The following is a 144,179-nucleotide window of genomic DNA, read 5'->3' on the forward strand; positions in this document are numbered from 1 at the left end:
ATTGTCTGGAAATTAAGCCTTTGTGCACCATCTCAGCCTCTCCCAAAAGGGGGGCATCAGTAACCCAAACAATAAGCTAAGAACAACCTCACTCCACCCATTAAACCCTTGGTATTAATGGATTCCCCATTGATCTCACTCAAGTACAGCCATAAAAACCAGAGCTGCATACAGCAGCATCCTAAAATACCCTTTTAAATCTCAGGCACTATGTTCATTAATTACAGCCCAGCGATGGCTCAGGCTATTAGTTCTGGATGGTAACTTCATTTATGCCCACGTTAACACTTGATGTCAGTAGAGTTCTCTCATTACCACTCCATTACTTACCTTCTCAATCCATCATTACAAGGTAGTGCCCAGGGCACAGAAACGTGCAACATTCTCCATGTATTTGTGAAAAGTTGATATATCAAGTGTAGTGCACTTAAAATTCCCAAGCAAAACACCTTTTAAAATCAGTTGGTAAGGCTGTAGGTTCCTATCAGGGTCGAGAGAGGGAGGGGGATGGGGAAGAAATAACCTCTTGAGACTGTTGCAATCTTCTCAAATATAGGAAAAACTTAGGGAAACACTGGAATGCCAATATTCAAATTCCATTTAAACCTAAACTAAAAATATTAGCAACTACAGAAATAGAGTTCAGACCATCCAAACCACCTTAACACTGCACCTGTCCTCTACTGTCTGTCCTCCTGATGCAGCTTGAGCTACACTCACAAAGGTGCTAAAATCTTTTTTTTTAAAAATCTATCCAAAGTGTCAGTACAGAAGTTGCTGATTGCTGATCATTTCAGAAAATGCAACCCCAACTGTGACCACTGAATATTGAAAATATAGCCCTGAATTCCTCTGCAAATACATCTAGTGTCATGTTTCTGAGACATAGACATCTGGATGAGAGAAGTTTTAGTAGACACTTTAAAAATTCTCAGGTCTACCACCTTGCACACAGAATCAAGGCAGTTTAGATTACATGGTTTATAATGTATACCTGTGCTCTTGGCTTCCCCTTAGTGAATGCTAACAATTCCAATCTTTGCTCTCGCCCTGTAGGGTCAGATTTTCACAAGTGCTCAGGGCTGTCCTTCAATAGCTTTAGTCTATCACCTGCCACCAGCACTTTCCTTGAAAATAATCTTGTTAGAAAAGAAGCACCACTTAGATCTCTCCTTTGCAACACTGATCTTTAAGATTTGTTTGGAGAAGAGAAAGCACTTTAAGCTTATAGAAAATCTATTTAAAGGGGGCTTGAATGTATGTCTTTCATTGGAAGCAGGGTTGCAACAACACAATACACCACTGTGCTGTGGATATAAGCATTTTGAACAAACTTAGCTGTGGAGTGAAACTTCTACCATACTGAGATACCATCTTCTAGATGGGATTTTAACTCCTATTTGTGGGGAGCAAACATCACGCAGGGGGAAAAGAGCCTGCCAGCCATCCACTGCCTGATGGCAGGAGTAAAATATCAATATTTTCTTCTGTGTTCTGTAATTCCCCAGCTAACAAGGCTGTGATGACAGAGGTTGGTTTTAATAACTGTGATACTGGACTAATTGATGGCACAGGCTGCTGGTCACCACAATCAGAAATAAATTAAACTGTCTTTGCCATCCTGCATCCACACCTCCAGCAGTGAAACCTCCCGCAGGTGTGAACATAAAGTATCTGTACATCTTGCTGAACATGTTTGTGTTGGGTTATTTCCTCCAGTGCTCCATGCTGCTTGGACTCATTTTATTAAGCTGTTGATTAAATTGGTCTGTGCAGGAACCTAAAGTGTTTTGATGCCTGTAGTACAGGGAAAAGGGAAGGTGGCAGCTTGTTAGCTCCTGTAGGATGTTGGCCACAGCTACTAATACTTTCCCTGCAGAAAGTCAAAAATGCATTTAAACAGCTCTGGTACAAAGCAGAAGGCTTCTGAAGTAGTTTGTGCAATGTGTGACAGCCAGCACTTCCTGCTTCTGTTCAGACCAGAAATACCATCTAATGATGGTGCTTCCCACCCAGTGAAGAGTGACACAAACCCAAAAAAAGAGACTGGCACATGGCTAAGTAACTGTGAGCATTTGGGTTTCCATGTACTGTGCTTTTAGGTACATGTCTGAGCATTCTCTCTACACAAAAGGAGATATAACCCCTAGGGCTCTCTCACAGGGGCTTCCATCTAAAGCGGTGATTCTCAACTGGGTTGTGCTAGATCCTTTAAGGGTGTTGCACAGTGTTAGTACTCTTCAGTGTGCAAATGCCTACACATGATCCACAAGATAAACCCAGAAATTACAAACAGGAATCCATAGGGTCAAAAACATTTTGACCTGGTGTGCTCATTCTGAGTCCTTTGCTCTATTCTTTTTCCATAATCAAAAACTGGGAGAAAGCTAGGTAAAGGCAGTAGGGTTGTGCAAAGCTTCAGTCCCCGATTTGATTTGGGAGAGATTTGGCCCAGTTCGGTGGCCAAATCTCCGAATCCAAATCGAATCAGAGGACCCTTTAATCTCTCCGAATCGAATCAGACTCTCGGAGAGATTCGGAAAGATTCGGTGATTCAGACATAGTCACAGCTTTAATTGTCTTTCCTACATACCTCTAGGTAGCAGGCGGCTCATGAATGCTGAGACGCTAGGGTGGATGGATGATCCCACAGGAGCGTAGGGGGTTCCCCAGCGCACTTGGCAGCAGACCCAGAAGTGGACCAGAAACACTTCTGGTCGACTTCCGGGTCCACTGGGGAGCATGTGGGGGACCCCTCCCCGTGCCCCCCGGCTTGGCGACTGGTGCCTCCTGGGTCTGGGGGGGGCACCCGGGGTCCCCCTGCGGCTGATCACAGAGCCAAGGGGGCACAGGGGGCCCCCAGCGCACTCTCTGGCAGACCCCCCTCCTCCCCCCCCATGCTCCTGTGGGACGTTCCATCTGCCTCAGCATCACAGCATTCACGAGCCGCACCTGGTACATTGAGGTATGTAGAAAAAAACATTTAAAGCTGTGTCTATGGTCGAATTGCTGATTCTCCAAATCAGCATCAAATCTTCAGATTCTCATTCACCCGAATCAAAGCAGGGACAGTGATCCGAATCAACAAATCAAATCACTGTCCCCAATTCAGGCCAAATCTGAATTGAATAGGGCCCATTTCACACACCCCTAAAAGGCACTAGCAAATTGCTTGTAGATCTTAAGACCACCCATTTGGGACTGGCTGGCTAAAATCAGCTCTTTTCACACAGGGTGACTAATAGTGGATCACTGGAAATTGCTAGAAGAAAACATTCGACAATACTTTTCAGATTTAAATGTTGCAGAGCATGACTGGATGAGAAACCCAATTCCTGAAACTTCAAGAATCAGTCTTCAGCAAGAAGACCACCCCAACAATATATGCAATGATCAAACTCTAAAACTGAAATATGACAAGGTATCTTGGGATAATTCTGGGTTCAGGTAACCAAGGAATAGCCCAGCATTTCAAAAAAACTGTAAAGACCTTGCTGCATTTTCCATGTCATACGTATGCAAGTTGGAGTTCTCTGCTTTACCCAACATAAAAAAAAAAACCAAGGAGAGAGAAAGACTTCTTTCAGGGGAAGAGGAAATGAGAGTGTGTCTTTCTTCATTCAGCCAGGAATTCAAGACATTGCAAGAACAGTGAGGCTCAAGAGTCTCATTAATTTGGACTCAGACCAGCAGAGACTCCCTATGCCTGAAGAAGGGTGACTGCACCCAAAAGCTTGCCAAGAACTTTTTTCTAACTTCTCAGTTGGTCTAATAAAAGACATCACATCTACTCAAAGAACCTTGCCTGCCCTAGTATAGATAGGGTTGTGTTCTCTGGTCATTGCTAACTATCAAAGGGAACCTCAATTTAAGTTTCTGCACAGTCAGTCCCCTGAAAACAAGCCTCAGAGGACAAGACTTAGAGAGCTCTGTCCCCCCAGGACTGTGTTAAGCAAGGTTTATTCCCATATAAAAGAGGCCCTGCGCACTGCAGTTACTACTCTGTAATTGTCTATCCTCATGAAACAAAACTAAATATGTGCATATGGTTCTGGCTGAGTTAGGAGCAGGCAGTCTCTGTCTGGTTTGTTCATTGGTCTATTCAGAGGCTGACATTTGTTTTCTGCAAACAAAACATGATCACTTGAATGCTCCCCAGAAACTAACATGACCAAAGCAAATCCACAGAAAACCCTTTGGCAGTACTCATGATCTCACTCTTCAGCCCTGATTGCAGAAACAATAGAACACCACATATGGGATAAGAGAAGTGGAACTACAGACATGGTCCCAGAGGGGAAAGCACCACCATATCAGGGCTGGGGAGAGCACATCATAAACCCCCACTGAAAACAATTTTATTGACCTTCTCCTGAACTGAATCTAATTTTGATTAAAGGAATCTGGACAGGGTCACATAGTCTTTGGAAACATTCAAGTTATGTCCACTGACCAGTTATGAAGACAGTTTCCACCAGATCCCTAAACATGTGCTTTTCCCCTCAGGCACGTGAGATGTACCTATCAAAGACATCTCAAAGTATCTCTAATAGCATCTTTGAAGGCTGTTGATTTAGAAATAATATTCCTGCATTCATGCAAGGGGTGGGACCAGATGACCCCTGGGGTCCCTGGGAACCCTATGATTTTCTATTCAGCTTGGTTGGTCTTTTCCTTAATACAGTTTGTTTCACCCACCATGCCAGAACTCATCATCCTCCAAGCATACCCTATAGGACCAGTTAGCTCTCCACCAGAATATGCATCTTTGGTTGCCTTGGAGATATAGTAATGTCATAGTTACACTCAGTGTTCTAATTACACTTTGACTCTTGGCGGAGTCGGAGGCAGCAGTGGTAGCAATTGCAATGGAGAGAAGCCACAGGGCAGTCCAGGCACAGGCTGTGGGCGGCTGCAGCAAAAAATTCCCAGCAGCAACAAGGGGGAGGGCTGCTTTTCCCCTGCACTAAACAGCAGTTTCTGGCTGCCAGGGGGAATCTTGTCTCTTATGTGGGGGGGATCAGTCCTCCCGAACACCCCTCCCTCCGTGTAATTTGAACCCTGGGTACACTGTATCTGCAGCTGGAACCTCCCTACAATCACTTTGCTGAAACTGAAGACAGAAGGCAAGTATGATTAACCACAGTTTCTTTAAAGAGAAAGTAAGCAGGCATGGACTGTGGAATGACTAACCTAGCTGTCTACTGTAGGACTTGAATGTGCACTCCTGAAGTTTTTGGCTGATGACTTCAGTAGGAGCAAGAACAAGAGGCTAAGGCCAGATAGTGCTGAAACCAGGGAAGGTGTGCAAGTGGTGGGAAGAGGGCAGCAGGAATCTTGGGGAATTCACATGTGAAAAGGTAGTCTCCTGCAGATCTCAAAAATCCACAGGAGAGCAGATTTCCCAAGATGTGGCAGATGAGCTGTGGGAAATATACTCTACTTCTGGAAAGGACCTTAAAGGTGTGTTTAATTTTAAAAGAATGGGCTTACACCCTACTGACTTCACCGGGACTGAAACATACTGAAAAAAGATGCTTCCTTGAATTGGGGCCTGGACCTGGGGCAAGCCCTTGTTTCTTGCTTAGCGAGTGAAGCACTACTGCACAGCTGACTGACCTGTACAGATGAAGATGGCCTTCTCTACTGACTTCCCTGTGAGTGACTAATCTTGCGGCAATACCTTGTACAAGCTGTCCACAGTCTGAAAGCAATTCATGCAAAAATCAATCACATGGTACAATACCTATCATTGAATACATTGTACATCAAATTAGCCTTACAAAAAATGAGATGACAAATACTGCAATGAAAACAGAAATGGCTATGAGAGGCCCTCATCATAAATTCACCATTTGCAATTTAATAAACTTTTAAAAAATAGCCCCTGTCTTCAGTGTTGGCAAACTCTTCAAGAGTCCCTTTTCAGCTTTCAGGGCATCACTAACTTCTTTGCTAGTGGAATCTGGAATGAAGATTAGACTCTACCAGGTAGAACAAAAGTGACTACCTAAAGGCTTATAACTCAACCTATTTAATAGATTTGGTTGGAAGTTCTCAGAAATGTTACTCAGTATCTAGAAGCATATTGCTTGTTTGGAGGTTTCATTGTTATTCCCATGAGTCAATGATCTAAGGCCTGCTTGACGTAGAAAGGAGTGGCAGCCTTTTAACACTATAACACTATTCCAGTACCTCCATAGCACTGTGCATAGGAGTTCTCTTATTGGATAATGGTCACTGATCCAGTCGCAAAGCCCATATTGAATCTTTAGCCATACTCCCATGAAAACCCATAGGCATTTTGCCTGTGTGAGGGCCTGTGTGATAGTTTATCCCAATACTAAAATAGGGCCTGTTACAAGTACAGTACATTATATCCAAGTGTCTTAAAGCGTTTCCCAACTTGTAATTAAATTAGCCTCACAAGCCCACCAACCAATCAGTTGAGGAAGTATCTGCCTTATTTTGCAGGTTTGGAAACTTAAAGCATATATAATAAAAAATGCTTAGGACCCAGCATTGCAACTGTGATAGGCTGACTTTTCTGCAGGGTGGAGCACCCCATGCACTGCACCCTTTGCAAATCTGGCCCAGGGTGCCTTGATCAAGGTTGCACAGGAACTCCATAGCATGGCCATTTAGAATCTAGTTCCTTTTTCTAGTTCTGTTTTGATAAGTCCTGTTGACCTAAATCTATTTAGGAAGTGCATTTTTCTCATTATTTGCCTTACAGTAGGTTTCATTTCTTGTTCTTCTTTGACATATTTTATGTCTCATTTCCTACTCTCCTTTGTATAGTTTGGTAATCCAAGTCCTTTGGCATGGCTAAATAATCTTGATTAAAAGCCAATCAAAGTGAGCCACATCGTCAGCTGATATCAATTGATGTAGTTCCCCTTGGTACGCTGACTTGTGCTAGGATCTAGACCAGTGGTTTTCAAACTGCGGTCCACAGAACTCTGGGGTTCCACAGTAGGTTACCAGGGCTCCACAAAGAGATGGGCAACTAACAGCGGACCATCTGGGTGGCAGTGCAACACCATTGCTGGGCAAAGTCTTCTGGCTCTGTGTCAATCTTTAGGATAGCGCTAAGGGTTCAGTGACAGAAGTGATATAAAAGAATTTCATGACTAGGAAGCTTGAAAAGTGATCTAAACCAGTAGTGTGCAAACTTTCAGCCCTGCAGGCTAGACAAGTGGAGCAGGGCCAGTCCAGGGGCCAGATCCCTGATGGGTGCCTCCTCAATCTGGCTCCACACTAGACCCTGCACCACCTTTGACCAGTCCTGCATGCCTGGATTGCACCCTGTGCTGCTGTGGCCCATCCTTGCAGGCCCCCACAGGCCCCATGCTGTCCCGGCCTCAGCACGTCTGGATTGGTCTCTGTGCTGCTGCAGCCCAGCCTGGCACAACCCACTGGGCCTAGCACTGCCACGGCTCTCCACATCTGATATAACACACAAGGCCACGCTATCTAATCCACAGGCCTCCCAATAGTCTAGAATTTTGGCAGCAGAACAGCAGCAATTAACACTGCCACCGCTCCCCTCTAGCCAAACTTCTAGACCCCTGGGGAGCCTAGGGGGCCAGATGACATGGCTCTGTGGGCCAGATCAGGGGTTAAGCATACCCGACCTAGACCAATATTTTCAAAAGGAATACACATTTAATACAGATCAAAAATACCACCACTGCACTGAAGGCCTTTTGAATGAAAGGAATAAAACCCCAGGAGTTCAGAATTAAATGAACTTCTAAAATGAAAAAAGAGAGTTAATCCTGGATGCCAGTGTTGAAAGCCCCTTAACCAAGCTGAGGAGAGGGCTCAACACAGAATTAAGCTTTGAATAAGTTGTTTTTGGGGAGTTTTTTTTTTTACCCTTTCATAAAAGCCACAACAAAGCTGAGTGTGCTGAGGATACCCACAGTGCATCATTCTTCAATATCCCCCAGTGGAAAAATTTGAGCTTTCTATTATAGAGGATGCAGATTTTTCTCCAAGTGGTCTTGTCCTTTACCTGTTTCTGTCCAGCTCAGCAATTACACACAGGGCACAGTTGTGGGGCACTACTGCCAATACTGGTTATCCCAAGCACACAGAAATAATCAGATTTGTTTTAAAACCATGAGATTTTCAGAATACAAAATCTTGGGGGTGGATTTATTTGCTTTCTGGCTTTTGAGAGCTTATATGTTAAGTTTACCATCATAGAAGAGCAGAGGGTTGTGGGTGGGGAAAGAGGCATGACCTTCCTGCTAGGGGCTGCACCTATGGGGTCTTTATCCCTCCATACGTAGTCCAGGATACGTAGGAGGCAACTGCAGGGTAATTGGTTTATATACTAACATGGATAAACTCTGAATAGTTTTTGGTTTGGATTATGAAATTAACACTTTCTCTCTGCCACATTTGTTTTCCATGCTCAGTGCTCTCTAAATTCTCATGCAGCCTTTCAGGAAAAGCTGTGTCAGTGCAGAGGAACCTTATCAATTTCTCCCTGTGCACCAGTTACATTAAAAGGGGAAGAGCAGAGCAGGCTGATATCATGGTTTAATTCAGACCTGAGCCAGATCCCTTGAGTCAAGCATCTCCAAAGCATCAGTGCTTCTTACACTACATGCAAAAAGCCCAGGCAGCACCCCCATTTTGAGGGGAAAATTGGACCCCCGCCAGTCCCAGCTTAGTAAACTGGGAGAGGGTGGCTGCACTCAGAGAACAAACAAGGACATACGCTGGAAAAGAAGAATATAGGAAGGGAAGGAAGGCTAAGAGTCAGGATGACTCACTTCCACGATGCATCTGTTTAGCCTGCAAAAGCAGAGGTTGTGGATTTACTACCTGTTTCTGAACAGAGAACATGTACTTCAAGGACTCATCACAAAGGGAAACTCAGGAAAGTCAGGACAAATCAACTAAGAGAAGAAATCAGCATGTGTGAGTTAAAGCATGTTAAACCCTGAGGTGGATGGTCTTATACAGGATTAAAGGGACCTTAGATCAATGAGAGCAGGTACATGGGAGCTTACCATGATTTAACGCCTCCTTATTGACTTGATCCATTTGTGTTTTCCTGAATGCCCTTGCACATAGACATTGGCTATATACACAGGTGCAAGGTTACTCTCTCAAGTGCCAAGACAACGGCCCTGTATGGACTTGAGGCCAGTTTCTATTCCACCTATTAAAAGCTACCTTTAAGTCTACTTAATGTTAAGTGTTATTCAAGTTCACCGTGCTTGAGTCCCTGAAAAACAATTAATGGAATGTTACAAAAGCAGACGCATTAATGGGTTTTGAGGACTTGAACAGGGTGGAATAAAATCACACTTATGCACTTAAGTCCACCTAGACACCTAATAGGTGGAATAGAATCTGGACCCAGATGTTTCCACCAGCTTACTTAGCATTACAGGTGTGTAAAATAGTGGCAAATAGATGAGCCAAATCCCTAAACCAAGGTAACTTTGTCTATACAGTTGAAGAATTATCTTATCTTGAAAGAAACATGGTTAAAGTTTACCAGTGTAAGTTCCATTGGTTTAGGTGCCATCTATCCACATCTATCCCATGATAACCATTTTCTAAAGGCAAACAGGAAAACAAGCATTGGGGGGTTTTCCCCCAATGCCTAATGGCAAGTAGCAATAATAGCCATCTACTGTAGGTAACTATAGGGGCATTATTCATCTCTTCCTGATCCCACTGTTATTTATATCAGGGTACAACACCATTGTACAGTATTGGGTTCATCTGTCCAGAGCCAAAGTCTACAACTCATGGCTTAGATGTTAATCCAAGCAGACAGACAGCCCCATGACCCTCTCCCCAGGCTCGTAGTCATCCCAAGAGCAATTAGCAACCTTCAGCAAAACCTCAACAGCTGTTCACAGGAGGTCTCAGTTAAGGGAGCCATAGAAAAGTGACAGTTTTCAAGGGCCTGTTGTGGAGACTAAGGAGGCCCTGTAACTCAGCAGTCCGGTTGTCAGGAGAGAGTTATGGGCTCACTCTGAAAAGTGGCAAGTAGGAAATGGATAGTCTGATGCCACTGGATAAGAAATTAATTTCTATATCAGCATAAAAAACATGCAGCAGCTGTCATTTACAAATGCATTAAAAAACCTTTAATTTCCAAAAGATGCATGGGGGGGGCGGGGGGGGGGGGGGAGTGTGGGTTTGCTTTATTAATGTGCTGGGGGAGGGTTGGCAAGGGAAAAAAGACCAACCCCAGGGAGCTAGGGTCACTGAGGTCAAATAGAAAAAATAGGTCTGGCCAGACTTAACAAGCTGCCATGCAAATCAAGAGGAAACAAAAGGACAGGAGTCATCCCAGTGCAAACACTCACCTGTTCTCTACCAGCTTGCATAGGCCTCATGTGGTCATTGAGCCCTTGCACTGATGAGAGAGTTCAACTTTTTTGCTTGTTTCATTATTGTGAACCAGCCTTATTAGTGATCTCAGTGCACGTACACAGGCTCTGTTTGCTTTCCAGATCACAGCCATGCACTCTGCTAGATGTTTTACAGCCTTGTCCCATTGCACTCCAAGGTCCTTCTGCTGCTCTATGCTCTGAAAAGTGACTTCCTTTGCCATGTTTGCCCTATTCTCCATTCACATTCTTGCACTTATCTAAACTTATCTCCAAAGACATAGCCATGTTTTACCATTATCCTGAGTCTCCATGGGTGTGTCTCTGTACATTTTAGCTAAAACCTGGAATCCTGTGGGCTGACTCTGCCCAATGCTGCCTCTCTCCTAATCTAAAACACAGCCTCTTATTGGGCCAGAAATAAAATCCAATGAAGTCAATGGAAAGTCACCTACCAAAGGCAGTGGGGTTTGGATCAGACCTAAATAAAAACCTAACAGCCACGCCCCCTGAAGTTCCCTACTGTATCAGTTGTTTTGTGGTATTTGCAGGATGTGAGCAAATACCCCCTGGTGACTTGATTACAGCCATGGAGCTCATTTCATATTATCAAACCTGGGTTGTCAGAGAAGAAAGCTTTACAGTTTGTTCTTCCTTCCCCTGTCCCATTCTACTCCTTCTCTGTGATGCACTTGGAGACATGCCCATGCCTTCATGAACTATTATACGCTGCACGTTGCATCCTGCTTTGTTTATGGAGAGTTTGGGTGATTTGTGGGCTTGGTGCTGAATTATATGGAGGGAGACAAACATTTTTTACTGTTCTGGGTGATGAGTGCTTGAGTCCCGTGGACATCTGGAGGAATTATTTTCAGAAAATTAACATGGTTTGTCATTTGCATGATGAACTGCTGGATCTAAAATGAATTATAGGAAGAAACCTGTAGGGGACATTCATTATCCCCAATGGAGTGAAGCCCCTCAACTTGGTTTGTAAGGTTGCTAGTAATATGTATGCTGTTGAATAAAAATTCCAAGTGCTTTGGAACTGAACAAACCAATATAACTGAAGGCATAAGTGATCTGCCACATTAAATTCTGAAGCCTTAATAATTATTTCCTGCCTCTGTTTGCTACATTTTCTGTTAGGCTTGCTCTGACTCTTCCATGAAACAGAATTAACTCTTTTCTTACTTGCACTGCAGAATCTCAAGCGACATGAAATATAAGATTTCTCAGCAACAGATATAATAGTGATGGTGTCATTTTTTTTCTCCTTCCCTACATTCTATGTGCTGTAGGTCTACATGAGGTTTTCACCCTAATGGTAGATATCAGTTTATGTAAAAAGATACTGTAGATAATTAAAGACAGGGCAGGGTTAGGGACGAAAGTTACACAAAAAAATGGTTTAAGTAATCAGAAAGTGGTTTAAACCTGTAACAGAACAGAAGCTCAGTGCACATAAACCAGTTTCAAAATGGCTGAAACTGGTTTAAGATAAACCTGACTGAATGTAGTATTAACTGATTGGGATCAAACTGATTTATTAGGCCTGTGCGAAGCGGCTAGTATTCACTTTAGATTCAGATTTGGCCGATTCTTCGGGGGACAGTAATTCGATTCAGTGATTTGAATTACTGTCCAAATCGATTTGCCTGAATCACACAGGCCCATCCCCTGCCCATTCTCCCAGCCCTGGCAATGGCTGCCCCACATGGCCCAGCCCCTGGCACTTTGGAAAAAAGTTCCAACTAACTGGGTGCTGCCGGGCAGGGGGTGATCCCTGGTGCCCCCCACTGCCCCACACTATGTGGGGGCCCTGCCCCCCCGCTGTTCCAGCCCCCCCCCACCAGCTGCCCCACCCACCCCAGCTCCGGCCCTTTAAGAAAAAAAACTCCCAAAACCCCAAGACTCACTGGTTCCTGCCTGGCAGGGGGGCGATCCCCATTGTTCCCCACTGCCCCATGCTGTGTGGGGGGCTCTGCATGAGCCCCCCCAAAGCCCCGAGGCCATTGCAGGAGCTGTTGAGTCCCGTGGGGTTTTTTGGCTTGTTTTTCTTAAAGGGCCAGAGCTGGGGCAGGTGGGGCAGCCATGGGGAGCTGGGGGAGTGGGGGGGGTCAGGGGACGTGTGACAGAGCCCCCTCAAGCAGTGTAGGATAGTGGGGGGCAGCAGGGATATCTCCCCCAGTGGGAAGCACCCAGTGAGTGGGGGCTTTTTCTTAAAAGGCCGGGAGCTGGGCCGGGCAGGGCAGCCATAGGGAGGCTGGGGGAGCAGGCAGGGGTCAAGGGGTGCTCGGGGGGGGCTGGGGGAGCAAGCAGGGGCTGGGGCCTGGCTGGGGTCCCCCTATAGTCCCCCTATAGTCCCCTCCCCCCCTCCTCCAACCTCTCCTCCCCCACCCTCTACTTACCAGCTCCGAGTCCGGCTCCAGCTCCCTGCTGCAGTGGGTGGGGACTGCCTGAATCGTCAAAGCTCTCCAAATCAATTTAGAGAGCTTTGAATTGCTTCGGACCTTTTTATTGGTCCCCTGATTCGATTCGGATTCAGAGATTCAGCCATCAAACCGGGCCAAATCTCCTCTGAATCGAATCAGCATTCAAAGCTTTGCACAGCTCTGTGATTTATGAAACTTCTGTCCCAGGCCCTTTTTTGGTTCAAGTTAAATCACAGTCCCCCAGCATCCCAGCATACTTTCCAGCCCTGGGCTGTGCTGTGCTGTCTGCTCCAGAGAGCAGAGCTGGCCCCGTCTGCCCCTCTGCTCCCTAGCCGGAGCTGTGAGGGCTGGCTGGCAGATGGTGGGGCAAACCCAGCTGGGGATACAGCCCAATCTTCAGGGGGATGGGACTGCCCCCCACCCAGACAAACCCTGGCTGGGTTCTGGGGCCAGGGAGGGGGGTTAAACAACCCTTCCCCCTGCTCAAACTTACTGCTGACTGCAACTGTAGACTACAAATCCCAGTGGCACCGGGAAACAGGAAGAGGAAGGGATGAACAACTCTGCAGAGTCCTGCTGTTGTAATTCTGGACTGCAAATCCCAGAGACCTTGGGGGCAGCAGGAAGAGGAAGTGCACACACAGCCAGAGAGTCATGCTGTAGCGCTCCCCGGCTTCTGGCCCGAGGCACTATAGGCATGTGGCTGCATTTCCTATATCAAAGGTAAATGTCTGTTCACTTCTGTTTCAATTTAATCTGTGCAGCTTAGACTGACCTGCAAAGACCAAATCAATTCAGCCTCGGGTTTTTTGACTGCCTATACCTAGCCTAAGCTATTAAGCTGTTTGGAAAGTCTGTGGATCAAATTTTCAAAGTTGCTCATCAACAGGTTTATAAATTAAGGACCTTTCAGTTAGCCACAGAGCACCCATCTTCACCAGCCCAGCAGCCTGAGTTCTACACTTGATCTGAGCCTTCAAGAGGCTTTCAAAGCTTCCCCAAAGCAAGGGGTTCACATGCAATGGTCATTCTGTTTGTAAGTTTTTCCCCTTGTTAGCTGGCTTCAAAATTCTTCCTCATAGCTCCAACCCGCACAGACTCCTACTATTTCAGGGAGTGGCTTTTCTTCCATACAGAGAGTGCTGATTGTTAAGAGGGAGGCTGGGTTTGTTGTTGAAGTACTGGATGAGACTCAGGAGATCAGCATAGAATCTGTAGCAGAGCCCAGAATTACTTCTGTGCCCTTGAGAAGTCACTTCCATCTCTCTCTGCCTCAATTCTCACCTCTGAGAAGCAAATATCTTACCACAAACCAACCTTCCTTCCTTCCTTCCTTGATTTATAACCTGCTGTATGTTTCTAAATCCACTGAGAGCTTTTTTGAAAGATCTCCTTCCTTCATTGTCCCATGTCTCAGATCTCTGTAGCATTTCTCAACTGCTCTGAAATGTTGGAACAACAATTCATTAACATTTTTGAGATGTAGATATTATAGCAACGGAGCCCATTACAGAATCATAGAACAGAGGGGTGAACAGGACCTCAGCAGGTTACTTAGTCCAACCCCTTGAGCTGTAAGTGTGGAAAGACAGCAGTCAAGAAGTCAGAAAAGTCTTGCAGCTCAATATGATGCCATGACAATAAATTCTCAGAAAGGGTCGACTAAGGATAAGCAGTCCATACTATGATCCCAGGATTCATAGGGCTCCATAGAGAGTTGGCTACCCATAATATGCTGGTTCTCTTTCATTGCCTGTTGCTAAATCATATTGGAAGATGATACATCAAATACTTATGGGCCAAGTACTCTGCTGCTACAACTCCACTGAAGCCCACTGAATTATGCCAGCAGAAAATATGGTCCATTATTTTTTTCATGGAAGCAATTGCTGCTGTTGTAATGGAGCTGTTTTGCGAAGATAAACTGGAAGGGAAGCAGTCTAGGTGACCCTGCCATGACTAGGGGGTAGAAACATGGCTGTAGTGGGAGTGGTAAGGGGCCACAATGAGGTCTGTGAGGAAGTTTGAGCATCTCTAAGACATATCACTGGTGGCTGCTTTGCTACAATATTTAGCTTACCAGCCCATGAGTACTGTTGATATATGGCAGAAAATGAGCTTCTGAAAGTCCAAGCAAAGGAGCTAATGCTCTGGGGCTGTCAGTCACTTGCTAATACGCTTAGCCAAAGAAACATATTGATCCCAATTGCCTGGAATTGCACTTGAAAAGGGCTAGGTGACATTTCCAAGGAGACACAAGATACTTTCAAGTCAATTAGAGGCGTTGGAGGATTTGTGCCGAGGGGACGTATTCACCTCAGAGGAATGCCAGCAGAGAATATGAATTGAATTAAGCCTTTTTATATGCTAAGAAACAAATCATTTAATGTTCTGTGACATCTAAAAGGACGCCTGGGGTCACCAACAGCACAGTGGCAGCAACCAAATGAGGGTGCTTTCTGTGGCAAAGCTAGGAACTGTGGAGTGGATGAAACCTGACTCAAGAAGTCAAGCTAATGAAATCGATTCCTGTGTTCAACTATCAGCAGTTTACTTGCCGAGGAATAGAAAGAGTTGCATCAGGGACAGCAAGCCAGATGCAGAGCCCACACCATCCTGAATTTCATAGTGCCGTGACTGGCTATAACCCCCTGAAGAAAGGATTCGGTGGCTGCTTTACAGTTTTCTAGAGTGTTGTACATGACAGGCTGACCTGGAGGACGTGAAGTAAGGTCAAAGAACCATTGAAAACAGAACTGGAAGAGGCATCAAACAGTCACCTAGTGCGATCCCCTATCCCATAGCAGAATCAAATACACTTCTGCCACTCCTGACAAGCATTTTCCCAACCTGTTCTTAAAAAGCCTCTCATGATGGAAATATTCACAACCTCTCTGAACAATCTAAGCTATGTTCCTTTTGCCATACTAATCTAGTATCTACCTAAGTCTCTTTGTTCTGAGCTTCGGTCTCTGATTCGATTTGGCGGAGATTCGGCGCGATTTGGTGGCCGAATCTGAATTGAATCAGAGGACCCTTTAATCTCTCTGAATCAAATCGGAACCTTCCAAATCGATTTGGAGAGATTTGGAATGATTTGGTGATTCAGACATAGACATAGCTTTAAATGTTTTTTCTACATACCTCTAGGTAGCAAGCGGCTCATAAATGCTGCCATGGTGGGGCGCATGGAGTGTCCCACAGGATTGCGGGGGGCTCCCCAGCATACTCGGCAGCAGACCCAGAAGTGGACCAGAAGCACTTCCAGTCCACTTCCTGATCCACCAGGGAGCCACCCTTGGGGTCCCCCATGGCTCAGCGAGTGGTGCCTTCTGGGTGTGGGGGGGGCACCTGGGGTCCCTCTGTAGCCAATTGCTGATCCGGGGGGGGGTGGGGGGGAGGCCCCCCTGCACGCTCACTGGTGGACCCGGGAGTGGATAGGAAGTACTTCCAGTCCACTTCTGGGTTCAGCGCCGAGGACATGGGGGGGCCCCCCACGCTCCTGTTGGACGCTCCATCTGCCCCAGCTTCACAGCATTCATGAGCCACACTGATACCTCAAGGTATGTAGAAAAAATATTTACAGCTGTGTCTATGGCCAAATCGCTGATTCTCTGAATCAGCATCAAATCTTCAGATTCAGATTCAGCAGAATCGAATCAGGGACAGTGATCCAAATCAACAAATTGAATCACTGTCCCCAATTCGGGCTGAATCCAAATCTGAATCAAATACGGTCTGCTTCACACACCCCTACTGGATACAGAGCATAGTTTAACAACTTCCTCTCTGCAATAATCTGTTATATATTTTGTGACATGTCTTCTTTCAGCTGTCTCTCATCTCAACTAAGAAAACCCAGTCCTTTCAATCTTTTCTCATAGCTCATCTTTCTAGGCCTCTGGTAATTATTGTTGCTGTCCTCTAGACCCTCTCCAATGGTTCTCTTCTTTTCTGGAAGTGTCATGCCCCAAAATTGAATTTGATGGTTCTGCTAAGGCCTTAACAATGCTGAATAGAGCAAAATAACTACTTCTGCTTATACATCCTAGTATGCTCTTTTCTTTTTCTTGCAACAGTGTTGACCCATGTTCAATACGACCCACCATCATCCCTAGATCCTTTTCCACAAAACTATTGCCCAGCCAGTCATTCCCTATTTTCCATGTCTGCAGCTGATCATCTGTACCCAGGTACAATACTTTGTACTTGTCCTTACTGAATTGCATCCTATTTATTTCAGTCCATTTCTCCAATTTATCAAGATCATTTTGAATTTGAAACCCGTCCTCCAGGTTATTTTTGACCTTTCCTTGTTTTGTACTGCCTGTAAAGTTAGTAAGTGTACTCAGTTTCATTGTCCAAGTCATTAGTGAAAATACTGAACAGAAATGAACCCAGCAGCGAACACAATGGAACCCCAGTTTAACAGCAAAACATATGTATTTTCTTATGGTTTTCCAAACAGTCAGGCCATCACCTTGCAGTAACTTCATCTAAGCCATAGTTCCTTAGTTTACTCAATATAAATGTCATGTGAGGTATGGAATATCTTTACTAAACTCAGTATACACTGCTGCTCACCTATCTACAAGGCCTGTTACCCTCTCATAGATGGGACTTAGGTTGGTCCCACAGATGGGACTGCTCTCAAATTCCAAGAACTTGTCAGACAGTCTGTGTCTTACAACAGTACTCTCCCAGTGCATGTCTGGATAGTTAAAGTCCCTCATTGCCACCAAGTCCTTCATTCTGGATGACTGAGTTATTCAAAAAAGAAAAAAACTCATCTCCCCCACCCCAGATTTTCCTATTTGAGTTGCCAACAATAGACGCCCCTTACCATGATAGTCTCTTTATTCTCTGCCCTTTTAAACTGGGGCTTTCAACCAATCTATCTCCTACTACAGTCTGAATCGCAGAGCACGTATATATATCCTTGATATATAAGGGAATATTTCCTCCCTTTTTTCTCTGCCTGGCTTTTCTGAACAAAACGTGTCCTTCTATATCTTGTGAATTATCCCACAGTGTCTCTGCTATGCCAAATAAGCCATAATTTTGATTAAATATTAAGACTTCCAGTGTGTTTATTTCCCTAACTGCTTACATTAGTATACAGGCATGCACAACACAGTTTTCAAGGCCACCCATAGCTTTCATGGATTAGACTGATATTTTGAGTGTTCAGAATTTAGGAATATCAAACCCATAGTAACGAAAATCTCTGGCTCATACAGCTTTTTGTACAAAGAGAATGGAACAGGTGGAAAAGAGAACTCACACTAGAAATAGATGTCCCCAAGTGAAGCAGATCAGCTGTGCTGCCATATGTCATGGCACAGCTTCATTGGGTAAAATGCACATCGGCCCTTGTCCCACCCTTGATGGTGAGAGGCAAGGGGCTATGTGATCTCTGGAGCCCCATTTTCCCCACTTACCCAAATCTACAACCAGAGATCCCAGGAGTAATTCTGGGTGAGCAGAGAAAGTAGGGCTCTATCAAGCCCTCAGATCGCTGCCCAAGCTGGCTGGAGAGTGTGAACATTTCAGGTTGTCTGTACTTTCTTGCCACAGAGCTAATAGACATCCATCACAATAACATGGCAGAATCAACTCCTACCTTTTTTGCACCACTGATTTTCCTCCAATGTGGTGCAACAAAGGGTAGAGATATCTACATGCTCCTTTCTGCCACCACAAAAAAATTATAGTGGTACAAATGAGATGTCAGCCAATGTCTGTTTCCACCCTTTGTAACAATACTACTGGTAGGTGTGAGGGATATAGTGCTTAGAAGCATGCACTGCTAAGCTAAGTGACTTTCTAATAAGTGGGATATTTCTTCCTTCTATTTTTATCTTGTGCATTACATTCTGTAGCACGGTAATTCTGCTTGACCTGTCCCATAGGAATAAAGTGTGCTGTTGGTAACACTCCCAGTGGCAGCTGTTTAGGAGCTGCTGGTGTGGGATGATCTCATGAATTTGCTCAGTCCAAACACTTCACTGTATAGAAAAAGTGAGACGAAAGTGAACATGAAAAGCTTAAGTTGACTGGCAACATTGTTATGCCATTCTCAAGGTCCTGGTTTCCCAAAGCTCTACAGGACCCATGGCCATTGGCACAGTCTGGGCCAAGGAGTAAGAAAACCAAGAAGGGATGCAGGGATTTGCCACCTGGTTCACACTTGCACCAGCAGTTCACATTGGGTCCTGCAAGGGTTACCCAAACCCCATACCATAAATCACTCAGAGACAAGGGGTCACAAGAGAGTGGCCCAAACTGTAGGTTGGTTCTCAATCTGTAAAGTCAGAATGCCAACTCTTCCTTTCCTCCAACCTCTTGTATGCCCCATGCATTTAGACAGTAAGCTCTGCAGGTCAGAAGCTCTCTTGATATGTGTTTGCACAGCACTGAGACCATAGGGATATTATTACGGCTGGGTTTCCTACATTCTACTGTCACATAGTAACAACATGGACAAATTCAGATGCTTCCTGCCTAACTTGGGCCATTGCTTACCTCCATGCAATACTGCCATCATTTCGACCTGGTAGCATTTGATACTTACTTTGCTCCAGGGTAAATGATAACATAAGGTGTTAACAGGAAACTAGGGGCCTAGGATCCAAGAACATTGTCCAAAGCCTGCATTTCCATTAGAAGCATCAGTCCCAAGTGAGCAAACACTTGTTGACTTGTAGGGTTATAAGGAGACACACTGGTGGGAAAGTGATAGGGATGTTTGAAGTGCAGAGGTGATGTGTCAGCTAGCTCTAATGCCCTGAAAAGAGCAATGGAAGAGAAGGCTCGCTAATGCAGAGATATCACTTGGCACAGGAAGATTAGAAGTGCAGATGAATTGATTGATGAGCAGCCAATCGCTGCAAGTTAAGCACTGATTAATAACGGTCCAGATCACTAGTGTCATTAATGTGGTTTGGTCCTTTACTGTACAGTGGCTAATGCCCAGGTGGCCCATAATGGAGGCCTCTGTACAGTTACCACCTAGATGCTTGCTAAATGCACATGTATCCTCAGAAATGCAGATTAAGATAGGGCCACCCCTTTTCCCCAGGTAGTTCAGTCTTGTTACATAGGAGACAAATCATGCCAGTTCACCAGGACTTCTGCAACTACCTCTTTAAGGCTTAACAGAATATGCCTAATCCTCCTGGCAAGAAACCCATCTGCAGCAGGGCAAGTTTTATTGAGTGTGTAAATCACAGGATTTTCTACCTATCATTACATGGCGCCAGCTTTCTTGCTATAACCCCCCTCCTCCCCCCGCTTGCCCATCGTGAAGTCCTCCTCCTTCCTCATCTCTCTCCCCAAGCTCTTCCTTTATTTGTTGCTACTTCCATGCTAATGTCCTGTAGAGAAGGAGGGAGAAAGCTGCCTCCTGTCTCTAAGGAAATCAGATGGGAGTTGTTCTTTTCAACTCAGATGAAGGAAAGAACTCGTGTGTACATGCCTGCGGGCTTTGAACAGAATGAATACATTTCCTAAAAGATCCCAGAATCAGATGGAAACAGAGGGGCTGGTTTCTCTTACGTACTTACCAGGAAAACCATCTCTCTGAGTTTTTTTACATTAATTTCCTAGCAGAGACCTTGGCATAACTGGCTATAAGAGGATAATGAAAAACAAATTAAAACAGCACTGCTGACAAACCAGCAATGATCTGAGCTCTAATCCTTCAGCCATTGTGTTCAGGCCTAGCCTGAGAGGTTGGATGCTTAGCCAAAGTTTATTCAGAAAGATCTGGGCATGCATTTTCAAAAGCACACAGGTAATATACGGGTCTAAGTTGCATTGGAAGTCAGTGGGACTCGGATGTTTCTCATTTTGAAAATGAGACTTAAGCTCCTAAATTACTTATGTCCTTTTGAAAATGCAACTCATGAGTTGCAAGAAAAGGCTGGAAATATTACAGAAAAAGAAAGCCCAGCTCACTTTTGGCACATCCAGTTCTGATCTTTTGCATGTCAGGAATTTGAAAAGTGCAAAGAAATATGCATACATTTTAAAATGCCAGCTTGGGTTTTGTTATTTCAGAAGTGTTTCTTTTCTCCTTGTATTGATGGTTCAGATTAGGTCTCATTTCCTCTGCACTGGGCACCTGCATGTAAGAAAGACAATGGACTACTGATTTGGGGCACCTAACTTGTAGCATAAACCATAAAAATTGCCACACTGGGTTTTACCAAATACCATCTAACCCATGTCCTGTCTTTGACAGTAGCAAACAGTGGATGCTTTAGGGCAGTGGGGGCCAACCATCTTGGCAGCCTGGCAGGGATGCCACAAATTAAGCCCCATGCCCTCCTTCAGGATCATTCTGATCCTTTTCTGCCTTATATGTTGCTCTGGTTTTTGCTCTCTGCCCTGTGCTCCCAGCCCAATCTGCTGTTCTGCTTTCTGCTCCCTGTCTGATCTGCCACTACGTTGCCTGGCCCTTCCACCATTGGCCATGTGCCATACACAGAGGCTGTCCGTGCCATTTGTGACACCTATACCGCAGTTTGGCCACATCTGCTTTAGAAAAAGCGTATAAGAAACAGGGTGTGGTGTGATTAATCCTCTGTCATACCTGCCAACCTGTCCTGGCTAAGTTTCAGCCCAAGCTGCTGTGTTCCAAGTCACTTTCCTGTGTGGCAATAGCTAATTCAGAGCTGGTTATGTACAGCTAGTGGGGGCTCTCCCCCCCCCCCCCTTGCATTATTACTTTGTGCTTATCAATGTTACATTTCATCTTCTATTTTATTGCTGTTCACTCAGTTTTGGGGGATCTCTCTGCAATTCTTCCCCATCAGCTTTGGATTTGGCTGCCCAAAATAATCTCATGGCACCTGAGAACCTTGTCTTCACTACTTCACTTCTTGTTTACTTTTCCAGCTCATTTATGAATCTGTTGAGCAACAGGGGTCTCAGCACAGGTCCCTTAGGGACCCTTCTGTTTATCTTATAGCACAGGCCATTTAGGCCTAACTTTTGTTTCCTATGTTTTAACCAGCTTTCAACCCATGAAAGGATATTTCCTCAAATCCCAAAACAGCTTTGTTTATTTAAAAGCCTTTGGTGAGGGACCTCTCAAAAACTTTTTTGAAATTCCAAGCATACTGTGCCAACTGGACGCCCCTTCCACATTCTCTGATACACTTGGAGAACTCCAAATATGATTTCCATTTCCAAGAACTATATTGACTCTTCCCCAGCATATCAAATTTTTCATGTGATAACTAATTCTATTTTTTTAACTTAGTTTCTATTAATTTGCCAGGAACAGGAGTTAGACTTACTAGTCTCTACTTCCTTGAATCATCTTGGGAGCCCTTTTCAAAGACTACTAGTGTTATGTTGGCAACCCTCCAGTCCTCTGGCATGTAGTCTGATTTGAACAATAGGATGCAAACTTTTCCAAATAGTTCTGCAATTTCATATGTGAGTTCCTTCAGCACTCTTGGGTGAATACCATCTGGTCCTGGTGACTTGCTATTGTTCCATTTATCAATTTGATCAAAACCTCTTCAACTGTCACCTCAGTGTGAGTCAACTCTTTAAATTTATCCACTAAGGAGTCTTGTTCTGGAAGACAGGTGCTCACTTTTGTCAGTCAGAATCCTTTAAGGTGCCACAAAAGCTGACCTATGGGAGTTCACCAGACATGTAAATATTAAGCCCAATTTCTATTTTGTTTTCTACTTTGTGAGGAAATGGTTAAAGCCCTTTACTGGGGTCGGACTTAAAGGATGAAACTCTGGCCTGAAGTCGGTGACAAGACCACTGATTTCACTGGGGGCCAGGAGTTCTTTCTTAGTCTCTTTTCTGGCTAAAACACTGAATAAGTGACTTCACTTCTCTGTACCTGTTTCCCCACCTATAAATAGGGCAATAGCTGCATTTTAAGTGCAGCCCCTCGATGGCACCCTGAAATGTCAAAATCCTAGGGAAGAAGTTCAAGAACTTCAAGAAATTCCCTCCACCCCGGTTTCTGATAACTAGCAGAATGACTTAAAGCAGGGGTGATCAAAGTCTGGCCCCTAGGTCTGATTGGGCCTGTGGCAGACTCTATTTCCCAGCAGCCCCTGTGGTGACAGCTCCTTCTGGCTGCTACTGCCAGCCCCAGCCCCGCTGCCTGGGCACCTTGGCCCATTTGCCCCACACCCACCACCACAGGTGGGACCTGCACGGACATGGTGCACAGCTGGGCAGCTGGGATAGGGCTGCTGCAAGACAGGTGGGTGGGGCCAGTGAGACCCCAAGATCTTGGGTAGGGTGGCCATCATTGGTACTTGCATGACCCCATCATTTAGTACCTAAGCACTTCATATTTATCCCTAATGCATGATGAATGTAGTGGAGGGCATGGCCCTCTACCTGCAACCTCTTGACTGTATATTGCCAACATTTTATAGAAGCAAAACATTGGATGTTGTGATTCCCTTGCTTTACCTGTGGCCAATTAAGGTGTTAGATCTGTGTTGTGTCAGAGTTGCTGGCTGTCTAATGTTGATTTAGATGATGGCTTGTATGGGATGGTTTGGATAGGGATGATCCTGTCTCAGGCAAGGGGTTGGACTAGATGGCCTTTCGATGCCTCTTCCAGCCCTGCTTCCCTATGACTATGAGTTGCTATGAGGAAGCACTATCTTTCCCATTTCAAATACAAGATACATCCAAAGATACAGCCCAAGGGTATGCAGGAAATCTGTCTGGCCAGGTTTTCCAAGGCTAAGGCTTGCGACCATTGGATCATTTCTGTTCGTGTGCTTAGTTCCAGGGGCAGGGTAAATGTTGCAAGTACATGGACTGGCTGTTTGGCAGCCAGACCACTGGGGCCAAAAAAACAACAGCAACTAAATTTTATTTTCTTTTAGAAAGAAGATGAGAGAACAGCAAGAGGCTCCTGATACCAGGGGAAGTGAAGGGCAGGGAAGGAATTTACTTTGCTGTGAAGAAATTCTTGCATTTCCCTTATTAGGGAGAAGGCTCAGCTCTGGCAAAAAGGCAGGAGGATGAGGAGGATACTAGGAATCTGGGACCCTTTCTCTATAGATATTCAAGCATTAGCTGTTGCTATTAAAATCATCCATTAAGTTTCAGTCACTCTCAAATTTTCTGGCCTCCTATGCTGAACATCATACTGGATGGGTAACGGTCCATTCTGGTATTAAGATCTAGGAAGGAAAAGATGGATGAATAAAAACAAAAACTCCATGCACTTGAAAAATTGTCTCAACTCCAGGCCTTCAGGAATGTAAGGAGGAATGTAAGGAGCCCCTGTCAAGGGTATGTGATGGGTTGATGACTGGAATAATTTCAACTATGTACAAAGGATTTTCCCCAACTTCAGGCACCAGCCTCTGTTCAGCTACACCAGACAATACATAAAAAAGTTGAAGTTTGCACTGATGCATTTTAAACTGATTTCCAGCAGGAGCAATTTCCATGAGTGCCAAGAATAGCGGTGCCTGTCTGCATAGCAGCGGGGATTTATGCAGGGATGCTCATGCCAGGGAGTGGATGGAAGGGACCTCAAACTATCTGCTCCAAACCCAAGTATGACAGGAACACACCCACAGATCTTTCTGCAGGAAGTCTGCACTGATGCTGCTACCCTAATCCAATCTTTGTAAAGCAGATTTGAAACCCAAATTAGCTGGAAGGAAAATCACTGCTCTTTTGAGAATGGCTCATTCTCTCACCCCAGTTTCACATTAGTGTAACAGCAGTATAGAAGCAAGAAGAGAATCAGACCCATAGTATGTTAAGCTTGCCACAGAGGACCCAATGTAGTCCAGGATTATATAAATCTTGAGAAGCACGCATTTAATAGATTTACATTTTCTTTCCGGATTCTGAGTCTTTAATATGGACTTGCACCATGTTAAATCTTTTCTCCACAACCAGAAGGGCTAGAAGCTTACCTTTTACTAAAATGGAAGCTGAGATTCATTCCCAATCACCTGGATCCAGGAGCTGGGACTTTATGCAAACAAATAATCACCAGGCTCACAATCAGAGAACAAAAATCAACAACACATTAAATCAAGATTCTGCCTAGGAGTATGAGGGAAAACGAAGCATCTTGGATTGTTCCTGAGCAACAGAGTTTGCAATTCTATTGTGTTGGAAATAGCAATGAAATGGGGATGTCTCGGTTATTCTGTGCACTGCACCTGGGGGAATAGAAGGACTTTGCCTATTTGCACAGACAGCAGGCAGGTAGAGAGTAGATTTACTTTTGTCCTCCCCCCCACCCCCCACCACCCCTTTACCCACCATGTAATAGAAAAATGTAACAAAAGGAGACTACATTCAACCCTGATTGAATACTGTGTAAGATATGTGTGACATACGGGCTGGACACAAGAAGAAATAAAAGCATTCACCAAATAAGTTTTGGTGGTTTACATGGAACTGAATCCATTTGACAGCAGACACATTTCTATATTTTAAAAAGCTCAAAATCACTGTTAGGGCCCAAAAACCAAGAACCAAAATAGGCTTTTGAGACTGAACCATGTAATGTGGAACATGCTTATTCCCATACAGTTCTCAATATGCCATATATATTCAAAGAGCAGGGAAAGGGTTAAAAAGCAATTCCTGCAGCAAAAGCTGAGATGCTGCCAAACTCATGAACACTAGGGAATGGAAAGCACAAGCCCATGGCTTTTAGAGCTGTCTAGCATTATTTACCACACAAAATAAAGACATCACTTAACACAAGGGTTTGTCAAGAAACACAAAAAGGGTCCAAAGCCTGCAGTGAAGCAAACCAACAACTCACTTCCTCCAGGGAGTATAATTTGGAAGATGTTAAGCAGCTTTTACTCTGTCCAATCTCATCCCATCAGTATCTACTTCTCTACCAACAGATGCTGCTGTGGCCCTGTTCTCAACCAGGACCCAGTTCATCCTTGCATGAACTCCACTGACCTCAATAGAGTTAAACCAAGCATGGAACTGGCCCATTTGTACCATGTTCCAGATCACTTCTTTGCAAGTTGGGGGCAAGTTACAGTGACAATAGGGAAAAAATGCTATATCCAGGTGTTGATTGATGGAGGAGGTGGAGAGAAGCTGCTGGTTTAAGATTTTTGATAGTGTTGTGTTCTAGTCAGGCTTAAGAATAGCAGAGCATGATTTGTACAGCAGCAAATGAATGTGAGAGAAAACATCACCTAGGTTCTTTTACCCTGGTTGGGAAAGCCAAGTACTGGTACTGATACAGCAAATTCCTCTAAACATGTTACTGTAAAATTTGCACTTTGCAACCATCTGGTCACCTGAACCCCAGCCAGTTTTTACTCTGGTGACACAGCAGATTTATTTCAATACTGCTCTACCCCATGTTAGTAATCTAGGTTAGTAGTTTCCAACCTTCTTGCACACCAACAGACCAAAGTCAACCCTATTTCTCCTGGGGCCATCATGTGTCCTAATCATCACATCATCAAACCTAAAAAGGCCCATGGGGCCCAGTGTGATCTGCAGACCAGCTGTGGACAACTTATCATGGCCTCATGGGTAGTGTTCCACGTTTTCAGTTTTTATTAAAAAATAAATACATCTGGGAATTTTTCAGGGTTTATTTTCCAAACATAAAAACCGGGTTGAAATTGGGATAAAAGGAAGAAAAGAAAAACATAGGTTTAAATTGGGGAAAATAATAATATGTTCTCATGGTGATAAGGGAGGGAGGGACTAAGGCTGGGATTAGGGAAGGGGCAGGGGGGAGGGCACAGTGCAGCCCATCAGCCGCTCCTGGGGCTGCAGTAGGGAGTGAAGTGGAGGGAACTGTCAGTGGGTGTGGGGCGGGGGAGGGGGGGGAGCGGCTCTTGCTGCTACATGTACCCTGGGAGGGCTGCGGGCTGGGGGGCTATGCTGGGCTATTCCTGGGGGAATAGCCCATGATCTGTGCACAGGACAAAAGCAGGCTGCCACTGCAGGCTGGGGCTGGTGGTAGCACCGAGCTGTTCCTGGTGCTCAGGGCGGGCAGCAACCTGGTCTCGTCTGGCACACAGATCCAGGGGCATGTACCCCCCCCCCAGGAAGAGCCTGGCACAGCCTCCCAGGCTGCAGCCCTCCTGGGGTACATGTAGCAGCAACAGCCATGCCCCCCAACCCTGCGCCCTGCACCCACTGACTTACAGTTCCCTCCACAGCTGGTGTCGGCCGTTTCTGGGGCCACTGCAGCAGGGGCTGGGATGAGCGGGAACAAGCAGAGCCCTGGGGGGCACGGCGTGTGGCACAGCTTGTCCCCACTCAACCCAGCCCCTGCTGCAGTGGACCCAGGGGTGGCCAATGCCGGTGCCTGCAGGTGCTGGGCAGTGCTGCACCCTGAACTCCCCAAGGCTCTGCTTGTCCCCACTCGCCCCAACCCCTGCCGCAACAGCCCCAAAAGCAGCTGATACCACCTGCCTGCACCATGGCACAGTGCAGCCCAGAGTTTGGGGGGGAGTGGCACGCAGCCAGATGTGGAGGGGGGACCTGATCCTGACCCTGGTACCAGCATCAGCACCTCTTCCCTGCCCAGGGTCAGAGACAGAAGCCCTGCGCCCCCAGGCAGTGGCTCCAGCCTTGCAGACTCGTGCGGAGCAGCTGGGTACAGTGCCCACTGCAGGGAGCAGGGCCGTGCTCTCCTGCCTGCCCCCCGGTGGGGCTCCCAGCGCTGGGTGCAGGGCCACAGCCAGAGCCACCGGGGTGCAGCTAGGACCCATCCGCCCTGGGAGCAATTCCTGCAGCCCCTCTGCCCCACCCGTGTTCAGAGCCGGGAGCCCCGCACCGCCAGGCAGCAGCTCCAGCCACCCTCCTCTGGCCCATGTACAGCCGCTGCCAACTCCCCACCCCGCATCCGGCCAGAAACCTTTGCCTCAGGTAACTGGCACCTTTAGTTTACTGGCACTCCCCAGCCATTCCCTGTGCCAGTTAACAGGGATTTTACTGTACCCAGTAAAATTGAGTGAACTGAAAAACGTGTGTAAATCAGTAAAAATAGGTGTAAATCAGTAAAAACCGAATAACTTCAATTAAAAAATCAGTGAATTTATCAGTGCAAATCAGTAAAAACTGAAAAGGTGGAACATTACTCATGGGCCACAAGGGGTCACAGTTCAGGAACAGCCAGTCTAGGAAATGGGCAGTATCTTCTCACCATTGTGTTTCAAATGTTGCTTCAGGAAAATGAGACCAAAATTAAGCGTTTTATAGATTTATACTGGAATTCTATTCTCTTCACTTGCTCTGATATTAAATACCCTTGTCAGGCTGTACAGAGCAGCTGTAGTATCCCTGAGTCAGTTAAATAAGGACCAAAAATAAAGAACTCTCTGAATCTACTTGTAATTATGGAAGGAAGGAGATTCAAGTTGGCAAATGAGTATCCATGGTATTAGTGCAATTTTGCCAGAACACCAGAGTTAATGTCCCCTGCTCTTGGAAAATAAAACCCCAAGGGACCATTAATGAACTCAGTGCACTAGAAAAGGTGGGGAAAAAATAGAAGAAAAACGGGGATGAAATTCAAAACATTCAAAATGTTTCCTTGTTATTGAAGTTAGAATATTTTGCCCAGTTCAAGCCACAATCTTGGTTTTGTGTCTCCTCATGAGTGGGCTAATTGGACATTTGAAATTTTTATCATAAAAATCTTTTCAGGTTTCTGTTCCAACATCAGCACCTCAAAAATTGTACTTCCAGAAGCACAGCACTCCTTGGCACTATGCTGGCTCAGTAGTGACTCAAAGGGAACAGCGTTACCTACTAGAATGCCCACATGATTGGCTTGCCAATTCCTAATATTTCAAGTGATAGAAGAAAAAGAAAAAAAAAAAAGGAAGGAAAAGCAAGTAACGATGATTCAATTTCAGCAAATAATTGGGCTGCAGATTAATCATAGCAAAATACAGAGCTATGCCCAAGTAAGCACTGATTAACAAACAAATCCCCCTATATTAAGATTTTACAGGGTTTTGACTTCCACCCGTTCGGGTAATAACCAGTTCCTGTTTTCACAGCTAATTACAGCGATTAAGTTTTACTACTTTAAATAGGGCAAAAAGGTTGCAGAGCTGTTATATGACACTACAGGGGAAGTTAAGCAGTGATAGCAAGGTGCCAGCCCAGTCTCCATAGCAGATGCAGTATATTCCCTCAGTGTCTTTCTGTTATGACCATCCAGCATCTACTATAGATCAACTGGCCTACAGTGGCAGTGACCCATTACGTCTTACAGACAGCAATGTCCCTTATCCTACCCCTATTTTGTGTCTGTAGATCATAAGACTGTTGAGGTAAAGATTGTCTCTTATCTGTGTTTGTACAGCACCTTGTCCCATGGGAAAGCAGTCTGGGCCTATGGGCAATACCATAAATTAATATTTACTACCAGCACTAATAACAGTGGAACTGATTTCAAAGGAACTGTCCCATATAAAAAACACTTGAGAGGTATTAATTCCTGTCCAGGTAAGACCAGTCATTATCAGCTATGTTCCTCAACTATAAAATGGGAATATGCATTGTCTATCCAGACTAAAAGATCTTCTTTCTACATGTCTGTTCATCTTCTGCTATAATCCTGGTTGGAGTCTCTAGAACAGTGGTCACTAACAAGAGGATCTCGATGTAACAAGTAGATCTCAGAGCCTCTTGCAGTAGACCTTGGAGCCTCTTGGAGTTGATCCAAGGCTGGGGTGGGGGGCTGAGTGCCTGCATGCATGCATGCATGTGCCCCAGCCCAGCAGATCAGTCTGTGGGGGAGGGAAGGGGCGGGGGCTAGATCGAGTCCCCTGCGGTAAAGGACAGTGCCGCAGAGGCAGGAGCAGGGGTAAGTTAAGTGAGCTCCTGGCCAGTGGGACTTACCTGCTGGGGAGGTGCACCCCCAAATAATTTTTTCTCCCTTTGCCTCGATCTGCCCCCCCTTCCCTCCCCACAGACTTACCTGCTGGACAGGTGTGGGGGATGGCAGTGGCAATGCACAGTGGATCTTGGGTTGCTTTTAAATGCTCTAGGGACTATATCATTATTAATTTTTTTAAATTGACCCTTTTAAATTAAAACTACTAGGGAGACACAGTACACACTAAGCTTACTATAAACCACTATATTATTAGTAAAGAATAATCAAGCAGAACTTGTTTGTCGCTGAAATTTTAGACTACGGCAAATCACTGAACTGCTGAAACTCAGTGGTTAAGGATCTGGACCCCGAATCTGCTGAACTGTTAACCCAGATTTTGCCAGCTGTAGCCTCATCTGCAGATACAGGGAAAATGTCTTCTTAATTTCAGTTTATTCAACCAGTTCAATGGCTAGTCCCTTTAGAGTTGACAGAGATGGAGAGTTTATTTTCCTTGTCAAATCCATGAATACAAATGAGGTGCAAGGAGATGAGCTCTACTAATTCTAAAGTCTTAAAGGTTATGATCACCACCAGAAGTTATTTAAGCTCACTAACTATAGATGCTTTTCCTTTGTTTCAAAACATATTTAGTTTTAATTACAAAATATATTCAGATAGGAAAAATTGCTTATGTATCCTGCTTATATAATGAATAGGACTTGGGGATTACAGAGGGCCACAAAGTGAGGAAGTCAACAATGCAATGCTGTTGCACTCAAGGCAAATCTTGTTGTGCGATGTATTAACATGAGCATTGTGAGTAAGACCAAAGGAGTGGGAAATTAATTATTGCACTGGACTTAGAACTCATGAAGCCTCAGTATTGTGTCTAGGTTGGGGCACCACAGTTTTGACAGAAAAAGATAAAAATGGAGAGACTCCAGAGATGAGCAAGAAAAAAGATAGCTCACATTTTCTAAATCTATGAGGAAAGGTGGAAGGAATGGAGTTTGCAATCTAAGAAGAAAAAAAAAACTGTGCGGCAGAACATGACATCAGTCTTCCAATATGTAGAAGACTTATAAAGGACAGTGATAAATTATGCTCCATGCTCACTGGGGATAGGGCAAGAAGAAAGCCGTCTAATTTATAGCAAAAATGGTTTCGTTTGGATATTAGAAAAAGCTGTCTAACTGAACAGATAATTAAGCACTGGAACAGGCTACCTAGGGAGGGTGCAGAGTCTCCTTCATTGGAGATTAAGAACAAGTGAAACAAATATCTTGGGGACCGTCTTGGTATACATTCCCTGCTTTGATACAAGGGAATGGATTAAATGACTTTATAAGGTCTCTTCCAGCCCTACATATTGCTAATTTCTGAACAATTTTCAAATGTTGTTTTCATATATTTTAATTAAATTCCAATTTTCATCCATGTGCAGCTTGAGACAAATCACAAGTAAAAAAAGGTCTAATAAATAAGACATGAGTTGACATTTTCTAACACAAAACAAAAATGTAGAACTTCAGGATCAGGATAGGTATATGTTAAGCTATTTAATTGTCTACACAAATGTGCAGCAGCCTAGCAGACCTGTCCTTTAACAAGTTATGGTTCCAAGTTACACCAACCAGTGAGAGCTTACCTTTCACTAGGAAAATAACTAAAAAGTACATATGTTGAACAAGATTAAAACTGACCATTTAAATCAAGGTTTCCTTCTTGTTGATTTAAATCATGATTAAAATTGATTATTTAAAATTAAGCCACACACTTCTGGAACACACCTTTTCCTTGTGTCTCATGCCATACAGTAGACTGTAGTATGCTGAAGATCAAACAGGCATTCTTCAGGCTTATGATGAACCTCCAAACTAAACAGACCTATCACATTCATCTTACCTCATATAAAAGCCATTTTCATTGCTTTTCTCTGCATCTCCTTTTTTCCCTCTATGTGTTGCCCGATCTAGTTGGGAGTGGTGTCAGGATGTATAGAGCGGGAACTATAGTTGCCACAGTTATAATCAGATCCCCCTCCACTCCAGCTCCAATCACTGTTTGTGAATAAGTGATAGAATTTCAAAGACAGAACAAATGGAATGTAGAATCAATGCTCATTCTCATGGGGCTGAAAATATAAATTAAGAAAAAAAAAAATGATTGGCAGTGAAAAGTGCTTCCCAAAGCCCCAAGGATCTCATTACAAAGGGATATTAAAATATTTAATATCATATTTTAAATAATCAGTCTTGCCACACTTGTTTGGTAGGTCAGCCTTGCCACAGCTGACCAGCATTTCCTCAGTAAGTTCTGACTGTGGTTGCCGTTCAGTTTCTTGTTTAATGATACTTTGACATCTGCCAAATGTACCATGTATTAAGGGGTGATGCATAGGAGGTGCATAGGGGCGATGCATAGGTGATGCATAGGAGGTGCACACGAGTACACGTGCACCCCCTGAACGTGGCAGCGCACCCCCTGCAAAAAATGGCAGTGCATCCACTGCCGGCAGCATCTGTGGGCAGTCTATGATCACCCCTGACTGCCACTGCTGGCGGCGCCTATGGGTGGTCACCAACCCCAGGCCAGCGCTCACCACCCCCACCAGTGCTGGTTGTGTCTGCAGGAGCTCCCACACTCACCACTGCTGCAATCACACTGCCACCAGCGCAGCCGTGCCCCCCCCCCAGCTGCTGAGGGCACACACCGTTCATGCATGTATTCTTGGCAAAATGCATCTTCTGTGTCCCTGAATAAACAAGTACAACCTGGGATTTACAAGACAAAAAGTCATCCCTAAGTGAATTTAAACTGGTTTCCAAAGGAGCCTAAGGAATTCAAGCAGTATCATCCCACTGGATGCCAAAGAGAACCAAACAGTTAACTCCATCAGGACCCTTTGAAAGATGTTGGATCAACAGCTCTGGAGACTGATATTGTCTATGTGTGGGATGGGTACGAACTGCATTAGCCAGAAACTGGACCCGCTTCCCTGTGATGTGCCTCAAGCCTAACCTAGCGCAACTTCACTGAGGTGAAGACAATCCAGACTTCCATGGGCATTTGATTCCCAGATTCCCTGCTGAAGATGCCAGCCAAGGACTGCCCAGCATTATTTATGATGGCAGTTTTTGATGGACATTTGCCCACCAGGATTGGATTGCTCTTCCCTACTCATTTCACATACATCATTAAACTCTATTTTCACAGTAATGACTGCTGTTTACTATGCTACCTTTCAGCAAATGAGTTCTTGGTGGTATATTCCATTATGCACTTCTACAGCCCTAATTGTACTGCTATCCCCATTCTGGGGGTTCTGCTGACCTCACTTAAGCATAGAAGTAGAAGAGATGAGGAATGGAACCAACAAGGAAAGCCTGTTTGATAGTTTGTTAACCCCTTAACTCTACAGTCCATATATCAGGCACTCAGCCCACTTAATGCATTTACATGGGCTACCTGCAATAGTTAGGATGTTGCAGAACCTAAGCTTTCTTTGAGAAAAAAGAAGTAGCTAGCTCTTATGACTGCCAAGAAAACCTTCCGAAAATGTGTGCCTCACTGTTCCTCTTTCAGTAATGAGAAGTGCAAAGTCCTATGCTTAGGATGGAACAATCCCAGGCACCGCTATAGGCTGGGGACCGACTGGCTAAGCAGCAACTCTGCAGTAAAGGACCTGGGGTTTACAGTGGACAATAAGCTGAATATGAGCCAACAGTCTGCCCTTGTTGCAAAGAAGGCTAACAGCATACTGGGCTGCATTAGTACGACCATTGCCAGCAGATTGAGGGAAGTGATTCTTCCCCTCTATTTGGCACTGGGGAGGCTACATCTAGAGTACTTTGTCCAGTTTTGGGCCTCCCCACTAGAGAAAGGATATGGACAAATTGAAGAGAGTCCACGGGAGGGCAATGAAAATGGTCAGGGGGCTCGGGCACATGACTTCTGAGGAGAGGCTGAGGGAACTGGGCTTATTTAGCTTGGAGAAGGGAAAACTGAGAGGGGAGTTAATAGCAGCCTTCAGATGTGTGATTCCAAAGAGGATGAAGCTAAACTGTTCTCAGTGGTGGCAGATGACAGAACAAGGAGCAATGGTCTCAAGTTGCAGCAAAGGAAGTTTAGGCTGGATACTAGCATGGGAGACTGGTACCACTTTAGTCAGGGGGGCACATGCCCCCCCTGTGACCAGTCTTGCTGCTGGGGGAGGAGTCCCCCCACGGCCAATCTTGCTGCCCAGGGGACCCCCACAGCCAATTCTGCAGTGGCCGATCACTGCAACTGCTTCTGGAAGTGGCTGTAGCCGCTTCTGGGAGCTGCTGCAGTGATAGGCTGGCACTTGCTGGGGGGCACCAGCGTTCCCGCCTGCCTTCCCTGCTTATCACCTATACAGTGAGCGTGGCCAGGCAGGGGGTGCACCGGTGCTCTCAGGAGATGCAGGTTCACCCCTGTGCGTCCCCTACGTGTTGCCACTGGATATTAGGAAAAACTCTCTCATAAGGAAGGTAGTAAAGCACTGAACACATTACCCAGAGAGGTTGTGGAATCCACCTTGACAGTCTTTAAACCCTGCTAGACAAAGCCTTGGCTGGGGTGATATAGTTGGGGATGGTCCTGCTTTCAGCAGGGGATTGGATTAGATGACCTCCTGAGGTTCCTTCAAACCCTCATTTTTAAGATTCAATAACGTTACCTCATTTTCCTGAGTCTTGAGAAAATGGCTCTGAGAAGCAAAAGACCCCTGCTTTCAACTAGTCAATTTAGGACATTAACTCTAAAGTAGTATTGGAGACATTTAATGTCAACATTAATTAATTCAGTGCTGATCTTTTCAGTGGATGAGGAGATATGGGAGTGAAGTCAATGGCCAGGGGAATGAAAAGGAGATACAGAAAAAAGAAAGGCAGAAAAGCATAAATATAGAGAAAAGACACACGAGGAAAACAGAATGAGGTTGAGAAACTAACAGATATATCTACACTTTAGCAGGAAGTAACTCAGTATAGTTGGTTGACATTTCTGACCAAAAACCCTCCCCAAAAACAGGTTTAATCAAAAACAAGATTGTTTGCAGAAAATGTCATGAAAGAAGTGAGCAACAGGAAATTCTCAAGCTAAATGAGAGTTATAATTGCATTTCACTTTGAATTCAGATTTGCTTTGCTTTGCTTCTTGAAAGTCAAAACATAGCCAGAATTTTGAATGCTTAGCTTTTCTCCTTCCTCTTCCTTTTTTGTACTTTCAGTTGAATGAAATAGAATAAGTGATGGCAAGGAGGTTTAAAAGAGCAGCAAAAGGAAAAATTAAGCACTGATGACTAACTTCTCAAAAGTTTTGGAGAAAGTAGAAAAAGAAAAAGGTAAGAAAAAAGCACAAGCTGGTCGTTTCCTAGAGGAAAAGCTACAATTCATGATGGCAGTTTAAATTTCACACAATTTTGGTTAAGAGACTTGATTGCTTTGTTTAACAGATTTGTGGCAGTGTACCTTTGGTGCCTGCCACTTTAAGGGCAGGAGCATGCAGCCACCAGGTGCTGATGAGAGTGGCCATTTTCAAACATAGGCCAGAGAGGCAGCAGTCTGTGCTAAGCAGCCAAGGAGGCAACATCAGATTGAGCTGCTCCTGGAACAGCTTGGAGGTAAGAGTGAGGTTATAGGGACAAAGGAGGCTTCAGTGGTCCTGGACAAGACCTGAAACTGTACCCTGCCAGGATAGGGAGGCCTGGTGAGACTGCCAGTGGTGTGGCAGCCCCACTCAAATACCAGGACCATGAACCTCCCTGGTGTAAGGCGGGTCGGGGCAGCTAAACCCCAGCCCCCACCTTTGGGTGGGTTACTAAGTGGGAGAAGTGGGGCCAGGCATGGCTGCAGCCATCTGAGCCTGCATGGGTGCAAGACCCTGGAGGCCCCAGAGAGGTGGCAATTGTGGACCCCTAGAAAAGGGGGCAGTTGAGAGATGCTGAGAGAACAGGGGTGGGGTGGGGTGGGCCCACTCATAGTAGTGTGTCTTTACAACCTGAAGGACTGGGCATAATTCAGGGTTGAGTAGGGCTGAAGGATGGCCAGAAGGGCAGCACACAGACCAACCCCCCACAAGATCATGGTGCTGTGTATAAGAAGCCCAGTGACAGACTAGGGCAAATTTGGCCCTCCATTTGGTGAACTGGCTTGCACTATTCAGGTGAGGGTCACAGGAGAGGCCCAAGAGACTGCATGTCGCCAGCCAAGGCATGACTCAGGTAAGCCTGATGGCCAGAAGGGTCACTCCAGGAGAAAACAGGCCAGAGTGCAGGGGGCACAGTATGGTGCAGCGAGCAAGAGACCCTGTCAGAGGAAGTGGAGTGTGAAAGGCCCCAGTGAGAGGGGGGTGGTATGAGAGTGTGTGTGAAGCCTGATGGAGGACAAGGTTTGGTCCAGCTTGTGGCCAGGAGTATGATTACATCTTGGATGCCATCTGTGAGGTATGGGCCATGGTGTAGGGGAGGTACGGAGCCGTGGATGCCACCTGGCATTGGGGCATGTAATGGGCAGCCTCCCATGTTTACCACCAGTTTATTGTAACAGCAAAGTCATGGTAGGCGAGAATGGGCAGACTGCCCCTTAGACAGGTGGGCGGGCTGGCTTGAGACCCGACCTTGAGCATGCCCCGTCACAGGATTCCATGCCAAAATTGACCATTTTTCTCAAAATTGCTTTTCCATATTTTGACCAGCTCTGATAATATTCCTGCTGAACACAAGGCTGAATGGAGCAATAAGGTGCTGAACAAATAGTAATACCAGTACTAACTAAAAGGTTAGTTAGTAGATCTGTGTGAATAGGGAAGTACTCGATTCAGATTTGGATTTGGCTTTTCAGAGGACAGTGATTTGATCTGAATCACTGTCCCCATTAGATTCGGCTGAATCAGAATAGGAGACTTAGAGCCGATTCAGGTTGGCTGGGGAGAGGTAGGCACAGCTGGGTGGTTGCAGGTTCTCCTGTGGCTCCTCTGGCTGTGCCTGCCTCTCCCCAGGTGGGGTGGAGCCACAGGAGAAGCCCCCATGGCTGCCCTGCCTGGCCCTATCCCCTGCTCAGCCCAAGCCTAGTCCTGGCACTTAAAAAAAAAAAAAAAAAAAGCCCTGCACTCACTGGCTGCAGCAGTGGTGATTGGAGCCTCTTAGGGCTCATTAAAGAGCCCCCACCCCCCCACGCCGTGGGGGGCAGTGGGGATCCCCCCGCTTGGTACCCACACAGCAGCTGCCTCATGACGCGGGTGCAGCGTGGCTGTACAGGGCCCTGCATGCTGTCTGGGTGCTGGGGCCACTGGAGCTGAGTTGTGCTGGGCTCCGGCTGACTGCTGGAACTGCCTCAGCGCTCAGACAGCACATGATGCCCTGCCGAGCCATGCTGCACCGACGCAATGTGACAGCTGCTGTACAAGTGCCAAGCAGAGGGGGCGATCCCCACTGCCCCCCACTGCGCAGCAGGGGTTCCGCCACGAGCCCTCAGAGGCCCCGATCGCTGCTGCTGCAGCCAGTGAGTGCAGGGCTTTTTTAAGTGCCAGGACTAGGCTGGAGCTGGGCAGGGAATAGGGCCTGGCAGGGCAGCCATGGGGGCTTCTCCTGCGGCTCCCCCTGCCCAGGGAGAGCCAGGCACAGCTGGAGGAACTGCAGGAGAACCTTTAGCTGCTGGCTGTGCCTGCTTCTCCCTGGCCAATCCGAATCTCTGAATTGATCTTGAGGCTTCGGATTCAATTCGGACCTTTTAATGGGTCTCCTTGTTCAATTCGGATTTGGAGATTCAGCCATGGAATTGGACCGAATCTCCTCCAAATCGAATCGGTGACCAAAGCTTTACACAGCCCTATTAGTTAGTATCTAAAGTAAAGTTCTACCATTGATCTCTGTGCAAATCGCCATTGATATCACTGGAAGGTCTGTGAAGAGTTGAGGATAACGTGCAGTGGTACATTTCTATCCCAGCTCATGGATCATAGTTAAAAATGAATTTAGCCTGTCTGTAGAATGAAAGAACTCTGTTGTAGAGCATACACCAACAAATTATTCTTTCTGCACTGGAAGAGCAGACTGTGAGGCAGGATTTGTAGCCTTGTATGTACCTTTCACTCCCACTGTGGGAAAAACAGAAAGCAGATACAATCTATCCTGAGCCTCCTCCTCTCCAAGGAATGGCTGAAACTCACTGCTTGGCTGAAACTCATGTTATCAGAGACAGAACTAACTGGTCTTGTTATGCATTCATGCACTGTCCTGGAAAGGACTTTGCACTCAGGTATAACTAACAAGCAAGCAAGGTAAGGGAGCAAGACAAAGTAAAAACTCATGCACGAGAATAGAAACAGCTATGTATGACTGATCTCCAAAGTGCTTCACCAACATTAAGTGACTAATACCATACTCAGTGTACAAGCGTGGGAGGGAATGATCATCTTCCCTAGTATACAAATGGGAAAGCCAGTTCTACAGAAGAGTTAATGTGAGAGCTAGAAAATATGCCTGGCTCCTACACATTTGTTCAACTGAAGACACTACAACTCTAAATATGATGGAGAACATGGTCTCCTTGTTACAGTCACAAATCCTAGGTCCTTCTTCTGACACAGCTGCGAATTTCTTTAGGGCTTAAGTGCATCTATCTCATATACGTATAGGATTTATGGTGCCTGAATCTCAAAAATGATTAATCCTTTAGTGCTTGCACTTTGTGACTTTTGGCCAAGAGTTTCTATATATTCCTAGAGGAATATATTCTCACCATGGTAATGATCCTAGAACCGCTAGAGTCAGTGGAAAGAACTCTTCATGGATGTCTGTGGGACCATTTCTGTGAATGAGATATATAGGTTATAGCACACAGCTGACACAAAGAACAGAAAGTTCTGGTCATCGGGGACTCCATCCTGAGGGGAACTGGTGGTCCAAACTGTCGCTCGGAGCCCTGGTCATGGCAGGTCTGCTGCATGCCCGGAACGAGGATTCGCAACATCACAGAGACCATCCCTAAAATCATCAAGCCCTCTGACTACTATCCACTGGTTGTGGTCCATGTGAGTACAAATGATGCATCCAAGGGCAAGCTGGATAACATCATGGAGGACTACAAGGCCTTGGGACACCAACTGAAGAAGACAGGAGCCCAGGTGGTATTTTCCTCCATTCTCCCAGTAAGTGGATGGGGTAGGCGTTATGAGGCCTGCATTGATGTGGTTAACCGGCGACTTTGGAGCTGGTGCCACAGGCAGGTTTTGGGTTTTTTGACAACAACCCATGTTTTTGTATGGAGGGCATGCTGGGGTGGGATGAGCTTCACCTCTCCCCTAAGGGCAGACGTATCTTTTCCTCTAGGTTGGCTGATCTCGTACGGCGGGCTTTAAACTAGCTTTGCCGGGGGAAGGGGCCATTTTGAGTGGAGAGGATGCTTCATCAGCATGCAGGGTGACAAGAGGAAGGGAAGTCCAGGTAAGCATCAACATCCTGGGAGTAGGGGGCCACAACTGTCCTGGGAGTGGGAGGGAGGCATGTGCACCCTCAGGAGGCCTCAAATGCCTCTACACTAATGCTCGTAGTATGGGGAGTAAGCAGGAGGAACTGTGCTTCCTGATTGCGAGTAAGAACCCAGACTTAGCAGGGCTCACAGAAGCCTGGTAGGACCATATCTACAACTGAGCAGTGGGCATTCAGGGATACACCCTACATAGAAGAGACAGGACAGAGAGGAAAGGTTAGGGGGGTTGTGCTCTATGTCAAAGAGCACCTCACATCATCAAGAGGAGGGTTGGGAAGAGACATTATGGGTCAAACTACAAGGGGGGGCGTGGCGAAAGGGACCTTACGGTGGGTGTCTACTAGAGACCACCCAACCAGGGGGAAGAGCTGGACCAGGACTTCTCCAGTCAGCTTATGGAGACAGTTAGGTCAAGGGATGTTATTGTCATGGGTGACCTAAACTACCCAGGCATTTGCTGGGAGGAGCAGACAGCCAGGTCTCACCGCTCGCATAGGTTCCTGGCTGTATTACAGGACCTTCACCTTATCCAGGAAGTGCACAGCCCCACTAGGGGTAACGCCTTGCTGGACCTGGTCCTGGCCACGGGGGATGACCTGGTGAGGGGACTGCAGGTCTTTGACCAACTGGGCAATAGCAATCATCAGCTGCTGGATTTCACTATCCAACGCAGGGTGTCAAGGGCTCACATCAAGGCTAAAGCCCTTGACTTCAGAAAGGCCAACTTCAATGAGCTTAGGAGACTAGTGGGGGAGGCACTAAGGGCCCAGAAGGTAGAAGAGATGGGAGTCCACGAGGGATAGTCGTACCTTAAGGGGGCGATCCTCCAGGCCCAAAGGATAACAGTCCCTGAGAGAAGCAAGGAGGGTAAGAGTGCTCAGAAACCCCCTTGGCTCAGCAAGGGCATTCAGCAATGTCTGCAGACTAAAAGGGGGGTGTACAACCAGTGGAAGGGAGGAATTATCACCAAGGAGGAGTATTTCTCCTCGGCCCGTGAGTGCAGGAGGGCTATTAGGAAGGCCAAGGTAGAGATGGAACTCAGCCTAGCATCCAGGATTATTAAAGACAACAAAAAGTCCTTTTTCAAGTACATTGGGAGCAACAAGAGGGCACGAGGCAATGTAGGGCCCCTACAAGATGCAAACGGTAATCTTGTGGCTACGCCAGACAATAAAGCTGATATTTTTAATAGTTTCTTTTTCTCCGTTTCCTTGAACAGGGACCGGGACATCCCACCTACTAGAGGTAGGGATAATCTTGGGGATAGCTCTGTCAGGCCTTCAGTCAATGCAGATGTAGTTAGGGATCTTCTGGAAGGGCTAGACATTTTTAAATCTGCAGGTCCAGATGCCCTCCACCCAAGGTTGTACTCAACCTGGCGAGATGTGAGCAGTGGGGTACCCCAGGGCTCGGTCCTTGGGCCCGCACTGTTTAACATCTTCATCAGCGACTTGAATGAGGGAGTGGAAAGCACGCTGTCCAAGTTTGCTGATGACACTAAGATGTGGGGCGAGGTGGACACACTTGAAGGGAGAGAGAGGCTGCAACTAGATTTAAACAGACTACAGAAGTGGGCAGATGAGAATAGGATGGGGTTCAACATAGACAAATGCAGGGTGCTGCACCTTGGGAGAAGGAATCCACAGCATACTTACAGGCTGGGTAGTTCCCTTCTTGAAAGCACAGAGGCGGAACAGGATCTTGGAGTCATTATTGACTCCAAGATGAACATGAGCCGCCAATGCCAGACCACAGCCAGCAAGGCCAGCCATACCTTGTCATATATCCAAAGGTGCATCTCAAGCCAGTCCAGAGAGGTGATACTCCCCCTCTATGCGACTTTGGTCAGGCCGCAGTTGGAGTACTGCATCCAGTACTGGGCACCGCTCTTCAAAAGGAATGTGGCCAGGCTGGAGAGGGTTCAGAGGACGGCCACCCGCTTGGTGAGAGGGCAGCAGGACAGGCCATATGAGGAGAGACTGAGGGACCTGAACCTGTTCAGCCTCAGCAAGGGCAGGCTGAGGGGGGACCTGGTGGCTGCCTACAAACTCATCAGGGGAGATCAACAGCAAATAGGTAGAGCTCTTTTCTCCCCAGCACCACCTGGGGTGACAAGGAACAATGGTAATAAGCTGATGCAGAATAGGTTTAGGTTAGAGATCAGAAGGCAATATTTTACAGTTAGGGTAGCCAAAATCTGGAACCAACTTCCCAGGGAAGTGGTCCTCGCCCCTACCTTGGGCAAATTCAAGAAGAGGTTGGATGATCACCTGTCTGGGGTCTTGTGAACCCAGCATTCATTCCTGCCTGTGGCAGGGGGTCAGGCTAGATGATCTGTTCAGGTCCCTCCTGACCCTAGCTACTATGAAACTATGAAACAGTGTGAATGTAGTGTCAGAGCTAAAAACTTCATTACACAAGAAACAGAAAATTCACAGCGATGATTCTCAAAGCAACTTCTTCTCTTTGCAGCCTGGTAGGATTTTGCATTACTGTAGATGCTATTCAACTCTTCCATTTCCATGGACAACACAGCTGAATTGTGACTGCCATGGGAACCATAACTACGACTGTCCTGACTTGGTCCATTCACCTTCTTAGCCATAATGTTACAGTAGCATTTATTTCTTGCCCAACACATGTAATTTTTTAGACTTATTTCAAAGGCCCGCTGAAAACAATGAAAGACTCCTATCGATTTTAATGGGCTTCAGTTTAAGGGCCTGATACAGGAGAGAAAAACAGGGTTCAACCACTGAAATAAATACACTTGGGCCAGATCTTCAGCTGGCATAAATCAATTTTGCTGCACCGATGCCAATGCTCACCTACCCCAGTGGAGAACTTTCACTGCTTGTGTTTATTTCACGTTAGAGGAAAAATAAAAGGTGCAACTGCTTTTATGGAAAAAGAGCATGGGTGCATTTATTTTATTGTATGTTGTCTCAGTCAAGCCTTGAACACAATGGACCAGGCCCTGCCCTTCATGTAATGCTATAATGAGCTTCTTATACATGCAAAACATGGAACAGATTCTCAGCCCCGTGTTCTAGATAGCCCTCAGTAGCAGGCAGCAGCTCCCCCAGCACCAGTCCAGGTTCTCAGCGGCCAGTCTGTGGGACAGACTGTAGCATGTGTCTTGGCCAGAGGTGTGCCCTGCTGCTTAACATCTGCCACAAACAACCCTGAGCTAGCCTGCCTTGCACTGGCAGACAGCTGCCGCTCCAGGTAACAGCCAGCAAAGTCCTGTCATATGCACGTGTCCATCATTGTCAAGCACAGCTCTGCCATTTGAACGCAGGGCATCCTGTAATGTGCATGAAAGATTAAATGCAGAGCTGGTGGGAGGGAGCTACAAAGGCTGCATGGTGACATTTAAACTTAAGCCATACATGACAGACATGCTCCTTCCCTGCAAAGCCCTCCCATCTCTGACCCTTCCCTCTTCACAAGGGACTTGTCACCATCTCTCCTTCCCCTAATCCTTAGAAAGCACCTAACCTGGTCAAACGTCTTCTCAGGTCTCCCACCACTACTGTTGCTAGCTACCTCCTCCCTACCCGCCCCACCCCAATCTGGCAATCCTGCCACCTCCCCATCACTTGCAGAAGGAAGGGTTTGCTCATCTTGGCTCCATGGTAGTCCCAATGGGGAGCAAAGCATGTAACAGGGTCCAGGCAGGGGTTGCAGATACACAGAGCGAAACAAAATCTTTTCTAAATAAAACTCCTGTGCTGACACCAGAAATCTCCTGTGATCCTTGTGACAACATCCTGCCTGAGCTGAGCTGGAAACACCTAACGGCTAGGTGTGGAGGAAGCCAAGATATGGTAAGCCCCTTTTCCATCTTCAGCACATCTAGGAGCATATGGATGCCCCTCATCCCTAGGTGTCAATCAGACCCTGCCTCGGAGGAGCATTGCTACACAGTACAGCACAACACAGAGACACAGGTAGAGCTCCCATTGATGTTCACGGGACTTCCCTGAGAACTTCAATGCTTTTTTTAAACGTGGCCTAGGAAGAGCCTCTGGGTTGCTCTGATTTACGTTGGCAAAAGGTCTCCCACTGAGGCCATAGTCACATGACCAACTTATCCCCGCAAAGCCCCAGTTATCCTGTGAAAAAGAACATGATGGGGGTCATATGATAACCCCTTTCCTAGCCTTGGGAATTCCTTCCTCTTCCCATTCAAAGTAACAAATCTTTCTATGATTTCTATGATTCGATTTCCGACACTAGTGAAGGACTTGCTCAGCAATGACACTTCCCCCAGCAAAGCCTCCCCAGCCACCTCTGCACAGCCCAAACAACTGAGGCCAGGGGTGAGTCCCAAGTATTAGCTTGAGCCTGGATGAAAAGCAAAGGTTTTTGCCTGACACATGATGATGACCCTCAGGTGACACAGCTCCACGCAGTAAGATGCTGCCTTGGAAAGATTAGGAAGATAATCAACTGTGGGTTCCCTCCCTCGCCTCTCCTCCACAACCCCAATAACCCAATAGACAGCCATGTAGTAGCACGAATTAAAAAAAAATAGAGCAAACAATCAGCCCAACATGCGAAAAGATTTCCTGCACTGAGTGCCTCTTGCTCACCTTGATTAGTCGAGCAGAACATAAACATAAAAAACACAATTGCTTTCTTTTTGAGAGGAGATGCTAAAACCGTCAACCTTGATTTACCCCAGCACTGTGACTGTCTCACGACAGATATAAAACTTTCCTACCAATTCCAACATTTTTTGGTGTTCATTTTTGGGTTTGTTTTTGTTTGTTTGTTTGTTTATTGGGGGGAGGGGTTACCTGCTGTACATATGCAGAGTGGGGAAAAATTCAACCTTTCTCTCTGTGGTGCCACCATATCAGCCCTAGTAACTTTACTCTTACCTGCCTTTAAACAGAAGATGGAATAGAAGGGGATTGCAGGTTTCTTTGGAGAGAGAGAGAGAGAGAGTGAGTGTGTGTGTGTGTGTTTAAAAATAAAACCAGAAGGGTTTGGGGGTTTTTTTTAGGCACTCACTCTGCATTCATTTTTATTGATTTGCAGGCAATTCGAGAATCTGTGGATATGCCCAAAATGTGTGTTCTGCTCTATCTTCTTACAACCAGTAACATTACAGCTCAATTTCATCTATATGATTAACTGGGGGGGGGGGGGGGGGGGAGAAAAAATTCTTTATAAACTTCCAGACAGGAGAAATGCTGGAAACTGATAGCAAAGCCATATTTTGGATAGAATTGCAATAGAAGGCTTTAGCCAGGAAGAAGGGACAAAATGGATAAAAGGAAAGAGAAATAGATTTAATGGGGGAGACTGAAGCTGTGCGCTGTAGGATGCCATACTAACACATCTCTGGAGGCCCAGCAGTGTCTGCAGGACTTAGTCTTTCATTTAAAAATACTAATGGGCTGATTTGCAGAGATGCCTGGCACCCAGAGCTCCCACTGAAATTAGTTCTCACACATATTCTTAATGTTTCTGGTGACTGAGAAAGTCTGCCAAATATGACCCCACAGCAGCATTGTCTGAGACCTGGGTAGACAAATAATACCCCCAACAGAGCTAAGACACTGTCTTCCCACTCTTCCTGAATGCTTGCTATGGATCCCAATGACATTAAGCCAAAGAGCAATGTGGTTTATTTTCAGTGCTCATCCCTGCATCTGAAGCTTCCAACTGTTCGGAGACCATGGCCCTGTTTGATCTCGGGGGTGGAAGTTGAGTAGAATGCAATTCATGTTCTAACCCCCTCTGAATATGAGAGAAAGGAGGAAGAAAAGGGAAAAAATGCAGCAAACTGACAGCTCCCCAGGCACTCTCCTCATTTCCCATAAAACTTTGCCTTAGTAAAGATTGCATTTCGCTTGGGGGTAGGAATATCGCTCTTTGTATGTGTGTAAAATGCTAGGCCCACTCCATGGCAACAAAGAAAGGTTCCGGATGGGACTTTTCAGAGCACTCATTGTTAGCCAAACTCTGTTCTCCTTGAAAACTCAATATGAAAACTCCCACTGGTTTAACTTTGCCTCGTTTGAGGTCAATGGCAGCCTGGTTTGGATGTTTAGTAGGAGCAGTCAGACTGACATTGAGCGTGCTTGAAAACACCACCTATCAACAACAATAAATAAATACCATATACATCACCTCATTCAAAATAGGTCTTTTCAAGCCCCAGTATCATTGTGCTGTTTCTCATCTCACATTCTCTTTGTTGTGGTTAATGCTTAGGGCTAGATCTTAATTAACTTATTAGATACCCAGGTCCAAACCTAGTCCACCCTGTTTGAGCCCTTAAAAAACAAACACAAAGGAGACTGAGTCCTCCTCCTCCTCACTGCTCTCTGTGGCTTAGTATAAAGGCTGAGATGCCAAAGCAGACATGTTAGTGGTTTTTCAAGGACTCCAATGGGGCAAGAGGAATAGGACTGCACATAGACGCCTAATAGCTGGAATAGGATCCGGCCCTTAGAGTCCAGCATTCTCTCCATCTTGACTAACTAGTGCATTGAGAAAGACACACAACTCCTTTCCTGGGAGGATATAACACTGCTTGAAGGACAGAGTGTAAAATTACTGGAAGGACTTAGCAAGGCATCTCGTGAGGTTTGGGAAAAAATTCATTTTTAGTGGAACCATCATATAGTTTCTGCTTCATGCAGAAAATTATTTCATCCTGCAAGGAGAGATCGTATCATGGGAAACACAGTTTGCAGAGTACAATACAACATAATACTGCCAGACAAGTCCGGCACACTTCACAAGAATGCTGTATGTTCTTCCATACGTTGTGCAGAGCAGACACCTCCAATGCCTGAGTACAATTTCAACTAGTTTGTGGCCCCTGGTAAACAAAAAAGACAAGGCTTGACTTCATATTGTGCTGAAAGCTCATCTCTGTCTACAGTTGTACCTGTTTAGTAGACACTTCTTGTTTATAAAGTCAGTCAGTCCACACATCATGATGCTCTATAACAAGGACAGAGACAAAATTAGGAGCTGAAATGAACTGTCCCACTTAAATAGCTAGAAATCTTGAGAATACAAATAATAAAAAATATTGTATTTTTATTAAAAATAGCTTTTTCTAATAGCCCTTTCTTGTAAACCCTGCCCCAACATTAAAAACAGGTTATTGACATAAAAATAAAAAAATAAAATAGCTGATTTGTTTTACAGAAATCACTCATGCTTTCCCTCCAGCACGCCCCCCCCCCCCCCGCCCCCAGAGGGGGGAAAAAATCAGATCAGACAGGCTATCTATTTTTTTTCTTTGAGGAAGGAATTAAAGGAGAGGCTTAGCACAGATGGTTACGTTTCTTTGGACTTATTTGAATTAATTTCCCACTCCAACCCAGTAATGGGTTTACTTTTAAATTCTGAAAAAAATCTTCTCTGTGCAAGTCCTACAATTGTGGGAAGGACATGCTGTATTCTTCATGTGTAAAAAAAAACCTTACAGATTCTGATTTAAGCACACAACTCAGATCATTTTACACTATGGAACCATGAACAACACTTCCACAGTAGTGTCAGGATTTTTATTCTGAGGCTATAAACTGAGCCTTCCACTGCCCAGGTTCTCATTAAGCTGGGTCCTTGACTGTCTGTAATCCAAACAAAATTGCATCCGACTCAAGTCAACTTCAGAAAACTTGATTCTTTTCTCATCTATCCAACAGGAGTAGAGAGAAAAGGGGGGAGGGAATTAACAGAAGCACTTAAAATGTTATGAAACTGCAATATGCATTGCTAGCCTGCCCCCTGGCCTTGAAATCCATACATTATTTAACAGAAAAAGAGGCAGAAATGAGCCAGAACAATAGCTAGAGGGAGGGAGGGGAATATTTTTTTTAATTTCTCAAACCATGCCCATTAGTTTTGTTTCTTATTTAGGATACTGCATTAATCATGCTAATATTTTACAGCCAGGCTTTACACTTTACTCATTACTTTAATCAAACCCATCAGCGTACCAAAGAACACGCTACCAGGTGGGAATAGCTGCTACCGCTCGCTGTTAATTACTTTGCATTTTACAGCAATCAGCAGCAGGGGCTGAGATCATAATAAATTCATGACTTATGAGCCCATAAAATCATTACCGTAGGAAAATATGTTTTATCAGGGATTCGTCGGGCTGCTGCTCAGAGAGAGATTTCTTGAAGGAAATGACACCCATGAAATTAAACCAATCCTTGCAGTCAGCAGAAATGCAAATGCAGGCACAAACAGAGCCGAGGTTTGTGCAGTAGGGGGTGGGGAACAGAAGAGGGGTAGATGGAGCAGAACTCAGACAGCCTGGAACAATAAAGGAGGCTGGCTGGGAGCCAACATGCCAAGTGCCAGGCAGCGGTTGGGGGAAACAGGAGGGTATCGACAGGGAAAAGGAAGGGAAGACAGCATGAAATAGCAGCCAAGGGCTGGCAGGGGAAGGAGAGAGAGACTCCTGTCAGGGACCTGAGGTGGGACAGAGAAGGCAAAGTGGGGGATGGGACATTGGGGAAGACCCAGTTGCAAACAAAGTTAAGACAACTGGTAATAAGAAAGGAAGTAGGACACTGACTTCCAGCATCTCAACCCATTCTCAAAACAGCCCTCACACACCACTGTTTCATTTCCTATGTACCTTTCTCACTCTCGTGCCTTCAACACCAAGCTGATCTAAAACCATCCTAGGTAGGTAAAGGAGGCTGGGCCTGAAGTCTAGAAGGTCCACATGGACTCAGCCCACATTCCTTATACAACGAAATGAGGAGGAGAGAGTGGTAGCCATTGGGAGGGACTCTACCCCTGCCTGGGTGGAGCCTTTGGGGACTGCAGGGTTAGGCACCTGTCAGAGTCATCCCTGGGAGTCCTGTAGTTTCATTGTACAATTCCAAAGCTGTACACTCACAACTTCATTTTTGCAGCTATATTGATTAATCATCTGATGATACTGCATTGTGCTTCAGACAGAAGATACTAAAAAAAAAAAAAAAGGAATGTCATAGTTAGTGGGTTGGAACTGGAGGCAAGAGGGGTCAAGCAAATATCTCACATGTGGACCAGATACATGTAATGAGAGTAGCATCACGATGACCTGCAGAGCTGCCATCATCATCTTTGGGGATTAGTCCCACTACAGCTGTAAGAACACTACACCTGTAAACCCAGAAGACTACTGGTAATAGCCAGTACTGTAGGTCAGGAAGTCCTGCCCTTGCTATAGCCGTTTTATAGATACACAGAGAACTTCAGTCCTCCTGCTATCAAGCCCTATAGTAAAAAGGCTCCAAGAACAAAATAATATCAGACCTTAGCACAGAAAGTCAGAGCATTAAGTAATTTGCAGACTTGAGATGTCTTTTCTCCTCTTAAGATTTATACTTGTATACAGCTGCCATCCTCCAGAAACAAGATGGGGGTCACCCACTGATTTATCACTTTGGTGACAAGGATTCTAAAGAGAAAGTAAAATAATGGGAACTGGGTAACTCACAGATTGTAGTCACTGTGGGACCCTGTCTCTGGGGTTCATTAGTTCAAATCTTGACCAGGTAGCCAGTAATTAAGAGGAAACATCTGAAGATTGTTTGGTAGTTTACTTAGAAAAAGTTGGTGGTCTCACTTCAGTGGCTATTGAAAGCACACCACAGCTAGCACCTTTGCTGGTGGTCCCAGTACATGAGTGTAGAGATAAGAGCTACTACCAACGCCTACAGGTGGTTATCCAGGTCAAGGTTAAGACACGTTGGCTGGTTGGTTGGCCTGTTCATGTGTGAAAGTGTGCAAAGCTCATGTTATACCTGTTCTACAATGAAACAGACTTCTGGTAGATGGATACACGATTCATGATTAGATTTCAGAGTTTGACCAGTTTGGTTCACTTCTGCACATTTGAAGTACAGGCCTAAAATAAAAGATTTAAGCCAAAACCCAAGCCATCTTTATCCAGAAAAAGAATCAGTTTACTGTTAGTGAATGAAGTAAATTCACATTTTGCCAGCCACGGTTCCCTGAAATGGAAGGGTGGTCCCAACTCTGAAGTGAGTTGTTCCAGATTCACACTGACACATTTCTAGAAATTCCGTGACATGGAAAAGCTTTAAATTTAAGCAAAACATTGATGATTCCAGTTCAAAGTTCAAAAGGCATAAGTAAGTACAGGCTAAATATAAGTTCAGAAAATTTTCTAAATCTTTTCTGCAGTCTCAAAAAATCCTGTGTTGCACCCAGATTCATCTATCAGTTCCCAAAAATATTACATTCACTTTAAAACATAAACCTAATGGAAACTATGTTTTCCATTGCCAAACACTTTTCAGTTTTTTGCACAGCTCAAGAACAAACTGGAATGCCTTCTGGTGCATGCCCCTAGGTTCTAATCAGCCAAGTCCTTGTTTCCTTCTGTTTCTTCCTGGTTACAAAGACCCAGAAAGATCAGTCATTGACGGTTTGTTGGTTTATTTGCATCTTCCAATTACACTATGCAAACAGGGAACATTACTTAGTGTTATTTAAGCATGAAATTATAACAGATCATTTAAAATACCAAAGCTCTAAAAATAAATCTTTGTATCGAGACACAACAGGTCTAGATCTAGTAGCTTGTTAGCATCTTTGGCACCAGACAGATGGCATTTAAGCAACACTTGAGGGCTCCCCAAGTGAAGGATGTGTCACCTTTTTATAAAGGATCATACAAAACTATAGTCCAACCCTAGGAGTACCTTATAACTAGGGGTCTACTTAATTTGCAGTTTTGCAAAAAACACAAAAAACAGCATTGTCCACAATTGCCAGGAAATACTGCATTGGCCACTATTTCCCGTGAAATTAACCTAACCCCCCTCCCCCATATTATTCATATAATACACTGTTTTAGAATATCCCAATGCTTACCATAATACAAAGATAATGCGACAATTACTGCAGCCCTATTTCATGTGATTCAGACCTACTGTCTGCTAGTGATGTTGACTAAGTGAAGGCACCAGTCAGTGAAGTGAAAATGTTTCTATTAAAGTTAGTATTAATTAGTATTTCCAAATTTTTGTAGAATGCTACCTATAATGATAAGTTATGATGATATCTGTTACAATTCATACTGTATATAAATTTATATTTATAACATATTTAAATTTAGATTTAAATCTAATATTTAGGTTTATAAACATATGATAAATTATATGATACAATTTACGTTCTGTGGAATTTGCTATGAAATTATATAGTATATGCACCTCCACCACTCAACGGCAAGGGACAAGGTCACCTAGAAATGACCACAAACTCGGCTCTTTGTGCCATAACCAAGCCACAAAAATTGCTTTATCTAGCCACAAGCTAAGTAGACCCCCTGCTTATGACATGCAGAATCCAAAGGGGCCTGGGTAAAGTCAGCAACACAGTGCATCTGCCTTTAAGGTCCATAGTCCTGCAAGCCTTCAGCAGGTATCAACTGTCATACTTATAACTTCAGGAGGATTTATCCCAAATGAGCACCTGCCTTGTAGATTCCAATCTTATATAGACCTCAGTGGAAGTTTGTTCGGGCCCAGGTCTTACATATATTTTGAGATTAATGTGTTAATCATGTGATAAATTGTAATGTGCCATGTGTTCAGCCAATTTATGGAACAATAAAATGGCAGACACAAAGATGTTCTGCATTTAATGTGGAACATCTTTGTGGCTGATTTGCATCATGCTTTAATTTGGACAGGTGACATGTTTGGCATTGTGCTACAGAACAGCTTTGGTGCCAGTAGGGAGCTGATCAACTGGTAGGATCCCAGCAAGCCAGGAAGCTGAAAGTGGCAGGTTGAAAGGAAGCCATGGGAAGCACTGCATCAGGGACAGGTCCCCAATGCCTGACTCCTCACACGCCAGCACTTCTACAGTTGGGATCTGATTAAATTTATCCAGATCTCAATTACAGTGCATATTAGTCATGCTAGGACACATGATTTTTGGGATCTGGGATAATATCCTTCAGATCCCAATCACAGAACTAAATTAATGTCTGCCAGGAGCCTCCATAACAGAAAGCAGGGTATACTATATTTTAATGCATCTAGGGGTTTCTGCCTGAGAACAGGAGGTTCTGAAGGCTTTTGGGATACATCTATACCACAGAAATGGTGATCACTTGCCCCACCACAGCAACAAAGCCTGTCCATCCACTTGCACTTCACATGCATCAACCCCAGAGTGAGGATGCCCTGAGGAGAGTGCCCCAAGCACCATTCTTGAGCACAAACCTTGAGAGTGCCCCAAGCCCCATTCTTGAGCACCCCAAAACCAGAGCTTAGGCATGGTGTCAATGGTGGGAGGCCCAATGGCATCTTCAGGGCCTCATTTATGGTGTTGATCCATGCACAGCAGCAGTGGCCAGATAAGTCTTATTTTCTTGGCGGCCTGGCTGAGCACTCTACTACCGTGGTGCAGACATACCCTTGGCGCCATGGTTGGAACACCAGAGCAAGCCCCTTGTTCAAGGTCTATTTATCGTTGTTTTGCCAAACTGCTCCCTTCCAGTATTAAACAGCTACTCCAGGTTCCAGGGGCCTAGGGATGAGGTCACCTTGGGCTACAAGGGAGAAAGCCAGCCCCACAAGCCTCCTGGGCACTGAATTGGAAATAATCTGCCAACAAGGAGTCTTTGTTTGACAAGAGGTGAGGTTGAAAACAAGCTGCAGTAGAGCCCAATCACCTCAGGAACACAACACTGTACATTTCTTCAGAACGTTATTCATCTTAAGAAACTTCAAGCATGAAGCTGTCTGGAAGAAAATAGAAGAGGGATTCAACCTCACTGCTTGAAACCAGAGCTGTATAGTAGGGGTGTGGGAAGCGGGCCCTATTCGATTCAGATTCGGCCCAAATCAGGGACAGTGATTCGATTAATTGATTTGGATCACTGTCCCTGATTTGATATGACCAAATCCAAACCTGAAGATTTGATGCTGATTCAGAGAATCAGTGATTCAGACACAGACACAGCTTTAAACATTTTTTCTACAAACCTTGAGATAGCAGGTTTGGCTCGTGATCGCTGCGATACTGGGGCGCATGGAGCATCTCGGGGGGAGGCGGGCCTCCAGGTGCTTGGCGGCAAACCCAGAAGTGGACCAGAAATACTTTGGGTCTTCCGGGAAGTGTGCTGGGGGGGCCCACCGTGCATCCCCAGCTTGGTGATCGGCTGCAGGGGTACCCCGGGTGCCCCCCCCCAGATCCAGAAGGCACCAGTCACTGAGCCGGGGGAGCACGGAGGGCCCCACCCCCCAGCACACTCCCCAGAAGACCTGGACGTGGACTGGAAGTGCTTCTGGTTCACTTCTGGGTCTGCTGCCAAGTGCACTGGGGAGCCCCCTGTGCTTCTGTAGGACACTCCATGCACCCCAGCATCACAGCACTCATGAGCACCTGCTACCTAGAGATATGTAGAAAAAACATTTAAAGCTGTTTCTATGTCCAGATCTCCAAATCTTTCCAAATCAATTTGGAGGGTTCTGATTCATTTCAGAGGGATTAAGGGGTCCTCTGATTCGATTCGGAGATTCAGCCACTGAATCAGGCTGAATCGCCGCTGAATCAAATCAGGGACCGAAGCTGCACACAGCTCTATGTATAGCTGTGGCCTCACCTATCTGCACCAGTTATAGGGAAGAGTAAGAACAGTCCAAGATGCAACTTCAAAGAGAGTTTCTCCACTCCAGCCCAACAGGGAGACAGAGCTAGTACCTCCTTCAGCCTGTTCCAAAGCAAGAGCCAAGCAGCAGACAAAGAAGAGCAAAACAGGAGAGATCTTAAGTCACAAAGAGTGTGTCTACACATCGCCATATGGTGACATTGCTATGGCTCCGTACTTTAGTACTTCCTTTTGAAACAGTCAGTTACTGTGCTGTGCGTGCAACACATGGTTAGCTATCACCTTTATATTGCCATAGCAGTGCAATATACCAGGGGACTGCACCGCTCAGCAACGTAGCTGGTGATCATATGTAGCGCCATGTGATCACTATGTCTCCATAGCACACCATACAGTGACATAGCACATGCTACATCACCGTAGGGTGATGTATAGACATGCCCAAAGTCTCTATAGCCAGTTTCCCGGATCCAACTTGAATCTGTACCCACCTTAGAGAGAAGCCATTTCACTTTCAAGTTCCTCTCCCCACCTCTGGGTTCCTCCCCCCCGGCTGTCAATAGAAGGCCCTGTGCCTTTTATTTATAACCCTGGTTTAATTTAACCCCTTCCCTGCTGCCTCAATGTGAGCTTTGTATTCTAAAGCTGTTTCTGTGACTTCACTTTGTAATTCTCCCACGAACTCCTCCTCTCCCCACAAAACCAAAGAACACCCCCACCCCCAAGGCAATTCTTTTCAGCAAGATCAGCCAAACTAAACAACTGTGGAGTTTTCTGGCCAAGCTGGTTTGAAAATGCAATGAGCCAGAATAAATTAAAATAGCTAGTGCAAAGTCAGCCACAGAACAGCACCACTTGGAAACTTATTTTTCTGATTCCCCCCCGCCACCCCGGAGCTCCCAAGATTATTCCCCTGAGATGAGGCAGATCATATGAAACTTCAGGAAATTGCAGGATGAGGATTGAAAAATGTGGGGTCCCCATTCTGCCAGTAAGGTCCCACAGTATAGCCAGAGCCCAGGATCTAAACAGAATCCTGTTGCCTTCAGCAGGGCCTCCTTTGCAGGCAGCCACATCAATGTAAGCTTGCAGCATCAGGGGCCAGGCTTGTAAATGATGGGAAACTAACTTCAGACTTAACAATGAATCCAGTGCCAAAATACTGCTGGTAGAAGGTGAGGTAGGTGAGAATAATCTCCCACCCCCCATAGGGTAATGAGCCAAGATGCAAGCCCTAGCAACTATTATTCCAAGCTCCTATATAACAATTTCATCTACAGATCTCAAAGCACTTTACAGGGGAAGCTCATATCCATAGCTGACAGGAAGGAAACTTTACAGGGGAGACAGGAAAATGAAGCAACTCAGCCAAGCTAATGAAGCAAACTAAGCCAGGAATACAGCCTGTCTCTGAAACCCTTGTCCAGTGCACTATCTTCTAGGCCACACCATCACCCACAGCAAGTCAATGAGGTTTTGTGCAAACTCAGGTGTCTACTTCCATGGGTTATTTGCAGGACTGTGGGTCTGCATTTGCATGGCAGAACGCAAGGGCAGGGGTGGGTCTAGAGAGTTGGAGTGATGCAGTTGCACACCCTTTCACAGAACAGTGCACCTGAGGCAGTTCCAGTTCCATGCAGGCCCTAGCATCTGGGTCCTCTGCAGAGTCCAAGGCAGAGCTGGAACCATGGGCTGGACTGTGTTGCAGGGGTCTTGGGGCTCCTGCTACTTTAAGAGAAGGCAGACTGCAGATGAAGCAGCCTCCAGGAGGTAATCAGGAGTCACATGACCCACAAGGGGCTGGGCTTACAGGATATAAATTCAGACCCTGTGCTAGGGCAATAGTGTGATCTTGGCAGAAGACCTGAGAGGAGCACATTGGCAGCTAAGGCCAAGGTCACCATGTGTCTGGGTTTTCCCAGATGTCTTCTTTTTGGGTCTCCAATCTCCGTCTGGGTGTTTTTTTGAAAAATGAACAAATGTCTGGGATTTTGCTCAGCTAGTCCTTTTTCAACAATGATGCTGGTAGAGCTGCATTTCTTGGCTTGCCCTAGCACTATGCATGTTTACCAGGGATCTGGATTTTCTATTTGCTGTGGAAAAATGCAGATTTTCCTCTTTAAAGGAGGAGACTGCATGTTTCCCCTTGCAGGCTGGCAGCCTTCCAACCTGCAAGGAGCTGCTTGGGGCAATTGGGGGCAAGGGGTGCTATGTGTGTCTGTGTGCACACACGTACATGGCTGGCATACAGCCAGGCAGGGTGGTGGGAGCAGGCCCAGAAGCTGGATGCACGTAGGTCTATGGGGAGCAGGGGGTGGAGGGCCAAGGTTTAGAAACTGTCTGGGCTGCTGTGGGTGGCAGTGGCATATGTGTGTGGGGAGGGGATTGGGGTGTTGGGGGAGTGGGTACCTGCCAGCACTGGGAGAAGGCGGCTGGGGCTGAGGCTGCAGCGGGGGCAAGGGGTGCCTGCCTCTCGAGTGGAGGAAGGGGCCGGGGGGCACCCTTCAGGGGTGGTGGGGAGATGCATGGCTGAACTAGCAGGACTGGGGCCAGTGCCCCTGCTCGCCAGGGCAGGGTGACTGGGAGACACTGCTGGGGGCGGGGGAGAACAATGGCTAAGCCACCTGGCGCAGTATGGGAGTTTCAGCCAAGGGCGGAGGGGGGGGGGTGCTAAAGTCCTCCCCTCCTTCTCTTTCCAACCCGCTGAACTTGCTCTGCCACCACCCGCATGAGCCAGAGCCACTGCAGCCGCCCTGCCCCAGCCCAGTCAGGCCAGGGACAGCTGGGGGCCCCCTCCAGCAGGGCTGTGGGGAGCAGGGGGCTGCAGGTTAGGAGTGAGAGGCACCAGCAGGACTGGGAGGGCTGTGGCTTGGGACTGAGGGGCTCCCTGGGGGTGGGGAATTGTGGGTCAGGAGTGTGGCAGTGTGAGGAGGCTGTGGGTTGGGAGTGAGGGGCACCAGCATGGCCTGGGGGTTGGGTACTGTGGGTTGGGAGTGAGCAGCAGGAGCATAGCTTGGGAGGGCAGGGGATTGTACATTCGGAGTGAGGGAAACCAGCAGGTCCAGGGGGTGGCCGTGGCTTTATTTTTTTTTTACATTTAATTTCTGAGGCAATAATACCTGTTATTTACTGTAACAGTTAGAAACTGCCCTCCCCCTATAATTATATCTCCCCCCCCCAACAGATTTCCTCTCTCTTGGAACTGGAAATATGGTAACCCTAGCTGAGGCGAGACCCCAACCTCCAACTAGGATGCCTGGGGTAAACAGCCTGAGGGCTGGGAAACATCTGGAGGTTTGTGGATGGGACTAAGGGGTGGAGGAGGTCCCAACAGGCCTGTGAATGGAGATGCCTCATTGCAAGGGTGGGCGACCCCACAGCCCAAAGGGGTAGAAACAGGCCTGAGAAAAGAGAGGCCTAGGTGATAGGACTAGAGAGCCCATATCCCAGAGAGGGGCAGGAGAGAGCAGGTAATTGGAGAGCTGGGAAGCAAAGAGGGCCAGGGTACCCATGGTCTTAACTGGCTTAGGAGCAGGGCCAGGGTCTAGGGAGACTGAAGGTCAGGGACCCTGATGGAGACCAAGGAGGTCAGAGGACCTATAGCCCAGAAAGGGGTATAGACAGGGCGAGGGAGCCCAGAGATTGGGGTCAGGGGCCCAAAGTCCAGGAGGATAGGAGCCTGAGAGGGCAGGATGTGGTGCCCAGGAGTAGCTTGCAGAGGCAACATGCCCAGGTGGGGAGTGCAGGCTGAGATTCTGCACTCAGGAGTAGCTGTAAGAGACAAAGGACCCAGGTGGAGAAGGCAAGCCTGAAGCTACACCCAGGAGTAGCCAAGCTAGGCAAAGTGCCCAGGCAGGGAGGCCAGTCACAGGGACTGAGGCCATGGCCAAAGAGGGCTGATGGTGGACACTATTGATAACATCTGTGAGGCATGAGCTTCATGGAAGCATGGCTGGAGCCATGTTACAGCCCCTTAAGGTGAAGTAGGCACCTGAATACCAGCATGGGATCAGGAAACCCTGGGGGCAGCCTCCCCTTCTAAAGATCTAGGAACAACAGCATGTAGCAGGCAAGGCAAAGGGGAGTAAAACCTGAGGAGTGAAGGCGGAGCAGGGGCTGAATGGCCACCATGGGGCATCACAGCTGCCCCTAGGATGAGTGCTTGTTACCATGTAGAACATCCATGGAGATAAAGTAACGTGAGGAAATGGGGCCTGGCCATTTTTGCCACTTCTGCCCCATTCCAGCCAGAAGCTGCACAGGGTGCCAGGCTTGCCCAGTGGCAATGGGGGCTCCCTGCTCCCTCCCCCTCCACCACATTTTCCCTACTGTTCCTAGGGCTGTAGCTGCAGGGAATAGCTATGTGGGGTGTCAGCCAGGGATAGGGCACTGGGAGGTTCCTCCTTCCAGCACATGGTCTCAGACAGCCAGTGACGCTGAGGTTGGAGGAGGAAGGGGGACTCGGCAGGGGGCATGAGCCCCTAGAAGGGGTTCCTACTTACTGGCATTGTACCCCACTGCTGCTCACAAAAGCCCTAGCTGAACTGGGGTAGGAGTGGCTCTGGGGCTTCCCCCACCCTGAGTTATCTGGGGATGGCAGTGGTAGGTTCCTGCTTCCTAGGCCCAGAAGCAAATCTTAGGTGACTCAGATTGTGGGAGGAGGAGGGGATGCCAAGAGCAGGTGGAGGGAGTCTTATCACTTCCAGGACAAAAGGTCCTTGGCAACTACTGTGCACTAAGGGAGAGGAAGGGATGGGCTGCAACCACCCCTGCCATGCTGGTGCCATCTCGCATACCACCCATTTCAAATTCCTAGATCCGCCTATGCTTGAGGGTGCCTGGAATAGCACTGCCAGAGATACCAGGGTGTCGAAGATTAGATTGATTTCTCCTATAATCTACAAACCAATCCAGTGGACTGTAAAGGGACTTCATGAATCCACTGTGGCCTTCGCTGCATATTACTGAGTCCGTTCAGGAGAAGCCCTCCTCTGTGACATCAGAGGGTGTCAACAATTTGGACAGAAGTGCATGGATGGAGTTGTGTATGGAATCCCAGCAGCAGGACATGCTATAGCTCAAGTCGCGGATATACCCCCAGACTTTTATAATGGGTGTCGAGAACTTATTTGTATTATAGCAGCATCTACAGGTGCATCCAGTATTAGGCCTCTGCTGTGCTGGGCACTGTACAAACACAGAGAAACCATGTTTTCCCTGAAGAGCTTACAGTCAAAATAGACAAGACAGAAAGGGGCAAGAACCTCAACCCTCATTCTAGGGGCTTAGATTGAGTAGGCAATGTGCTCAGCCTCTCACAGGAGACCTGCAACAGAGTTGGGAACTAAAGCTAGCTGCTTTGAGGCACCAGCTGTGCCCTTCATCTGCCTGCGCACTCGTTCTCTCATGAAATTGCTGACTGTTACTCATCAGATCCATGGTAGAAGCCTAGTTAACTCCTCTTCCCCTAGATATTTATCTAAGAAACTCTGCAGCTCCCATTACGAGAGCAGCCAGGGGCCTCAATCTGTAATGCAGTCACCTTCACACAGAGCCCAGAGTCAGTACTGCCCCCTGGGCAGTGGTGACACACTGGGGAGATGTCACCTCCTTTTGTTGCATCTGGAGTGTATCAAAGAGTCATTTAAACATGGATGTTCAGTAGCAAAAAAAAAAAAGGTGACATTCTCGCTCCCCGCCATCAATGGACCTCTAGTCACTGCTGCCACACTGTGTGGAGCCACTGTTGTTCTACCCTCACCAGAGCCAGAGCCACTACAGGGGAGGTGCAGGAGGGACTGGGTGCTTAGGCACTCCCCAGCTCCATGCTAGTGCCCCCCACTTAGGTAGAGGTCAGGACTCATGCCTCACTTGCCCACCCTTCAGGCTGGACATAAGGAAGAACTTCTGTACAGTCTGAGCTCCCAAGACCTGGAACAGACTGTCAACAGAGGTGGTGCAAACACCTACTCTGGATTCCTTTAAGAGTCAACTGGCTGTTTGTCTTGCTGGGATCCTGTGACCCCAGCTGACTTCTGCCCCTAGGGCAGGGGGCTGGACTCGATGATCTTCCAAGGTCACTTCCAGCCCTAATGTCTATGAAATTTATGAAATCTTTATACTACTGCCTTCACAACACCAATGCTCCTATGCCCCTTCCTCTGAGCCCAAGAAGATTAAGTGACTTGACCAGCATCACACCAAAAACCTTTAACAGAGCAAAGACCTAAGCCCAACTCTCCTAAGTACTAGGCTAGTGCCCTAACCACTGGACTTCCCTCTCTCAGGCCACTGCCTTTTGCTCCTCATTTCCACAGACATTTACCCCTCCTTTTCCTTCTTCCTTCTTATAAACTTGGTCCTGGTAGCTAATATTAGATTCATAACTAACCCTGGCTGACAGGTACTGCAGGCTGGATATTTCTCCGTTATGCTCCTACACTGCTATAAATATCCTTTTCTTCTGCAGGGAAAGAGTGCCTGACCCAAATGATATGGAACCCCATAACTGGCTAGTAAAAGAGGTTTAAAATGTCAACAAATACAGTCTTCATTTTCTTCTTACATTTTCAAAGCTCTGCAAGTCACTGGAGTGAGCCACTCACCTGTTTGAAGTTCACCCTCAAAAGACTTTTGCAAAATATTTGCTGAAACACAATAAGTCAAGAATTGGAGGGGATTAAAATTGGTTCTGTCCCTGTCCTCCTCCCCCTACAACCTCTCTTTCTGATGAAGGTTTGTAGATGTCTTGAAGCCTCATTACAAAAGAGGTGGAAAAATTCCTAACTCCTCTATTATTGAAATGCCTCATTTGACAACTTGACTGCTTCAATTAGTGAACAAAGAACACTTCAATTAATCTACAGTCAGAAGCTGAAAGAAACAATATGTAGTCCCCCACAATGCCAGCCTGCCACCTAGGTCACAGCTCAGTCCACTACAAAACTGTCCCACCACACCAGTCATCTTACCCGTGCCTGAGCTGCCCCTAAATCCAAGGACTATCAGGTTTGATGGAAACTCCATGGCAGTCAGCCAGCATCCATCAACTTATGTCTCCCATGAGTAGGGACCTACCAAATTCATGGTAGAAGTGGGCTTCACAGCAGCTCCTTTAATCTTGCAGGTCCTCCTCCCCCCCACCCCATTGCTGATTGGCAGAGGGGCCCCAGTGGCCCTGCTGTTTGTTGGTGACTGGCCGGGAGGCAAAAATGGCACCATATTTAAGAACACTGTTTTTGCCTCCCAGCTGATCAGGACCCCTCCACCAATCAGCAGGGGGGTGGGGAGCACGGGGGAACCTGCAAGAATAAAGGATCTGCCACACATCCCACTTCCGCTGTGAATTTAGTAGGTCCTTACCCATAAGCCTTCAATCAAACCCCTAAGGCAGCTTGTAAGAAAACTTCCTCACATGGCCAGCCCAAGTGCACGAGTTCTTGGTACCGCCCAAGAGAACCAGGATCTCCAGCAAGCCCCTTCTCACAGCCTTGCAATGCATTTCAAAACATACAACAATGGTGGGGTGTACTTATAAGCTCAACCACTACTTTCTTTCCATTATTAGAATTAATATACAGTGAACCCTTGATTGTTCAGAACACAGCAATCTGAAAATCTCATGTATCCACAATAGCATTGTGTTCCCAATGGATATTAAAACACTCTGAAAGATCCACCATTTACTCAAAGCTTCATTATCTCATTACTTTAAATTACCCCCTACATTGGTGATGTTATGCCATGAACTATAAAATGCCTTGATCTGTGTATATGGATAAAACAAGGGTGATGACCTTACACAGTAAAGATGCTGAATGGACTAAGAGCACTTATCTGCACCTTGGACAAGGAGCCCTTTACTACTTACTAGGTGGCATTTTCATCTACAGATTGCAAGCAATTTATACAGGAGGGTTAGGAGCATGCTTCTAATTGCATTGATGGGCAAATAGGCAGGAAGAAGTGAAATGACTTCACACAAACATACTGAAGCACTGAAAATAGAACCCAAAGCCCCTAAGTCAGCTAAAAGACTCCCACTGACTTCAGCCCAGCCTTGTAAGCGTTGGTACACTGTTCTCATATGAATTAAAACTATCTTCAATGGGGTGAATCCTACATGAGCCATCTGGTCCCTCCCAATGGTGGAAATGCTGAATTTCTACCTGTGTATGGCTAAGGCCAGCATTGTGGGGGCTTCTTTGGAGTTCTCCTATGTTAAAGCTAGAGAGAGGCAGCTGTACCTACCACATAGTTCAAAGCATCCACCACAGTGCAAGTCACAGATCCATGCTTACCCCATTGAAATCAATGATCCCATGCAGAAAGCATGTCTAAACATGAGCTGGTTGGTGGAGTCAGACCCACTTTAACTATACTCTTCCACAACTGGCTTAATTTTTTAGATTCAAATAACCTCTACTTGTTCCAGGCATAACAAGCATGAGATCTGATCTACCGTCAGTAGGGCTAGATAGAGGAAGGGAATATTATATATGCTATAGCTACTGCACTGTCACATTTCACAGCACATTGTCTTCCCATAGCATGGAAACTGGACAGATTTCTAAGATCTCTTGGAGTGCCACGAATACCATTATCCTATGTGCTGAAGACAGACATGTCTGGTTAAAAATCAGATTAATGCAAAGACAATATTTCCTCTTCTGTTTGATCTTGACCAAGCACTCTCCGCTTGTTTCCCAGTTCCTAAAAATTGGAGAATGATCCATAGCCTTCTGTGTAAAATGGGTTAGAAACTGTAGGTGATCTTGCACTTTGAAGAAACATAAAAAGCAAGAAGAATATCTCCACTGCCCCTGTGATCTGTCTGGGAACACTGCTGTGACGACGCACTGCCCATTCACTTCTGCTCCATGCCAGAAATGAGACAGCGCTGCCATATTACAATAGCCCTGAGCACATGTTAACAAACACATCCAGGACAGGGAGTTTGAGCTCCTGAGCAAGTTCATTTCACCATCTTGGCTTGTTCCTTAAGAAAGCTCCAGTTCCTGCAGAGAAGAGCTGAGCCTGCAGGGAAGAGAGTCCCATAGTGTTTGCAGAGAAAAGTTACTGGCCATGATCATCATGGAGCTGCAGGTGAACTTTAGCTATGCTAGATTCGGGCCACCGAGCCTCCTAGCCGGATGTCCCTCTATTAACCACAGCCATGCAGAGTTAACATTATTTAATTGAAAGGTGAGAGAAGCTGCTCTCCTATTTATGTCTGAGGGTTAAACCTGCCCCAGCCGCACACTGAACACATTTTTTTACAATCTGGCAGTGATCTTTGCCTATTAAGCATCTCTGGCTTCAGAGGAGTGATATTGATTTATTTCACTTTTATGGCTGGAGGTATTTATTCCTATTTGCTTCCTCGCTTCTTCATCCCAGTTAGGGGGAAAAAATTATGATGTTGGTGGAGCTGAGAGCTGATGACTCATGGCTTTCTGACTGAGAGAGCAGGCTGGGACAAGGGGGATGGAAACTAGCACTTCAGGTTATTCTGGGCGTTGTTATGGCTTTTATTTTCAGGCTGCAAATTAGTAACATTTGTGGCTGGAGGAAAAATGGCATGAAAGGGAATTTTCCCACTGCATTTGTATGCACACCACATTTGTGTCCAAATGCCATGTGTGAGGCTGAGAAAGTCGCTACGAGAAAATGCCTGAAGAGTTTGAGGCTACTTGAAAAGGGAGAAACTGAGTGGGAGAGGTGATATGGGGAGCGGATATCCAAAGTTTGGGGAACTCGAGATTGGTGTGCCTGGGCTTTGGGTATGCAAAGAGAAAGGAGTAAGGGCTGGAGAGTATAGCACTGGGAAATGATTTGTCCAGGAAATAAAATTCCTGCCAAAATCAGTTACTAGATATCATACTGGAGCTTTTAATGCCCAGATACATTTAGAGACAAAGCTGACTATGCTGCCATTAGTTTCAGAGGTCATCTCTGCTCTTTTCCTCCTCTCCCTTTCCTGTCCTGATTATGCCCATTGCTATATACACCATCACATTAGATGATTTAAACTGGGCCATCAGAGGCAAGCACTTGACATGAGAGGTGCACCCAGCAGAGGAAACCCAAGCCTCTTGGCTTGATTCTCATCTCATTACAGTCATCTTACTGTAGCCAGTGGAACTGACACTGAATAGCTTGAAGTCAGAATCAAGTCCTATGAGTTTAATTCTCCATTTAAACTGGGCCTCCACCAGCCTAAGTGCTCTGAAGTCAATGGGCCAGTTTCAATTTCTGCAGAAAAGTGATTTCAATGGAGCTCGATCAATTTACATCAGCCGAGGACCTGGCCTCGTATGTCTTCCTGTGGAAGGAAGGTCAAAATGTTTCCAATATCTAAAAGCAAGTCTGCAAGAGACAGCAAATCTATACTACACCCAAGAGACGAGAGTGGATCAAAATCCCAGATCTCTACCCACAACACCAGGGGATTAAAACTTTTTGACACGGCACTAGTTCTAATTTGTCACACTGTTTCAGTTTCACCCCTTTCCCCAACTAGTTCTGGGAAGGGTACTGGTTCTGTTAGTATTCATACAATTACATTTTAATAGATATACCAAAAACACCTACAGCCCCGGACTGACGCTTTTTAATAATGCACTGTGTAAATTCCAATAAATAAATGACAGCAGCATAACAAGAGCTGGCTCCCTCAGCAGACAGGAGAGGTCTAACAATTGGTCTCCCTTCTTCTCCAGCTTTCAAAACAATTCAAGTCAGCCTGTATATTTAAAGGCCAGACGGACCACTCCTCACCCCATAAACAAACAAACCCATAAACAAACCAAAAAATGTGGCTCTGACCTCTGAAAGTGCAGGATGAAATTTCAGGGAAAGCATCATCTCCTGTCACTGAAATTTACAGCACCTGCATTTTCACTTGGAGCCAGACTTTACTTTTGATCCTGAAGTACGAGGAAGTGAACTGTGTTCCTCCCCAGCAGCGGCTGCATGTGAAATGATCCTCCTGTGTTATTTATATAGCAGTTTGCATACTCCCACATAAAGCATCTGGAGACCTTTAAGGGGCACTAGGCACATCTACATGAGGCACTTTAGTGTGCATTAGATTAATCTAATGGGATACAAAGTGTCACTGTCTACACATGTGCAGGATTTACTGCACAGTAAGTTAGGCTAATGCGCTATTTCCTCGTACCAGGAAATACAGGTACTAGATTAACAGTGGATTTGCTATGGTGCAGTAGGACATGTGTAGATGCTGACTGAGAGCAATTTGCTCCCAGTCAGCCCAGGCAACAGGGAGCCCACTGCCGCCTGGCTAAGCCCTACTGTGGGGTGGGGGGTGGGAGGGCTGGCTGCAGGGGCAGCTTTCTCCCTGCCATATGGGGATTGGGACCTGTCCCGATCTCCACATGGGCCAGGAGAGCTGTCCCGGCAGCCAGGACTACTGCGTCCCAGCCACGTGGAAAGCAGGTCAGGGTGAGGTTCAGGGATCTCCACATGGCTGGCAGGAAGCACCCCTGCCAAGCAGGGATGGCTCTCTCAGCCACATGGAGATCGGGACCAGCCCTCATGCTCCCTGCCAGCCCCCAAGACTGGCACCTGGTGGAGCCTAGAGCTCCCCCTGATTCCTGCAGGGGGGCAGAGCTGGGCAGGAGTAGCCCTGGACTGGGCTGCTCCTGTCAGGCACAATTTGCTTCCAATGGGGGCACCCATGTAGACGTACACCCCAGAGTGCATTAATGAACCAGAATTTTCTGTGAAGAAATTTCAGGCATATTAATTGCACATGTAGAGGCACCCACTGTGTACATATAAGGGATCAAATCCAAAACTCCCATGAACTTCAGCAAGGCAAGAAATTCACCCATGATGATTAGTTCCTGTTTCTGGAACAAATCCATAGGTCTCTATTTTCTTTGTACCTGGTCTTAGTCAAGGCAAAAAAATCACATTAGCCTCATTGGCCTGGTAGGTAAGAATAGAACAACCTCCCTGCTGTTTGATCCCTTACTGCATATACAAACTGTACCAAGCAGAACTGGGCTCTGCTGGGAGTTTGCTCACCAGCTGATAAACCTCCCAGGAGTTCACTCTCCCTAGGGCACCATGAAAACATGGCTATCTTAATTTGTCTCATGGGTGCAGCTGAGGAGTAACCCCCTTTTCAACTGTGCATGCCTAGCCCTAAAATGTCCTGCATGTTATCTTTGGAAGGTTTTTAATTTTCCAGAAAAATTACTCACCAAAGGATATCAGAATGGGTCAGTATTCAAGCTTGGGCTTCTGTCAGTGAGAGGTTAAAATAGAGACAGGGATGGGTGAGTATTCAGAAGCCCTAGGATCAGTTCTCAGCTCTGCTGGAGATTTCATGCAAATTCCTTTGCATCAGTAAAATTGGAAATAATAAAATGTCCTTCCTCCCACTCTGTGTCAGGCTTGTCTACTTAGACTGTAAGGTATACACAGTCCAATGCACTGGCCTGGGCAAAATAAAATACAATAACAACAGTTTTTTATGTTTCCAGCTCCTGCCTTCCCTCACACTGCTGCTAACACACCTAGTTTCTGACCTGCAAACATGAGCCTCAATTTGTTAATCCAGTCTTTGGACCACTTTATAGCTCTGCCAGAATATATAATTCCTGACCTCTGCACCTTGATGCTCCATGCTGGAGTCACCGCACTTTTGCTAATTAATTTCAGGCCTATAGCACCTCTATACTTCACTGCTGGGCTTTCTTCTGTAAGACCTGTCCCATCAGAACAGATTAATGGGCCATCTAGTCTAGTCCAACAGCCCAGATGCTGACCGACTCCAAATTCATATGATAATGATGATGAATCACCAGAAACCAACTGGCCAATTGTGCTGTCATATTGTCATGGGAGGGTAATGTAATTTCTTCCTAATCCAGTCCATTGGGTATCATAAACCCTGATAAATGTTACCCCAACTTATAAAACTGCAGATAATGTTTATATGCATCAAGTCCCATTTATAATTCTAACAAAATTACAATATCCTGCAGCAGCTGTTAGTTCCACTGGTTAATTATACATTGTGTCAAGAAGTGGTTCCTTTTATTCTTTCTAAATATTTTGACCTTTAGCTCAATCAATTTCCCCTATTTTTGTATTAAAGAGAATTTGGCTGGCTTTTCCTTTACCATGTGCCATTGTATAGACCTCTTTCAGCTCATCACCTTCTCATTTCCTTTGTAAATTATTTCTAGGCCAAGATTTTGGAAAGTACCTGAAGATTTTGGGTGCTCAACTAGAGACACAAGAGCGAAGATGCTCCAAACAGTCTGGAGAGTCTCAAATTGGGTAATCAAGAAATGCAGCATCCATAATCAGCAAGCACTTTTCAACTCTTTTGCAGAAACCTCTAACTCTCACTCTCTCTTGTACCTGCGTGGCGCACTCACACATGTACTTCTTGCCCCTTAACATTTTTTATGGGTCTTCCTGTATCTTTTCTGTATCTCTTTAGTCCTTTTGAGAAGAGGTTGCCCAAAGCAAAAGCAATACTTGGTTTGATGTGGTGCCACTGATGAATATAACATTAAAACATTTTCCCAGCATGATTCTGTAGCACTTTTTTAATAGTTTTATGTTTCAGCTAACTTTTTAGCTGGTACTGAAGACTCAACAGATACCTTCAGCAAACTGCATGCTGCTTACTCCTAGATTCCATTCCTCATAGCTCTCGTAATTCAGAATCCATCAACCTGCACAAACATTTTAAATTGTTCTTCCCAGTGTCCATGACTGTCCTTGTCCATGCTGAATTCCATCTGCTGTTGTGTTACCCAATATTCTCTATGGTTGGTAGGTTCCCCAGCTGTTTAAGCACATCAGTCCTGATCAGAGAAGCCTGCTATTCCACTATTGGGCCTTCATAAGACTCCACCAATGCACTTGAATCCTCTTCTCTTATGCCACTGCCCTTTCAGTGTTTGCCCCACCAACACCTCTGCAAATGGACAACAGTCTTAGTCTGTAAGGACCCTGCTATTCAAGTATGGTACCATCTTATATCTCTGTCACTGTATCTTCATCCTGACCTTTGGTACACCCCTGCTATCCCCGTCCAGGAGTCATCTCCCAGAACTCTGCCCACACAATCTGATATTGATCCTGCTACTTCAATCTTGGGTCTCCATACATTTCTGTCAACGGATATAAAATCTGACCTGCACCATCTTTACCATACCCATTGTGGCAGCTATCCCAGCTATATCCAAGCATTCAAGATCTCTCATCTTTTACCTTACGTTGTTCTAATACACTCTGTTAATGGCAATAGTCAGGTATAGCAATTTATCCTGGGTCTGTAGGGGTTTGGGGTTAGAGTTCCTTAGAGGTGAAACTCATGTCTGGTCAACACTATACAGTTTTGCCAGCATACATCATACGCCCTTGCGAGCATAGCTGTGTCTCCCACTTCCCCCCTCCCCCCTGCATCTGGATACAGGTGTATTAACAGAAGAGGACTTCTGCTGGTATGGCTAATATAATGCCAGGAAGTGATGTTATCATCAGGGAAACCTCTTTTGCTGCCATATACCATGTATCTACTAGGGTGCTCTGTCACTACAGCTATGACTCTCCAGCTACGGCAGCACCAGCCTCGGAATATGGGCCACCCAAGTTCATTTCACACATGACAAATGTCACATCGGGAATCCATTTGAGATAACACAGGCAAGTGGTCCTGCTCCCCACAGTCACAGGAGAAGTGAAGGGAGAACACTCCTCTCCTCTGAAAAGAAACAAAGAAATGAAATAGCACTGAAATAGCCCTGTGTAGAGCAGTGAGTGGCAGAGGCAAAGCTGCAGGAGAAAGGGCAGAGTGTGGATGGAATAGATGATATGGACCCATCTACTCTCCGAGTCAAACTGTTGAAGACTCAAGTGGACCCCAAAAACAATAGCTTAAGCTAGGCTCCTTTTCTCTGGAGGTACAATCAAAAGCTAAAACCTCTCTGGATTCCTGGGCAGAGAAAGGAGCCCCACTGCTGAAAAGTATCTATATCCTTGGAGCAGCAGAAGCAGTTTGTCCCTGGTTCTCAGATCTGAGGGGCTGGATCAGCCCTTGGGTCCCATCAAAGGTCAGACCTAGCCCAGAGAGTGCAGACTTCCAGGTTCCGCCTAACACAGGCTGCATGTAGCAGACTCCTCCCAATCTAACAGGAGACGAAATGTCCATTAATTAAACATATAAATAAATATATGCGCCAGCAGGAAAGTGAGCTGGTGGCAGGCTGCCCAGGAGCCTCTTCTGAAAACAGCCTGTTCACGCTTCATTAGCATCTTCTTTCTGCAAACCTGCTAACGCAGCCTCTCAGTATGGATATACACACGCACACATGCACATATACTAAACCTCCTGTTTGGAGGTGATATATCCCCCTACATGGGCTTCCACTCTCTTAAGGAAACAGTATGTCTGCCTCAGCTTCTCCTCACACACTTAATAAACTCAGGGAGCTGCCTGGTTTGAAACCCATCATGTTGTCAGGATGTCAAGCACTGTGATATGTTGTTAGACTTCTCCACCCCTTCTGTGTCTGCCTCCCACCAGTCCCCTTGTTAGAAGCTCCTTCTCCAAGCCAAGAGTGGGTTTTTAATCATTTAAATGTTTTCTTAACATTGACATCAAACTATTGCCATTTGCGGGAGGGAGGAACTAACGCAGCATCAGACAACTCTTTCTAGAGCTAGCTGGAGTCACAGGGGTGCTTCCTGTGTGCTCACTTGTGACAGCTCTTCAAAGCCTCCTGCAGTGGAAAGGAATATGGGCTTTCATGGAGGGGCTAGCTAAAGGTGGAGGGAAGAGCCTTTGCAAATGGTAAAACCAGCTCCCTTTGGAAATGAGCTAGTGCACAGAGACCAGCTACAGGCTTTTCCTGCTGAATCTTCCTGCCCAGGGCCCTTGACCTGACAAAAGAATAACTAACCCTCTGCCTTCTCTACCAATGCTAACTGGGTTAGAAAAGTAATGAATAGCAGCCTTGGCCCTGAAGGGAATCTATGTTAGTTCTTGGCCCATCCCACTGAGTTGAAAAAGTTTTACAGGAAAGTAAAACAAAACATTTCCCTTGCACCCACTCAGCACACCACTATGAAAGTGGGGAAAGGAATACTGCCTCCTTCTGAAGCCATAGAAGGAATTAGAGACAGAGCCCGTGGAACTAGAGACCTCCTGGACTAGAGAACTCATGAAGCTCAAGGCAAAATTCACCCTTACTGTAGCATCAGACTCAAGAATCAGGATTTTTTAAATGAACAAAACTCCTCAGTAATGATAAATCTGCATAAATCCACAGACTTCATGGCATTAAAATCTCTCTCAAGAGGCAGTGTGGGGCAATGGGAAGGGCACTGATCGAGGCCTCAGGAGAGCGGTGTTCTATGCCTGGATTGCTGTGTGACCATGGACAAGTTCCCTGCTCTCTGCAGAGGCTGCAAGCTCTCTAGAGGATGGAGCTGTTTTTCCTGTGTGCCTGTACAGAATGCAGCACAATGGGGCTCTGATCTGTTGGGGCTGCTAAGTGCTACCATTATATAAATAATCATAATTAGCTCCTCTAAATGAGCATTTTAATCTTCTAATAAACATCCTAATAAAGCAGAAATGAGATTTAATTCACTTTTATTGTCACAACCAACATATTGCAAGATCTTAATTGGACTGAAAACAGTTTCCAATGATATTATGCCACTTAACTGATACGTTAACATAGTCCCAACTGAGATGGAAGTGCCACTCCTGGGAAAAGCTAAATCAGGGTAAGAAGCACCCACTAAATGCACTAAATTCTGTAACCCACCCTCCTCACCAGCATCCATGGCTTCTTAGACTGGTCAGCATAGCTTCTCTTAGCTAGATGCCCCCAGGTGACCAGGGATTTAAAACTATCTGACTTTATATCAGGACTGCTAAATAGCACAGAAATCAACATAGCTGACACCCATTCCCACACATCTCCCTTGCGTTCTCCTCTGCTGGTTTGTGCCAAGCAAGGAGTTCCCTAGTGGGGAACCAAATACCTTTCACAGGCTCCTGGGCTCTGCCGTGGGGCAGTACAACAAGGCTCTGACCTTTAAATGGACTTGTGTCAAAGCCAGGGGTGAGCCTACTGTGCAGGTGATGACATCGCTGGAAAGGTGTGGTGTGGGACCCGATTTTCAACTTCTGATACCTTCAAATGAGTTTCTATTGGATCAACTGAGGCCACCTTTCAGTCATGGTTATTTCCATGCAGGAGTTCAGTCAGTTCAGCTTTCTACCCTTCTCTTGTTCCAGTTCTACAATTGCTTGAAATATGGTACAGGAAGAACATTTTTTCACTCTCCACTCAAAAACCACAAACCTGTTTTTACCCATATTAAAAATACATGGGAGAAAGATCCTGAACTATATCACACTAGAAACAAAATGTTTCTAAAAGTTACGGGCATCTGAAAACAAGGGCTAAGAATGGAAAATATCATTCAACCTTAATTCTAGTGATTGCTGCTACCACCTTAAGAGAGCACCAAGGTGGTCTAAACATGGGTAAATAGATGGTTAGACAAGTAGAAAAAAACTTGGTATTCTAAGCACGTGGCCTTGGTCTGTCTACACTTGCCAACAGCAGTCATTCAAAGCCTGGTGGGTTTAAGTCAACCTTCTGTACTTATGATCTGGATAAATTTAGTTCCCTGCTATTTATTACATAAGGGTTGGAAGCATCTTTCAGATGAGACCTTAAAAACAACCACCTTTCTACACTTCAAGACATTTGAGAATCCCAGACAGTGTAAACTGTTCCAGTATCATGGCCAATGTTATACTTTTTCCAGTCCCTGTGCAAGGTCACACAACAGGTTTGTTATGGAGTCTAGAATAGAAGCAGGCATCTGGACTCCCAATGTAATGTCCCCACCACTAAACCACATCCTTTTCAAAGTCAGGAGATTTAGGTTCCCTTCAGATGGACAATGCTCTCTCTGCCAGCAATTCAATGATACAGAGAGAACTGGGGTGTATAAACCATGCGTGTGTGCCAGGAAGCTTTGGCTCTGATCTCTAGTTCTGTGATACATTTTCATCTATTATTGCATAACTACATCTTCCTCTGCCCAAAGGTAACCAAACCAAAGGCAAAAAAAAAAAAAAAGGAGCCAAGGCAAGAAACAAGTGATATCGTAAAGCCCTGCAGGGAGATTCCCAACTGGCAACCCAAGGCAGCAGAGCAGCCCCACACACAGATAGAAAGCCACACACCCTCAACTTTATCACCACCTGCAGGAAGCACCCATTTACCAATGCAAAGGGCCTGAAACTTCATTCATAACTTCCCTGAAGACAGTGGAGGGAATAACGTAAGTGAGAACTGGTGTAAGTGAGAAGGGAATCCCACCCACCATGTGTGCTTCCTAACACTGTCAGACATTTACATAGAGCCTTTCATCTAAACAGCCAAAGTGCTAGGAAAACTTCCCAGCAAAGCCATTTATACCTGGACAAGGACTGCTGAAACAAAGCTATAGCTGGGGGCTAGAGAAAAGGCAATGGCCTTTGATTAGCAGACAGCAGCAGTAGTTTTCAGAGAATACAAATACTTCTATCTTCTTGAAACCAAGAGAGCCAGGCAGGAAGACTCCCCAGCAGAGTCCCCTTATGACACCTGCTCTTGGAAGAAGTCCCACTGGGCTTTTGACTACTCTAAGTGGTCAGAGCTGAGGTTATGAAAGGCATCTCAAGGCAGCCTCCTGCTCAAAGCACCATGTTGGTTTACAAGCCTGTTCTGACTCAGGGGGAAAAGAGTCTCCAGTCATAGTTATTGGGTTCCTGCAGCACTGTGGCAGAAACTCAAGCCATGGTCAAGGCAATAGCAAACTCCCACTGACTGCAACAGGCCCAGGACTTCACCACCAGAGTTTCCTCATGCAAGCGGTGAGTAAGTACAGCCTTATTTAGGCCTCTGGTCTACTCTGAGAGGTGCACTGGTTAAACAAAAGGTGTGTTTGGACCGAGTGTGGACTCTCTTCACAACCAGTTCAGATTGATGTAGTCTAAAGGCCTTGTTACATAGTAATTTTGGGCAGCTCCTGGAGCTCTTATCCCCTAGATTGTCCACACATTAAGATCTTAAAGTGGTTTTAAGCACTCATTATATGGCTCAGTTACACCACTCCAGGGCAGGATTATCTCTGATCCACACTACTTGGCTCCTGTTCCATTAAGGTTTGGCCATTCTCCACAGATGTGCTGACCAAGCTGAAGTCCTCCAGTATCCCAGGATCTCTCACACCCCTGCCCTCGGAGCAGGGAAAGAAGCCTGTCCTGGCTCACCAGACCTCTACTAGCAACTCACAGCTACAGCTCCTAGTCCTGTCCCTACTCATTAGGCCTTTAGTGGCAAGTTACAGCTGTGCAGGTGGAGAACAATCAGAGAAGGTTTCTAGGTAGGGTGATCATATGTCCTAGTTTAGCTGGGACAGTGTCAGATTTCAGACACCAGCCCTGGCCAGCTGGTGAGAATTAAAATGAGCATCCCAGAAACGCAGTCTGGAGGGGAGGCAGAGCAGCATGGAGCAGCACCGCTGCTCGCCTGCCTGGTGCACCACACTGCCCTGCCTCTGCCTGCAGCAGCACTGCTGACTTGGGAGAGTTGGGGGGGGGGGGGAGGGGGGAGACAGTGTCCTGGGAGTCCTACATTTCCTTATGGTCAGCCTATTTCTAGACTAAGGTTATGACTGCTCCAAACTCCAAGCTAGCACTAACACTGATCACTTTTTGTGTGGCTCATAGCATAAGGTGTAACAAGGCCCTAAGAAGGTTCTTTGCCCACTTTAGCTAAATTGGTACAAACCATGGTGCAACCAAATTAAGAATGTTCACATAGTGCACTAATTTTAATTAAATTGATGGTACTTCTTTTTGAAAAACAACTCAGAGCTTGAGATTTGTGAAATTCACAACTCACCGTGGCATGACGGCATCAGGCATGAGGTGGACTGGTAATGAGCTCAACCTCTTCAATCTACTGAAGGGCACCTACTGCCAACTTTAAGCTGGGCCAATCACCTTTCATGTCTAACCAAAATATGTAAAACACAAGGAGTTGCTCAGAGCAAGTATGATGCTTGTAGGCAGAGAAGACAGCAATCAAAGTCTGTTCCTCTAGACTGCAATCCAAACTTTGCATGCATGGCAGTTGGTTTATTTTTTAGCCAACAAGTTTTCTTTATTCTAACTTGCTTGAAGGCAAGAAGGGGGTGGGTTTCAGCAAGAAATAAATCTACCAGCTGCATAGCAAGGGCACAGACAATTGTCCAGTGGAAAAAAAAAAGGTCACAGCAGTAACTCTTGCAGTGTTTGTTCCACAAACAGAGAAGGTTTACACAGCTTTCCTGGGCAATTATTGGCTAGGAAATAAATCTCAGCAAAAACTCATCTTCTCTCGCTTGCAACTGAATCTCTTTGCAATATACCCTCAGCAATGCCCCCAGAATGCTTTGCAACAAGATGTCAGTTACATAGCCCAAGGTTGTGCCCAATAGAACCAGCAGAGAACTGTATTAAATTTAATAGCTTTGCGCCACGTAATCTATGACCAGGTATAATCAATTGTCCATGCCCACTACAGCATGACTATAACAGTCTTTACAGTGCTGAAGGTACAGGTCTGGCATAAAAGCTGTAAGTGTAGCCCCAAAAGCCTTAGAGTTACTCTGATCAATTTTTCTAATGACTATTACCAACATTGTGCTAGGCACTTTACAGATACACCAAATCTATGGGCAGCAACAGAATGAACCAACCGCTGGGAAAGGTCAGGCCTATCCCTACAGTGTTTTATACCAAGACCAAATTAGTCCTCCATTTGACATGCCCTTGGCAGAGAAGTGTGGGTCACGTTGAACAGACTGAGATCTGGATACATATGCTGCAAAACAACACTTCACAAGATGAACATCTTGGAGAGCTCCCTGTGTGAATGCAGAGTCTGAACAACACAGCACTTGATTGAAATCTGCAACCTTTACAACCCAGATGAGGTATATGGAAACCATACATTGAGTGATAATACCAGACAGTGGCTCACAGATTTGGAAGTTGATATCTGATGCCATATGAAAGAAAGAGAGAGAGCCCAGTTTCTGAAAGTGAGAAAACTAAACAGACAAAGGATGGGAGAGGAAGGATTATTATTGCCATAGTGTAGAAGGGGGGCTGAAGCGCAGAGAGAGCTGATGGATTCCAGCTATATAAAACCTGCTCTGCAGTAGTTGCTCATGTGCATGCTCTTACCCCATGGCAAAACATAATTAAACTGCAGTATCTTAACCCAGAGGTTCCCAACCCCTGGGCCATGGCCCGGTACTGTTCTGTGAAGGGTTGGCTGCCAGTCCACAGGAAGGTTCGTTGCCGGACTGGAAGTCCGGAAGTGGCCGGCATACTGCAGACTGGCAGCCAACCCTTTTTAATACCGAGTGTAAAAAATATACCAAGTTGGCTGTCGGTCCACAGTATGCTGGTCACTTCTGGACTGCAGTATGCTAGTCCATTGTCTAAAAAGGTTGGGAACCACTGGCTTAGCCCTCCTGAAAGAAATGAGAGAAACCCAATTTGGCTTACACTTACTGTAGAGGAAGAACACACACACAGGCAGTTACCACACAGTAGATAACATACAGCTAAGCCTACCACCTCTTACCCTGAGCTAAGCTCTTCATGTGTCTGTACCCTCAGAAACACAGTCAGTCTTCAGCAAAGCTGGGAATTGAACCACTGCTTCTTGTGTCTCACGCAACTGTCTTACACTCAAGACAACCTGTCCACTGCAAACCCCAGTGGCAAAATGATCATAGGAGTAGGAATGCTTTCTAAACTCTTCACCACCTGCAGCTGCAGTATGACAAAGATGTCTATTCTGGCAGTTGGTGGCAACAAGCAAATCAGACCTGCACAACACTCAGACTTAAGTTAGATCCTGCCTGATCCTTCCCACGTCAGTCCCAACTGCACAGGAAAACCGGAACAAATGCAGAGCAAGAAGAAAGGCAGTTTCCACACCCACACAACCTGTAAGATCTCAGAAGAACTTTATTTGACTTTTATGTTATGTCCATAGAACAGAAATCGTCCTCTAAGATGAGGACAAGCTGGATTCATAAAGCTCAGGGGAGCTGTAACATGTCTGAACTGACTACCTGATCTATCTCCCAGACATTTATAAACGTGTTGGGTTTTTTCCTCTCTCCTGGGCAGACCTTGGAAGGGGCAGTGTTTTATTATCAAGGGCTCCTGACTCTCTGGGGTAAGCATTCAGCATTAAAAGTTGCCAGGTTGTTTTTTTTTTAAGTTACGTGCATGCTGTACACTGCAAAGCTCAGAATCAGGAAAGTACATTAACAGAGTCTCTTGCTTCTTTCTTGGCCAAGAAAGATACTATGAAACAAGGAACAGGCTCTCCCTGGGGTGGGTTACTTCTGGGTACAAGTAGCATCTCCTTCCCTGCAGGTTTCAGCTCCCTAAGTTTCCTTCAAGATGTGTGGCTGGAAGGGGCAGGGGAGATGAGCAGAAGTGACAGCAGGAGGAATATTACTCCTTTCCCCAGGTTCTTAGCTATCTCAGAGGTGTGCAGACATGGGGGAAAGGCAAGAGCACTCCCAAGTGGGTGAAACAAGATGCCATAGATCAAAAAAAGCCATGACGCCAAAGACGGTGTGAATGGGAACAGAGACTGCCTTCAAATGCGTAGTACTGATGATTGTTGCTGGGGGGTGAGGAGATAGCAGAGACCTATTTGACTTTGAAGCCTTCCATCTTACCACTGCCTCATCCATTAGCAGAAGTCAAAAGATCATTGGATGCTGAAGAAGTTTCATTATCCCCAAATGCAGAGGTAACAACATTTCCCTACTCTTTTATGAGGTCCCTCTGTTTATCTACCCGTGGACTTCATTAGACCTTTTGGCCACAGCATCAAACAGGAAGATCATGTTCAGCTGATTATCAACCACAAAGGCCTTTATAGAGTCACTAGTTCCTGGAGTAAAGCCCCCCATCCTGAAAGCCTGGCCTGCCTTCTTTGCTCCCAGGGGCAGGATTGTACCTCTGGGTAGTACCATAGCAAGGGGGGGGGGGGAGGGGGAGAGCGAGTGGAGCAACCACCCCAGGCACCAAAGCAAAGGGTCACCAACAGGCACTGCCCAGCTGGGACGCAGGACAGAGCTGCAAGCAGCTCATTTGGGGAACATGGGAACAGAAGGAGGGCAGCTCCCGCAGCTTCATGCACTCCCAGGCAAGCATGGGGGGCATGTGCCCTCCAAATCTGTGTGTGGGGTGAGGGTGGGCTACCGCTGTGGGCTTTGCCCTGGGTGCCAAACTTCATTGCTATGGTACTGCTTCTGGGTACACTAAGATGCCTTGTTTGCTTGGACTCAACTTATTGAGTGATCCAAATCACTCAGCAGCTATGTCCTAGGAAAAGGGAGCAGGGCACAAACAGGAGGGCTCCTGCTGGAGAACTTCACACATAACAGAAAGGGAAACAAAGCACCAAGGACAGACAACAATGGAAACAGTGTGCAGTGCCTCTCCATCATGTTATGTATGCTTAATGCTTATTAACTTTGTTATAATCAATTGCATGCATGTATGCATTAATAACAGCATGTACAGTTATATTTCTCTGCCTATGTTACATTCTAAATTGTACTCCCATCCTGTTTTTACTTATACTAGGTAAGCACCAAACTATGATATAGTCTGGAGCCAGGATGCGACTAAATGCCTGATCCCAGTGGTGTCCTGCCAGTGTATCCTTCCCATAAGGCAACAGCTGGGTCAAAATGACCTCAAACTTGGCTAAGTTCTGGAGGGCTTTGTTCCACACCGAGTCAGAAATGGAATTGTATGATATTGATAAAATGTGTGGAAAAATCTGCAAAAACCTGATGGGGCATAAAATATTCTATTGGCTAATTTGCTGTAAGCAGGTGGGCTATAACATCAGGGGAGAAGAGAGAAGTGGGAGACATTAGATAGGTGCTTGAATCATGAACTGCAACCATCACCACAGGAGACACAACATTGGGGAACCTGTTGTTCATGTCAGCACTGTTGGATGAATTCTTTATTGCCATCATCAATAAAGTAACTCAGTCAGTCTGATCTCCTGAACATTTAAGAAATAGTCAACAGCAGTTACTGAGAGCAACAGACACCCATGATACATCAGCGTGGGTGGAAGGAAATGGTTGAAGGATCTATTGGGGAAGAAGAAGGGTATAATTAAGATTAACTAAGTGAAGGATGGGCGTGTCAGGCTGCCTGGCTGCTTCACAAGAGTTCTCATGTCCTTCTACCACAATCAGTATCCACACTTTGGTTGTGTAAGCTCTGAGCTCCTTCTGCAACAAGACACATAAATGGACAGAACTCCCACAGTGTTTTAGGCCAGAAATATTCCTAACAAGCCATTCTTAGGCACCTACCTAAAATGGCCTGAGTTTCAGGGATACTGATTGCTTTACCTTTAGCTCCTGACTGAATCAATGGGTCCCTCCAACATCTCAGATATCAGACCCTTTCATCTGGTGTCCCATTAATGGATTGAGGTGTCTGGTTTTATTCCCTGAGGTATTTTGATCCCAATTCTTACCAGCCTCTCTCTCATGCGATTTATGGTAAAGTAGATTGGAAACCTCTTTTCTAGCATATTAAACTGAAGCCACAAACAAACCTTACTTTCTTTTAAACAAACAGCTGTGGCATACAGAGAAACACACAGGATGCTATCCATCCACCTCAGCCAGGAACGTCCATCTCCGTGCTTCTCCGGAGCCGAGGCAGCAAGAGGATGAAATGTCCATGCAGGCAATGGATAACCCATCTTCCAGTACCTCCTGCACAATAATACTGCCACCTAGAGGTCCAATGCCTAGTTTGGAAGATGAAAACATGAAGGTGCTGGGAAAAAACTTTTGATGAATTCTTAACCTTTCCTTTAGCTGCAGGTGGTGGCTGTACTGTCTAAAGGCAGCAGTGAGAAATGCCCAGAAGTTATATGATAACCTAGGGTTTAAAATAGTACTCACGACATTGCCAGACTCACAAAAGGTTTTGTCTACCGCCACTGAGAATTCCAACTGGCTACACAAAGGGAGGGTAAAACCTGATTCTCTTTACAGAGGGATGGATCGAAGGCTGGTATAGTGTGCATTCAGGTGTCTCACAAAGCCAGTGCTGGCAGAATTCAGCCAGCCTGAAAGTAGTGGTTTTATGGGTGCCCAATGTTCAAAAGGGCAATGTTTTGCCCTCTGCATTCTGCAAAGTAGTGGACCCTTGAAGACGTTAAACAATGGATCTCCCTTGTGCAGGCAAGAGCACCACCTTTGTGGGTCTGCCCTTTATTTGAGAAGGGAAGCCATTGATAGCAAATATACTATTGTCCTGTGGTGATGATTAACATTGACCCTTAGAACTAGAGATAAGCCTGACTCTCACAATTCAGATACTGAGATCAGGCACCCTGTGGTTGAGGCTCTCCAGACTCAAATTTTCAGCCTGGCCATCTATAAAAACCAATTTATTTCCAAAATGTGGAGGTGGGCTCAAAACTGAACTTCCACTCCAGAATTCAGAGTCAATTAGATTGGCATGGCTCATCTCTGAGGCACTTGTGGGTCTTCTCCAGCAGATATTTCAGCCCAAATTCCTCCCTGATGCTACTTTGTCCATCTCAGCGGAGCCACCCAGGGATGCATTGCCCCTCCATCTCTCTGCTGCCCTGCTGTATTTGCCAGCTGAGCAGCCCTCGGGGGTTGGCACTGAGGATGCTCTGTCAACTAAAGATTGCTTCAGCTGCACAGAACCTACTATAAGAAGATCTGTGCATTCATGAATCCCCTTTGTTGTTTGAAAGAAAATGTGTACAGCTCTCTTCCTCTGCCTCTGCTGCCTAGAGCCAGGAGGTTTTTGGCTCTGTCCTGTCAGTGTCACAGTGGTGTACCACCCATCATTTCAAGTATGACAGGGAGCAGGCAGAATTCAACCAAAACAGCATGCTTCAAAGCTGCACAGAATAAAGCCATCTGATGGATGCTGCCATCCCACACCAGGGTGGAGAGGAGGATATTCAGAGTGATGCACTGCAGTATGTGGATATGATGTCTGAATGAGAGAGCCCTTTGGGAAGCACTGCCTGTCCTGGTTAATGCAACTTTCCTCAGTGGCCTAGCTACCCAGATGGAACATGAGAACAAAGGACTGAAAGGGATAGGACTTCATATCAAATCCCAGGACATCGCATCTATTCCCCTGCTATTGCAGAGCAAGTGATTTAATGTCATTAGCTCTTGAGACTGGAGTGCAAGTGTTTGTCTCTCAGTTCCAGGTGAGGAAAACTAGGAAGGGACAGAGAACTGAGGGGGAGAACACAAAGAAGCAGTGAAGGGTCCTATGCTGGAGTAAGGCATAGGTATTACAGGCCTGTGGCTGCAGCCTGGCATCTAGAGCCATGCAGCAAAAGCTGAATGGTAGCTGCCATCTGAAACATGAATTTCTTTCTAGCCCTCATAATTATAAAGAAAAGGTTGAAAATGTGACTTTAGAGTCCTCAAGTCAGTGATGTGTGACTGAGTCTGAAGGGAACCTGACACTATACATCTAGAAAAAGTAAACTGCCCCATATAGCTTAGTGGGGTGCTGAACAGTGAACACTGCTCTGGAGGCCCATGTAGCACTCTAGCAGAAGCGGGCCCTTCACTAACTGATGATCCATCACAGCCATGCTGAGGAGGTGTCTACAGAGGCTGCTCCTCAAAGTCCTCCTTTCAGGTAGGTAAGCTATGTCTTCCATGCTCCAAGCAAGACACCTGACCATCTGAAAAAAAGGAAGCAATTACGTGGGATGGAAGGAGGCTCCAGCCACTCCAAACACCTGCAGTCACTTCTTTCATTTAGAAGATGCTAAGTAGCAGTGAGGTTATAGCCTGGGCTCAAAGCTACAACCTTTATGAAGCGGTGGCGTCAGGGATGTAGAACTGTCACCATGTAAGGAGCATATTTGCCACGGTTAAAGGGACCATCTTTGAGACAGGAGTGCAGAGGCAGACCAAGGACCCACAGAGAGAGCAGACCTGGTTATTACCTTGTACAGCAATTGACTAAAATGTTAAATTGAAATGTTAAATGCAAGTTCACACTACTTTAGCACAAAGAACAGCCCACTGAGGATTGTAGACTGCCTGGGGAATACTGTTCTGCCCCCACCCACCATGTGGGCCAACCCTTTCCCAGCCCAAGCTATGGGTCATGGCAAGGGAGTGCCAAGGTGGGAAGGAGGGGGTCAAATGATCAGCTGTAATTGGCAGCTGTACCCTCTGTTTACACAGATGTAAATGACTGGGGAAAGCATAGGGCAAGAGGAAACAGGGCCGGCAGCCCCCGCTCATGTTTCATGCTTTGAAAGCCTAACCTTTTTAAAGCAATTGCTGGCTGAATGAATATAGCGGTCGCTGTCGTGCTATTCCATTAATAAAGACTAAATTATACATTAATTGCTGCTCATTAAAACATGCTTCATTCCACACCTGATCTCCAGGGATGCTTCCCTCCTCCAAGAAAGGGGTAGAACTCCTGGTGCATGTGCTGCCTGCATTGAAAAAGTCTTCCTCCCCTCAGACTGCAGAGGTGGGTCTGAACAGTGCAGAGTCAGCCTTCAAATGAGCAAGCAGCCACATTAACTATATCACCAGAGAAAGGGGGATCTGGGGGAGATGTTTAAAGAGAAATTCAGTCTGGCCTTTGCTGGAATCATGACTGTGCAGTATTTGGGGAATCATCTGGCTCCAGGAAATCTTAGACATCAGGCAGCCAAGCTGTGATTCGTGCTAAGCCATCATGAAGGCACTTTGGCTCCCAAGAGAATCCAGGAGTCTTTTAGTGACCTGCACACAGGAGGCACCTGGAGTCACACATGGCTCTGATTTCCCATTGCCTAGTGACTGCCAGCCAAGTACTCAGCAAGCACCTTGACAACTGCCAGCTTTCTGGCTTTCTATAGAACAACAAGCCTCCTTGTCCTATGACCTTTCCAAATGCTGCAGGGAGAAAAATCCCTTTATTGCACGCTGTCCAGAAAAATAGTAGATGCTGAGGTTAAGAATGTGTCCTCAGCTGTGCTATTCTTCTTATTTATTGTTCATGTTATAGTGGAGTCTACATGTTCCAGCCTGTCAAAGAAAGCTAGGGTAACTCAGCCAAGTGCCTAGGGCCCTGGTGGGTGGTCAGAAGCTATACAAAGATCATGAGCTAGAGGCCTATAGTCAGAGATGCCAAGTCCAGGGACGAAAGCAAGAGGCAGATCCAGTATACCAAGGCCAAAATCAAGTGTCCAAGGTCTGCAGTTGGGATATCAAGTCAAAGGTCAGGTATGCCACTAGCCAGGGTCAGGAAGATGGAACTAGGGACCAAGAGGCAGGAACCAGAAATCAAAAAGTAAGCACTGAAGAACAGCAATAAGGACAGAAGCAGGAGACACAACTTGCATGTATGCCCAGGGCAAGGCCTGCTTGCAGGCTAGAAGCCCAGTGTGTTGTGCACCAATACTTGTGTGCTAAGGTGGTCTCTTTAAAGGGGGAGCAGAGACAACTGAGGGCCTGAGAAAAGGCTATGATGAAACCCAGCTGGGGCAGCTGGTATAGCTGTAGGTGGATGACAGATGAGGGTTCAGGGCTGCCCAAGGTTAAAGGCCCTCCACCTTACTAAGGGGGAACAGTTCTAAGGGCTACACTATAAGACAGTGAGGAAGAAAGGTGGGGAAGGGGTTTTAGGCCTTTCAAAGATAGAAACCCTCCCTGTCACTGGGAAGGCAGGGTCATGGGTCCAGTGCTACAATCAGATGCTTCAGACACTAAAAGAGAAAACAGGGAAGAGATGTAGGACAAAGGTCTAAAACTAGGGACCTAGAAGGGGCCAGCCAAGTTAAAAAGGGAAGCAAAAACTTGACCTGAACACAGCTAAAATTGGGACCCTGTCATGCAGTACATATGCATGCAGCAATCCAACATGTTCTGGTTAGGGTTGCTCCCTCCCAGATTTGCCAGCTGACCACTTTTCCAGGGTTTGAGGAGCTAATGGTTGAAGAAACAGGTATTGTTTCCAGTGATTTCAAGAAAGTTTTTTTAAATTCACAAGTTCCATAGTGTCCCTCCCCATCTAGCTAGGTTGCACGGTTCAATGAAGTATCTCTTTCAGACCACTATGAAGGCTGATACAGTAGGCCAACAAAATGGACACCGCCTTCAAGCTCTGATCTCCCCCATGACATTTTCCTTCACTAATGTCCATAGAAAGGAATTCAAGCTACAGCTAAAGTACTTAAACACTTTCCCTGTAACTGTGTCAAAATCGTCCTTTGGTTCCTTTATTGCTGCAAGAGATCAGGTGTCCCAATGAGACCTTTAAATCAAAGGAGCTCTAAGTCCATGCATCTGAAATGGTGATGGTATAAGAGGGTTGAGGAGCAGTGCAAAAGGCCAAGGGAACCTGCTGATTTACAGACTGCAGCAGCACTGCACCAACCACCAGCCCATCGCAAACAAACAGAAAAGCCCTCATACAGATTTAGCAGCCAAAGAAGGGTGCCCTCTCCCAACATCAACTGAGGAGGGTCTGGTTGAAACAACAAGCAGCAGATAGGGGGAACATTTTTAACTCACTAGTGCATACCATTTCCATTCAAAAGCAACACACACCAGTGGACATTAGGGAGAACATTATGAGCAGATACCTATGGCAGAGACAGCATCTCTGACGGAGGGGTTGGCATGGGAAGACCTGCAGTGGGGTGGGTATCCTGGGCATGGTGCAACACTCAGCTCCTTAAGGTCTACCCAAACACCAGTGCACTGGCACATGACAGAACAAGGAGAAGCCAGGGGAGGAGCTGTGACAGAGGGGTAACTGAAATGCAGGGCCTGATTCTGAGCTGGCAAACTGGCATCACACCACTGAAATCAGCAGAGCTCGGCTCACTGCAACCAGCTGAGAATTTGAGCCAGGGAACTGTTGGGGCCACAAAGACTATTTCATTTCAAGTCTGAAGTGGAAGTTGAGGAGCAGCCCCAGACTGTGACAAGAGAGGAATCCTCCCCCCACACCAGGGTTCATCAATCAAATCACTCAGGTCAAAGTAAGGCATGGCCTAGCATGTCAGCTCTGCACTGCTGCCCAGGACTTGAGCCTAAGGCACCAGTCAGGCTGCACCATCAAGCACTCACTTGCAGGCAATGCCGCAGCAAAGGCAGCATACGCAGCCTCAGATCTGCCCCTTATGCACTAGGATGCGGTCTTTAATCACACAGCACATACTGCTTCTCAAACAATACACCACTACGCCAGACAGCAATGGGGCATTGTATCATATACACCACCACTTTAGCTGGCAGCACTCCCTCGCAGAATGCTGGGAGCTTTGAAGGAAACCCTCCCCTAGGCAGGAGGTCATCTCAAGTCCAAACATACCATTTAACTTCTCAGGAGTGAAGTGGTGCATAGCTCTGTGTTGGCTCCGTGAAGAAGGGTGAATTTCACCCTTTATAAGCTTACTACTCCCATTCATAATTTACCATGTGGGTACAGAGTGCAATTTTCAAAGGCTCATAAATCAGTCAAATCAAAATCAATTTCCACCAGAGAATTCTTCAGGAAGGAATAACTCCCTACAGATGTCAACCTCAGCCATTTTGGTACTGGAGCTGTTTTGGGGTGAGGGAGATAAAAAGTCACAAGATTTTGCTGATCAGAAAGAGAGTGTATTTTCTCATAGACCCAAACCAATGAACCATTTTAGCTACAGCTTAAGAGAAAAAAAATAAATCTCCCTGGGGCAGAAACAAAGCCTGACAAATCTCAGCTCAGAAGGTGAATGACTGCAAAGTTATCAGCATATCTAAACAAGATTTTAGAATGCAAACCCTTATGAATCCTTAATTAGAGCTGTTCTGGCATTCCCACTGTTAACGCACCAGTGAAGAGAATCAAGTTGACGGCCTGTTATATACAAGTCAGAAGACATGGCAGGAACAAAGTTTGGCTGAATACACTAGTCCCAGCACAGAATCCTCCATGGGACCAGGGTAGGGGAGTTTAACAGAGATTCCTCCTTCATCTCTTCTCCTATCAGTGGCTCTGGGAGGAAAGACCAAGCCCATAGGACCACACCATCTTATATACTGTAAAAAGTAAGCTAGAGGTGCCACTGGCAGAGCTCAATGTATCAAAGGGATCACACTCCTACTTTCATGGAGCTTCCAAGTGTCACACATAGTTCCTCAGGACATGCACCAACGGAACCCTACCCACAGGGGAGGTGGAAATGGAGCTGTACATGCTGTCTCTGGGTGTCATGCATGATTTATACCTGCTGCATCCTGTGTCAGACAATCATTTACATATGTCGGCATTACTGCACACTGTGCCTCACAGCAGCTTGAGCCTGGTTACCTCCCAGTGAGCCTCTCATCTGGAAAGTAGTGCTTGGGGAACTACCTAGAGTGAGAACAGAGAGATAGATAGGTTTGAGATGGGAATGAGCTAGAACAGGTGTCCACTACAATGTGATACCCTGGAGTCTCTTGGGAAACTTCCTCAGGGGTTTCAAAGACAGAGAACAATCCAGAACAGTTTAGGTTAGAAATCCACAATGCAGTCCATCAACTCACTGGGACACTCCAGACAAGACTGGATGAAGCACTAGATGTAGCCATATCCTCCTCCTAAGTCTTGGAAAACAGAATGGATCTGACCCCATTTGACCTTTCTGGCCCTAACTTCAGTTACTCTTTGGGGAGGTTTTTATGTAAATGAAATGTATAATCATTGCGGGCCCTCTTCAATTATATCTTCTTTGAGAACCTCAGAGAGGTCCCTGCCTGATGGACAAAGGAGAAGAAAGCTGCCTGGGTTGCATGGGACGTTGTGCCAGTTTTCACCCAGAAGAGGAGTTTGGCTGATCTCTCTCATCCTTTCCCTGAGCCCCAGCAAAGTCTGGGTTTCTTGGGGGTGCTTCCTTCCAAATGTATGGATCACATGTAGGCTTCAGGACCTAGGGAAGCAGTTTGGAGAGGAGTCAATAGGAAGCAGTGGTGGACTCAGTGGGGATACTGTGGTGTGATCACCATATGTCCCTTCCATTGCTGCCACTGTCCCCAGATGACCTGGGTTCAGGCTTCAGGGAGAGCCTCAGAGCCCCTCGTGCCCTGCTCCAGCCACAGGCTGCAGGTAGCAGCTGCATGGGGTCCTGGGCTCAGCAAGGGACAGCAGACGCAGTGGGCTGGTTTCATATTCCTGCAGCTGCTCCCTATTACTCCCACTCACCCCCGAAGCCCACTGGCCAGAAGCAGGTAGTAAGAGGAGAAACCTGCCCCACACCACCATTGCTTTTTGTGGCTGACAGGCACCATGGGAGGAGCCCAAAGCCACTCCTTCCCTCCCCAGCTGGGGGCTGTGAGGAGCAGCTGAGTGATATGCTAGGCATAGCAGCACTGATGTGCAAGTTCCTCCTTCCAGCACCTGCTCCTGGCCAGTGATGGACACCCAGGGGAGAGGTGGCCAGGGCACAGGTACTGGAAGGAGGAATCTGTGCAGCACAGCCCCTATCTCCAGCCAAGCATAGAACCCTGTGCAGCTGCTCCCCCAGCCTGCAGCTGCTACGGGGAGTGGCTCTGGGGCTCCCCTCATACCTGGGTCAACTGGAGATAGTGGTGGCAGGGAGGAGCAGGTCCCCCCACTTCCTGCACCCTGCTCTTCTTTCTGGCATCCTCCACCAGCCTGGGGGCTCCATCCATGCCTGACCTACATCCTCCCCTTATGGTCTGAGAGGTAGTGTGCCACACCCCCCATTCAGGGATTCCTGGGTCTGCCCAGGGAGGGAAGTAGGGCTCAGAACCCCAGCAAAAGTCAGGGTACCTCTAAGTGACCCAGACATGTTAGGGAAGAAAGATGCAAAAACAACGAGTGAAAATAGTGCAGGTGAGAGAAAAGAAGAGTGAACGAGTGGGGAACAACATGCAAAGCTAGAAAAATGCTTATCATATTTATTTGATTACAAGATGACCCTGAATATAGATGACCCCCAATAATTAGATTCTATATATGAAAAATCTATTAATTTTTTATAATTTTCCAGGTGTAGAATCTAATTATTGCAGTGTTGTCTTCATGAATCTCCCTCCCCACTACTACAACAAAGAAAATAGTGGCTGGGGGGGGATCAACTGGCCCTTGCCCTGTGTCCCTCCAGTTTCTTCCCCTGCATTCTTCCTGGTTCCCTCCTTACTGTCAACCCTGCTTAGGCTCTGTTCCCTCCACAAGCACAATGTAAAATAAGCTGCATGTGACAGTAAGGGGGGAAGAGAGACAGAAAGGGCAGAAATTGCAGAGGACAGTAAGAGACTGATGTGGGTCTGATCCTGGCCACAACCCTGACTGCTCTAAATTTCAGCACGTGTAATCCATAAGAACACTTTACACATAGGACAAACCTGGGCATGTCTACATGTTCGTTAGTGCACCACAATTATGGAACATTAAGTTTCCTACCTGTAATGACAGGTACTAACTTAACACACCATAATCAGTACTACTGTGCATTAGTGCAGATGAATGGGTTTTTTTGTGACACTACTGTGTATTAAATTAAGTTTATTGTGCATTAGCACAGGCTTTGCCTGCTATACTAATGCGCAGTACAATTAGTCTTCTGTGAATTAAGCATCTTGGGTAGATATGCCCACTGTATATGATATTAGTCCATAGCCGAAAAGCTCTAAATTTATTATATAAGGTATTGGGCTGGGCCTCAACAGAGTCAGTAGAGTTTCAAGCCATGGTGATCCCACAGCCCAGCACCACTTAGTGTGTGTGTACTCCATATACACCCCTCCCTCCCGCAAAAAAATAAATAAATAAAAAATCCATGTACTAATTAACCATCCCACTCATGACTGGAACTGGATGCACTTGTCACAAGTCCTGGGACCCTCCAAAAATGTATATGCAGATAAGGTGAAGGGCTGCCTGGTCTGTCTCCACTCCATATTGGGCAGGGCCTCACTAATCATACACGTCAAGCTGAAAGAGGGGGTGACAGAGCCTCTCAGCTACATAGATATTTGCTGACATCTACCAGATATTTAAGGCTGGTGAAGAAACAGAAATCATTGGAATGGGAAAGAAAGGCACAGCTCAGCTGTGGGAATGAAAAGGAAGTTGAAATGTATTTGATGTAGTGGCTGACCATGACTTGAAAAAGTTGGTACTGAGTGGGACTGAGCACAATGGATGCTATATTTGATTTAGATGGACTGCACTAATCTGTTCTCTGACACTAGGGAAGGGTTCTGGATCTTGTTCTGGCCTCTTGAGTGGTAGCCTTTAGGCCTGGTGCTTGTTCCCTCCCAAGAAGAACAATTGCCCTTTTATTTATTTTTTTTTTTTTTAAAGAACCACACATAAAAAAGCCCCCATTTGTTTATTTGTCCAGTATGTGTGTTTTATAGGCATGTTCAGCATAGGCTTCATTCGATCAACTTCATAGCTGGTTTCTGTGACCAAGTATATATATATTGCTCCTAACAGCACTTGAATGATAACCAATGTACTTAATGGGAGGAATTTCCCATGCAGATTGGAGGAAAAACCCTCATTATATTTGAGCAAATACAGTATTCTGCTTCTATACCCAGCTCTCACCCTCTGGCATCACTACTCTACCCCCAACTCGCAGACAGCCACTGACAACCTCCTTCACCTTACCAATGGTATTTTCCTGAAATTCTGGCTATTCCCCACTCCTTGCCCTTCTCCCTTTCCCTCCCATCTAAGCCATGGTGCTATGCACAGGCTAAAGACATTGGTAGCTTCACATGACCATGACTGGTCTAATTTCCCAATGAGGTAAATGGCAGATCCCTCCCTGGCATCAGAGGAGCGGAGTTTGCCCAATGCTGAACCACTTACCAGAGATAAAACCCCAATTCCCAAAGCACTGGGCAATTCAGCAGGGCATACAGTACTAACATCCAGTGGATCAACAGTGGCCCATACCCTCTTTCATTTTATTAACTGGCCAGGAACACACGTCCCCTGCCACTTGTCTATTTGGAAAGCAACACCAACACAGGTGGACCAGTCACAGCTGTTTCAGAAACTCTGCAGCTGAGATCCAGCACTCCAGATGCAGGAAAGCAAGAAAAAGAAGTGACCATGGTCAAAGGTATGAGGGCTATAATCAATGGTCTGCATGCTCTGAAATATTCCATGAGCTGCGGTTGCTTGCATGAACATGGTACTGTCGTACTGCAGATGCAGTGAAAGGAGAAACTGGAGGCCTGGGCAGATGCATAAGGAACAGAAAAGCTTTTGACACCGGAGAAGGTAGGGAAGGATCTTTGAATTTGGCACCTGGGAGGCAAGGAAGGCTTATGGGATAGGGGAAGAGCAAATGCAACCCTGGATTCAGAAAGAAAGAACTAGGCAATTTCAGATCCCACCCCAGCAATCCTGGAGAATGAGAAACTGCCCAACTACAGTCAACCCCAAACAGCTAAACATGTTAGCCTGGTATTTCTTTTACAGTGAAACAGGTAAGAGAATTAAATGCATGTGCCACAATTAGGCTTGTGCATGTGCACAAATTGGCTTCAGAGTCAACACCAACTTGAGTTTAACAAGTGAAATACAGTACTTAGAATGATTGCTTCAGGTTGGATATAATGGACTTGCCTGTTACTACTTGGGCGGGGAGGTCCCTTTTGATCCTTGAAAACTCAGAAACCTCATACTGCAGAAGGAAGCATACCTACATTCTTAGCTGCAAAGAAACAGTTTCCAATGAAAGCTTAGAAGGTGGACTTCTGCAGCAGCAGGTGGACTCTAAGAAATTCAGCAGGCAGGAAGTGGCAGTGGGGAGGGGGATTCCTATTGTTGCCCAGGAAACTTTGCAGTGGACTAAGTTAATTCCCAAGGAGATCTAGGAGCAGAAGTTTTTGGAAAACCTCAGGTGTCTAAAATTCTTGGCTACTGGGGAATGTTGGCTGTAGCTATGTTGGTCTAAGGACACAGGCAGGCAAGGTTCTTTGTGTAGATGTGATATCTTTTATTAGACCAACCAAATAGTTGGCAAAAAAGTCTTTGCAAGTTTTCAGGCACAAGCACCCTTCTTGTCTACCTTGGAGATCTCAAAACAACAGCAGTCTCCCAATGCCTGAAAAAGGGTGCTTGTGACCAAAAGCTCATAAAAAACTTTTTTTCAACTATTTAGTTGGTCTAATAAAAGATATCACATCTACCCAAAGAACCTTGCTTGGCTACTAAGGAACACATCTGTGTGTTCAGGAGACTTGGGAGAGACCTCTTCTGTGGTCAAAGGCATACAGATGACATGATTCCCAATGGTTGAGGCCAAAGGCTTCCTTGATTTCTCTTGGTTTGAATCTTTTATTAATGAAAACATTGCTGAGTATTTTGTAATACAGCAGCACGCCAGAGGGATCCTGCAGCATGTTTGGTCAAAAGAAGGGTTTCTCCGAGTCTTCGGTCAGTTCCCTTTCTTCCACTTGGCTACTGCCCTCCAGCCTAAAAGTGGCTGCATGTGAGCGGCTCTGCACGTGCACCCAGAAGGTCCGAAAGCCCATTGGAATGCACAATTATTATTTATTAGAGAGCCTCAGCTGCTCCCTCCCGCTGGTGGGACCTAGGGACTACAGCATTTTGTGTAATACTGCAAGGCACTCAATCTGAAACTACAAATATTGTCCTGTGACCAGTATAGACGTCACAGGATCTTCCATCATTTTAGCCAGCTGGGACTCTGTGATTTTCAGCTGCATAGTCAGCAACAGAATGGGCTTAGTAAAGTTCCACAAGCAATGAATAGTATATTTAAAAATCAGTGCATATGGGGAAAATGGCAGGGAATTTGTCCTTGGCATCAAATGGCATTGAAGCACCAGCAAACATTTCGCTTGGAGGAAATGGATAAAAAAGTACTGGCAGCTACAAATTACTAATCAATGCTAGGTAACAACAACAGCAGCTAATAATGAAGGGCTGATCAGCTCTCTCCAACAGTAATTATTCCTGACACTGGCCACAGAAGGAGATGCAAGGTTTAGGTTACCGCCTCACAGTGATGATAACCTAAGATAACCAGAAATATTGTGTGTTCTGGAGGAAAAAGCAGCAATTAACAACACTTGTCATGCTAATTACACTGTGAATAATGTGCACACACTTTGTTTGAACTGACTGATGTGTACCTCCAAAATATTTCCTGAAGGGATGCAGTCTCTTACTACAGTGTCAGCTTCAGAGGAAACTGTGTAATATTAACAGTGGATCCAATCAAGAGAGGGGCCCTTTGGAATAAGTGCTTGTAAGGGAAACTGGCACATCAAGCTGCTTAGGAGCCCCTCAGCCAGTCCAAACAATCATTTCTAACAACCTTTTTGCAAAATAACAAATATGCAAGCAAAACAAAAACCTCTGGCCTTTCTCCAAGTGGCAGAAGAGAGCCCTTTAGTTCTGGCCCTTCATGGAAGTGAACCTCTATGGGCTTCCATCTGCCTCCTTGCTTAGACTGCGAAGATTGACCTCCTTGCTCTCTCCCCACTTGGACATTTAACTAACAACTGGGTTTCTGCCCCATGGATGGCTTCCCCATTTAAAGGGCCAGACCCAACATGCTACAGTGCCATACACCTTTCAGGGAAAAGGGTTCGTCTTATTTGCAATGATAGGCAAGTGTGTGTCATCTGCTGATGCATCCAAGTAATCTGTACTGGAAACATATTGTCACCCATACACAGTCACCTAGAACTTGACAGTGGTTGCTACACTGAATACACCAGACCCTTGTGATGGCAGCAGCCTGGATAGGATTCACCAGTAGCACGAAGGGAGCTCAAGAAAAGTGTCCAGCAATATCCATTCATATACTCTGTAGAGGGCAATGGAGTGCATGCTTGCTTGCTCTCCTTCCTTCCAATTAGAGTAGGCCAGGCAAATATAGACTTACAGCCTTTATGAACTCATTATCCAACAAGTTGTAGTAGCAGTATGTGATTTTAGTTTGCATCTTTCATTGTGATGGAACTTAAACTGCCAAGTGTGTTTCTGTATATGGAGGCATTAGATCAACCGAAATACAGCTGCCTCTGGGGTGAAGTGCATTACTATCCAGTACACAGCATGGTTGCTCTTAAGAACCCAGAGGCAAGTTATAAAAGATAATGTTTATACAGAGGAGGATCAATTCAGCAGCAAGAACACTTCCTTGGCAAAAGCAGCCAGTTCAGACCAGATCTCACAGAAATTCCACCAAAGAGTAAAGCAAAGAGGTCTCTCCAAAAGCAATACCCCAAGTTTTAATCCTGGCACCCTCAGTGCACACTAGTGCAAACTCCATATTCCAATTCATCTAGCCAAATATACACTCTCAAATTCTGATTGCAACATTTGTGACATGGCCCAAAATCCTATTACAGGGCAGTGTCAGGAGATGCAGGTTCCAGCCGTTATACAAACAAAATCCTATTACAACAGAGATCCAGATTCCAACCTTTATTTACAGAAATTATTATTACAAGGGATCCACAGGGAAATCACGACTCAGTGCTTTATATACTGAATTCCTCAGTGTCATAGACACAGCCTAGTGATACTTTCAGTCAGGCATTTAGATGCAAAGCACCTCAGAGCTATATGTCATGGATTTAGAAGGAAAAAAAAAAAAAATCAAGCTGAGCTGCACAGGCATCTCTCCTGTCCAGCCCCAGGCAATTTTCATCATCTGGGTTCACTAAATCCCTTGCGTCATTCCATTAGATTTAGATTCACTGTGCACAATTCATTGTCCCACACAAAAAGCACCACCAAAGAGAAGAGTAGCCCCAGACTTCTGAGCACTGCAGATGGCCCTTTCCCATGCAATGGAGTACATGTGGTAAAAGGCAGGAATGGAGGCAGCGACAGAGAGAGTGCTCAGTTGTGGAGCAATTCAGACCCTTTGCAATTACCCCATGCAGCGGGTGGCCAGCAGTTAGTAAACACACAGTTACTGAAAGAATTGATCCAAGCTTTGGTATTGTGAATACTTGCCAAGACAGTCTAGTTCAGCCTGTCTTAGGCTTCCTTTACATATGCAGGTAAAGGTGTGATGGGATCTAATGTGGATCACACAATCATGTGCATGGCAGGAGGCAAGATTGTGGGATTGCAAATCATATCCCATCACTCCTTATTGCCAGTGCAATGAAAGCCCAATCCTGGGTTCCCCCTGCACCAGCAAGAAACAAGTTCCTGAGCCTGGGAGCCCTATCAGCTGATGGGGCTCCCAGCTGCAGAGGCATGTGCTCCCGCGGCTGGGAGCCAGGGTCAGCTGGGAGCTCCCAGGCTTGTGGGTGCACATGGGTCACCAGAGCTGGGAGCTCAAAATCGACTGATGGTGCTCCCAGCCCAGCACAGGCTACATGTGCACTTTAAACCTGGATAGAAACCAAATATAAAGTTATTACACATTTTCCAGCCATAACAGTGGACGTAGCCTTTCTGGACTTTTGGAAGGCCTTCGACACTGTCTCCCACTCCATTCTCATTAAAAAACTAGGGGACTGTGGCATCGACACCTACACAGTCAAATGGGTCACTAACTGGCTGGAGGGCCACACCCAGAGAGTGGTGGTGGATGGGTCATTTTTGACCTGGAGGGATGTGGGCAGTGGGGTCCCCCAGGGCTCGGTCCCCGGACCCACGCTGTTCAACATCTTCATCAGTGACTTGGACAAGGGGGTAAAAAGCACCCTGTTCAAATTTGCTGATGACACTAAGATGTGGGGAGAAGTGGGCATGCTAGAAGGGAGAAATAGGCTGCAATTGGACCTAGACAGGTTACAGGGGTGGGCAGATAAGAACAGGATGGGTTTCAACACTGACAAGTGCAAGGTGCTGCACCTGGGGAGGAAGAACCAGCAGCATACCTACAGGCTGGGGAACTCCCTTCTTGTCAGTGCAGAGGCAGAAAAGGATCTTGGAGTCATTACTGATGCCAAAATGAACATGGGCTGACAGTGTGGGGACGCGGTCAGGAAGGCCAACCACACCTTGTCATGCATCCACAGATGCATCTCAAGCAGGTCCAAGGAGGTGATCCTCCCCCTCTATGTGGCACTGGTCAGGCCGCAGTTGGAGTATTGCATCCAGTTCTGGGTGCTGCACTTCAGGAGGGATGTGGAAAGCATTGAGAGGGTCCAGAGGAGGGCCACCCGCATGATCAGGGGCCAGCAGGACAGGCCCGACGAGGAGAGGCTAAGGGACCTGAACCTGTTCAGCCTCCACAAGAGAAGGCTGAGGAGGGATCTAGTGGCCATTTACAAACTAGTCAGAGGGGATCAGCAGGCATTGGGGGAGTCCCTGTTCCCCCAAGCACTACCAGGAGTGACAAGAAATAACGGGCACAAGCTGGCAGAGGGTAGATTCGGACTAGACATCAGGAGGCGCTACTTCACAGTCAAGGCGGCTAGGATCTGGAACCAACTTCCAAGACAAGTGGTGCTGGCTCCTACCCTGGGGGTCTTTAAGAGGAGCTTAGACAAACACCTCACTGGGGTTGTTTGACTCCAGTACTTTTTCCTGCCATGGCAGGGGTTCGGACTTGATGATGTGCTCAGGTCCCTTCCAACCCTACTAACTATGAAACTTTATAGCTAGTTGGACCTTTTTAAGGTGCCAAAGTTAATTTGCATATGTAGCCAGTCTAATTTAATTGCACAATTAACCAGGTAATTGTGTAATACATGTAAAACTTAGAGGGGGCCTTAGGGTCAGAGAATACAGATGAGTAAGGGGACTGTGGCTCCTTTGTGTCCTTTTGGGACATAACTGAGGAGAAGGAAAGGAAGGCAAGGCAGTGAGGCTAGAGGAATTTTCTGCAGGTCACACTTCATGCACAACAAAGTCCTACACAACAGGCCCTGATGTTCGATGGTCACAGCAAGTCCTACACATGCAAGTGTATGCTCTGATTCAGTATGGCAATGCCTGTGTTCCTATGCCCCTGCCTTTCCTGATCTGTTGGAAACATGAAGTTTGTGTGTGCTTTGAGGGTTGGGGGGGATGAAAGGCTCCTGGCAGTTCCTTCATCCGATACAAGCAGTGTATGGAAGAGGCACCAGAAGCCAGTTACTGCTGAGAGGATGAAACAGGAAATGGAGACTTCTAAGTAGTCTGAACAAATTGATGTCAGAGCACTGTGGCACATGGGACTGCAGGGTTATCAGCTCTTCACAAAGCAGAGAGGTAGTGCTGAGGCAAATACCAGAGTCAGTGACTCAGATACCGTTATACCAACAGATATCCTGCTAAAGTATCCAACAGAAAGGTCCGCCTGGCTCTAGGAGACCCAGCAGAAGCCAGCCATCTCTCTTTTGCTAGTTCAGAGCCTGCAAATGTGAACCCTGTCCTCTGTTCCCAAAGTTACCGTAATTACTGAAGCCAAGGACACTTTTATTGGTATTGACTTGCTAACATTTCAGCCATGATAGCCTTGAGTTTCCTCAGCCCAACATACTTCGGCACCCTCAAAAGCAGGTGCACACACAGCATTTTTCAAGGTACTTGTCCCCAGAAGACATACAGAACTGTGTATGTGGGTGACCAGGGACCCAAGGAGACCAAAAACTATGTGTTACAGGTATGAGTTGTGCAGTTTAGGACAGCCTCAGAAAGTGCTCAGATACTGTAGAGGTGGGTTCGGTATAAAACACGGCACAGCTCCATGTACATACACAACTGAAATTGGGCAAGTAGATGACGACACTGATATTTCCATCATAAGCTCTCCTGTACGATCCTCCTCTTCCCCAAAGGTCCTAAAGATTTCTTCCAGAAAACTTTTTCTGTGATCATTTATAAGGCTATCTTACAGCACATAACCTCCAGGCAGACAGAAGAGTAATAGGTGCATGGTCCAACCAAAATGGCCATAGTTTTGTCACTATGGACCATAGGATCAAGGTCTCAGCAGACACTCGAGAGGCAGAAAATGGCACCTGTATCATATTTTCAGGCCCTTTATTTCTTCAGAAGGAAAAAGAAAGTTAGCAATATGCGGGGCATGGCTGGTACGGTCTGCAGGCATTTCAGACACATTTGGCAACAGTGCGCAGGAAAATAAGGGAGCAGCAGGAAAAATATCACCTGCTATTTCATCAGCTCAGGCAGGAGGTGCCCACCAGATGGAACTCTGCCTTCCACATGTTAGAACAAGCACTTCTGGAGCAAGAGGAGGCCAAGTGAACAATTTAGTCTGTAACAGGGTACAGAAGGAAACAGTGAGCTTCAAAACCTGGCCAATCTGGCACAGCTGTGGGATACCAGAGGTCTTCCAGGAAGCCACACAGAAGGAAGTGAGCATGCTAGAACTACAATGGTAACAACAGCCATGCCGCTGCTATGCCGGCTGACTCAAAGACTGACCAGTTACAGGGACAACCTGAATAGTGAGGTAGGAGCATTGTTGGTAAGGCCGGGAACTGGGATTTGAGAAGCTTGGGTACAACTTCTGGCTCTGCCACTAAGTCCCTTTGTGACCCAGGTAAGTTACATAGGGCATGGATTAAGCCACAGCAGAAGAGAGCTCAGTTGAGCCACTGAGGGGAGAAGCCTGTTTCATCTGCTTCTGCTCTGCATGTCAACCCCAGAAACAAGGTTCAGTGCAGTTGCTTAGGGGCAGGCCCAACACCACGCTCAAGACCTGGGTCTCCAGGGTGCTCAAGAGTGGTGGCTTAGAGTGTACCAGCTACCTTCAATGCCTCATTCCCAAGGTTGAGGGATGCGGATGGGAGAAGGGCTTATACTTTCAATAAAGCAACTGAGCTCTCTCTAACTGCAGCACAGATGTATGCTTAATCTCTTTCTCCCTTGATTCCCCATCTATAAAAGGGGGAAGTTCACAGTCTTTGTCTCTTTACATCAGGAATGTCAGACTGGTTTGGCCTCCCGGGCAAGATCTAGACCCACCTCCAGCTGTTGCTTGCACCCCACAACTGATGTGCATCCCCAAGAGCGCTCTCTGTCCCAGGGGCTCTGTGCCCACCTAGGAGCCATGTGGGCAAAATGACATGACTCCGCAGGCCATGTTTTACACCCCTCATCTACATAGATTACAGAAATAAGACAAGTTTCCTTTATGCATTTTCAGACCACGCCCAGCAGAATGGGTCTCATCATTGGTGGGACTCTCAGTGCTAACGTAATAACCCTAACCATAAAAACCAAGCTTAGCAACAACTTGCACTATGGACAATAATTCAACACCTCTCTTCCTGGATACCAGAATGTCAGGGTGAGTCTTCCTGTACAGCCACAGTGTAAGGTACATAATGTATCCAGACAACATGCCATTGTATAACCAGTTAAAGCAGCTCCTTGTCCAAAAAAATCACACATAAGAGGAAGAAAAATTCAGCCCCCAGGAAATCTGCCTGTGCACGAGCATCCAAGAGTTCTGCAAACCCTGCACAAAAAAACAGATATATTTATAGGGCTATTCCCATGTCTCCTGCTGAGACAATTTAATCAGGCCTTCACAAAATGAGGAAATGGGCTTCTGTTCATTAGACAGCCCTGTTTTATAGCTGACATGTTGATCAACTATACCAGATGATGTTGGACACCAGCAAAATCCTTTGGCACAACAGAAAGAAACAATCATGTCCCCCATTATTAAGCTTGTGGCTCACTTGTTTCCCCTCTCTTGGATGCACTTGTGCAAGAATTTCCAGAGCAGCAAGTAATATTGCTAGCAACCAAGCAAAAACACTCTGACCCTAAAACAGGGAAAACAATGTATTCCTCAACACGAACAAAAGCATTTTTACAGCACAATTGAAGACAACACTCACCCAGAAATTACAGTGCAGATGATAGGTCAATCTTCACTGTTGTCAGTCAGGCTGAGGAGGATGAAATTGCATCACTTTCCAGTGATGGGGAGGATGGCCTGGAAGAGACAGTACAGGAGGCTTTGGATCACAATGAGAAACAGAAGCCTGTGTATAAAAACTGAACTGAAATTGTGTGGTATTTATGAGCATCAGATTTTAACCCTTTTACTCAAGATGTTTTGAATCCAAAATCCTTCTCAGAATTGAGCTGCTGAGACCTAATCATAAGAGTGAAGTAAGCATCTGTCTGTAGGGTTAGGATCTGTCCCTCTGTGTGCAAGTGACTGGTGTTTTCCTATGATTCCAGTGCCAACCCTTAGGAAGTTTTGCATTTTTTAACCATTTGGGAGCTTTTGGGGGATGCCTGAGCTAATGTGGGTTGTGGTGTGATCCAGGACATCAAAAGGGAGAGAATAGTCAGATCTGATGGCTGAATGGCTATGTTTGGATCTATTGACCTCTTGAGCCCAAAACTACTGCAATGAGGAAGCCCTTTATTTGCACAAAAGTGCAAACCCCACTTGGTAATGCCAGTGACCTAAGGAGGAGATTGCCCTATTCTGATTCACCAGCAGACTCCTGCAGAATCATTCCAAGAGGAAGGAACAAGCCAAACAGTCATCATCTTTAGAAATCAAAAGGTAGAAGAAACACCATTGGTTCTGGCCACTCTTGCTGGCCTCTGGGCACAAAATACCACCTTGTCTAACAAAGAGGTCCATACTTCCTCCTTCCATTTGACTAGCTTCCAAGAGGCATGGAATTCAGCTACAAGCAGCCTCTAAGATCTGGCTTCTATAAGCAAGCAACTCCTAACCAGCCAGCAAGTCTTTCAACATTTAACAGCTGAGCCAATAAAACAATCAGCTAACCTTTCCAACCATGTACAAGTTTCCTAAAGCTGACTGAAACCACAAACATCCTGCATAAATATCAGTCTTTTGGGGAGATTTTCTTAATCCAGTTTTTATTAGTAGAGGGACATCTATCTTTGTATTCTTGGTTTTTTTTAGACACCAGCAGATGGCTGGCAGTGAGTGTGTACATGTAGATAGTGTGACAGAATAGATCTGAGAAATTATCTGATCCGTGTCATTCACAAACAACTAAAAAATCCTGAGGTTAAATGACCTGGTCATGCAGGCATATTTTTCATAAATTAGGAATTGTATGTTTAATCCTGAGAAATTGTGTAATTTTAATTTTAAATAGAACAAGTTGTGTCATCTTGACTTGTGCTGCATGATTTATGTAAGCCTATGTTGCATGCAAGAGAGATGGGTTATTACCTAAATACCTATAATTTTGACAGGCAATGTTAATTGGCCTCAGAGCTGTAGTTTCAACACTGGCTTTGACCTGATACTGATTTGACCCTCTGTGGAACAACCATTCAGCTGGAATATAAATATATATTGATTGGCATCAAAATGAATAATGCTATAGGACACTGGGGACTGATATCTAAAATGAGACAGCTTTCTTCCCAGATCACTAAATAAAGCCCTTAAAGAATTGTATGTTTATTTGATGATTAATCTAGTTATTTGACAGATTTAATTTGATAGTTTGACATTAACTCACTTTCCTTTAATTAATCTATCTGCATTTTATGTTATGATTTTGCTTTGTAAGTGTAGCTAGTAAAAGAAATGAAAACCACAAACCTGTGTTGCTCAAATGTCATTTCTTCAAGTATTAGGTTTCATGATCCTGAGAAACCCTAGATTGATAGCTCTCAAATATAACCCATTGGATTATCCCAAATTACCAGTAATTTAGACTGGGAGAACCTCTATCAGACTGTGGTAACATTCAACCAGGTGTTGAATCCCACAAGCAGCTGGCAAGGAAGCAGACTAGGTTACAGGTCTCCATCTATATAGCTCTGTGTGTGTATCAGTGTCCTTACCTTATACTTTGTTTATACAGGTTCTTTTCCTCATGCGTAACAAAGTATCCAACACTTTCAGCACAGCAATGAATAACATGCTGAACAGCTAGTATATATTTGCTTGGACTGCCTTGGTTGAGTGTAGGATGGGTTTTTTGCTTAGTTGCTTTTTGTTTTCAGGTTTTTATTTAAATATAGAATCACAGAAGAGCACCTTGTGCTTGGAGAAAGGTGTTGCAGTTTGTCATTATTCTTACTATATTTACTTGAATATAAACACAATGCTAAATATAAGATGACCCCCAATAATTAGATTCTATACATGGAAAATTTATTATTTTTTTATAATTTTCCAGCTATAAAATCTAATTATTAGAGTTTTACCTTAATATGTCCCCCTTCCACTGTTAGAGCATGGAAAATACATCTGGGGGTTCAGGTGGTCCCTTTGCCCTGTGTGCCCCTCAGCTTCTTCCTCCTTAACCCCACCCACCCACCCACCTTGCCCCCTGCTTACTATCAGACCCTGATCTCCTTTAAGGGCAAATATGAAAACACTGACTTTGAAATAAGCATGCCTGTAGTAAATTGCATACAGGCAAATTACTATGGATACCCATAGACTTAATTCATCCAGAACTGATGCATTTTACCTTCTTTCAAAACTGCTACAAGTTTTAGTACAGGTACTCTATGAAAACACTTTTAAGCAGCACTTTTGCATCTACCTATATATAGGTAAATACCTGCTCAAAATACATTTTTTTTTTGGTAGAAATATATGTCTACATATAGAAGTTATATATATACACACCTTCTAGCTACTTTTCTTCACATGCCTTAACCTGCAAAAGAAGACCCATAAACCCATTACAATACATGCACCCATGGATCTGCACTCCCATGCACCTGTCCACAGGTCTCTCTTCTCCCTGATCACACTGTCCTTTAGTCCACACCTCTGTTATGGGGTTTAAAGTCTCAGTTCATTCGTTGTCACTATGGCTCTTGCTGGAGGATTCACTGCTGCTGTCCTCATCATTATCTCCAGGTCTGGTTGCCTCATCGTCCTCTTCACTGTCACTGTCCTTTCTCCCTTGGGGGCGTCTTTGAAGATTCTGTGCCAAGTGTCCCTTTGCCAGGTGGAGTTGGGTGTGTCCTCAGAGTCCTCTGCTACTGATTTCCGGTAGTAGGACCAGAGTTTGCTCAGAGCCATTTTAACACAGTCTAGCACCTTGGGGTTCACATGCCTGTACATCAAGAGGTTCTGGACTTCCACAGGGTGCTCCTGAGCAGGACTCAAAGTGAGCTGGTGGGCTCCCCTGGTGTTAGTTAGGTGCCTGTACAGCACCACCTCTCTGGTCAGCTGCCAGACCCTTGTCACTGTTTCGCAGAGCTACCTTACCTTTTTTCCACACTGTGACAGCGGGCTGTCTCAAGGCAAGTCCAATCATTGGCCCGCCCACTTATCTAGGGCAGTCCACCCACCTGACTCATCTGCCACACCTTTGTTGGAATTAAATAGTTATTCCCAGATGGGAGTCTGCCCATTTAATACCCTGATGCCAAGGACGCATTACATGGCTCCAACTTTCCATTTATCATGTCCCATGCCTTGCAGATGGCATCCAAAAATCACTTTGAACTCCCCCAGCCCCGTTGCTGGGCCACACTCTGCCACTGGCCCACGCTTGGTCTCCAGTGTCATCAGACAGACCTTGGCCTGGCCTCTAGCACAAACTTGACCTCAGGTGTCCTTAGACATGCCATAGACACATGTCCCTCTCTGGGCCCTCTACTCCCACACACTCTGGGTTCCCTGCCTCTCATTAGGCTCCTTGCCTCTCACACTCTGCCCCCTCACTGTGGTTTCTCGGCCTTACATGCCTTGAGCCTCAGGTGTCTGTCAACGTCCCTAGACCCCTAACTCAGCTTACATCCCTGGACCTCTAATTCAGGTCTCCCACTAGGCCTCACACACTCAGGCTTTGGCCCTCAGGCCCTTCTGGCCCAAAGCTATGTTACCCAAACCTGGTGCTTTTCTCTCAGGGTGAGCTCCCCTAGCTTTCCCTTCAACAGGGTCACCCACAAGGCAGTGGGGGCTGAGGCTTTCTGGTGCCCCATACTCACCTTTCACTAAGGAGACACACATGTGGCATTTTCTGGAAAGTGCCCTGCCACAGGCAGCCCCATCACACCATCCAACCCCAGCAGGGTATAGATTTAGGTCATGCCCCTGGACCCCTGTAGGCTGACCTGCCCTGATCTTAGTCCTCCCTCACTGGGCTTCCTTGATGTCCTACCTAGGCTGCTCACTCTTGGGGCACTCTGTTCCTGCCTCCACCTTATCACTACTCCCACTCTGGCACCAACTATCTCCCACTCTGGTGCCAGCTACCCTTACAGGATTCCTCCCATCAGGTAGCTGACTTCAGCCACCATCATATCAGACTGCTGGCAAACTGATCCCTTAATCTCTTGCCAGTGGTCTCTCCCCTGAGACCTTTGCTCCCTTGAGCCTGGCCCCACTCTCCAGCCAGGCGTGGTATCAGGCTCTCTGCAGCACTCACTGACCCCTTGTGGTGGGCACATATGCTCTTAGGCAACTCTTGGGCCCTAGTCCCAGCCTGGGCCAGTCAAAAGCCCTGGGATCAGTCTATGAGAAGTTGACTCTCTCACTCTATAGGGGTCCCCTCAGTGGGGCCCTTCCATAGATCAATCCTTTCACACCGGGCTTACCTGGTGCCCCACAGATCTTATACAGAACAGCCCTTTACTTCACTGGGCTCATCTGAACTCCTCACTGGGCCCTACCAGTATCAGTTGCACTCCCTGGGTTTCTCCCCAGACCTTTCCTAACCTGCCCACACATCCTGCTGTTCCATTTAGGGCTTGCCTAGCCCCTTAGCAGGCCCACAAACTACAAGTCCCTTCTGCTCAGGCTGGCCTGTGCCTTCTCTAGGCCCTTGTATACCCTGCCTCTCTCACTAAGCCATCCTGGCCTCTTTCTTGGGCCTATGTATACACAGCCCCTTGCTATAGGCTGGCCTCTCCAGCCTCAGGCATTCAGCCCCTTTCCCAGGGCTCTGGACCTTCCTGGGTCCCTAAGAATCTCCTCCTTTTCCATAGTCCCTACCCTAACCTCCAAATGTTCCAGGAGCAACAGATCTCCGACTCAGTGATGTTACATCAACAGCACCCCTGCAACACCTGCCAGCTTTGCTCTCCAGGCCTGGTCTTATACCCAGGCTGCCCAGCCCTCCACCAATCAGGCAACTTCCTGGGTGCCATGTGAGTGCCTGATTGGGTCTGCTCCCACCTGCAAGCTCATCTGCAGCTTGCTCAAACCCTTAAAGTGGCAGCACCCAAAGGTGCTCTGCCACACACAACTCCTTGGCATACAGAAGGTAGTCAATAGTTTCTGTGGTGCCTTGGCAGATTGCTCACAGGCAGCTCAGTCTACCCTGCTGCCCCTCTATGTCTCTGTGCCCTCACTGCGTGGGGTTGGTGGGCTACCAGCCAGTTCAGGTATATACTACAGACTATTTTTTTATTATTTTTTTTTTTTGTAAAAATATATTTCTCTCTCTCTCATATATATATATATATACACACACACACACACACACACACACACACACACACACACACACTCTCTCTCTAACATGTTCCATTCCAAAAAGGGTTAAAACCGATCCTGTTACAGAAAAACCGCACCCGCTTACCCATACAAAGGCACGCTGGCCACCCGTACCCATTACAATGTCTACAACCACTCGCAACACACACAAACTCAGTCCTTTCTGATCTCTCCGACCAGCCCTCCCTTCATGTCCACCCGTCCCCCGCTTGCGGGGTCAGGTACTCAGTTCACAGGGTCTCTTCATCATTGTCACTCCAGCTTCCACTGGAGGACCCACTGCTGCTGCTGTCGTCACTGTTGCTATCCTCTGTTCCACTCGCCTGTTCCTCTTCTCCGCTGTCGTCTCTCTCTTCTTACCTTGGCGGGGGTTGCATGGTCCTGTGCCACATGTCCCTGTGCCAGGTGGCGTTCGCTGTGTCTTCTCCATCCTCTGCTACTGCTTTCTGGTGGTAGGTCTGGAGTTCACTCAGCGCCATCTTCATGCAGCCCACTACCTCTACATCCATTTGTCTGTACCGGAGCAAGTTCCTGGCCTTCTACAAGATGCTCCTGACACAGGATACAAACTGGTCGAACTGTAGTGATAGGCTCCCCTGGTTTTTGGTGAGGTGCCCGCACAGCGCGGCCTCACTGGTTAGCCAGCTGACGCCTGTCACCGCTTCACAGAGCTGCTGTACCCTCTTCCATACCTCCTTGGCACAGGTGCAGAGCCACAGGAGGTGCTCTATTGTCTCAGTGCCCCATGGCAGTTGGGCCACAGGCAGCTGGGTCTCCCCAACTGCCCTTCTCTATGTCTCCAGGCCCTCACCAGAAGAGTTCGGTGTGCTACAAGCCAATTTAGGGTTTTGAGGTTTTTTTGTAAAAATATATTTGTCTCTCTATATATGGTTATATATATCTAAACCGATCCCATTACAGAAAAACCGTACCCGCACTCCCACGCACCCGCACAAAGGCCTGCTGGCCACCCGCACATATTACAAAGTCCGCAACAGCATGCAAAACACACAAAATACAGTCCTTTCTGGTCTCTCCAACCAGCCCTCCCTTCACATCCACCTGTGCCCCGCTTCCAGGGTCAGGTACTCAGTTCACAGGGTCTCTTCGTCATTGTCGCTCCAGCTTCCACTGGAGGACCCACTGCTGCTGCTGCTGTCACTGTCATTGTCCTCCGTTCCACTTGTCTGTTCCTCTTCTCTGGTGCCATCACTCTCTTCTTCCCTCGGCGGGGGTTGTATGGTCCTGTGCCACATGTCCCTGTGCCAGGCGGTGTTCGCTGTGTCTTCTCCATCCTCTGCTACTGCTTTCTGGTGGTAGGTCCGGAGTTTGCTCAGTGCCATCTTCACGCAGCCCATTACCTCTACGTCCATTTGTCTGTAGAGGAGCAGGTTCCTGGCCTTCCACAAGGCGTTCCTGACAAAGGATGCAAACTGGTCAAACCAGAGCGAGGGGTTCCCCTGGTTTTTGGTGAGGTGCCCGTACAGTGCAGCCTCTCTGGTTAGCTGGCTGACGGAGAGCTAACTAGCGAGGCTGTACCCTTTTCCATACCTCCTTGGCACAGGTGCAAAGCCACAGAAGGTGCTCTATTGTCTCAGTGGCCCCATGGCAGTTGGGCCATGGGCAGCTGCATCTCCCCAACTGCCCCTCTCTATGTATCCGGGCCCTCACCGGGAGAGCTTGGTGAGCTATAAGCCAATTTAGGTCCCTGTGATCTTTGTGCAGTTCCTTGCAGTGGATGCGCTCCCACACAGCTTGGCACACGTCACCTGGGAGCAGGTCCACAGGTGACATGGTGTCCCTTTGACTCACCGTCTCCTGGATCTTCCTGTGGCTTTTCGTGGTCAGCGGGCCCACGTTCTGCAGGCCGTACACGTCACGGCATCAGTTCAAGGTTTTGTAGAACCCGGGTGGTTCCGTGATCCATGGCCTGTGGTTAGTCGGGGTGAAGACCCTCCAGTGTCTCAGAATGTGCCCTGCAAAGTACCTAATGAGACATGCCATTTTGATGTCTGCCTCTGTCACCAGCTTACAGATCGTGCTCATGTACTTGGCCCACAGGAACAGGAGGATCCCTGGCATGCCCCTGCCCCCAGTCCTCTTGTCCTTATACAGCATCTTCCAGGCAAACTTTTCCCATCTGGAGCCACAAAAGAAAACAAACATGGCCTTCTGGATCCTGCGGGAGACGTGCTCGGAAGTGAGGGAAGACCAGTGTGGTGTACAGAAGCACTGGTAACAACACTGCCTTCATGAGCATGACATCCCCCACACCTCCCATGGAGAGGGAACGCAAGTGCCACAGCCCCAGTTTCTGTTTTGCCTTGTCCTCTGTCTTCTCCCATGCTGTTCTGCTGCTCAGCTCCGGGTCGAAATCTACCGGCAGGATCCTGACCCCCTCATGGGGGACAGAGACCCCCAGGGATTCCAGGTCCCTGACCTCGCCCACGGCCAGGCAGGTGCTCTTGCTGACATTCAGCTTGGCCACCACTGCTGCCTGGTACACTTGCGTGTGTGCCAGGGCTCTGGAGACCAACCCCCTGTTCCAGCACAGGATGTTCAGATTGTCCATGTAGTCCAGGACCTTGGCCTCTCAGTCACTGCTTCTGGGGATGTAGACTCTGCTTATCCTCGTTTCTTGCCTCAGGTGCTGGGCCAGTGGCTCAATGGCGCAGAAGAACAGGATCAAGGGGAGTGGGCAGCCCTGCCAGACTCCTGACTCTACGGCAATCCGTGCGCTCAGGAAGCCGTTGATCTGTACTTCGCTGCTCACTTCTATGTAGAGAGTCCAGATACATCCGACGAAGGTTGATGGCATTCCCATCCACTCCAGCATCTGGAACAGGAACCAGTGGGACACTGTCGTAGGCCTTCTCCGGGTCCAGGTTTAGGATGGCAATGCTCTGCCTCCTCTCCCTCTCCAGCTGCAGCACGTCTCTCAGCTGCACCAAGGCTCCATGGATCTGTCTCCCGGGGACCCCACACGACTGATCCTTGTGGATGACTGCACCTAAAACAGATTTAAAATCACTCAAAAGAGCTACAACAGGTCCAGGCCCACCAGGTCCCAGAAGGTCAGGTAGAACTCCTTGGGCAGGTCATCCACCCTGGGGGGGTCTTACCTTTCTTGAAACTCCAGAGGGTTCTCTCAAGCTCCTCCGGCATCCAGTCCTCCTCCAGCTTCCACTGCTCTTCCTCTCTGAGAGCCCGGGTGAGGTTTTGCAGGCACAGCTGCGTGGCCTCTGGGTCCGCTGGCTCCTCGGTGTAGAGCTGTGGCCAGCATGCTGTCCTTTGACCGGTGCTCCACTCCCCCTCTGTCTTTCAGGCACGTCATGACCTCCTCCTTGCTCTTCTTCAGCCTGGAGAAGTAAGCAGACAACTCCTCCCCCTCCTCCACCCACGGGGCCCTGGCCTGGAAGATCTTTTTCCTGACCTCCTCCCGGTACCAGGCCCTGAGTCAGGCCTTCACCTCCCACATGGCCTCCCTCACATTCTGCCCCGCTGCCGCCTGCCTGTGCAGGTCCTGTAACTTACAGGTCAGGCACTCGTGCCGATTCAGGTATATACTACAGACTATGTATGACATTAATCCAAAGCAAAAAAGCCATGATTCAGCATGTAATTCTTTGGGCTGGGCCCCAGGAAAGTTGACAGCAGTTCAAGCCATGCTGACCGCACCACTCAGCACTGCTCAGTATGTTCTTGTATTCCAGATACCCCCCACAAAGGATCCATGTGCTAATTAGCACTCCCCCTCCCCCAAATGCCCCCACACTCATGACTGGAATCAGGTGTTCTTGTCATGAGTCCAGGGAGTGTCCAAAATATATAAGCAAATGAGCCACAGGGCAACCTGGCCCAGCTCCACTGATGAAGAGTGTGGCCATACTTATCATATGTGACAGACAGAGAGTGGGGTGACAGAGGGATTATTGGGTGAACTGTTTGGGGCCCTGTTTCATGATGTTTGCCAGACATTTAAGGCTGGTGAAGAACAGGAATAATTGGAAATGGGAAAGAAAGACATAGCTCAGTTGTGGGAGTGAAGAGGAAGTCAAAGTGTATTGAATTCAGTGGCTAAGCATGACTTGAAAAAGAATTAGCAATGAGGGGGACTGAGTGTAATGGACACTACCATATATTATATCCAGATGGACTGTACTAACCAGTTCTTGTGGTAGGTTCCCATCAGCATTCAAAGTCTGATATATGCCTTAAAGGCAAAGAAAGGGATTGACAGAGCACAGGGGTGTAAGGAGGGGAGAAGCTCAAAACAGTGGCAGTGGTAGCAAGTGAGCATGAAATGGAAAAGGAATTAAAGAGTGGAAATGAAGATCTGGAGACAGATGGAGTGTGATAAAGGCGGAGAAGAGCAATGGCAGAGCAGCAATCATGAGAGAGATGATGCCAGAAGGAAGACAGGAGTAGAGGAGAGTGGGAGACAGAGCAGGAGCAGCAGCAGAAGGTACATTGGGCGAGCAGCACAGGACAGCAGGAACACAACAGCAGGCCAGCCCACAGGGAGTAGCATGATGGGAAAACATGGAAAAGGCACCAAAAGCAGCTAGAGAAGAGAGGAGGCTGCAGATAACGGCAACTTTAACTGGTGACAGGAGGCAGATGGGATTAACAATAAGAGACATGATTTCCTGGAAAAGGTACTGTTGGAGATTTTAGAGCTGCAGGTGGAGAATCTCACCAGCCTGATTGCTTTCTTGATATGAAAGACTTGGGAGTTGACTTACTGGGATGGAGAAGGGTGTAAGACTTTTTGGAAGAAATACACAGAAAAACATGGGAAGGAGGAATTAAAAGGGATAAAGTTCATAGCAGGGAAAAAGTCAAGAGACAGAGTGACTATAGTTCAAATGTACACAGATTTACTAGAGGCAGAAGACATAGAAAGATGTATGGAAAAGTATGTCCAAAGGGTAATGTCAGTGGAGAAAGTAAGAGACAAATATGGTATCTGGGTGGGGTCTTGGAGGGCACGAGAAGTGTTACAGGCAGATGAGTGGAGCCCAGGTAGGGTGCTGCACCTCCTGTCAACAATCCAGATCGGGACACATTGGAGTTTTATAATGAACCACGGGCAACAAAACAGTGCAGCAAATGTGGAAAGGTGGGGCACCTGTCTGCATACTGTCCCCTTACAGTGTGCTAAAGATATGAAGGGATGGGGCACAGAGCAGCAGAGTGCCAGGAGTCTCTAAAATGCACTGTTTGTAAAGGACAGGAACACTTGTATTGTCAGTACCCCAAAGCCTTTGCAAGAATAGTTAGACCCCCTTGAGGAACAGCAAAACCCAGCGGAAGAGAGTAGAGGAGAGGTCAGGGTGGGCACTGAGATAGAAATGGTGGGAGAAACCACACAGGAGGGTGAAACAGAGGAAGGGGGGCAAAATTTCTGTGACTGAGGCAGCACAGAAGCAGACAGGAAATGAAATGAAAGGGATGGCAGGAATACCAAACAGCTCAGACATGGGGGTGGGGAAGAAAGAACAGAAGCAGAGATGGAGCAATAGAAAGACCAGATAGGCAGGCTGGGAAAAGAAAGAAAATGCAGGGGCTGAATTCCAGGAAGAAGAAACCTGATAATAAGGGAGATGAGCCGGAGGAAGAGGCAGAGAGCAGTTTCCTGCTGCTAACACCTCTGGGCTGAAGCCCAGAGTACAGATCAGAAGGCAGCAGGAAGCAGCAGGGGTGGGAGGGAGGAACATGCAAGCCTTCCTAAATGTGAAAGCAACCCTGCAGCTTGCAAAGGCTACAGGAATGCAAGTGAGGCATGAGTAGCAGCACAGGCAGACCTTAAAGGGACAGGCACATTCAGCTCAAAGCAAGCACAGAAAAACCTTAAAAAGGGACAAGAGCACTCATTTTAAAACAAGCAGAAATGGTACTGACAATAGTTTCACTTAACATCAGGAGTATCTTAACAAGGAAAAGATGGGAACAGACTGAACCAGTGTTAAGCCAAGTAAGAGTAGGCATAATCTGCCTACTAGAATGTGGTATACCAGGGGAGAGAGATTATAAACACTTTGAGAAAAAGTGGAGATGGGGACCATCGTGATGGTCAGGGATAAATGAAAACAAAATGGCAGAAGTAGCAATATTATTCAAAAACCCAGAGCTGAGGGCAAAGCAGATAGAAGAAATCATCAGTGACAGATTGCAATGAATGATACTATCAGTCAGGGGAACAGAATTAGAAATTTTCAATGTATATGCACCATCGGAGAGGGAGGGAAGGCATGAGCTGCTTAGAAAGCTAGTGGCTTATGTGGTCGGAGGAAGACCCTACATAATAGCAGGAGATTTCAATTGTATAATCAAAGTGGGCAACAGAACATGGGAAGGAGGAAACGGAGCTTTAGATAGCTCATCCAGACTGTTAAAAAATATAATAAAAAAGGAGTCACTAAGAGGTGTGTGGGCAGGGAAGAAAGTTTTCACTAGAACAGACCCCAGTAGAAAGAAATAATCAAGAACTGACTTTGTGTTTGTATCAAAAGAAATATGGAAATATGGATAAGGAGGAAAGAAATCACACATATGGCTTTTAGAGATCACTGGATGCTGAAGGTAGAAATTGGTCTTGGTAAAAGCCCCATGAGAGGGACAGGACTGTGGAAGTTAAATGTGCACCTGTTTCAAGATGGAGATATGTCAAGCACACACAAGATAGTATGAGGGGTGGTGATCACTGAAAAAATCTTTTAGGAGTACCAGAGAAAGGCGGATGATGGTAAGGAAAAGGATAAGAGAATTCTTCAGGAAGGAAGGCTGAAGATGTGCAGGGAAAAGAATGAAAATACTAAGAGAGCTGCAAAGAAAGATGCAGAAGCCGCTACAGGAAGCCACTGAAGGAAGACAGGTACAAGAAGAGCTAAAAGAAGCAAGGCAAGAGCTGGAAACCTGGTTTCAAAGAAAGATGAAAAAAATGTTCTTAGCACAAGCACGCTAGGTGGGAGAAAACAAAAAGTGGCCCCTATACTTTCTGGCCAGATTGAAGGCAGCAAAAGGAGAGCTTAAAGCAGTGTGGGAAGAAGGTGATGCCTGGGTGGAAAAGCAGGAGGTGGTGTTGGAGATGATAAAAAGATGTTATAAAGAGTATGGCGGAGCACCATTGGGGTGCTCGCCACTTAGTAGGCTGCTGTAAGCTACAGAGGAACCTGCAGGGTGAGCAGCAGGGAGACCCTCCTCCCCGGTAGCAATTTTTAGGGCTAAGGTGTGTGGCAGAGCACCTTCAGTGTCTGCCACTTTAAGGCTGAGAGCAGGCAGCCAGCAGGTGTGGGCCAGACCTGATGAGGTGGCCATTTTAGATCCAGGTCCACAGTCTGCTGCAAGCAGCTGGGGAGCAACAACACTGGGCTGAGCTGCTGCTCACAACACCTTGGAGGTAAAAGAGGAACTATGGGGACGGCAGGCAGTTTCTAGGGGCCCAGGGGGGCCCCAAGCCCCAAGGAAAAGGCAGTGGGCTTAAAGAGAACAAGGTCCAGTCTGGGAAGAGGCTTGTTGTTTGCGGGCCTACACAGGGGCTAGGCAAGCCCCTGATTTAGAACAGGCAGGGGTGAGGCCTGATGTTCAGATGAGCCCAGTTGAGAGTAGAGCCATGTTATTATGATCTCTGGGGCTCTAAGTAAGCCCAGGGTGAGATGGCTGTATGGTGGGGCCCAGAAGGGGACCCCTGATGCCCAAAGAAGTCAGCTGCTGTGGTACTGGGACCAGAGCACCCCGACTAGTCAATGCAAGAGGGCCAGGGCCAGAAGGCCAAAGGGGAATGAAGCCCAATGCAAGGGGCAGGCCTGGGCCATGATGGGCTATCTGGTACCCCAACTGGTCTGGAGGCAGGACCATAGCCAAAGGAGACTGAAGATCCCCTCAATGGGAGGGACATCTCTGTCTAAGAGAAGAAAGGCTCAGCAAGGTAGCAGGCGGGCATGAATGAGGTTGGAAGATCCAGCAAAGAGAACAGCACAGGAATAACATGTAGTCCCATAGGGATAAGACCAATGCAGGTAAGCCTGCAGTGGTCCTCAGTAAGACCAAAAACTGCACCCTGCTGGGGAAGGGTGGTCTGGTGGGGCTGTCTGTGGTGGGACAGTCCCCCAGAAATGCAAGGCCATTTACCTCCCTGGTGAAAGGCTGGTAGGGGTGCCTTAAAACCTTGGCCCCCACACTCTGGTGGGTCACCCAGACCTAGAGACAGGCACGGGGGCCAGGTACATCTATGGACACCTGAGGCCCATGGGGTACAAGACCCCAGAGGTCCCAGCAAGGGGAGGCAAAGATGCAAAGTGTCCCCAGAGAGAGGGCACATGTGAAAGTGAAGGCCCCAGCGAGAGGGCACATATGGAAGGCCCTAGTAGGAGGACATAAGTTGAAGCCCCAGGAAGGGAGAAGTTAAGTCAAGGTCAGTCTACAGATGCCTGAGGCTGCAATTGAGCCAGAGGCTGAGACCCCAGTAAGTCCTCAGATGTGGTGAGGCTGAGTGTTGGGTCAGATGTTAAGAACTTTGAGTACATGAAGACACAGTGTGGCCCAGCTAGGGGCAAAGTCAGCCCATTGTGAGGCACAAGGCTGGTACCAAGTAGAGTAGGGGAGATCAAGCGACCCAAAGGGCTGCATGAGGACCGGCCAGTACAAATGTAGTTAAGCCTGATGACCCAAGGGAGTCACTCAAGGGAGCAGAGCAGGTTGCGAGTGGCCCAGTGAGAGGCAGCACACAAGAGGCCGGGTGAGAGACGGCAGAGTGGAAGAGGCCTCAGTGAGAAAGGGGGCAGTGTGTGAGGCCCAACAATGAATCGAGTTTGGCCTGGCCTTAAGCCAGAGCTGTGAGAACAATCTAGATGCCATCTGCAAGGCATGGGATACAATAAGGGGAAATTGGAGTTGTGTACAGCACCCCCTGGCATTGGGGCAGTAATATGGGCAGCCTCCCACATTTTACACCAGCACAGGAAACAGCAAAGTCATGGCAGGAGAGACTGGGCAGACTGCTCTACTTAGACAGGGCAGGCCGACATGAGACCCAACCCCGGAATGGCCCCCTGTCACAAAGAGCTACACCAGAAGGAAACAGAAAGGAAGAAGAGGAAGGAGTTTTTTGGAAGAGACTGAACAGAAAGTAAAGAAGGAGGAAGCAAAGAAGATGGAAGTAAAAATATGTTTAAAGAAAGTAGAGGAGTACTTAAAAACGTTTAAAAGAGGGAAATCACCAGGAGCATGTGCAGTACCAGGTAGAAAGATCTCCAAAATTATCAGAATGTTCAGAGATACATTGTCCCATATCCAAGAGAGAAAAACAAAACACAGTTATAGCAAGCCTAGATTTAGAAAAAGCATGACAGAATGGATCATGATTAAATATTTAAAGTGCTAGGAAAAATGGGGTTCCCAGAGAAATGTATATTTTGGATAAGGTTGTTGTATAGAGAAGCAGAGAGTCAGGTGCAATTTAACAGGCATCTAAGCAGCACCTTTAAAATCCATACAAGAGTGAGACAAGGGTGCCCCCTGTCACCACTATTATTTGTGTGCAGCATGGAACCATTAGCACAAAGAATAAGAAAAGGCAAGGTCATCAGCAGAGTAAAGATACAAGGAAGGGATGAGGTAAAAATCCCTCATACACCATCAGGAGGACTTAAATGCCTCTACACTAATGCTCCTAGTATGGGGAACAAGCAGGAGGAACTTGCCCTCCTGCGAGCTAACACAAACCCAGACATAGTGGGGCTCACTGAAACTTGGCAGGATCCAATGCACAACTGGGTGGTAAACATCAAGGGCTATAGGCTGTACAGGCAGGATAGAACAGGGAGGAAAGGTGGGGGTGTAGCACTCTAGTCAAAGAGCAATACACATCCTCAGCAAACAGCACTGGGTCTGAGATAGGGCAGACTGAGGTGCTCTGGATCAGAATACAAGAGGGCCAGGGGGAAAGGGACCTAACGGTGGGGTTCTACTACAGGCCACCTAACCAGGGGGAAGAGCTGAACCAGGAATTCTCAGGTCAGCTCGCGGAGGCAGTTAAGTCAAGGGACATGGTCATCATGGGTGACCTGAACTATCCGGACATCTGCTGTGAAGAGCAGTCAGCCAGGTCTGACTGTTCATGTAGGTTCTTAGCCGAGTTACAGGACCTCCATCTAACCCAGGGGGTGCACAGTCCCACCAGGGAAAATGCCTTGTTGCATCTGGTCCTGGCCACAGGTGACGACCTGCTGAGAGGACTGCAGGTGTTCGACCACCTGGGTGATAGCGATCATCGCCTGCTGGAATTTACCATCCAGTGCAGGGTGTCAAAGGCCTGCAGCAAGGCAGCAGCCCTGGACTTCAGGATGGCAGATTTCAATGAGGTAAGGAGACTGGTCGGGGAAGCACTGAGGTCCTGGAGGGGAGGGGAGTCCAAGAAGAGTGGTCGTTCCTTAAGGAGACGATCCTCTAAGCCCAAAGGGTGACAATCCCCACACGGATCAAAGGGGGAAAGAGTGCTCAAAAGCCCCCATGGCTCACCAAAAGCATCCAGGAATGTCTCAAAGCCAAAAAGGAGACGTACACCCAATGGAAGGAAGGAGCCATCACCAACGAAGATTATACCTCCATTGCTCGAGATTGTAGGGGGGCTGTTAGGAAAGCTAAGGCAGAGATGGAACTGAGACTAGTGACCCGGATCAAAGATAACAAGAAGTTCTTTTTTAAATACATAGGGGGTAAAAGGAAGGTACCAAGTAATGTGGGGCTTCTGCAGGACATGCTTGGTAATCTGGTGGTAGCACCAGATGACAAAGCTAACCTCTTTAACAGATTCTTTGCTTCCATTTCTCTGAGCAGGGACAGGGACTTCCCCCCACTGGGATTCCAGACGGACCCAGGGGAGGCACAGCCAGGCTCAGGGTCAGTGAGGACATAGTCAGGGAACTTCTGGAGGGACTAGACATGTTGAAATCACCAGGTCCTGACGATCTCCACCCCAGAGTGCTAAGGGAATTGGCAGAGGTCATTGCGGGACCCTTGGCACAACTTTACAAGCACTCGTGGTGCTCTGGTGAGGTGCCAGAGGACTGGAAAAGGGCCAATGTGGTCCCCATTTTCAAAAAAGGGAGGAAAGAGGACCCAGGAAACTATAGGCCCGTTAGTCTTACCTCGGTCCTGGGGAAGCTGTTGAGAAAATTATACAGGAGCACATCTGCAAGGGACCAGCAGGGGAGATTATGCTTAGTGGCAATCAACATGGGTTCATTAGAGGCAAGTCCTGTCAGACCAACCTAGTTGCCTTCTATGACCAGGTCACAAAATCCTTGGACACAGGTGTCGCGGTGGACATAGTCTTTCTGGACTTCAGGAAGGCCTTTGACACTGTCTGTCACCCCATCCTCATTAAAAAAATTAGTCGACTGTGGTGTCAACACCTACACAGTCAGATAGGTCGCAAATTGGCTGGAGGGCCGCACCCAGAGAGTGGTGGTGGATGGATCATTTTCGACCTGGAGGGACGTGAGCGGTGGGGTCCCCCAGGGCTCGGTCCTTGGGCCCGCACTGTTCAATATCTTCATCGGCGACTTGGACGAGGGGGTGAAAAACACCTTATTCAAGTTTGCTGATGACACTAAGATGTGGGGAGAAGTGAGCATACTAGAAGAGAGGGACAGGCTACAACTAGATCTGGACAGTTTATGGAGGTGGGCAGATGAGAATAGGATGGGTTTCAATATGGACAAGTGCAAGGTGTTGCACCTGGGGAGGAAGAACCAACAGCACACCTACAGGCTGTAGGTGTATCCCTTCTCGTCAGCATAGAGGCAGAAAAGGATCTTGGAATCACTATTGATTCCAAGATGAATGTGGGCCGCCAATGTGAGGTCAGGAAGGCTAACCGCACCTTGTCATGCATCCATAGATGCATCACGAGCAGGTCCAAGGCAGTGATCCTCCCCCTCTATGCGGCATTGGTCAGGCCGCAGTTGGAGTTCTGTGTCCAGTTCTGGGTGCTGCACTTCAGGAGGGATGTGGATAGCCTTGAGAGGGTCCAGAAAAGAGCCACTTGCATGATCAGGGGGCAGCAGGGTAGGCCTTATGAGGAGAGGCTTCGGGACCTGAACCTGTTTAGCCTCTACAAAAGAAGGCTGAGGGGGGATCTGGTGGCCGGCTATAAGCTTGCCAAGGGGGACCAGCAGGCAATGGGAGAGTCCCTGTTCCGCCAAGCACTACTGGAAGTAACAAGGAACAACGGCCATAAGTTGACTGAGAGTAGGTTCAGGCTAGACATCAGGAAGCACTACTTCACAGTCAGGGCGGCTAGGATCTGGATCCAACTTCCAAGGGAAGTGGTGCTCGCCCCTACCCTGGGGATCTTCAAAGGGAGGCTAGACAACCACCTAGCCGGGGTCGTTTGACCCCAGCATCCTTTCCTGCCCATGGCAGGGGGTCGGACTTGATGATCTGTTTAGGTCCCTTCTGACCCTACCAACTATGAAACTATGAAAATGCATGCTGTACGCGGTAATACAAATGCAAGTAGTTAGAGATAGACTTTTGATGGAAAGAGTGCTAAGGTACATATCAGAGTATGGAGAAGCGATAGGAGATAAACTAAATAGATTGAAAAGCACCATAATGGGAGTATGAACTGGAGGGACTTGGAGAAGTTGGGGCTTCAGATAAGAGATGGAGGAATCAGAGTGCTAGGGATCCTGATGGATGCTGAGGGGAAAGGTAATACAGCATGGGAAAAGGTGACAGCAAAGCTACAGCAAATACTTTGGTTATGGTCTGAGAGGACACTGTCCATTGCCAAAAAAGTGGTGGAATTTAAAGCTGCACTACTGCCAATTATTCTAGATATGGGAATTGTATTCCCACTGATGTGGCAGCAGATAGCAACAATACAGAGGGAAATGTGTGTTTTTTTCTGGAATGCCAAAAAAGAAAGGTTGGCTAGAGCTGAATTGTACAAAGCAAGAGAGATGGGGGGGATGGAGGCTGCCAAATTTGGGATTGTTAATCTGAAATATATAAGCATAGTATGCAAAGTGGTAGCAGGGAGAAAAGGGAAAGCAGTGCATATAACCCAATTTCATGCATCTGCAATTTTGAGGAAATGGGGAGTATATCAGATATCTCTGAAGACTCCATGGGCATGGCAACCACCAATTCATTACATCAGGATGGAAGGATTCATGCAGTGATATAAAATAGGGAAGGTACAGCTGCAGATCCTTAAAGATCATAAGAAATTAATGAAAGTGGTAAGGGAGAGAGACAGGATAGTGCCAGTGAGAAAGTTCACAAAGGACAAGTATAAGACACCAGGATAAATGTATTAACACAAGGACACGGTGTGGGAAGTGGTGGCAGACAAACAACTAAAAGGCAAACATGCTGATCTAACTTGAATGGTTGTAAGAAATATAGTTTCATAGTAGCTAGGGTCAGGAGGGACCTGATCAGATCATCTAGCCTGACCCCCTGCCACAGGCAGGAATGAATGCTGGGTTCACAAGACCCCAGACAGGTGATCATCCAACCTCCTCTTGAATTTACCCAAGGTAGGGGCAAGGACCACTTCCCTGGGAAGTCGGTTCCAGATTTTGGCCACCCTAACTGTAAAATATTGCCTTCTGATCTCTAACCTAAACCTATTCTCCATCAGATTATTACCATTGTTCCTTGTCACCCCAGGTGGTGCTGGGGAGAATAGGGCTCTGCCTATTTGCTGATGATCTCCCCTGATGAGTTTGTAGGCAGCCACCAGGTCCCCCCTCAGCCTCCTCTTGCTGAGACTGAACAGGTTCAGGTCCCTCAGTCTCTCCTCGTAGGGCCTGTCCTGCTGCCCTCTCACCAAGTGGGTGGCCCTCCTCTGAACGCTCTCCAGGCTGACCACATCCCTTTTGAAGAGCAGTGCCCGGTACTCCAACTGCGGCCTGACCAAAGTTGCATAGAGGGGGAGTATCACCTCTCTGGACCAGCTTGAGATGCATCTTTGGATGTATGACAAGGTATGGCTGGCCTTGCTGGCTGTGGTCTGGCATTGGCAGCTCATGTTCATCTTGGAGTCAATAATGACTCCAAGATCCCTTTCCACCGCTGTGTTTTCAAGAGGGGAACACCCCAGCCTGTATGTATGCTGCGGATTCCTTCTCCCAAGGTGCAGCACTCTGCATTTGTCTATGTTGAACCCCATCCTATTCTCATCTGCCCGCTTTTGTAGTCTGTCTAAATCTAGTTGCAGCCTCTCTCTCCCTTCAAGTGTGTCCACCTCGCCCCACATCTTAGTGTCATCAGCAAACTTGGACAGCAAAATTGAGTTCCACCAGAAATTCAACAGTCACCACCCCTCCATCCGACTTTCTTTAGAATACTCCAGCACCAACAACCCCTTTTTAGACACAATGATCAGTATCCAGAAGGGTAAAATACAGACCACAGTATACAAGAAACCCACAGACCAACATACATATCTGCACAGAACCACCAATCACCCGAAACACACCAAAAAAGCTGTGATATACAGCCAAGCCCTCAGATACCACCGCATCTGTACTGAAGAGAACACCCGGGATCGCCACCTCACCAATCTTAAAAAGGCTTTCACCCAGCAAGGACACTCCTCCAGAGAGGTAGATCACATGTTTGAAAGAGCCACCTGGATACCACGTGAAGAACTGCTGCAGTACAGAAGAAAAACACCCACAAATCACACACCGCTGGTTGTGACGTATCACCCCTCCCTTGAACCTGTACGGAAAATCGTCAAAAAATTGCAACCCATATTAGAAAAAGACCCTATTCTTAAAAAGATCTTCCCAGAGCCACCCATCCTAGCCTTCAGACAAGCACCGAACCTCGCCAACCTCATCACCAGAAGCAAACTTCCTCAAGCCCAGAACACACCAAAAGGATCCAGACCGTGCCAGGACAAGAAATGCAAAACCTGCCAACACATCTCCACCCCCCCCACTATTACTACACCCCACAACAGAGCCATCAGCATCCCAGGATCTTACAGCTGCAACTCCAGAAATGTAATATACCTCATCCAATACACCAAATGTCCTGATGGAAGATATGTAGGAGAGACCAAACAACAACTGCGCACCAGAATGAACGCACACCGGAAATCCATCAAAGACAGAAACACCCAATTACCAGTGGGGGCAAATTTCTCACAGGAGGGCCACTCTCTCTCCAATCTCTCAGTCCTGATCCTCAAGGGAAACTTACACAACACTTCCCAGAGACGAGCCTATGAGCTCCATTTCATCAACCTGCTGTATACTAGAGATCATGGACTAAACATAGACATTGGATTTTTGATACATTACAATCTGCCTGGCAACTGACTCCCCAGCCCAGCCCCTGGCTTCTTTACTTTTCATTCCATCCAGGAAGAGCACACACCGACTGCTGAAGCTTCCTTAGCCTGACGAAGGGTTTTTGAACCCGAAAGCTTGCTTAATAACTATTCTCCAACCATTTGGGTTGGTCTAATAAAAGATATCAAATTCACCCAAGGAACCTTGTCTGCCTATATCCTTAGACCAACACGGCTACAACCTAAACCCCTGCAAACTTGGACAGCGTGCTTTCCACCCCCTCGTCCAAGTCGCTGATGAAGATTTTAAACAGTGCGGGCCCGAGGACCGAGCCCTGGGGCACCCCACTGCTCACATCTCACCAGGTTGAGTACAGCCGGTCCACCACTACTCTCTGGGTGCACCCCATCAGCCAGTTTTTTACCCATCCAACTGTGTAGGCATCAATGCCACAGTCGCCTAATTTATTGATGAGAATGGGGTGAGAGATGGTGTCAAAGGCCTTCTTAAAGTCTAGAAAGACTACATTCATGGCGACACCATCATCCAAGGACTTAGTTACTTGGTCGTAAAAGGCAGTTAGGTTGGTCAGGCAGGACCTGCCTTTGATGAACCCATGCTGATTGCCCCTAAGCATGATCTCCCCTGCCCCCACAGATGCGATCCTTGATGATTCTCTCCAAGATCTTCCCGAACACCAAGGTGAGGCTTACGGGTCTATAGTTACTTGGGTCCTCCTTCCTCCCTTTCTTGAAAATTGGGACTGCATTAACTAGTTTCCAATCCTTCGGCACCTGGCCAGATGATCACAAATGCTCACACAGCCGGGCCAAGGGCTCCATGATGACCCCTGCCAGCTCCCTCAACACCCTTGGGTGGAGGGCATCTGGACCTGCAGATTTAAAAATGTCCAGCCCTTCCAGAAGATCCCTAACTACATCTGCACTGGCTGAAGGCCTGACAGAGCTATCCCTGAGATTGTCCCTACCTCTGATAGGAGGGATGTCCCGGTCCAGTGAAAGAAGTACATCACAGATGGGATCTGAAGAGCTCACCTAGGTGTCCAAGAGAGAGGTTTAGGGAAGAAGAAATGGCGGGACATGTGTTTTGGGAGTGTATGTATGCAAATGGGTGTGGGAAAGGGTCCGCTACTTTCTGAGTATCACCAAAATAAACCAGTTATTAGCGCCGGAGATGGTACTACATGGACTCATACCAAAGCAACCAGAGGAAACTTTATTAGCATGTGTTAAAACTAATGTATGGAAAGTAAGAAACTTATGGGTATTTAAGGGGTTGGCTTTCATTGAAAAAGAGTGCCTGAAGCAGGGGCTGCATGAACTGAAATACTACCTGGACTGGGACAAGGAAGAGATCAGAGAGGGAGAGGCGGAGAAGAAATGGAGGAACAACACATCTGTTTCACTAAACCAACAGAAAGGACTGATGAAAAGGGGCAGAGAGTTTCAGGTGATTACTGTGGTAATAGTTTTTCATGGGGTTCTATATGAAGATTTCTGTAATGGTTTGTTTTTTGTGGGAAGTTGATGTATGCCATTTAAGGGTTAAATATATTTAATTGTATGTTTTTGATATATAGTCATTTCTGTTATATGAAGTCTTAGTAAAACAAGGATGCTCAATACATGTAGCTCTGTAAGTGTAGGGTGATATGTGTGTGTGCGTGCATGTCCATATGCATGTGCGTGTGTGTGTGCATGCACATGTTTTTACAAATTTTATTAAAAAGGTTCCCATTAGTATGTTTGCCCCAATTTCATAGCTGGTTTCCATTACTGACCACATGCTGGTTTTGGCAGCAGTTTAATGATAGACAATGTACTTAATAAGACTTTCTTGTATGCAAGTGTAAGACAAAGAGCCTTTTTCTCTACGTTGATTGGGGAAAAAAACCTCATCTTATATTTGAGTCAATACAATAGTCCCTCATCACTGAGCATTTAACTTGACACAAGGTTTCTATCTTTTTCTACAATCAATACCAAAAAATCTCAGTGAAATTAAATGCAGAGAGCATGTGGCAAAACATGTTTTAAGCCAACCTCTTCTCTTTCCTATCTTGGTCTGGAAATACCTTAAGGTCTGAGATGTAAAGTCAACAATTCAAGGAGCAATATATTCCAGCTCCATCTTCCACACCTTAGCCTTTGTGCAGTAGGCATCAACCTGGACAACAAGATCACTGCATCTACAAAGAAATATATTTTATATCTATTAATTCTAATTTTAAAATGATGGACAGAAGATCCCAGTTCCACTCTTGATCAATGGTCCTTGCTGATTAAAATCTCTCTTCCTGAAGAACGAATTGGTAAGATGCCTTGCTCAAGGGGACAATTTTTGTAGAGGAAAGTCATTACCCACCTGGATGCAATCTGAGTCCATGGACACAATTTTCCTCCTCTGCTCCATCAGTGTAACAGTATTCGTTTCAGGGGAGCTACTCCTGATGTGTATATGGATAAATGAGTGAACAAATGGACCCTGCAGATTATTAGATGTCAAATCACACTTAAAGCAGTTTCAGCCAACACTTGATTACAAAATGACAACTAGAAAAAACCCCAAAAAGCCAGTCAGCTATGTGGTACCCAATTTCCATATTTTGATTAACTATTCCTTTGCATCCTCATACATAAATAAAAACAGACTGTTCAAAAATCTTGTACAACCTGTCTGACAGCACACTCAGGGATGTATGATGTATTTATCTCCTCCTGAAACACCTACGAAGATTTATGCTATGCTATTCAAGGTATACAGTCACGGACAAGATGCAATAATGTTCACAGTGTATTTCCCATCTGGATGTAGGTGTGGAGAGGCACAGGGTATTGAATTTTTTGTTCCATCACCTGGAGCATACATGCACTTAGCTCTGCAACATGTACGCCTGCTGCTGTGCATAGGTACCAGGAAGAAGGTCCATCTATTCTCTCTCTGGCGAGAACATGCAATAAACTTACTTCTTACTTAGGCAACAAGTGGTAAACAAAGAAGTAAAGAGACACACAAATTAAGAGGATGTAGCTGAACCCAATTTTCAGACTGAAGTCAATGGAGCTGCAGAGGTTCATAACAGCCAAAACTCCAGCCCCATCTTCACCATACACAATAACACACTCTTGTATCTCCCTTTCTTCTCAAGAGCTCTTCTGTGACGAGCTGGTCAGAAATATTCCTTTGAAGAGTTTATTTTCATTTCCTCTAAATGGAAAAGTTTTTTTCACTTAAATGCAATTTTTTTTGTGGGGAAAAAATAATCTAGGAAAAATCTTTCCTAGCAACTAAAAAATGACTGTGCTTTAAACTTGTTTTTTTCTTCTTTTTTTTAAATTTGAGCAAATAATGTCAAAGAGAGTTTACCAAGAGTAAGAGGGATTCACTTGTACTCAAAATCCCATGGGGTGAGGGGGATGGGATTGAGTTTCCCCAACAACCTCCAACTTCAAGTATTAGCCATGTGTTATTAGGCCGTTTGTTTTATTCTAAAGTGATTTTCCTGGGGGTGGCACATGAAATAGCTCTGCCATTCTTTTCAGATTCAGTGTTTCTACCCCACGTCCTGTTCTCATCTGCATCATAATTCTTTCTCCATCCTGTGTTGGAATGCCTTGCACACTGGCAGCGAAGCCATGCTGCGGGTATTTGCCTGTGCAGCCGCCTCTACAGTTTGGACATGCCAGCACAGTGAGGAATACATTGTATGCCCTTTCCCCAAACAGAAGCAGCTGTGCCTGTGAGCTAACGGCATTGTAGCACTGCCATGCAGAGCTTTCACTGCAGCAGAGTTTCAGAGCAGTCAAGCTGCACATCATACCCGCTGGGCAGTGCATTCTCTGAGTATCCTCCAGGTGCCTCCTGCCTTCTGTGCAAGAGACATATTTCAGGCAGAGGCATGGGGACAGCAGGTTGTATACATAGCTGGAAAACAGTCTCTCTAAAGATGATCACATTAGATCTCAGAGACTAATGCCTTCTTTTCAGAGCAGGCCCAATGAGACTTTAGGTTGTACTTGCTGGAAGATGGCCTCACAGCTAGTCACTGCTGATCTTTCCTCCTGCTGCTCTCATGCCTCCCTTTCCCTCTTGCACTGTGAGGAGTAATTCATACAGCAACAATCACACACATCCACAAAGAGCAATTTGCCCTTGTTTTCTGCTCCAAGGGCTTTGGGGATCCTACCATGGAGCACATAGCATGCTGGGATAAAAAAGCTGTCTTGTGTATTTTGTCATTCCATTCCTCCCTATACAAAGGGACTGGGATTAGGCAGTCCCGTCACTGGCGATGATGATATGTCTTACACTGAGGAAAGCTAAAGACTGGGACCAAGGGTCAAATCAAAAGCTAGGACCCTACCCAACAGGCCAAGATGTGGCCAGGAAACAAGTCAAAGGCCAGTATTTGTCCATATCCTTTATATAGTGGGGTGGCCAAAACTGGACACAGTACTCGAGATGTAGCTCACCAGTGCTGAATAGAGGAGAAGAATCACTTCCCTTGATCTGCTGGCAACGCTCCAACTAATGCAGCCTGGTATGCTCCTAGCCTTCCTTCTTGGCAACAAGGGCACACTGTTAGCTCATATTCAGCTTATTGTCCACTGTAACCCCCAGGTTTTTTCTGCAGAGCTGCTGCTTATCCAGTCAGTCCCCAGGCTGTAGCAGTGCATGGGATTCTTCTATCCTAAGCGCAAGACTTTGCACTTGTCCTTATTGAACCTCAAGAGATTTATTTTGGTCCAATCCTCCAATTTGTCTAGATCTCTCTGAATCCTAACCCTATCCTCCAGCATAGGGTTAGGAGGCTTATTAGTCAGCTATTAGCCTCCTTCAAGTATGGCACAACCAGCAGGAGGCATATCAAACTGCGGTCTCCGCCTACCTTCCCTCACAGAAGCCTTGGCAAGTATCAGTCCCTTAGACTGTGCCTAGCCATAACCAGGTATTTCCCCACTGAAGAGTTGCTCTCTTCCCCACTTAGCAGCTACCTGAGCTGTGCTTTCCCCTTTCAACCTTTCCCTCTAACCAGGATACCAGTAACAAGACAAGGCCAACTGCAGCTCATTATCCCCTTCTTAGCCAGTCTGGTTTATGCCACAGAATAAAACAAAGCAAAAACTGTGTCTCAGGCCACACGTTAATCTGCTCTCATGTATCACAGCAGCCCCAGCATAGCAAAGCTACATACAAATCTAGCAGAAGGGGCACATCTAAAAGTACAGAGTTTAATTTAATGCCGAACCAAACCTACAGCATTGTCATGGTTCATGGATTATTTTAGATGCCCCTTTATGCAACCCATAGGCCTTGCTACAATTTAAGCCATGCTGTTTATGCCACCCATGTGCTGAGGCTGGGCTGCCAATGAGAAGCATTTGCTATCACTATCTACTTGCTGATCAGCACTCTCCAAGGTCTAGAAATTAGGTAGTGACTGAGTATGCACCAAGACACAAGCTTAAGAATGGAACTGGGGAATGTAGTAAGGGGAACTTAAAGCCAGACACAGCACTTAACATCCAGGCTTTGGTGTACACTGAGGAAGAGAAGGTGGGCAGTTAATGCCTGTCTTCTTGATTGTGGTGCCAGACTACGCAGAGATAACATAGATAGAGCCTCCAGGCTCTTTTCTAGGTGTCAGCCTAAGTCTCTTCCCCTGATGCAACCCCTCCCTTTTATTGGTGTGAGTATGCAAATTAGATAAACAACCTGGTTTTATTGAGCAGAAGAATTATTGCCAAGGAATCAGGAAAATAATTCTTATCTCACATGCCATGCTATAGATTCTGTCAAATCAATGTCCTAGCCCAAATGCCCGTGGTGTCACTAGGGCAGGGCCACCCCAGGCGCCAATTTATGGAAGGGTGCAGTTGAAATAAGGCTGCCACTGGCAGCTGCATGAGCTTAATCATGATTGCACTGGCACAACAGCTGTGACCAGAAGTCACTGCTGTCCCTGTACTCTGGGCACCCATCCCTGTTGCCAAACACAGACGTAACAAAAGCAAAAGGTAGCAAAGTAAGAGGAAAAGGAAGTAGAGAAAAGTAGCTCTGACAGTCCGTTATGAGTGATGTGCTGTGTTATGGCACTTCCAGGCTGAACCAGAGCTTCCTGGATTGGATTAGTTCTTAACCTTGGATAAAGTCCTTTGGCGTTTTTTAAACAGGTCAGACCAAGCAATGTTGATTTCTTCTGGTTGAAAAAAAAAAATCTCTGAGTATCTCTAGAGCAAGAGAGAGACCTGGTCCATCAAACATCGAGTCAGTTCCCTGTGACTAACAAGAAAAGAGGAGGAAAAAGGAGAGACCTGGAAAGAACAGGAGAGTTGAAACATGGACATACCCATGTGGTTACCTACATGGCCCACAGCACATTACCCTGGATATTATGACAGCTCTTCTCAGGGCAGTATTTGAATCCAGCTTTTGTTTGGATGCACTGTATACATAAGACCTGGTTCAAAAGTACAGGGGGGGAAGGGGGGGTCAGATAATTCAGGGGGCTAAATCTGAGGTTAGGGTCTGATGCCTCTCCATTACCACAGCGTTTTGAGAGATGTATTATATTTTTTCCATGTCTAAGAATAACCGTTTAAAACCTCTGAGCACCCCTTGCACCACCAAAGGATCCAACATCTGCGTCCTTGGGAAAACACAGTCTGCCTTTTGCCGTGCCTTATACATTTTGCCCCGATGGTGCACGTTGGGTGAGCGACAGTTGCTTTGTGAAGAATTCAGAGGGAAAGTGTTCCAGCTTGGCTGCTGAGCTGCACAGATGTTGCAGGCTGTGGCACGGCAAGCTGCTAAAGGCCATAAGAAATGTTGGAGAGCATTAATTATCTTCCCACAGCTGTTCCTTAACCCTCACTTACTTGCCTTTTTAAGGTACTGCCACAGCAACAATTGCAAAGGAAATCAAAGCAGAAGGCTTGAAGGAAAGAGAGAGACAGACAAGCTAAAGGTTAAAAGGAACAGCTTGGTGCAAACAGCTTTTAAGTTGCTTTTTTCTGCCACTTTCTAGACTGCCTCCTTCCTTCCTCCCCCACCTAGTTTGGCTTTCAATTCAAACAACACCTGAAGATGTAACTAACAGTTCACCCAACTGCTGACAGAATTATGAGAACCTTCTCTGTGGGAGGTTTGATTCATGGACTTGGAAGCTCTTTGTTCTTGAAGATTTATAGAATAGGTTTGCTTTTTTTCCTTCTTCAGGTGAACATAGCATTTGGGAAAGGTGCTGTCCTGACAGCACGGGAAGGACAAATCACTCCGACAGTGAGGTGATAGGCACACTGTAGATAGCTAGGCAGAGGTAGAAACTATCTGGTCCCCAAAGGTCAGGAACACCCTAGTGCCCATGGTAAGGCAATATCTAAGCTCCACTGTGCTAGGGGCTCTACATACAAATAATATAGAGTCAGGAAATGGTTTATTAACAAGAAAATGTAGTTTAGGGAGAACCAAAGCTATTTGTAAACAAAGTCAAAGCTTGAGTCAAAGAAAAAAAAAGACGGGGAGAAAGGTACTTGCACAAGTTGAATTTTTTTAAATGTCTTGTTTTAAGCCATCAAAAAGAAATGGTTCATTTAAAGAATAGGATTAAAACCAAGAAACTAACCATTTTGTCTCAAACCAAGCAGTCCAATGAGTTTAAAATGAGAGTTTCCAGTCCCTGCTGTAAATAGTGCATCATGTAGCCTAATTAGATAAGGCAGAAAGCAGTTCTGTTAGCATTGTATCGATGGGGATCCAAGGCACACAGAAAGCAACTGGGTTGTCCATGATCACACAGCAAATCTCTGGTAGAGCTAGGAATAGAACTGGCATCTCCCAAGTCCCATTCAAGTGCCTGAACTGCATGACCATCCTTCCATTCAAGTGCAAACTTCCCCCATACTGCTTTGCTAATGTGATTCATCTGTACCCTGCAGGGCCCAGCTTCAGAGGGGAGAGGGTAGCTTAGTCTGTATGCTCATTCAGTCTTTGGCCTCTGTGTTGCAACTGCCAAGAAGAAAGCCAATTATCTGCTAATTGTACATGGAAACCTTCCAGCTGTAAACTGAGGCCACAATCCAATTTTGAAAAGCCACTGGAGCAACTTTCAGTCATTTCCTACAAGGGCCAGACTCACATGAGTGATTTAGAAGAGGGTTTGTTTATTTCACACCAAACTCCTGAACCTTCCCATCACCCTGCTTTAATCAGATCGAGCGCAACTCATTTTGAGAGTCACAGATGTTGTAATTATGAATCATCTGGAAATGATCTTTGCATTGCTCCAGAGGAAATACAATTGTTTGTGGAATTCTTTATGCCATAGCATTCCATACACAATAAGTCCCCATATACTTCTGAGCTAAACTACTTTTTGGTATTTTAAATTATATGAAAAGTATAAAAAGAAAATCATCTTGAAAGAGCACAGTGGGTATCCGTAACAATCTGCACTCAAAGGAGCCCAACATGGCAGCTGCCCCCAGCAGACACCTTTAAACTTAAGGGTATAGTGCACAAAAAAATAAATATTAGGAGGTACAACACCCATGGTATCTGTAGTCATTCATTACTGGTTCCAGCAACATAATACAGCCAAATTTTAACCACTACACAGCATTCAGAGACCATGTAGGTAACAGACATGAATAGATAATCCTAAACTATGGCTGATGGAAAGCAGCAATAACTCCACTGAAGTCTATCCACCTATGATAGTCTATACCAGATGAAGATTTGTGCTGGAGTTAGGTTTAATAAGATATTCTCAGCATTGATCCAATTAAACATTAAGCACGTATGAAAATTCAACCTCTAAACTGATAGTAACATAGAGGGTATAACAGTGAGCATTTCCAACACACACAGAGCACAGAGTTGTATCTCCAGTACCTAATGGAAATAATACTCCATGACAAACTTGATCGATCAGGTGGTTATTAGAGGGCTATATGAAGAATTTCTCTTACTCTTTCATGGATGCACGGGACACAAAGGAGGACATCAGAAGTGGCCATCATTATGCTGATTCAAGATCAGACCAAGCAATGTTCCACTTACTAGATACTTCACCACCACTGTTGACTTGGACCGTATTTTTGCTTCAAAAAGCCTACTTCATTTCTGTCTCAGTGAAATCTAGTAGAGACCATGATTCCCCCAAGGGGTTAATTTAGAAAATACATTCTGAGGAAGGAGAAAACTGTCTCTGCTAATCTCCTCTGTCTGAGCACTGACAACTGAAAGCTGCAAAGCTCTGAAACAAGGTAACTGGGCCATGAAAACATTGCAAGCAATGTGGGCTGTATTGATAGTCTCTGAAAGTCAATGGAATGATTCTCATGGACTGCAGTGATTTTGGATCAAGCCCTACACAAGCAGTTCAACACACCTCAGCTAGGGACAGACATTCAAAATGCCTGAGCCTGAATTGATTCAATCTTTGCAGGTTAGTCTAACCTGGCTAGGCTGAACTGGTTTGAAACCAGACAGACATTCTCTCTGGACTGAGGAAGTTCAGGCACATGCCTGCAGTGGCTCAGGCTAGAAGCCAGGGGGCACTAGAGCAGCCCTCCTTTCCTTTCTGCAAGGAGCTGAGCTGAGGGGGGGTGGGCAGGACTCTCATTAAGGAGGTCTGCCTGCAGGGTCCCAGGCTTTTCCCCACTGGCTGCTCAAGGGCAAAAGTGTTGCCAGCCCCCGTCTAACACTCTGAGGCAAGGTAGGGGTGGGAGGAGTGCAGTGCATGCATCTGAAAAGCTCTGTATCATCAACAATCTCCCTCCCTGCTTCGTCATACTGTCTGCAGAAAACTGACAGGCAAGCAAGCCAGCTGGGGGCTGATAGTGATAACAGTCTTTATCACCCAATTAGCAAAACAATGGCCTCTCTCCATAACTTTAAACTTCTTAAACAGCTTACCAGCTGACCTGTTGATTAGCTCCAAACAGCCCTAAGCAGTCACTGTTCTGTCTGCCTGCCCTAGTGAAATTAGAGAGAGAGACATGTGCCCAGACACCTCTTGGCATTAGCTAGTATACCATATGCCTAGGGTCCATGTGGCTGGGGTCCGTGCTGTAGTAGATGAGAGGGAGGAGGGATTTCCTGCTTGAGCAGTGATGGGGGTTGGGAAGGGGAGGGCAGGGGGAAGCCAGGTAGAGAGGAGGAAGGGATCCCTGCTTAAGTAGTGAGTGGTGATGGGGCAGGGGAGGGGGCATGGGAAGCCAGCAAACCCTGCTGTGCCTGCAAGCCTCTGCTGGAGCTCTGGCCAGGGAGCAGAGGGGAGGGGCAGAGAGCAGCGAGCTCCACCCAGCCCAGAGAGCATGTTGGGATGCTGGGGGACTCTGATTTAGCTTGAACCAGCAAGGGGTCTGGGACAGACATTGCATAAACCGATTTGAGCCAAATCAGTTCAGTCTGATACTACATTCAACCAGATTTATCTCAAACCAGTTTCAGCCATTTTCAAACTGGTTTATGTGCACTGAACATCTGTTCTATTACAGGCTTAAACCAGTTTTACATCACCTAAACCAGTTTGTGTGTAATGTCTGTCCCTAGCCCTCACTATGTCTAAGCCAGTGAGAGCCCTCTGTTTAAGCCAGAACACACAGCTTGCCTGTATGCTAGTACCCATCCATTAAAGATTATGTTTTTTAGTTCAGAGACAACCTGTACTGATGCAAAAATAAAACAGCCACCCACCCAGAAACCAGCCTGAAGAGTGTGAAGGGGACCCAAGTCAGATATGGCATGATAAAAGCTGAAGTGTTATTGACCAGTATTTATATTATACGGCTTTTTGTTTATATCAGAATGGTGGCTATTTCACTTGGTACATTTAATCTCGCATTGTGTTTAAATACCAAATAATAAGCCAGAGTCCTCATATTTTTAGACCTTGTCAGACCTCTCAGATGCATGCATCCAAGCCCTGTGATTCAAAGGTGCTCTCTGTTCTAAAATGTTTGCTTTCAACAAAATAGTGCAACAATGCCCAGTAGCAGTGTGTGAAGTGGGCCCTATTCAATTGGGATTCAGTCTGAATCAGGAACAGTGATTCAATTTGTTGATTTGGATCACTGTCCCTGATTTGATTCGGACAAATCTGAATCTGAAAATTTGATGCCGATTCAAAGAATCAGCAATTCGGACACAGACCCAGCTTTAAAAGTTTTTTCTACAACCTTGAGTAGCAGCGCGATTTATGAACACTGCAATTCTGGGGCACATGGAGCATCCCACAGGATTGCAGGGGGACCCTCCATGTGGCAAACCCAGAAGTGGACCAGAAGTACTTCCATCCCACTTCCGGGTCTGCTGGGGAGCATGCTGGGGGCCCCCCCCACGCTTCCGTGGCTCAGCAATCAGCCACAAGGGGACCCCGGATGCTCCCCCAGATCCAGGAGGCACCAGTCACCGTTGCCGAGTGCTCTGTCCCCGTCCCGTCCCCCCCGCTTCTGTGGGATGCTCCATCCGCCCCAGCATCACAGCATTAACGAGCCCCTGGTACCTAGAGGTATGTAGAAAAAAAAATATTTAAAGATGTATATAGTCCGAGTGTCTGAATCTCTCCAAATTGATTCAGAAGGTTCCGATTCAATTTGGAGAGATTAAAGGGTCTTCTGATTTGATTCAGATTCGGAGATTCAGCCATCGAATCGGGCTGCATATCCACCAAATCAAATCAGGGACCGAAGCTTCACACAGCCCTAATGCCCAGCTGTATCACAGTATTTTTTGTAAAGCATTTATCCCCATTTTACAGATGAGAAAACAGAGGAGCAGAGAGGTGAAGCAACTTTACCTAGATCGTCCAGCATACAGCAGCACAGAGAACCCACTTCTGCAGAGGCCTAGTCCAGCGCTGTGCAGTAGAACCCACACCATTTGTATGTGGGTGATTCACAACCAGTTTAAATCACTGTGGGGTACCAAATTAATAACAAGCCATTCATCTATTTCCTATGGCTTTCACTTCAAAAAGCACCATTTCTCTGATCAGCTGGAGCTCATCAGCACCCCCATACAGCCGACTGGAGAAGTAGCGCCCTTTGAGAAAAAAAAAAAAAAAAAAAGCAACAAAGAGTTGGAGCATCTCAACTGTCCTGCACAGATATTTGCTGTGGCTCTGAATACCCCCAGATACTTCACAAATTAATATTCAGAGGGGCCTTTAAAACCCTGAGAAGTATCTGGGGCTCTGAAGGCTGCAGTGCTGAAGGAGGTATTTGATGAAACCTGAGGTCTAATATCTAGTACAGATGCAACAGATCTGTCACAACTCTTAGAAAAATGGAGTGGATTACAGGGGACCAAGATTTAGTCAGGTGGAGACCTCCACCAACTATTTATTAGAGCTATTTGGGGACAGGACCAGAGTCTTCTGCATGGAAAGCAGCTAGAACATTGTGCTGTTACCAGAAACCAGCAGTAATGACAACTTCATCTGCCAGGGAATGAAGGTGGCACCCACTGTACATAAAATGGGTCAGATTGAGATCAGCCTTCAATCTATACTGAAGTAAAACCCCTGGAAAGGAAAGATCCATTTAGGCTTCCAGGATGGAACCTGCTTTTGAGGGCTGTGCTTCTGTATGGCTGGATAAGCAATATGGGTGGTCCAAGGACACTTCATGGAACATTCCAAAATGTTCATCAGCACTTTTTGGCATAAGAGCCTTCCCTTGGGTTCAGATTTGGCTTCCCTTTCTCACCTCCTAAAAAGCTTTGTTCACTAAGCATCTATACGGAATCCTAAAGATGACTGAGGTAATTCTGAATGCGAGTAAAGGTGGCATGGTCTAACCCCAGTCACTTCTCTCATGGGAAGATGTTGGTTGGTATGAGGGGCAACCAGTTAAGACCCTTGCTACTCCCTGCAGGAAGCACATAGACATTCTTCATCAGGCCTCCAAGAACCTGATAAGGCCTGACAAAGACAATGTGACATTTGAAAGCTTGCCTAACTTTAACCCAACTGCACAGTTGGTCCAATAAAAGATATTACCCTAAGAAATCCCTGCCTCTTTCATCATTTCTGGTCCATTTTTAAAGAAAAGTTCTTTTCTACTTAAAAGTTCAAAGTGCTGCATTTCTTACAGGGCTGATGTGATGTTATGAGTGTCATCGCTTTGCTGTTATTATCTGCGATTAATCTTGCTGCCAGCTCTTGGGGAAAAAAAAAAACCACTAGGCATGAGGGTGGATGCTGTTTATAACAGAAGATATGTCTAACTTCTGTGATAAGGGAGCTAACAAGCTCTCTGTAGTAGAGGAGCAGTTGGGGAGGGAGGAGGGAGCTAGAATAAAAGAGAATTGGAAAACGTTGTTTAAATGTAGTGGTTTATAACGGAAGATTTCAGAAGTGTCACAGTGGTCTTAAGGCAAATGGAACTTTTTAAAAGTGGAATGGGTTTTCTGGACTGGATCAGTGCCCCAGTTCTCTACTGGAGTGTCCTGATCCTACCTATAAATAAGCACCAGCCTCTTCAGAGGAAGAGCCCTTAGTCTTCCCTGCACATCCCCAGCCTGGAAGTGTCAAGAAGCTCCTTTGGGGAAAGCTTCTTATCTCCTCCTTCCTCTGACGTCCTAAAATGATTCAGAAGGTAAAGATTAAAGGTTCTTCCCAGTAGGCATCACCATTAAGGTCAAGATCCAAAGCTCCACCCAATTAAAGTTTTTAATTAAATGCGCTAAGGACCATATTTAAAGGCCAGATCCTTAGCGGGTTCAAATCCATGTCCAAGTCTGCCCAAGGCAGACAGCCCCTCAAGACTAATATGCTGAAGGGACATTAGTTTCTTCATCCAATGGCACTCCAGGACATGACATAGCTGGCATCAGTAGCATCCATTTTTGCCTCCTTAGCCTGAATGACTCAGTGCCCAGTTATGACTGAGCCAACTAGAGGCAGCCTTCAGCACAAGTTAAAAGCAATACTTGACCTCCTGCTTTCAGAGCTGTTGCAGAACACCTTCTCTACAAGCTAGTGGGCAGCATATGAGAAACTAGCCCTGCCAGTGATCAATGCCAGCATAAACACCAAGCTACTCCCACCGCAGGGTAGAATGCTTGAAAGCAAGCCTGATTCACCAAAATGCTCATGGGGGGAAATCTCTCCAGCAGCCCTGGTGCTCCATTTCTTATTCTATGTGCACAATGCTACAGTTGCCAAATGCCCTCACTGCCATTGACTTCAGCTCTCCTGGGATCTCCCCACTGGCTCCAAGGGGAGGTTAAGGCACAGGGTATTCCTCTCAGGAGGTGATCAACACCTGGCATACAGAAGCTCATCATGCCTACCCGATATACCTACTCAGGTCTAACAGCCTCTTGAAAAGAAAGACCATCTTGTTGGCCATTGCCCAAGATGCCCACACTCCACTCCATTGTCTGCAGTAGTGAAAAGGTTAATAATAAAAAAAGAAGATTCATGGGCCCATATTTCTTGGCCAAGACTGCCAGGCGACTCATGTGTACACATTTCTCTATAGTAAGACCTAATTTTCTAGCATTTGCCTTGATTTGCTGTTCCTTTTCTCCCATTTCCTTGATTTAATGTCCAATTATTTCTTGTCCCATTGCCAGTGAAACAAAATATTTCATAGGCACTCCTGCATTTTTGGACACTGTTTTTAATGCATGACTTATGCCTCATGTGCTGCAAAATTTAGAGGATTTTAGTAAATGCCTAACAATGAATTTACCATTTTTCATAACTGACATGTCTCGAGCCTGGCATTTAGTAGCACTGTGAAGGAGTTTAAGTGAGTCCCTGGTACTCACACTCTGGCAGCTTCACTCAGTAGACTGTCAGGGAACAACCCCCTACTGAATTCCCTTTCAACCCTTCAAGGATTATAGTTAACAGGGATGGGAAAATAGGATGGTTGAGCGGCCACAGATGAAACCCAGTAACTAGCACACCCAACACCCTCCCAAAAGATCTTTGGCCTGTGTTCATGGGGACCACATAAGGGCACAAAATGTTGGTCTTGCCCTCACAAGATGTACGCAACAATAGCTCAGACACTACTCCATGGCTGAGTCTAAACAAACACTAGGGACAAAGAGAGCAGCTCAGGATGTCTCCAATGTGGAGACAAAATAAAACAGGAGGCAGGGAAGATAGAAAAAACAACCGCTAGCTGTTCTCTTTTTTTCATTCCCTCCATATCTCCTTTCCTTCCCCCCAACCCCTCACCCAACTCCACTGCTCCCCTTCAATTATTTCTGTCTCCCCAGCCCAAATGTTTTGAACACAGTCAAATCCAACACATTATGGTCCAGCAATGAAAGCCATCATGGGCTCTGTAGCACACAGACTTAAAGGATGGGAGGGGTGTACTTCAGCATGTAGAGTGTTAGCTCTTGGGAAATGACTCCAGGCAGACTATAACCTTGCACTTCAGACTGACATTCTTTATAGCAAGTCTTAGATCTTTCCCCCCTCCCTCTGCCCAGCACTAGGTGAACATGATGCATTTCTGTGGCAGCCTGGCAGCACTCACAATAATTTCAGAATGACCCCATCCCCTCCACTCAGAAAATATTTTCACTGGAGTTGGTCAGAACACTTTGGCTAAATTGGAATAGCAGTGAAAAAAATGTTGTTTCATCAAAAACAAAAATGTTTTGTGGAGACATATTGACTCTCACAATCTGTTGATCAAAAAGTTTTTGTGCCCAGATACAGGCAGAAAAACTCTAAAGAGTTGGGTGGTTGTATGTTGGCCTCAGATGTAGGAAGTACCCTGCTAGGAACCAGAGAGAGAAGGAACCTAAACCTAAGGTCTCCCAGGTCCTATCTAGCAAAGCCTCCCTAAACAAGAGGGCACCCACATCATTATGTTTCCCCATCACAATTTTATTTCTGCATTGACATTCAAAAGGCTTTACTTTCATGCTGAAGCAGAATGGAAAGAATCCAAAACTTTGAAAGCTCCCACAAAATGGAACTGCGGTCTTCAATTTTGACTACTCTCCAGAACACAAGAACAGCTGTTCACATTGGCAGGCTCCTGCCTCCATATTGACCAGCCTGTCATAACACAAGACGTGAAATATAATCTCTCTTTACACTATGGACAGGATTGTAAATTCCACTTCCTTTTCGCAGGCCAAATACAAGGGAAAAGGTATTCAGAGAAGAGAATGAAAGCACAGGATTTGTGTGCATCTCCTTATGCAAAAACTCAGAACAGACCCTTTCCTTGCATCAGGCAGCCAGACAGGGAGTGCAAACTAGAATATAAGAATTGCTATTACTGAGTCAGACCATTTGCTTTTTTGATGCCAGCTGGGCACTGTGCTAATGTTTTTAGTGAACTGCCCACAATGACTCCCAGATCTCTTTCCCGTTACCACACAGCAAAGAGATCTGGGAGTCATATAATATACTGGGAGTCAATTAAAATACAATAGTTCATAAATGCATTAGAAATACAAGACTGTCTATCCAGGTAGGGGCACAAAGCTCCAGGGTTTCTAGTTGATTCAGGTTCTAGTGGGGCCCTCACCATACACTGAGAAGCTTCTGGAACTGCATAGCTTGACATGAAACATCTAGTCCATGCACACATGGCCTTTATTTCTGCACTGAACATTTCCACTGCCCTCCGTCATCCTCCTGAGTCCTTCCCTCTTGACAGCAGAACTGGCTGGATGCTTTTAACAGGCAAAGTCACAAGCATCTGGAGAAGTAGTTTGTGCGCATGTTTGACTGTAGCAACCCTCCTTAGCTATTGCAGAGGCAGCAACAATGAAGCCAGGTCCATTCTCTTTGGCTAAATGTACTACTGCCACAGCACATCCAGCTGCAGGATGACTTTCAAAAGAGCTTAAGGGACACATTTCCGATAGGCCTGTGTGAAGCGGCTAGTATTTGCTTTGGATTCGGCTGATATGCGGGACAGCGATTCGGCCAAATCTGATTTGGAGATTCGGGTGCCGCCGGGGCTGGGACCTGGCGGGTGTCCCTCCATGGGCCCTTCCCCCATCCTCCAGCCTTCCCTCCCCCGCCCCCTACTTACCAGCTCAAAGTCTGGCTCCAGCTCCCTGCTGCAACAGGTAAGGACTGCCCAAATCATCAAAGCTCTCTGAATTTTTTCAGAATCAATTTGGACCTTTTTATTGGTCTCCTGATTCAATTCGGATTTGCAGATTCAGCCACCAAATCAGGCCGAATCTCCTCTGAATCAAATCAGCACCCAAAGCTTCGCACAGCCCTAATTTCTGAGTGTTCGGTACCCACAAAACAGAGCCAGGTTTAGAGATTTCAGTACAATGGATGCAAATTGGACACTGAGCTCTGTTGAAAATCTGGCCATAAACATCACAACATGACTGCCTGTGAAAAGACTAGAAAAATCTGTTCTTTACTTGGGCTTATGTCGAAGCTAAGCCCTTTTGAAAATATAACCCATAAGGGTGTTTAAAATTGGCAGAGAGTATTCCGAGGTGTAAAACTTGTTTCGAAGGCACCTGTAGCCATATCCCTGGTTCTCATTAAGAAACAAATAGATGCATGCATATGTTGGAAAGGAATATAGTCGGGTACCTAGCATCTGGATGGTTCACAGAGCTAGTGTTTTTGTAGGAAGCTGTCATTTGAGGCTCCAGAATCTATGCTTTTATCTTTTTAATTAAGTTGCTAGTACATATGGTTGAGAAGAAAACATTCAAAGAGCAAAGCAGATGCAAAGACATCTGGCCAAGTCTGCAAACAGCCTGAATAAGAGTTTTTAAGGAGGCGTGAACTACACCATTCATCTGAACAAGGTGTTGAGTCTGGAGTTGCATGGTAATTTAAAAGATATTCACTGCTAAAGTTTGCAAGACAAGAGCGGAAGGAAGAGTTGTACAGAACAGGGGCAGCAATACCTCATCCCAGTATCATGAATGTGAGGAGCTTAGGTTGTTTTTTTCCTATATGGGAGAAAGAAAGTGTTGGTTTTCTAGTTTGTATTTTAAGTGCAGATCTTATTAAAGCAAGAGACCTGGATTACAAGGCTCTGGGTTGTCCTGTTTCCAGACCTGCCATTTTTCTGACCTTGAACAAGTCACCTAATTTCTCTCTGACTTGGTTCTCCCTTCTGCAAAGGAAACAGTGACCCCGTCAGCTCCCAGGGAGGTTATGGCAATCAGGACTCGTAGTAGAGATTATATTTTTTATTAGACCAACAAGACGTTTGCAAAAAAAAATTCTTTAATTTTTTACACCCTTCATCAGGCATTGGAGAACGGATTGTAAAAGTTCTCCTGGGTAGAAATGAAAGTTCATGTTTCATAGGATTTCACAGAGGAGTCAAAAGATGGAAAACTCATCTAGGCAGTCAGTTCATAGCTGGTATGGAGTCTCTCACCTCCTGTGAGGTTCTGTGATGATGCAAATTACCTTGAAACAAAGGCAGGAGCCAGATCTCAGGTTTCAGGTGGTCACAGTTGCTTCCTGCTTGGGAAAATATGGACCGATATGGCCCTAGACCAATACAGCTACAATCTGGCTACCTGACACAGCGGGGTAATGAACATCGGTCAAGTGCTTCAAACTTTTTCATTAAAAGAGAATACATAGAAATGCACAGTGCTGAAAGGCGCAACTGAACTTCCACTCTAGCTGCAGTTTTGCCCTCCCTTCTCAAGAAGACCCTTTAAAAAAATTATCCTAAAGGTCCCCAAATTGATAGGTTAGATCTTAACCTGAGATCAGATTTTTCTGCCATATGCAAACTAGAGGCTCATGAATTATGATATGCCTAAGAATGCTCAGAATCCAAAATATGTTCCAGGTCTTCCTTTGCTGCTGTGCTGTGGAGAGATGGAACCTAGTTCACTAGAGTCTCTCAGCTGAGATCTAGTGGCTCAGACCAAAGGTTAGTTGATTAAATTCTAATTTCAAAAGGTTATTAACTCCTAGATTAGAAATACTGCTATGGCATGTTGGCTCTAGCATGCTATTTTTGGCTCAGCAGAAGCAGCTGGGGCAAGGGGAGAAGGGGTCTTTGCTTCCCTGCATTTCTGCTTGGCACCAGAGGAAACTGGGTACATCTCCCTCACTGCCTCTGCAGAACTCTTTAAAGAAAGTCAAATGAACAGAGAGGCTGTCACCCAGCTCTCAAAAAATTGCACAATGCTTTCTTCTTCCTTCTGCAGCAGCCAGAATGCTACAGCTGTGATGCTAATTAGAGAATGAATCAGCACCTCGCTGCAGAAGCTTAGGCTCCAGACTGCAGTTTTAGGCTCCCTAATATGTGTTGCTGCCATTCAGAACTTCTTGAAAAGTCAACCTTCTTCTGTCCAAGGCACTGAAATGGAGCTCAGGAGAGCAAGGGTCAATGCTCAACTCTTATCACCCACACCCTGTGTATCTGCAGTGCTAAAAGAAGGGGTGGCCTGGGCTAGTGACTATAGCCTAGAAACCAGTAGCTCTGGATTCTCATCCACTGACCTACAATGGGACCTTGTGCAAGTCATCCAATTTTGTGCTGCAGTACCAAACTATAAGGAGCTGCAGGGTGGGGCAGGGAGAAGGACAATGCTCTTCCTTCCATCCTTTGTGGACAGTTTGGCAGGGACTATGTCTTGAGGCATGTTAATATAGTGCCTGGCCCAGAATACTGGTTGGAGCCCCCAGCCTCTGTCATAATACAGTGTAATTACACCAGTGTAATACAATGAAAACATGCTATTGTAATACAAGGAAAATGAAAGTGCTGTGTGCCTCCAACCTTGACAAAGTTTCCTACCAGACTTGATCAAGTTTCTTTAATTGATACAATGATCAGTCTGCATCTGAGCAGGTACTGACACATGTGACCATCAAGGAGTCCAGGCAAGGTACTGCAGCCATGGGGGACATCATAATATCACAGATTTTTAATCTGAGGGTGGTTGAGCTCTTTGCAAAGCTCTGTGTGCGTGCCTGCATGACACAAGGGAATGCTGAGAAACCCAGGATAGCTGGGGTCCTGGAAGCAGTATAACCCCACTAGTGAAGGAATTTTTATTCTGCTTCTCCATAGGACCCATTAGCCTGTTGGAGCACTGCACTGATATGGCTATCCTGTTAATGGTATGCACACTAGCTTAATCAGAGCTAGCTCAGATACCTCTGTAAAACACTGTGACACATTTCATTCCATAGATTTCATAGACATTAGGGCTGAAAGTGACCTTGCAAGATCACTGGGTCCAGCCCCCTGCCCAAAAGGCAGGAAGTCAGCTGGGTTCAGATGACCCAAAAAAATAAGCATCCAAACATTTCTTGAAGGTGTCCAAGGTAGGTGCTTGCACCACTTCTGTGGGAAGTCTATTCCAGACTGGAGACTCGGGAAGTAAAGAAGTTTTTTCTAATGTCCAATCTAAAATGGTCCTCCAGCAGTTTGTGACCATTAGACCTTGTCTTCCCTGGTGAACAGATGTTTTCCCGGTTCCTAATGCACACCCCTTATATACTTATAGGCTGCAACCAAGTCCCTCCTGAACCTTCTCTTCCCCAGACTGAAGAGTCCCGTGCCTCTTGGCCTCTCCTCATAAGGCCTGTTCTCTTGTCCTCTGATCATGCTCTCCTCTGGACTCTCTCAAGCTTCTCCACATCCTTTCCAGCATGACCTTACTTCCCCATAATTTGGTCATCTGTGAACTTAGCCAGTCCACTTCTGACACCAGAATCCAGATCACTCATGAATATATTAAAGAGTACTGGTTACTCTCTGAGTCCAACCACAGAACCAGTTCCTCGGCAATCAGAGTGCAAGGTTGTCGAGGCCACAGTTCCCCAGTTTTACCATGAGGACATCACGGGAGACTAAGTCAAAGGGTTTTTTGAAATCCAAATAAGTGACATCAATCTCTTCTTCCATGACCAGGTGATACATCATCTGGTCATAGAAGGAAATGAGGTTCGTCAGGCAAGACCTACCCGCAATGAAGCCATGTTGGCTCCCTCAGAAAGCTGCCTTCTGTTAGCCTGTTGTTGATTGATCCTTTGATAGTTTTTTCCAAGATCTTTCCAGGGATTGGGGTCAAATCGATTGGCTTGTAGTTCCCTGGGTCTTCCTTCCTTCCCTTCTTGAAGACAGGCACCACGTTGGCCCTCTTCCAAACTTCTGGAACCTCTCCCAAGCACCACAAGTTCTCAAATATCCTCACCATTGGTTATGCTATGATGCAAGCCAGCTGTCACATAGACAGCACCTTTAAGCACAGAGCAAGAGAAGGTCCTTTACAGAGTTAATGATACTACCAAAGAGGGAACATCCTGCCGTGTCTGCCAGATGGACCTTGCTATGCAGTTTGGAGGACACTCTGCAATTACAGCACATTGTTCATCCAGGGCTGTCCTTAACTCCAGGCACACTACAAAGCAGCTTGTCAAGAGAGATGGCTGAGGAGTACAGCTAAGTAAGCACAGTCATTGCTTGTCACTGCAGAGCTAAGTTCAAAGACACCTTTGCTCACCAGAAAAAGTAGTATACTACTTGTAAGCTCCACCTCATCTACCTTCATGCCTCTTCTCAAGCTCTCCTCACTTGTGCACCAAGAGCTCTTCTTTTATAGAGATGTTAGTTTTGGATAGTGTTTCACTCACCCCTTGGTTCCTAAGACAACACAGTTATGGGGGCTTAGAATATGAGAGGATTCAGTCAACTAATGCCCACAGAGGATGGTCCCCTGGTGCTATATTCTAATGTTACCCAAGACCTGCAAGTGGGGAAGCCTGCTTACTAAGCAGGCAGAATGAGGAACTCGCACAGCAGTTGTACTTCCCTGTCTGCCCTCCCACCCCCAGTAGTCTCCCTCTGAGCACAGCTTAGGGCAGAGGTTCCCAACCACCGGGCCACAGCCCAGTACCAGGCCACAAAGAGTTGGTTGCCAGCTTGTGGCATGAGCCCCCTGCTCAGCCCCACATCTGTCTGCCTGGGTGAGTGGCTCCTGCTGCCAGAGATCATGTGCAGGGTTAAAGCTGGGGGACAGGACAGTCCCGGGAGGGAGGCCGCCAGATCTGTGTGCCCTTTCCCACTCCTGTGCTAGTCCGCAGGATAAAAGGTTGGGAACCACTGGCTTAGGGGTTCTAGAGCCACCCTTCACCTACCACTCTGGCCCCAAATTGTGACCAAGCTACAATCTGTTCCCTAAGACTGATTCCCGATCCTGATTCTGGAGCAAGTGGGGCTCCCAGGCATGACAGTAATGAAGGGGCATGTAGCTCCAGTCTTGGCTAAGCCTGAGTTCACATCCAGGGGTTACCTTCCCTTATCCATACCAGTCAATCCCACTGTATTAGCCCTGATAATGGATTACTATTGATGCAGCAAAACAGCAGTTGCTTTTCCTGAGCAGTTTTACTGCCCTAGTTGCCTGAGTGCCATAATGTTAAATCACTGTCTAACAGTTCCACAGTAGGAGCCAGTCCTGGTCCAGCCCAGGCTTCAGAGTGAGTGCCTAGGGGAGCCTTCACATACACAACCTAGTTTGCATGCTTCTAACAACACTCCCTACACCACAGTGGACACAGGAGGCAGGGAAAATTGATAGCCTGGTCATTACCCCTTGATTAATGAGCACTTAAATTACAATTCCCTCCCCCATTCCCCCCAATCACCTGGGACATTTGAGAGTGAACAAGGTGATGATACCTCCTCTCCACATAGCAACTTCTCTCCCCACTTCCTTGGGGAGACCAGAGCGACAGGAAGGCTCAGTCTAGAGACCAGTCAGTTTTTAGCCTGGCTGGCAACAAGGCTGAGGAATTGTGGCACCTGCAATGGTGTTTATCATGAACATTAGATAAGGAACTGAACTGAGACCACCCATTAGCTCAAGATAGGTCCCTAAAGATAGCTAGGCATATGCAGACTGCAGGAAGACTTGAGCCCTAAAACCTCAAGAGGTGGATCATGTTCAAGATCTCCTCAGATTACCCCCAAGGGCACTGCCTTTTCCTTTTATTTAAAGTAAGCCCCTTTCTCACCTCCCCCAATCCCACCCTACTTCACTATGTTGGCATAAAGTTTGCAAGGTACAACTGGGCAAGATTTACCTCCTGGGGGCCCCATCCAAAGGTTTAATAACCAGACCCAGATCATATAACAAGGGCAGGGTGAATGGGGAAACTGCCCTGGGCATTGACTTGGTAGCTGAGGGTGGGGAGTTGGGGGGAGAGGGGAAGAAAAAAAGAAAAGCAGCTGCTGGCAGCCATATGATCGCAATTGCAATAGTGCAGCAGCCAGAAGTTGTCACTGCCCCTGGGCACCCAGATGTATCCCTACACTACTGTCAAGCCCTTACTCTTCCCTGGGCAACCATACAAGCATCAGCCATGATACTGACAACATGATATTGCTAATGCAACAGCTACGATATTGCTAATGCAAGTAGGTCCTTAACTGGAGCAGGCCTCTCTCTGAAACCTTGGACAAGAGTGATCACATCGTGGTTGGAAGCACTGGAGCTCTATGTACCCAAGTGATTCTTTGTAGAGCTCAAGGGCAGAGTTTTCATGGACACAAGCTCACAGCTTTGAATAACAACATCTGAGAGTCACCAAGGGAGGCTGCAATTATGACATTTAGCTCCAGAACGTGAGCCTCTTCCAGTTTAAAGAACTCAGTCTCTCTCATTCAACTACAGACAGTTGCAGACACACTGGTCTACGGGTGTCAGGTATCCAAGTTGTAGCCATACTGGTCTAGAGGAAAATACAATCAAGATTTGTAGTAGAGATAATATCTTTTATTAGACCAACAAGATTTTTGCAAAAAAAATTCTTTAATTGCAAGCTTTCGGGCACAAACACCCTTCATCAGGCAGTGGAGAAAAGATTGTAAACGTTCTCCTGGGTAGAAATGAAAGTTCATATTTTATAGGATTTCACAGAGGTCTACATGTTATATTTGGAACTTACTTCCCTGGAATATAGGGCTGAGACCAGCTCTTACCACATTCACACTGAAATGTAAGAGAGCACTCTTCAGGGAACAAAAATATCAGAAGAAGAAATGACTCAACAGAGATTAGGCCGGAAGTAAAAGTTATGTGCATGTGGTAGTAGTGGAGAGAAAAAGGAAAATGGATAACAGGCAGACTAAAGTGTGCACTGTAGGATGTTAATGCCATGGTACAGAAGAATGAGTAAAAGACAAACATACCCCTTTGGAAAGTCCTCCAGTTGTTCTTCCTCTTCTTCTCTTCCACATGCCGGCCACTGGTCCACATGAACCACAGCAGCATCTCACAAAGTTCCTTTTCAATTTCACAGCAGTCAGTAGATTACCAAAGCCCAGCTGGCCATCTTGAGTTGAATAAGCTTTCACTGACTCAGCCAAAGGTGTGAAGTACTCAGCTGGAATGAGGCTTTGTAACCAGTCTCTAGTTTCTGATTGGCTTCTGTTTGGTCCTCCACCAACTAGAAGAGTTAGGAGAAATTCTAATAGGCTCTAATCTGATATGACCTCGCTAAACAGCTAGTGAAGGTCTAAACTGTCTGATTACACATGCACACAATAGGACCCCTTCTTTGGGTGGGTTGCAGTAAAGCAGCAAGAATTCCAGTAGGGGAAACCAATCACCTGGTGCATCTTGTGACAGAGACCAGCTCAGGAATTGCAGCCGCACAACTGAAGGAGAAACTGAATCTCTATGAAAAGGAGAGTTACCCTTTTAAACAGGAAATCACTGCCCTTGCTAGGTCTGTTCCCACTGGCATGAATGATGCATATTACTGACAAATCAGACTCACCCATTTATCTCATCTGTACGTATCTATAAAGTAGTAAACCACCCAAAGAATGATGCCATGTGTTACACAGCAAGATCTCTTACACTATCCCTGTATTGGGTATCATAGAAACACATACCATGACACAATCCCTGATTTAAGTGGCTTACACAAAACAGAAAAGACAATTTCCCCCATAATTTCACATGGACAACTGAGGCATAAGGAAGTGAACAGAGTTCAGGGCACAGCCAAGGACAGACTTTAGGGTTTTTAAGTCCACGTCCCATGCAGGATCCCCAAAGCCATCCTTAAGATCCACAAAAGCTACAGAGCTATTATTTTGAGTAAGCTCCATTATATTAGACAGACCATGTGCAAGTTAAAACCCTGCTATGAAAAACCATTGAGGAGTGAGGACACCAGCAAGCCATTCAAGCAAACGCTAAGGGGAAGTGACAGCAGCAACAGCAGGCTATGTTTCATAGGGGCCACTTCCTCACATCTCTGCCATTGTATTCTACGCTTGATGCTTTCCGACTGAAAGATTTAGTTAAAAAAGCAATGGGATCAAACATAGAAGGGCTGCAAACAAAAATGGAAAAAGGCAGGAGGTGCAGATAAGGAAGCAAATGCAAACAGGGTGAGGAGGATAGCTCAGCTGAAGAAAAGTGCTGCTTCCACATGTGGGGTGGGAGGGTGGCCCTGTGGCTTACCCCTACCTAGATACAATCACCAGTCCCCTCAGTGGCTGCTTCTCTAGAGTCATGCTCAGCACAGATGGTGGGGGAAGAGGAAGCAGGGAAAAGCCTTGTGGGGCATATTTCCCTCTCAGCAGTCAACATCATTTATTGCTACTCAGAGCAAAAGTAGCTTTGTCTTGGTGATTCACCATGGAGGAAGGGTGGGAAGCAGCCATGCATGCAGCACAAGAAATGGAAAGGCAAGGCATCCATGAATAAGGCTCATTTCTTTGGAGCTCGACCTACCCAAAGATATGCCTGTATCTATTCTACACCAGATTCCCCCTACCTAGGGGAGAGTGCTTAAAAGAGCACCTCCTTTGGGGTGGACACAACAGTGACTATTGAACAACATACATAGGATTTTACTCTAGTAAGGAGCAGGTGCCCAACTGTGTCCCCCAAGATAGCTGTGTAAATTGGAGCTCTTACTACATCTGGTCACTAGGTGGCATACATTCATTAAGCAAGGTGCTACCCCAAATATAACTGACAAAAGTGTGCCCTGTCTGTTCCTCTCAAGGGCTAACTTCACCTACATTGGAGCAGTTTACTGGAGCCAAGCTGTATAGTGTTTGTTCCATTTCTGCTGTGTAATACACCCACCATGCATCCACACCCACAGGCAATGTAACCCTCTTGCTGCTGTCTCCCAGAGGCACCAAGAATCAAGACTTCCCCACCTAAACCCTTTCCCTCAGTGTACATTGCTGATCACTATCTGCTTGGCATCCTGCATCACACAAGCCTTCACAAACACAACAGCTAATCCTGGACAGCACAACAGAGGGACACATGGAGCAGGGAGCTAGGGAAATCAAGTGTGCAGGATACACAGTCCTGCTTCCCAAATTCCACTTACTCCCATATCTATTTGTTTGAGATCCCCCAGACCATTTGCATGCAATGCAGCTGACCCTCCTAAAGTCTCCTCTTTCAGGAGAATCAAGTTCTCTACCCATCCATTTAAGCTTTTGTAAATGCACCCATCACCATAGCATCTAGGCACTTAAATCTCCCAACGTCTCCAG

At 46.3% G+C, this 144,179-nt stretch overlaps 1 long non-coding RNA gene across 1 annotated transcript; it reads right to left on the reverse strand.

The window, feature by feature from the left end:
- Positions 1-45,789: 45,789 nt before the first annotated feature.
- Positions 45,790-98,538, reverse strand: LOC132250623 (uncharacterized). Its single transcript, XR_009462215.1, has 4 exons — positions 98,480-98,538; positions 96,771-96,868; positions 47,802-48,136; positions 45,790-46,141 (listed from the first exon to the last, which is right to left on the reverse strand). It is a non-coding gene; the product is annotated as an uncharacterized LOC132250623 (long non-coding RNA).
- Positions 98,539-144,179: the final 45,641 nt, after the last annotated feature.

Source organism: Alligator mississippiensis, chromosome 5, assembly GCF_030867095.1.
Source record: "Alligator mississippiensis isolate rAllMis1 chromosome 5, rAllMis1, whole genome shotgun sequence".
Taxonomy (NCBI): Eukaryota; Metazoa; Chordata; order Crocodylia; family Alligatoridae; genus Alligator; species Alligator mississippiensis.